The sequence below is a fragment of the Eretmochelys imbricata genome, chromosome 20 (assembly GCF_965152235.1).
Source record: "Eretmochelys imbricata isolate rEreImb1 chromosome 20, rEreImb1.hap1, whole genome shotgun sequence".
Classification (NCBI taxonomy): Eukaryota; Metazoa; Chordata; order Testudines; family Cheloniidae; genus Eretmochelys; species Eretmochelys imbricata.
The window spans coordinates 15,607,697-15,751,250 of NC_135591.1; the positions used below are offsets into that span (position 1 = coordinate 15,607,697).

At 49.0% G+C, this 143,554-nt stretch overlaps 2 protein-coding genes across 2 annotated transcripts; both read right to left on the minus strand.

Moving 5' to 3' along the window:
- Nucleotides 1-492: 492 nt before the first annotated feature.
- On the minus strand, nucleotides 493-26,336 carry LOC144277770 (gametocyte-specific factor 1-like). The gene is made up of 7 exons (XM_077838758.1): nucleotides 26,251-26,336; nucleotides 20,332-20,432; nucleotides 17,047-17,173; nucleotides 15,584-15,670; nucleotides 15,060-15,123; nucleotides 10,137-10,231; nucleotides 493-4,852 (listed from the first exon to the last, which is right to left on the minus strand). The coding sequence occupies exons 1-7, from the start codon at nucleotides 26,270-26,272 to the stop codon at nucleotides 4,839-4,841; spliced, it is 510 nt and encodes a 169-aa protein (XP_077694884.1). The 5' UTR covers nucleotides 26,273-26,336; the 3' UTR covers nucleotides 493-4,838.
- Nucleotides 26,337-52,842: 26,506 nt separating this feature from the next.
- Nucleotides 52,843-110,412, minus strand: LOC144277896 (syntaxin-binding protein 2-like). The gene is made up of 15 exons (XM_077838920.1): nucleotides 110,392-110,412; nucleotides 110,017-110,139; nucleotides 108,702-108,854; nucleotides 107,406-107,528; nucleotides 62,709-62,839; nucleotides 62,458-62,565; nucleotides 61,404-61,461; nucleotides 60,830-60,895; nucleotides 60,023-60,103; nucleotides 59,547-59,685; nucleotides 58,065-58,171; nucleotides 57,473-57,562; nucleotides 54,023-54,108; nucleotides 53,459-53,616; nucleotides 52,843-52,922 (listed from the first exon to the last, which is right to left on the minus strand). Exons 1-15 carry the CDS (start codon nucleotides 110,410-110,412, stop codon nucleotides 52,843-52,845), a joined length of 1,524 nt encoding a protein of 507 aa, XP_077695046.1.
- Between the last annotated feature and the right edge of the window lie 33,142 nt (nucleotides 110,413-143,554).

Below are 143,554 nucleotides of genomic sequence, written 5' to 3' on the forward strand. Positions count from 1 at the left end.
TGACCTCAATGTCCACGAGCATCAGACCCATGCAGCTAGAAAGTCTGTATTTTAACCATTCACTTAAACCAAAAAATATTTTCCCACACCAACAAGGCCAAAAGCTCTTAAGTAATTTAAGCACTGGAAATGTTACCTACAGCCTAAAATCTATTTGTGCTGTTCTAGGTTGCCACTACTGGGGGCTCATTTTCCTCTTGCTAGACTGGATCAATTACCTCCTTAAATCAGATTTAATCTTCAATGCACCGCCTTGTTAAAGGCATACACAGCTCAATCACACCAATCTCACTACAATCTAGAATTCACCAGACGGTGCTGGAGGTAATGTAATCTACCATTCTGAGATGATGGAATTCTTGAGAGCAGACAGGGCTGCTTATAGGTTTAGAGAGATGCTATAAAAAGGTTATTTTTCTCTTCATTTTTGTTGGAAGACAAAGGAAAAGGAAATAAAATGGCCTGCTAAAGTGGTGTAAGATGACAAGGCAGTGTGAGCAATCCAAAAAGCAGGTTTTATTGAAATACGAACAAAATTACAGCCATGGACAGCTTTTAGGAACAGCATTTCCAAAACATGGGAAACAAAACAAAGGCTCAAACCCGGGTTATTTTCACCCCTGAGAAATGAACTAAACTCTTAACTGTGTCTCTTTTCTCTACATGGCTCATTGTTTTAGCTTTATGCCGTGTAACATAACTGCACTGTGCAACACGCAAACAAACGCACAGTGATGTCCCCAAAAGCACTTAAAGTGCAACCAAAGCGGCTCCCTCCACAATGCTGGTTTGAGAGCGTTTGGCCAGGTTTCCCAGTAGCCTCCATTCTTCTTCAGGGGAGCTCCTGGGTAATCTTGAAAATCTGCTACCAAGTTGTGGGACCCCATTTTCAGAAGTGCACCTAACCAGCGCAGGAATGCTGGCCCAATGGCTATTAGCTAGTACCACTGTTGCTAATGGCCCTATGTACCCATAATCAGACTAGCAAGATGTAGGTTTTCAGCCCATCCTGAACACTTCCACAAATAAAACTTTAGCTCAATGCACTCATTTTTTTTCCAATAAAGGAAACCAGAGAGTAACTTTTGCCAACGGGCTTCTCAAACTTCCCCTTGTTTCTAACCCTGGAGGAGCATCAAGTTGCTGGATGGTCAGGTGAAGCTTTCTTGTAAGGAAGACCACCACTGATTTATCCTGCATACAGACATTCTGCCCCAGCTCACTGCTGTCCTGTGCCTTGAGACAGTCACTCCCACCACCGCGAAGCTGCTGCGACATGCTACCACAAGTGCGAGGGCACCAAGGAACTGGGCCCCGTCTCTCTCTGCAGGAGGCACTTTCCAAACACCGGTTCTGGCTCCGATTTCTACACAAGGCAGACGGTGCTGGGCAGTCTCTGACAGCATAGCCCTGGTTTCCAGCTCAGGTACAAGTGCCTTTGGTGGGTCCTAACTAATCCTAACTAACCCAGGATAACTAACATGGAGAGAGGGTTGAAAAGAATCAATAGGATTGATTCCTCACAATCCAAACCCACAAATGAAAAACCTGTGGGTGTTAGAGCAGCAGAGAGCTTGTAACCTCAAGAGACAAGAGCAGCTGAGTGCAGAGTTCAGGAGCGCTTTGCCTAACTCTGCCAGAGCAGAGGGGACATCAGAGTAGGTCTCCTTTTCTCTAAGATGTCCCCTTGCAGTTGCAGTACCTTATCTGCAACCTACTAGATAAAAGGTTATAAACAGCTTGCTTCTATTTCAGTTAGGCTCCCCCAAAACTGCCAGACCCCTTTTGGGTATGCTTTGAAAGGGGTGTGTGTGTGTGTATGTTGGTTATTTATTGAATGGGTCTTTTAGATCAAAACTCAACCCAGCTTCTGATAACAAGTTAGCTGTAAGGTCACATGTACATGTTGTTAATGCCCTACTAAGGTGGGGCAGGCAGGGTAAGCTCAGAGCTTGTCAGTATGAGTGCTGCAGGTGACAGGCTGGGACAAGACACAGCACTGACTGACAACAGGGGATTATTTCCATGATCCCATAGTGGGGGAAGGGGTACTCTGCCCTAAACCCAGCTGAGAATTGTCTTGCCCTTCAATACTGGAGAGTGGGAGTTTCAGACACGTGCAGCTTTGGCCTAACTGCTCCACTGAAGCCAGCGCCTTCCACTAGCGTCACCAGGAGCAGGCCGGGTCTCTACACACGGAAGTCTCCCAGAATAGCGACATCTGTCTCAGGCCCCATGCAGACATACTCTTCTAGAATACGAGTGCCTTTTTCTCATTTAGCTTAATCCACTTTGGAGGTGGATTAAGTTTTAAACTAAATTAGAAAACGATACTCTTATTCAGCAGTAAATGTCCACACAGGGAGTTAATCCGGAACAGCTATTTCAATAACTTTCCCACTGTAGACAAGCGTGAAGGCCAACACCAAGCCCTTTGGGAAATCCCAGAGGTAGCTCCATGCAACGCTGTTTCAATTCCTGCCCTGGTGCTGATGGGCACACTCAGTGACTGAGGTCTGTGCACCTTCCTGCCTCCACAAATCTTTGAGGCAATGCATCAGAATAGCTAGCCTAAAAGAAGTCCCATGACATCTGTCCTCTGGAGGTGAACATGCTGACCTAACAGGACACGCAGAATGTATTCTATGGAGGCGCTACAGACTGTGCCAATCTGGAGTGCGGAGGTTAGTGACATGCTGCCACTATGTACAATTGTTAGGGAGAGTTATTCTGCATACACTGGGATCTTCACAGACTAGTTTTAATGGCTAAACTAAAGATGTATAGTTTGCTTTGCTGCTAAGAAGTTGACTACTTAACTCTGCCCTCAAGAGAAATATGTTCAAGTTGCAAAGACTTAAAAAAACTACGCAACAAGTTTTATAACAGAGCTGCTGCTAATGGAGGGGAAGGTGCTACTTACCCGTTATCACAAGTTTTTAGACATTTCTCTCATCGGGTTTGCAAGTGGGACCTACTAAACCACAATGCCAGGAGTGGAACACTGAAATCCCTCCCAGCAGAGTATCTCGTGGATGCAACAATGGGTGTATGAAGAGCTCACTAACCAGAGCACATATTTATTTCTTGTCAGAATGGCAGGGTGGTAAAAGCAGATTTTGCTACACTTGCCTTCTGACCAAACACACTTCACTCCCTCAAAGGGCCAGCCCTATAGTTGTTTCCACAGTGACAAGCAGATGTCAAGCGCAGGATTATTCTTCCTGTACAGGATCAAGCAGTGATGCTAGGCTAAGAGCAAGGAGGGGCCTTTGCTCTTTACTCAGAATATCAAATCTTCTCTTTTGTGTGGTGGAGGGGAACAGGACAAGACAGGTTTGACTAGAATGTGATGGCCAGATCCTATGTCTGGCTGACATGCAGATGCTGGAGCCAGCCGGGGATAGAAATATCTTCTAGTGTAATTAATGCAGGCTAAGGACTACTTGAAACTATGCTGACTACTACAGTTCTCCCGAGACTGCTCTTTGGGCCAAGAATGGCTGGAGTGTCTGATGCTTTAGGGAGGCCCACTCCAGCACTTCTCTGCCCCAGGAGAAGGGAGCAGGTAGCATGAAACTCGTTATGCCAGCTTGATGTCAGGGAAATTCCTGGCTGCCCTCTGTTCCCTTTGCTCTGCTGGACAGACACAGATGGGACAGAGCTACAGACCAGGATCTGGCTGGATAGTCTCACGCTTTAATGTTATCCAGATCACGTGACACCAGGTGTTAGACTGGGGGGGATGTTCCAGGATGCGTAACGTTCCTGCCACCCCAGCCCTGTCCTTACAACAGTTAACATTCCCTCACCTTCTCCATGAAGCACAAGGACACCCACACATGCCCCTGCTCAGAACTAAATGGCACTCCCTGTGACGGAGTACAAAAATCATTTGCAAGTCCCCACAGCCCAAGAGAGTCTGAGCGAGACTAGAGAGGGGCACCAGGCCAGAGGTGCTCAAGCAGCAGCATGCACTGGGCATCACATATGTGAAGTGTGGTGTTAGGGCTGCCACGGTGGGAGGGCACAGTGCAACTGTTTTATTGATAAGGCAGCCACTTTTCAGCAGAATCCCCCATCCCAGCTCCCTTACAGATGAACTTTTAGGCCTAATCGAAACAGCAATGAGAATATTTTGTTTTAAAGACTTTTTGCTTTGACTCCCCCATACACCATCTACAGTCTGAATGGCAGCTCCTTTTTCACATCTAGGTGGGTGCGCATAACAGGCAGGCCTTAGAGCTGCAGCTGATCTGACCCTGGGACACACAAACACATTTAAGGTCTCTGGAGGGAAACAGAAGGGAACCAAACATTCAGGTGCCTAACTCCCCATCGGGGAGAGATGTACCACCGAGAGCTTACCCCCAGTGTGGGCTCACATGGACCAATGGTCTGAACTGGCACAGCAATCCCTATGAGAGGGACGTACCATCAGCACCATGCAGTGGTAAACGGCTGCAACACATTTAAATCCAAAGACATGCAGGGCTTGAGCAATGATTTACGCAAACCCCCTACAGGAGGTAACTTGTAGAGCATGCTGATCCAGACAGTTTGAACTCTGCTAGCTCCTTGGCATCAGCGTGCGTGGAGTTAGTTTTTGAGGGTTTGATCTCTGATATCAAGGGTTAACAGCATTCTGTCTAATTACCTTGGTCGGGATAATTTCGGGACAGCAGCCGATACGTGAAGGACAGTTCTGCAGGAAGGTTAGGGCTGTGAGTGCTTAGCCAACACAGAGGGAATTTATAAGTCTGAGTCTCCTAACCAGCACCTCACATTTCTAAAGGAAACAGATGAGGAGCACTCAATAGCAGCCTCTTCTCTGGTCTTCAGTTACCGGCTCCTGCAATTAGATGGAAAAGCAAGACATTTTAGATAATCAACAATAGCAGCTCTATCATCATCCCCCAGTTGTAAGCATCAGGCAAGCTGCTTTGGACTCAGTCTAGGTCCACGAGCTGCCCCCTCAGCAAAGTCAATCACTGTGTTGAAACGCAGACACTTGGACTGTTCTTCCACACTCGTGCTCACAGCCAGGCAGTTTGCGGTCTCCCCAAAGCAGTGACGCAGCACTCCTCGTGCTACCACCACCAGAGCACAAAGCAACACCTGTACAAGCACAGGGGAGCTAGCGTTTTGCTCCTTGGTCAGCACACCAGGGAGTAGGGGAATGGGACTGGAGGCCTGGATAAGGGCTATGGGGCCCTTTCATAAACACAGAGAAGGGGGGAGTTTATTAGACAAACTGTTCTCTGTTTACAAGCAACATGCAGGAAAAGCTCCTTAACTGGGGGAAGCAGATGTCTCACTGCTCTATATAGAGTCCCAATGTATGGTGGGATGCTGTTATTCCTGCCCCTTTGGCTGTGCTCATGCAAGATCACGACTAGTGCCCAACCTGAGCCCAGAGCTCAGCATTAGTTCCTTCCCAAAAATAGACCCAGCCTGTCTGGCTGGAGCTCCAACACCTTCAGTGGAATGAAAACCAAGCAACCGTCCTTACTGCTGTGACTTTGGGAGCCGACCCAGCAGAACAAGGCTGATCCCATGCATCAGCCCATAGTGCAATGATTCATTAAGAAAGATCAAATATGACGCACAGGTACATTCTGTAGGTCTCCAGGAAGCCCTGCTAGACTGGATCCTCACCACACCTTGGCTAGAAAGCTGGCTAAAGCTTTATATGACCAGCTGCTCTATTTGGGCACGTTAAGGGTCCTTACCACACACTTGGAGTAAGTCGTTCTGCTTTAGCTCACTCTCAACCAATCCAAATGTACACAGACACATCTGAACTCCTCTCCAGTGTGTGTTTATCAATGCTGTGACCTTCAGGCACTGAGCTAAGCCATTCCCCCTTTCACCCAAGTATCCTCCTTAGAAAACCTCATCTCACAAGATTAATGTACTAGAAAATCTAATCAGATACAGGTGCACACAATTCCAAGGTGGCCTGCCCATACAGTGACAAGACTGACTGCAGGTTTTGTCTGTGAAATGTTCCAGTACCTGTCCAATGATACATGTGGACTCTCCACCTGAAATCAGGACACCTACTGTCCAGCATCTGGAAATGGTCGACTATTCCATACCACAGCCAGCCAGCCCATAGTGATGACCGTAGCAAAAGCTGATGAGCACTCATTTTTCAAGTACCAATTTCCCATCCATGCACCTCAGCATAAAAAAAAAGCAGAGGGCTGCCGACAACGCACCCTGTACTCCGTAGACACATGCACCCAGCAGATTTTATTGTGAAATTGGTACAACATCCTGGGCTGCCTGGCTTTTTAATCATGGGAGGTGATTAAGCATCTGGTTGTACCTAACAGGTCTGCTTAAAAAGGAGTCCAAAAAAGGTGTTCTGAAGGCAAAATGCAAGCTTCACTGCCGCTCTAAGTACTGGAACATTTTTAAAGTTTAGTTCTGGCTTGAAAAGCGAGGATATTAGACAGTTCCCTTTACTCTGACCTGCCACTTCTGTACATTTGTTTGTTATCTTTCTGCTTACTTTACTGACCAAACTACTTCTGCTAGCCCTGCAAAGCCAGCAAAGCTGAGAGGGAGAGCTGGCTTGTGTATAGCCAGATTAATCAAACTGAGTTCCAGCTGCAGAATCTCTAATTCTTGGCAATGCACAAGCCAGCGTGACTTTCAGATTCTTACTTGGATTCTAAGCTCTTTGGGGAAGGGACTGTCTTTTTGTTCTCTGTTTGTACAGCCCTTAGCACCATGAGATCCTGGCTGTAACAATGATATAAATAATATCATCATGAATTTTCTGGCCTAACACCTGAGGAAAACTTGGGAATTAATCATCTCTCTCTTGTTCCCCCACCCATGTGTTTTATGTAAGGCTGCTTTTGACAGGAGAACCGCACTTAAAGGGTAAAAAAAAAAAAAATACCCTGCTTGGTACAAAGAAGGAGTCGATTAGCATAGTGTATTACAATTTTCCGATTTTTCTTAAATCAGATTACAACCAGACTATTAGACATTATGCTTTTGAAACGTATTCATCACTCAGCACCTCAGAGTTATAGTTACATGAATCCTGACCTACTAGCTCAAAATACAGTTATAAAAATAAACTACAGAAATAAGCTTCACACCAAGCCCTCATTTATGTGGAGTGTGTTTTGCACTGCAAATAACTGTGTCCATGATGCTGCATTCTCAGTTCATTCACACTTTCGCCTGGCAATTTACAGCAGGCGTCAAGTAACGTGTGTATTTCAATGGGGATCTCCTGCAAAAGCGGAGGCCTTTTTTTTTAAACTGGCAAATTCCTACCCAAAGTGTAAACCGTAATAATGCTATTTTGTGCTCCTCCATCACCTTTCATCTGAGGATGCTTTATAAGTTGCATGTTTATCTTCTCAGATAACTAGTAATACTTAACTTGCAGGGTAAGTATTACTATCCCTCCATTCTGTAGATGGGGAAACTGAGGCACGGGGAGCTTAAGTAACTTGCCCAAGATCAAGGAGACAGTCTCTGTAGCAAGTGGGGCTCACACTGGGAACAGATGCTCAGATCACAGAAACTCTGTCATATACTCAGAAGTAAAAGACCATAATCCTCCCTAATGTTTAAACTAATGGCTACTTCAAAGGAATTCTCTTGCAAAATCTTGCTTTCTTTCAAGCCACAGGCATCCCCAGAACAGGACAGCTTTATGGCCAGTCCGTCACGGCTACAGTTTGACAAGGGGACCAAGAAAAACGCCCAATGGGTCACACCTCCTTCCAGTTAATGCCTGTTGCTGTTTAAGGGGTAAAAGATTTTCAATTAAGTATAGTGTAAGTACATGAAACTCCCTCCCTAGGATCCAAATGGCATGGAATACCACCAGGCTGTTTAATAATAGTTACCCTGAACTCAGTGCTTTGGGAATCGGGCTCTTGGGACACTGGGCAACTGAATCAGTTTTTAAAGAACAAAACCTTGTGAAAAGTCATATGTGGCAAGAGCTCGTAAGAGCTGCAATACTGGGTCAGATCATATTCCATCTTGCTCAGTATCCTGTCTCCAACAGTGGCCCTACCAGAGCTTCAAGGGGAGTAAACACAACAGAGCAATTATGGAGTGATCCACCCCTCTCTTCCACTCCCAACTTCTAGCAGTTACAGATTGAGAGTCACCTAAAGCATGGGGTAACATCCCGTATCATCTTGGCTAATAGCTATTGATTGAGCTATCCTCCATGAACTTATCCAATTCTTGCTTAAGCCCAGTTACACTTTTGGTCACCACAACATCCCATGTCAATGAGTTCCACAGGTTAGTTGTGCACGGTGTGAAAAAGTACTTCCTTTTGTTTGTATTAAACCTACTGCCTATTCATTTGATCAGGTGACCCCCTGGTTTTTGTATTGTGTGAAATGGTAAATAATGCTTCTCTATTCACTTTTTCTACAACAATCATGATTTTATAGGCCTCTATCACATCCCACTTAGTCATCTCTTTAGTCTCTCCTTGTATGGAAGCCATTCCAGACCCTGGGTAATTTTTGCTTCTCTTTTCTGAGCCATTTCCAGTCCCCACAGCCTGACATCTGCGGTCGGAGATCCTCGTCCCCTCCACTAGCAGGACATGTGGTGGACAGGAAAGCACGGCAGCCATGCAGCAAAGGGCTGAGACAGGGCATTCAGAGTAAGGCATGGAGCTGAAGCTCAGGATCTGACTTTGGGAGGGATAACAGCCATTTCAGCTCATCAGGGATGGATTCAGATGACTGAGAAAAAATGCCAAGTCTTGAGCCCACACTTCCCAACAACTACAATAGACTCATCCATAGACACCATTGGGAACAAACCCAGGCTTGTATATAGGGGAAAATTACCAACATTTACTCCAGGGGGAATTTTGTGCCACAACAAAGTGCAGAATTTGCACATAATTTCATCCCCTCCCCCTCCTCCTCCCAGAGCAGAATTAGTGCTGCAAAGCTGCTGGCTGTCAGTAGCAGATGCGGGACCTAGCAGAGCCTGGCTCTCCAGCTTGCAAATACATGACACTGCCAGGGGGAGGGGGAGCTGGACTTTTCCATGCAGGTGCAGTTCCCAGCATGTCCTGAAGGAAAGAAGTGGCATGCAGGAAACTCTGTACAAGCCTGGGACCCAGCATCAGGCTGTTTCTCCCTCTGGATCCCTGGGTTCTGGGTGGTAGGGGGTGCAGGTGTCTGGGGGACTAAGGGGGTGCCCCACAGCTGGACTCTGGGAGGGGAGGGGGTGTGGATATCTAAGACTGGAGGGACAGAGATTTCTCCCAAGATGGGCCCAGCTGATGTGTGTGACACTCAGACAGGTGCCCAACAAAAGCATAACAGAGAAACAGGAACTGGGTTGTTGTAGGAGTTTCTTTGACTCTCTACTCCTGGGGGAATCTTTTTTTTGCTGTCTGTATTGTTACAGACATACTGGCTGACAGGTATTTTGAAATAAGATCCCAAAATAATTGAAACTCCTGTGATTATATTATTATTTTGACAAATAAAATATACAGAATTTTAAAATATTGTGTGCAGAACGTTTAATTTTTTAGTGCAGAATTCCCTCAGGAACACACATTACTACACCACTATGTGGGTGACTTCCTACGTGAACACTTATTCCAAACAATGGCCTTTTTAGTTTAGATTACATCCCCTTGGAGAAACCAAACCAAATGCTACAGCTGCTACACACGTGTACAGCTTCCACTGACTTCAGTAGCAGCTATACCCGAAGAGCTACAACTGTGTTGAGCTCCACTGTGCCAAACTCAGACCTGTTTGTAAGCCTCGACTTTTGTTTAACCAATAGCGGTGAATAAGTTAAATGTCAGATGCTACAGTAATGGGGGCAATACGTGGAGCCTGACAACCTTTGACACAATGCCACCTACAGCAAAATAAAACCTGGATACAGAAGACACTACAGAAATGCAGCTGCTTCTAGGGAGGATTGTGTTACAGAGCTCTCCATCTCCACTTGCTGATGGTGGTAATAAAAGCATTTCAGTTTATGGAGGAGAATGCTGACACACGGAATAAAAATACAGAGAAAAGTTATCCCGTTCCATTTTGAGCTAACATGTAGGTCCCAGCTTACAGCACGAGGAGACCACCAGCCGTTGTACTTACTGCTTTTCCAGGATAGGCTATATGGCAAGGACTTGGGTGCTCTCATGCCTGACATTAGGTTACTCTTTTGTTCCATTACTACGCTGGACCCAGGGCTGAAAGAGATCAAATACGAATTATCCTACACATGTGTACTTCTTTTAGTCAAGTACCTTTTACTATAAATATTGAAGTATTTTTCTAAAACTGAAGACAACAGAGAATGTTAATTTAAACAAATCTTCATGCAATCAGAACAGTTACTTCTCCTCGCAAAGGCTAGAGAAAAGTGAACAACATGTTGATGCCATCTACTTTGACTAAAATCCCCAGAATCAGTCATCCAGACAAGAAAGAAATAAGCTAAAGACAGCAAGAAAAACCAGAGTTAAAGCTTGATTATCAGTATTGCACTGCCCTCAACTGTAAATGGCAACTCAGCACACATGCCCTAGTCATCTCTATACATGCAGACGTCTAACAGTGAATGCCAGTGAAAATGAGATAGGATCAGAGGCTAAAATAGGGAAAGAAAAAGTTAAAAATTACTTAGACAAGTTAGATGTCTTCAAGTCAGCAGGGCCTGGTGAAATACATCCTAAAATGTTCAAGGTGCTGACTGAGGAGATATCTGAGCCATAAGCAATTATCTTTGAAAAGTCATAGAAGACAGGAGATTCCAGAGGACTGGAAAAGGGGCAAATATAGCGCCAAATCTATAAAAAGGTGAATAAGGACAACCTGGGGAATTACAGACCAGTCAGCTTAACATCAGTACCCGAGAAGATAATGGAGCAAATAATTAAGCAATCAAATTGCCGAATCCTAGAAATAGGGCAATAAGGAACAATCAGCATGGATTTGTCAAGAACAAATTGTGGCAAAACCAACCTAATAGCTTTCTTTGACAGTGTAACAAGCCTTGTGGATGGGGGAGGGTAATGGTAGATGTGGTGTATCTTAAGTTTAATAAGGCTTTTGATATGGTCTCGCATGACCTCCTCATAAACAAACTAGAGAAATACAACCTAGATGGACTCCTACAAGGTGGGTGAATAACTGGTTGGAAAATCGTTCCCAAAGAGTAGGTGGCTCACAGTCAAGCTGGAAGGGCATACTGAGTGGGGTCCCACAGGGATCAGTTCTGGGTTCGGTTCTGTTCAGTATCTTCATCAGCAATTTAGATAATGGCATAGAGAGCACATTTATAAAGTTTGCAGACAATACCAAGCTGCAAGGGGTTACAAGTACTTTGGGGGATAGGATTAAAATTCAAAATGATCTGGACAAACTGGAGAAATGGTCTGAAGTAAATAGGATGTGCAACACTCCATAGTCATCATAGTATTATTATTAGGATGATTATGGCATAATTATGATGTTTTGTACAAGATCGGTCATGTAAGGTGTCACTGGAAAAATTATGATTTGCTGAATATGATTATCCTATTTGTATGCATGTATCATTTTTGTATCTGAAGTTATGAATATTGACTAGGTATCTGTATTTCAAAGGGGCTTACTCTGGAAAACACACACAGCCAGCCTTTCAGGTACAACAATGAAGAAGCCAAACAGTGCTAATGGCTCATCAACAAAGACAATGGGCTGTGGAATAGCTTAGCCTTCCTGTGGAAGGCCAGTCTGTAAGTTATGGCTGCTATGACTCTGCAAGGGCATGTGACCAGACCATGCTTCTGGACTCCATTTGGGGTACCTGAATTTTTCCACAAACTGGTCTGGGAACCAAGTTTGAAACAGGTTTCAGAGTAACAGCCGTGTTAGTCTGTATTCGCAAAAAGAAAAGGAGTCCTTGTGGCACCTTAGAGACTAACCAATTTAATTGAGCATGAACAGAGCTCCTGCCATATGAAAAAGCTATATAAGGCAAGGAGTGACATCGTTGGTTGTTCTTCACTTCCCCACAACTCAGAGAGAAGCTCTAAAAGAAAAAGTCTTGGAACAGGGTAGGAGATCCCAAGCTGCAAAACAAATGCAGCTTGTCCCTTAAGAATCTGCAAGCCTGACTGTATCATCAACCAGGGTGAGAATTTGTTAATTCAGATCCAATCTTTCTAGTATTTTCGGCTTATAGTTTGCAGTTCTGTTTATTTACTAGGTAATCTGCTTTGGTCTGTTTTCTACCACTTATAGTCTCTCTTTTGTAGCTAAACTTTTTTGCTTTATCTAAACTGGAATGGCTGTGATCAAAGTGTCTGGGAAAAAATCTCAGCCTGGTTAACACAAGTATGCATTGTCCTCTCCACATTGAGGGAATGGTGAACTGGGTAATAAATTCATACTGATTGGGGTTTTGATCAGGGCGGCATGGTACAGCTCTGGGGTCCCAGACTGGGGGTTATTTTGGCTGTAGCCTCTCTATTGCTGGATCATGCAGTGGCTGTCCAAAGCCTGCATGAAACTGCAGCTGGGTGTGTCCCTGCCTGTGTGAATGCTGCTGGGAGTGCAGGTCCAGGAGCAGTCTATAGCCTGTGACAGCAGCACAGTGCTGAGAGGGAGCCCAGGCTGGTGAGTCAGTGGGCTCAGTGGAACCCCAGTCCCAGGTGGCACCCCTGGGGGAACCCGTCACAGGATGAAATTCAATAAGAACAAATTCAGAGTACTTCACTGTCAGTTGCACACATACAAAATGGGAAATGACTTGCCTAGGATGGAGTACTGAAGAAAAGGATCTGAGGGTCAAACTGGATCACAAGCTAAATAGGAGTCATTCTGAGATGCATTAGCAGGAGTGTTGTAAGCAAGACGCGAGAAGTAATTCTTCTGCTCTAGTCCATGCTGATTAAATGTCATCTGGAAAGGGGCGGGGTGGGAAAACCTGGATTTGTGCTGGAAATGGCCCAACTTGATCATCATGCACATTGTAAGGAGAGCGATCACTTTGGATAAGCTATTACCAGCAGGAGAGTGGGGTGGGAGGAGGTATTGTTTCATGGTCTCTGTGTATATAATGTCTTCTGTAGTTTCCACAGTATGCATCCGATGAAGTGAGCTGCAGCTCACGAAAGCTTATGCTCAAATAAATTGGTTAGTCTCTAAGGTGCCACAAGTACTCCTTTTCTTTTTGCGAATACAGACTAACACGGCTGTTACTCTGAAATCTGGAGGATTGTGTCCAATGATTGGTGCCACATTTCAGGAAAGATGTGGACAAATTGAAGGAAGTTCAGAGAAGAACAACAAAACTGATTAAAGGTCTAGAAAACATGACCTATGGGGGAAGATTGAAAAAAATTGGGTTTGTTTAGCCTGGAGAAGAGAAGACTGAGGAAGGACATAACGGTTTTCAAGTAGATAAAAGGTTGCTACAAGGAAAAGGGAGAAAAACTGTTCTCTTTAACCACTGAGAATAGGACAAGAAACAATGGGCTTAAATTTCAGCAAGGGCGGTTTAGGTTTGACAGGAAGTTTTTCCTTTTGTCCAAGTGGTTGAGCACTGGAATAAATTGCTTAGGGAGGTTGCAGAATCTCCATCACTGGAGATTTTTAAGAGCAGGTTAGACAGACAGCTGTGAGGGATGGTCTAGATCAGTGGTTTTCAAACTTTTTTTCTGGTGACCCAGTTGAAAAAAATTGTTGATGCCCGTGATCCAAAGGAGCTGGGGATGAGGAGTCTGGGGTGTGGGCTGCGGCCAGGAATGAGGGGCTCAGAGTGTGGGAGGGGGTCAGGGCTCTGGGCTGGGGCTGCAGGAGGGGGCTCTGGGTTTGGGGGGTTCAGAGCTGGGGCAGGGGTGTGGTGTTACCTGGGGAGGCTCCTGGTCAGCGGTGCAGCTGGGGTGCAGAGGCAGGCTTCCTGCCTTTCCTGGCACCGCGGACAACGCTGCACCCCGGAAGCGGCCAGCAGCATGTCCGGCTCCTAGGCGCAGGGGTGCAAGCAGCTCCACATGGCTCTCGCCCACAGGCATTGCCCCACCCAGCTCCCACTGGCCGGGAACTGGCCAATGGGAGTGCAGAGCCAGTGCTCTGGGCGGGGGCAGCGCATGGAGCCCTGGGACTCACCCCCCACCTAGGAGCTGGACCTGCTTCTGGTCGCTGCCGGTCGCTGCCAGGGCACAGTGCAGTGTCGGAACAGCTAGGGACTAGCCTGCCTTAGCTGGGCAGCACCACCGACGGGACTTTTAACGGCCCGGTCAGCAGTGCTGACGAGAGCCGCCGCGGCCCAGTGCCTTTCATTCCGCAACCCAGTTCTGGGTCACAACCCGCAGTTTGAAAACCACTGGTCTAGATAATACTTAGTCCTGCCATGAGTGCATGGGACTGGACTAGACGACCTCGAGGTCCCTTCAGTCCTACAATTCTATGTCACTGTTACAGGCTGTAGAAGTTCATATGTTGAGCACCTCTGATTAGACAGGTAAGGCACAGTACAATGATTTGGGTGTTCAGGGGTGAAACAGAGATAATGACCAGATACATTATGCTTCATTTTCCAATCCTGCATTGTGATTACACAAACAACAAAATGATTATTTCTGACTCAGGTCATGAGAGATTAGATTAGCTGTCAGAAGTTTAAGCCTAAATTGCTTAACAGCTGACATCAGTCTGCATTTCTATCAAGCCCAGCAGAACAGTTTAGTGTTTAATAACCCCCCCAACAAATATAGAACCAGTGGGGATTGAACCCAGGACCATCAGCACTAATAGTACTACAGCAGAACTAGAGGAGTAACCATTATCTGGTAGCAACAGTATGTTCTTATACTCTCCTATGGATCTGCCACTAAAAGGAGACAGGAAACATTGACCCAGGGGCACAGGAATGTTGAGTCACGCCAGTGGGAACGCCCCCACCAACACCCCAAAAATAGGATTCATAAAGTAAATTGCATCTTCCCAACAACACAGCAGCATGAGTTCAAAGTAGTTTGAAAGCACATCTTTTATGGAAATCACTGTCACAAGAAATACACCTTTTTCTACCTGTTGTTTATGCCACTACTGAACGTGCCCCAAACGAAAGCAGAATTTGATTGCTCCTGTAGATCTGCCAAAAGGAAACAGACATCATTGTGGCTCAGTACCGAGTAACTTCTGCAAGCATCATAGCAACATCAAATAAGAAATATGGCATAGACGCTGCTAGGTTTACAAAACGGAATGAGAATTTTCTAAGGCTTGGCATAAGTGACAGCAAAGCAGACATTTAACTGAGAAATATAAAGTGTAAAGGTTATCATCAATTTCCATTTTCATCAAAGCACAGATGGTGCAACAGACTATATGGAAAACAACAGAAGTTTTGTAGAGAATAGAAGGCATGTGGAAGAGCCTGTGAAGCAGGAGAACTTCATTTGTTCAGGGACAGTATAATTGGGTGTCCCAACACATGATCTGTGGAGAAGGATCTATGGGACCTCTCTCTCCTAGTCCATGTGACTTCTCCGGGGACAAGAAGAAGGGAACAGCAGGCGCTGACAGCCCATGTCATCAACCTACTTCCTTACCTCTATCCCAATCTTCGTCACATGGGGGCGGCTGCCACATGCTGACAATGTTCATCTTCTCTCCCTGGCAGTTATTTGACTGACTCACTTAAAGCAAAGAAGAGTCTTAGTGAGAAAATCTTTCTGGACAAAATAAAATCCTATTTTAGGTACATTAATCATTTTTTGACCTAGCTGCAGAATAGCTCTAGGCCTTGGCGAGGAGCAGCATACACTGGAAGCTGATCAGGTACTCCCCTAGTCTTAGGAGCAAAACTCTTGAGGCCAGGGATGGGCATCTTGAAGGTAGCAAAGGGATACAAAATCCATGAGAACCCTTTGGTGGGCCATACCTTAAGAGGCTATATATTGTCTAACTCAGAAAGGTTTGCTACAACACCGAATGTTTGGCAAGCCAAATCAAATGATCTGGCAGGGTGGATGTGGCCCCCATTTGCCAATGCCTGTTTTAGGCCTTTTCTAAAGCTAAACAATTCTGCACACATTTTTCAGCAATGGTGCAGCTGCTCCAACATACGAATTGGGAGAGGGTTCAGGTGTGTTTCTACTGTCATGTCACAAAAATCTTCTCAGGGTTTTTTCACTACTGTCATGCTCTAAGCCCTTTCTACATTAACATGCACATCATTGTTATCTTCAGTACAACTCTACATTTGCCAGAGAATAGGTACGTTTTCCAGTGTAGTGATAGCCATATAGATATCAGTGGGGGGAAGAACTGGAACACGACCCACATAACCAAGTGATTTAGGTGCTGGGCTGACAGACCTGGATAGTGAACTCCTCATCACAGAGCAGACAGCATGGGCAGTGGTAGGGAAGCTTCTCCATAGTCCCCTCCCCAACTTGCCCCACTCTGAACTGGAGGAACCCAACTCCTGTTGGGAAAGTTGTTCAGCCTCCCTGGCTCAGTCATGGCTTTTCTGCTAAGATAGTCAAGTAGGATGTAACAGAAGTGAGGATTGTTATGGTCTAGACACTTGTCCATTAAGAACTGGACTGAGACCAATTTATTTCACATATGCCACTAGACAGGCTATAAAGATTTTTGGTCACTATCAGGTCAGATCTGCACTGGAGACCCACTCCTCTCATGGCCACTATCTTTCCTCTCTAAGCCATCCAGATTCCCAACTAGATCTCATTCAACACACACAGTTTATGGCATAATGCACAGTTCCCATTTGAATGCTAAAATCTCTGGCAGATAACACATGTAATGCAAGCCAGTTGCCTCTCAGATGCTTAGGAGAATTTGCATGGACACAGAATGAATGAAACTCAAGCCTTAAAGGATTCCTACTGCTTCAGGATCATGAAGCACTATAGGTAAAGGGTTGCTTATGGAATAATAGAGCGTTAAAACAATCTCACATTAACAGCAAAAGTTACGTTAGAACTCCGTTAGCCCAAGAGTTCCCAAAGTGAGTTTACAGAGCCAAAGGAGTCTAATATTTTCTCACCAATGTCTTCCTCAATGCAGCTTTTGTCATCACAGCTTGATATATGATGGCTGATCTCAGCTCTGGGAATCTGATGGCGGGCATTAAAGGGGCATGTGACTAGCTGCTTTGCAATTTCAGGGTGGTTCTAGAGAAACAGAAAAAGCATGTGCTATCTCACTGAATTCACCCAAACCCTTGTGTTTTCTAATCACTAGAGAAGGGTTTGTGCAATCTGCATCCTGAAATAGGTTGAAAAAATTAAAACAAGGAAAGTCAAACTTAGCTCAGGTCCTGAGCACAAAAGCAGTGGAAAAACAGCAAAGCATACGCATCCTTTATGATACAGTCTATGTTTGTTTATTTTCACATTTAAACTACGCCCTGCATTTATCTGATTGAAGATGAGCCCCAGAACAAGCACAGTGAAACTGTTGCAGTGTCATCACTGGCATGGTTCAGTGCACAGATGAAATTGCCCTAAAAACCCTACATGGGGAGTAAGTGCTTTGAAACCCTAAATAATTCAGCCACTTTATTTTTAAATTAAGTAAGCGACAAACTAGAGAACAAGAAGAAAGTCAAGGAAAGCGTGAATGATGGAGGCCACCTAGTGACAGAGGATGTGGAAAAAGCGAATGTACTTTTTTTGCCTCTGTCTTCACGAACAAGGTCAGCTCCCAGACTACTGCACTGGGCAGCACAGCATGCGGAGGAGGTGACCAGCACTCTGTGGAGAAAGAAGTGGTTCGGGACTATTTAGAAAAGCTGGATGAGCACAAGTCCATGGGGCCGGATGCGCTGCATCCGAGAATGCTAAAGGAGTTGGCAGATACGACTACAGAGTCATTGGCCATTATCTTTGAAAACTCATGGCGATCGGGGGAGGTCCCAGATGACTGGAAAAAGGCTAATGTAGTGCCCATCTTTAAAAAAGGAAAGAAGGAGGATCCAGGGAACTACAGGCCAGTCAGCCTCACCTCAGTCCCTGGAAAAATCATGGAGCAGGTCCTCAAGGAATCAATTCTGAAGCACTTAGAGGAGAGGAAAGTGATCAGGAACAGTCAGCATGGATTCACCAAGGGCAAGTCATGCCTGAGTAATCTAATTGCCTTCTATGACGAGATAACTGGTTCTGTGGATGAAGGGAAAGCAGTGGACGTGTTATTCCTTGACTTTAGCAAAGCTTTTGACATGGTCTCCCACAGTATTCTTGCCAGCAAGTTAAAGAAGTATGGGCTGGATGAATGAACTATAAGGTAGATAGAAAGCTGTTTAGATTGTCGGGCTCAACGGGTAGTGATCAATGGCTCCATGTCTAGTTAGCAGCCGGTATCAAGTGGAGTGCCCCAAGGGTCGGTCCTGGGGCTGGTTTTGTTCTGTATCTTCATTAAGGATCTGGAGGATGGCGTGGATTGCACCCTCAGCAAGTTTGCAGATGACACTAAACTGGGAGGAGAGGTAGATACACTGGAGGGTAGGGATAGGATACAGAGGGACCTAGACAAGTTGGAAGATTGTGCCAAAAGAAATCTGATCAGGTTCAACAAGGACACGTGCAGAGTCCTGCACTTAGGACGGAAGAATCCCATGCACCGCTACAGACTAGGGACCGAATGGCTCGGCAACAGTTCTGCAGAAAAGGACCTAGGGGTGAGAGTGGACGAGAAGCTGGATATGAGTCAACAGTGTGCCCTTGTTGCCAAGAAGGCCAATGACATTTTGGGATGTATAAGTAGGGGCATTGCCAGCAGAGCTAGGGACGTGATCATTCCCCTCTACTCGACATTGGTGAGGCCTCATCTGTGTCCAGTTTTGGGCCCCACTCTACAAGAAGGATGTGAAAAAATTGGAAAACGTCCAGCGGAGGGCAACAAGAATGATTAGGGGACTGGAACACGTGACTTATGAGGAGAAACTGAGGGAACAGGGATTGTTTAGTCTGCGGCAGAGAAGGAGGAGGGGGGGATTTGATAGCTGCTTTCAACTACCTGAAAGGGGGTTCCAAAGAGGATGGATCTAGACTGTTCTCAGTGGTACCAGATGACAGAATGAGGAGTAATGGTCTCAAGTTGCAGTGGGGGAGGTTTAGGTTGGATATTAGGAAAAACTTTTTCACCAGGAGGGTGGTGAAGCACTGGAATGCGTTACCTAAGGAGGTGGTGGAATCTCCTTCCTTAGAGGTTTTTAAGGTCAGGCTTGACAAAGCCCTGGCTGGGATGATTTAGTTGGGGATTGGTCCTGCTTTGAGCAGGGGGTTGGACTAAATGACCTCCCGAGGTTCTTTCCAACCCCGATATTCTATGATAAGTCTCTGCCTGCGCTAGAGCTTAAGTCTTTGCAGTTAATTTAACCCTTCTGAAACAGGAGGAAAGTTACTCAATGTTCCAGCTGAGGCCACATCTATATTGGGAGCATTTTGCCAGTATAGGTAAACTAGTGTGGACATAGAAGAGCACTACTGTCCCCCACTGAATGAAGAGCCTTTACCCTTAGAAAAGAGCAAGAATACAAGGAGGACGAACCCACTGCTCAGGCTTGCTCTGCATGGCTTTTCTATCACTATAGCGATGTTGGCTAGGGGTGTGATTCCTAACCAATACAATCACACCAGGACATCATCTTAAAACGTGGATGCAGTTATACCGGTATAAGTGTGCTTATACCTGTACAACTAATATACACTAGCACTAGAGAGCTTAAAATAAGATACTAGACTGAGAGGACAAAAGAAAGGAGCAGATTCTCCTCTTAAATACACAGCATTCTCGCCCAGGATAGAAGACTGAGAAGAGGGACTTGCAGACAGATGTACACTGAATAGAGTTATTAGCAATATAAAAAAAAGATGGCTTAGCAGCTCTCCTGCTCTGATCGCAAAGTAAAGAATTAACTGCAACATCAGATCACTTCTGCTTTGGCCAGCCAGAAGGCATCCATCTAACACTGGCTGCATTTGCTCCATGGCCTGAAGTGGGAAGTAAATACCCTGGTCCCATGAGTGAACTGTTGGAAGAGAATAGGATCCCATCACTGAGCTAGGTATTCTGAAGAACCTGTTTCGCCTTTCTTCAGGGTAAATGCACTGATCTGAAGGGCATTACTAAATATGAACTGGATGCTTTTACGAAGTGGTAAATGGATGAGCGATGTAAATACGAAATAAAGACGGCTTCTTCCAGCCTAATAGCAAGTGAATGCATCCTTCTAGCAAAAGGCAGCACAGCGTACTGAGCTCACCATGCATTAGCATTTACAAAAATATGATTTCCCAAGTGCATTAGAGACCTTAACATCCCATCCTACCTTCCTGCACTTTATAAGATGATAGGGAAACCGACAGGCCCTGATTTGATGATAGTTATCATAGGGACATTGTATTAACCTCTCTGGATCCAAAGCATCAACTGGAAGAGAAGGAATAAAAAGACAAAAGAAAACATTCTGTAAAACAAGATCTAAGTTCATCATCAACACAATTAACAAGAGTGGAAACATACTAGGTACTGGAGCTGCCCTCTAACGGGGTTAAGCTATCAATTTTTAATAGCCGAGACAAAAATGCCAAACTGCTAAGTTGGCACTCACTGTGTGTACCCAACCAAATTCACTTCGGATTTTGGGTGAGTGGAATATTTAATTAAAAATGAGGAAAGCGCAATCAGCAGGGCAGAGTGGCCAGTACATATTAATGACTATACTTATGCAGAACAGTGAGCTGGAAATAAACATTACTATAAAAACCCTTGAAGCTACCAAATTAGCTAGTTGTACAGCAGTGACATGCTAACAGTTGGCAGAAGCACAGCATTCTGAAGTAAATCCTTTTGCATTTACCTTCATACTCCAAGGCCATCTCTGCTGGATTAAGAAAAAAATCAAACTCAAACAAACATGTCTGGAGTTAAGGATGCAATTTGCACTACAGTGCACTTGGCCCTGTAAAGTGCAGAGGTTGGCAGGTGCTTAAGAGCCCAACACTCACTGAACATAGTGAGGGCCTAAGTCACAGGCACTTTTTGAAAATGTTCCCTCCTAGTCCATACTATGACCCAGAGACAGGCACAAGTCACCTTAATCACTTAACAGTTACACAGAAGGGACAAGGTAGGGGAGGACCAACTTCTGATAGTGAGAGACACAAGCTTTCAAGCATACATAGACCTCTTCTTCAGGATTCAGTTTGTGTCCATGCAGCAGCTTTCTTGCCATCACAAATGTGTCTCCCCTCACACCTTCCATGCTATTTATCCACGTTTGTATCAGTGTACAGAGGGCATGCACAGAAAGGAACATGGGCCAACAGACTGTGGGAGGTTTTCTAGATAGCTGGAAGTAAGGGGGACGGGCCAGATTGAAAAAACACTGATTTATGTAATCAACCTTTTTGATACCAGGGACCAGCTTAGAATCATAGAATATCAGGGCTGGAAGGGACCTCAGGAGGTCATCTAGTCCAAACCCCTGCTCAAAGCAAGACCAACACCAACTAAATAATCCAAGCCAAGGCTTTGTCAAGCCGGGCCTTGAAAACCTCTAAGGATGGAGTTTCCACCATCTCCCTAGGTAACCCATTCCAGTGCTTCACCGCCCTCCTAGTGAAATAGTGTTTCCTAATATCCAACCTAGACCTCCCGCACTGCAACTTGAGAGCATTGCTTCTTGTTCTGTCATCTGCCACCACTGAAAACAGCCTTGCTCTATCCTCTTTGGAACCCCCCTTCAGGTAGTTAAAGGCTGCTATCAAATTCCCCCTCACTCTTCACTTCTGCAGACTAAGTAACCCCAGTTCCCTCAGCCTCTCCCTGTAAGTCATGTGCCCCAGCTCCTTAATAATTTTCGTTGCCCTCCGCTAGACTCCCTCCAATTTGTCCACATCCCTTCTGTAGTGGGGGGACCAAAACTGGACGCAACACTCCAGGTGTGGCCTCACCAGTGCCAAATGGAGGGGAATAACCACTTCCCTCCATCTGCTGGCAATGCTCCTACTAATACAGCCCAATATACCATTGGCCTTCTTGGCAACAAGGGCACACTGCTGACTCATATCCAGCTTCTCATCCACTGTAATCCTCAGGTCCTTTTCTGCACTGTAGCAGGGCATGAGATTTCCTTCCTTCGTAAGTGAAGAACTCTGCACTTGTCCTTGTCCTGGAGTTAAGGATGCAATTTGCACTACAGTGCACTTGGCCCTGTAAAGTGCAGAGGTTGGCAGGTGCTTAAGAGCCCAACACTCACTGAACATAGTGAGGGCCCATATCAGATTTCTTTTGGCCCAATCCTCCAATTTGTCTAGGTGACTCTGGATCCTTCCCTACCTTCCAGCGTATCTATTTCTCCTCCCAGTTTAGTGTCATCTGCAAACTTGCTGAGGGTGCAATTAATCCCATCATCCAGACCATTAATAAAGATGTTGAACAAAACCAGCCCCAGGACTGACCCCTGGGGCACTCCGCTTGATACCAGCTGCCAACTAGACATGGAGCCATTGATCACTACCCGTTGAGCCCGACAATCTAGCCAGCTTTCTATCCACCTTATAGTCCATTCATCCAGTCAACACTACTTTAACTTGCTGGCAAGAATACTGTGGGAGACCGTATCAAAAGTTTTGCTAAAGTCAAGATATATCACATGCACTGCTTTCCCCATATCCACAGAACCAGTTATCTCATCATGGAAGGCAATCAGGTTGGTCAGGCATCACTTGCCCTTGGTGAATCCAAAGCTTGCAGCCTTTCTAACAGTGTCAGGGAGATCTGAGGGACAGGCCATTGAGAAAGACTGACACAGGTACTTAGGACAAATGGCTACTTGTGACGAAGTGGAAAATGTCCTAGTGTTTGCATGAATACTGTGCGCGCCTCAGTTTTCCCTATGTGTTGCACAAGTATCTAGGTGGTGGGATAAGAGTGTGTGACCTTTGCAGATACCCCGAGAGGGAAGGTGCAAGTGCCGTCTAGCTCCCTGGGCCCAGACAATAGTTGTATCCTGGCAACTGACTGCCGGGCCAGACTCTTGGTTTTGGACTCAGGAGGAGAGACCCATGGCTCTGGGTCTCCTCAAGTTGAACTTTGCTGTAACTTCCTGCTTTCTGTGCTAACAAGATTCTGCTCTATGCTGTGTTCCAGACGACTAATAAACCCTTCTGTTTTACACCGCTGGCTGAGAGTCACTCCTGACTGCTGAAGTTGGGGGTGCATGGCCCCTTTGGAGGGCGTGTAAGGTTTCCCCAGGTGTCCTATTCAGGTGGCTCACTGCAGGCGTGAGACAGGGATGCTGAATGCTCCGAGGTCAGAGCGAGGAGGAGCTGAAGCCCAGGAGGCTTGTCCTAGTGAGAGTGTGCCCCGAGGGGTAGTCACACTGCAAGAGGGTCCTGGTCCGGGGGCTAGTCTTCACCAGACTCACTGCAGCTGCGCTAATGTAGGGCAGTAGTGTAAACACACTATGAAGACCAGAGAGTGCTTTCCTGTCAGCATAATTACTCCACCTCAGTGAAAGGTGGAAGCTATGAGAGAATGAGAGTGTGTCCCACTGACTTAGTGCTGGTGCGGACAGCTCAGGGGGGTGGCTTTTTCATATCCGTGACCGACATAAGTGACAACAACTTAAGCGGAAGCGTAGACAAGCCCTGAACTTCATTCAGTGGTTCCAGAGCACCAAGCCCGTGCATCCATGATCTACTATAGGGGGGAAAAAAGTCCCCAGTGCATCAAACCAACACCATATACCTGGCTAGGCCTCTGGAGAGGGCAGCACCCTTACCTGACCATGGTACTAATTAGGGCTGTCGATTAATCACAGTTAACTCACGCGATTAACTCAAAAAAAATTATTAAAAAAATGAATCGCACAGTTACATTTCAATTGGTATTCTATTGCATATTACACATTTGTGGATGTTTTCTACATTTTCAAATATATTGATTTCAGTTACAACACAGAATACAAAAGGTACAGTGCTCACTCTATTCTATTTATTGCAAATATTTGCACTGTAAAAATGATAAACAAAAGAAATCCCATTTTTCAATTCACCTCATACAAGTACTGAAGTCCAATCTCTTTATCCTGAAAGTGCAACTTACAAATGTAGATTTTTTTGTTACATAACTGCACTCAAAAACAAACCAATGTAAAACTTTAGACCTTACAAGTCTACTCACTCCTACTTCTTGTTCAGTCAATCACGGAGAGAAACAAGTCTGTTGACATTTATGGGAGATATGCTGCCCACTTCTTATTCACAATGTCACCTGAAAGTGAGAACAGGCACTTTTGTAGCCGGCATTGCAAGGTATTTACATGCCAGAGATGCTGAACATTCGTATGCCCCTTCATGCCTCGGCCACTGTTCCAGAGGACGTGCTTCCATGCGGATAACGCTTGTTAAAAAAATAATGGGTTAAATAAAGTGTGACTGAATTCCTTGGGGGAGAGCGGTGCGCCCCCTGTGCTGTTTCACCCGCACGCTGCCACAGATTTCCTGTTATAGCAGTCGCGGATGATGACCCAGCACATGTTGTTCATTTGAAGAACACTTTCACTGCAGATCTGACCAAACACAAAGAAGGTACCAATCTGAGATTTCTAAAGATAGCTCCAGTACTCGACCCAAGGTTTAAGAATCTGAAGTGCCTTCCAAAATCTGAGAGGAACGAGGTGTGGAGCATGCTTTCAGAAGTCTTAAAAGAGCAATACTCCAATGTGGAAACTACAGAACCCAAACCACCAAAAGAGAAAATCAACCTTCTGCTGGTGGCATCCAACTCAGATGATGAAAGTGAACACGTGTGGGCCACACTGCTTTGGATCATTATTGAGCAGAACTCATCAGCATGGACACATTATCTCCTGCAAATGTAAACAAACTTGTTTGTCTTAGCAATTGGCTGAACAAGAAGTAAGACTGAGTGTACTTGTAGGCTCTAAAGTTTTACATTGTTTTATTTGAGAATGCAATTTTTTTTGTACATAATTCTACACTTGCGAGTTCAACTTTCATGATAAAGAGATGACCTAATACAAGTAATATAGTGCACAGTGAAAAACACTATTTCTTTTGTTTTTTTGTACAGTATAAATATTTGTAATAAAAAATAAATATAAGTGAGCACTGTACACTTTGTATTCTGTGTTGTAATTGACATAAATATATTTGAAAATGTAGAAAACATCCACAAATGTTTAAATGGTATTCTATTATTTTTAAGTGCGCGATTACATTTTTTAATTGCTTGACAGCCCTTGTACTAACAGGATATTAACCATGTTGCATCTGTAGCAAAACGCATTTTGGAGCCAGCCACTGGTAATAAAGTCAATTATGAATTATGGCAAGGACAGGGCCTTAATAAGAACAGTCACTTCACTGGGATGATCCCCAGGAAACTGATTTAGGCCCTGGCTGCACAAGACATGACTGTAGCTTTATAACCAGTTTGTACCCCACACAGCAAATTTGATCTGCTAGTTGGATCCTCCATTTCTCCAGACCAGAGACATGCTGCAGCTGGGGGACATAGTCCACTAGGTCAATGTGGGAACCCACAAACCATGATGCACACTGTGGAGGACTGCAAAATGGCAACTTCCTGGAGGCCTTCATGCCTTGAACATCACTGATCAGAACGCTGCGACTTGGCCGGATTGCATACACTAAATAAATAAAACAAACCACACACAGCTGCAGTTACACCCCCACTCCAGCCTTCCTGGCTCACAAAGGTTGGGCCATGATATAGAGTATCTGCACCCAATACACTGCCTAGAAGCATTTGTCTCTGAACACCCAGTCCCCGACCCAACAACTACATATTACCCAGCCAGTCTCACACCCACCTTGCAAAACCTAGGTATTGTTTCTTGCTGTGATATTGACCCACATCATCCTTTATTGCCTCTAAAGTTTGTGTTGTTTTGAATTGCAAGACCACCACTGCACCTGGTTTTGGGTCCCAGAATAAAAGAAGTTGTGAACTGCTGCTCTAATACACAGAAGCATATATTCACCAAACTTAATGCCTATAGCGGAAAGTTACTCCACTCCCTCCTTTAACCAAGTTTAAAATATTTTCATACTTTCAAAGATCTAAGCTGTCTCTCACTGTATCTTTGCAGGAACCATGAATAGAAATATAGAATTGTAGGACTGGCAGGGACCTCGAGAGGTCATCTAGTCCAGTTCCCTGCATGAATATTAGAAGCCAGCAAAGAAACACTTACCATAGTTGCCTTCTAAATCCATTTTACTGATGCTGAAAGAACTGAAGCTTTGTTGGAGAACGCTTTGAGCCAGTCTCTGAGTGTCACTCTCCTCCTAAAAATATCAACCCTACAGACGAAAAATGAGGAGATTCACAGATTTCTAAGGCCAGAAGAGACAATTATGATAATCTAGAAGTGGTTTTTAACCTGTCACCTGCAGACCTCTGGGGGTCCACAGATTATGTCTAGGATTTCCAAAGGGGTCCTGCACCTCCATTCAAAATTTTTTAGGAGTCCTCAAATGAAAAAAAGTTGAAAACTACTGATCTAGGCTGACCTTCTGTAGAACACAAGGCATAGGACTGCCATGAATTAAATTCCCATTTGACCTAGAGCAGATCCTTTTGAAATCAAAATTGGATGTCTTTGTTAGGGGGCTTATGCCTTCACCCACTTACTTCCCTGGTCCTTCTCGCATGAACAGAGAGCAACAATACCCAAAGTCCAAAGATGCAAACAATTCGATGTTTATTGGGGTGAACTTCCAGCAAGCATGATTCCAGTTTCCTTCCTTAGTGTCCTCCTTCCCAGCTCTGACACCATAGAGCCTTACACCTGTGTCCCTGTTCCCATTCCTGCCCTTAGCAAAACATGATTCCAACTTCCTTACTCCCATTCCCTGCTCCCATTTCCCCCTTTAGCAAAACATGATTCCAATTTCCCCACTCCCATTCCCTGCTCCCATTTCCCCCTTTAGCAAAACATGATTCCAATTTTCTTACCCCCATTCCCTGTTCCCATCTCCCACACCCACCCGCACCCCCACTCCCCCAGGACCAAGTCTCAGATCCAGTTTCTAAAGGTGGTCTGTTAACTCTGCTTTTGACTTTAAATCCTGTTGTGCCAAATCATCTTTCACTACCCCTAACTAATTTACAACCCTTCAGCAGCCCTTGCTGAAGCAGCACCAAACTTGAAAGATTACTGGCAGCTTCCCATAATGCTGCCCTTACTTCAAACCTCTCATAAGCAGACTGAAGTGCCTCCTTTCCATGGAAGGCATTCAGTCCCCATGGGAAGGGACCTTCTTCCACTACCCATATACCAAGGAGGGTGGGCTCCTCAGCCAACCCCCATCCCTCTGGGTCCCCTAACACTTTCTCCATTTCCTTTTTAATCTCATCCCAGGTTGACCCCTGCACCTGGTATGGGTCCTGGTTCTCCCTTATCCATTTATCCAAAAAATCCTTTACCCTGGCTTGCCAGAACCCGCAACTACCATCACGAGAGTTCGCAATACCCCCTCCAAGCAGCTGCGCAGACTGTTGGGGAGGGGGACTTACAGGCTGCCATTCACCTATCCAATGCGATGTATCCAAGTGGAGAGAAAGAAGGAAAAGAAAAAAAAGGGTTTCAAAGTGCAACCTGCCTTTCCACACTCTTGTTTTTCTGAAGTTTTAATGGAGGGTACTTTGGATACTTATGTGAGATGTCAAGAAGGAAGTTTTTGTTTAAGGATAAAACCCAGTTATATAAATGTAACTGTATGTGCAACTCTGTGGAGTCACATTGGATGTAAGCTTGGTAATTAAATTTTCCAAGGGGGTCAGGTAGAGTGGCTATTATCACCACTATGCTTCTGTCCCCAGAAGCCTTTACAGCTATTCTGAGGGAAAATGGGCCCTTTTCCCACAGAAATGGTCTATAAGGGACTGCTGCAGGCAGAGAGAGAATCTGATCAAAATTATCTGACTTTTGGGTAATGTAATCAAAATCACTAAAGGATGGAAGGGGTTTCTTTTGGAACTTAACTTGGCTGCCCCTGGTTGTGTCTAGTTGTACAAGATGGAAGTGTAATAGGGGTACAGTTGTGTAAAAAGTAATCACAGTGCAAGGAGGACGTTAGGCAAAAGAGAATTTTATGTGTGTGTACAGTGCTAAAATCTGAAGCTGTGTCTCAGCTATTACCTGAGAATAAACGTAAAGCTTGGTACAGCAGAGAAACTATTGCAAACTTGGTCTGTTGTACAAGAGGGGAAACTGAGGTACACCACCTCATGAATTTCATAAATGACCAGTGAGTGGGGTAATTCACTAGCCTGACTATAGAACAAAATAAGGACAGCCTGGAGGTAATTCTTCTGTTTTTCCTGCTATTAGCAAGGAAATTTGTAAAAGAAAGTGGTATTATTATTATTAAGCAATAATCTGTCCCTACCAGGGGGGTGGAAACTGTTTCTTTTGTTTTTCAGACACTCTACAAGCAAGCTGGCGCCAGCAGGAAAAATAACCCAGAATACCATGGATCTATGTTTTGTGTTGTTTGTCTGTGGTGTTTGTCTTGTTGCTAGCATTATTGTGTTTTAGTGAACAGAAAACCTCATGACATGGGTGGGGGATGGCTTCAAAAGGCTGACCTTGTGGGGGAAGATGTGTATGGGAATGCAAAATGCTCAACTAGGAGGCCAGCATCTGTGTAATAGCTACCGTGGTACCTGAAATGGAATGGCAACTAAGGTGGCCCCCACAAGCCCTATGGAACTAATGAGAAGGGGAGGAGCTCACTGGGAATCAATGGAGGGGTGTGTAAAATAGTGTAAATCAATAGAAGATGTTTGGATGTGCCCCTCTCCTGTGACTATAGAGGAGCCTATGCAAGGGGTGGACAATTGGGTGTACTGTGTATAAGGTGTTTTGCTGGGAATGTACATATTACTGGGGGCACAATTACACCAGCCCATAACCAAACTACACACATCTACATGCTGCTATCTGGACTTTGGTGCACAAATGGATCTGTGAATCTTATTGCTGTGAATAATCAAACCAGGGCATACTGCCTGATTCCATACCAAGTGGTCAAGCTGGTTTGGACAATATCCCATTTCTCTGTGAACATTCAATGGACTTATGATATGTACAAAAGCACGCAAAACTTGCAGGAGCAGCTTGTTGCAACTACCAGCAATGGGACAAACAAATAAGATCGTGACCTCGTCGAAGGAGGAGAGGCAGTGTTTTGGTGGTGTCTCGGATGTTGGATCATACTGCACTGGTCAGGACTCAGTGTTGCTGTGGATTTTGAATTGTTACCTGTACTTGTGTTACGCTGCATAGGGAGATAACCTATAAGTAATGTAATAAGCCCTCCAAACCCTGCAGTGTACTAGACAACCCGGACCCAGCCTTCTCGGGCCCACTATAATGGGAAGTCTGGAACACTAATTGGAATAGGTGTGGTATGCCCGTACGAGAGAAGGTGCAGGGCACTATACTACACAAGGGGCAGTGGGACAAATGGAATACCGACATCTTCCACCTTGATGCCTGGCCCTATCAGGAAATGTGTCGCCATATGTCCTATGCTTTTCCAGGGATACCTGGGCAGGAGGATCCCAAAAGAAAAAAAAAAGGGGTGGAGTGTTAGGATAAAGATATTAAGGCCAGTCTGCAAAGGCCTGTACTTTAAGAATTTAGGTGTATTCTTATCACTTGGCTAGTTATAGAGGTATAAAAGAAAGAATTAAAACCACTGTCTGCCAGTGTAAGGGCCTTCTCTTACTGTGACAGTCTGAGGCCCTGTTCTTAGGCTAAGGCCTTTGGCTAAGCAGCAGAGGCAGCCATAAGCTGGGAAGTGAACAGTCACATCCTCACATTCCAAACCAGTCCTATTGAAATAAGGTGCTATTGGGCTGTTAGGCACTATCAGGACAGGATTGTATGCCTATCACTTCCAGAGAAAGGGAAGTGCCTAGAAAATGTAAAAGGAAACTTAGTTTGATAGCATCCTGTCTGGCAAGAACTCACTTATCAATAGCTGGGATGAGGAATCCTCACTTCTGTATTGTTTTGTCATTATAGTTCCCACTTTGCTGTTGTTTGTCTGTATAATCTCTGTCTGGTTCTGTGACTGTTTCTGTCTGCTGTATAATTAATTTTGCTGGGTGTAAACTAATTAAGGTGGTGGGATATAACTGGGTACATAATCATGTTACAATATGTTAGGATTGGTTAGTTAAATTTCAGGAAAATGATTGGTTAAGGTATAGCAAAGCAGAACTCAAGTTTTACTATATAGTCTGCAGTCAATCAGGAAGTAGGGGGGTGGGCGTGGGCATGTGGGTGAGGGAGATGGGAACTGGGAATGGGGGTAAGAAAATTGGAATCATGTTTTGCTAAAGGGGGAAATGGGAACAGGGAATGGGAGTAAGGAAGTTGGAATCATGTTTGGCTAAGGGTAGGAATGGGAACAGGGACACAGGTGTAAGGTGGTGTCAGAGCTGGGAAGGAGGATACTAAGGAAGGAAACTGGAGTCATGCTTGCTGGAAGTTCACCCCAATAAACATCGAATTGTTTGCACCTTTGGACTTCGGGTATTGTTGCTCTCTGTTCATGCGAGAAGGACCAGGGAAGTAAGTGGGTGAAGGAATAAGCCCCCTAACAGTCTTTCTAAAATTTGATGGAGAATCTACAACAGTTAGTAATTTTTCCAGTGGTTAGTTATCCTCACTGTTAAAAATAAACCTTACTTCCATTCTGCATTTTTCTAGCTTCAACTTCAAGGCACTGGAAATAACTTTAAAGTCATTTCAATTTATCCATCACAGCTATTAAGTGTCAAAGATCAACTGCACTACAGCAAGTGGTAGACTTTACAGCTACGCTGTGCAAACATAGGATACAAGCTTATTCTTGGGGGCCCACGTATAATGTAGGGTACCGGGAACCACGTATTCTTGTGCTCCACAGAGAAAAGGTTTCCTCCAAGATGCTAAAATCCACAGATTTTTGTCTGAAACATCCTCTTTGCCCAATACATTTAAGAGGATTCAAAGAACCAGTTCCCAAGAAAAATTAAGCCATGTATTTGGGCAGCTCAGTTATCTTTTCTTATACACACTCAAAGTAATACTCCATCCTGAGCCCCTCCACCTGCCTGAGAGGTCAACACGTTTACACCTACCTTGTGGCTCATGATCTGTATGAAGAACTTGGTTCCTGATGTTTAAGTTAAAACAAACAAACAAAAAACGCAAAGAGTTAGATTCTCTCCTGTCTTCACTGCAATTCACACAGTTTGAATGCATCGGTCATCTAAAAAAAATCCTTCCCCCCAAGATTATAAGTCTAAATAAGACAGAATTTAAAGGACTGCACAGTCTAGAGACAACCTGAATCTCAGATTTGGTTGCCCATCAGAAAATATGTTTGCTACCCCGCCGGCCCAGCCGGGGAAAGGGAAGGGCTACCCGGCCGGGGGGAGGGGGAGGGGGAGGGAGAAGGAGGGGAGGGGGAAGGGCTACCCGGCCGGGGGGAGGGGGAGGGGAGGGGGAAGGGCTACCCGGCCGGGGGGAGGGAAGAGGTTACCGCCCGGGGAGAGGGGGGGGGAGGGGAAGGTAACCCAGCGGGAGGCGTTACCCAGCAGACTTTGCGCCGAACCGGGGGCGCGTCGTCTCAGTGCGAAGGCGGCTCCTGCAGCTCCGGAGCAGGCACCGCGAAGCTCCCGCGTCCCGCGCCGTGAGACCACAGCGAGGCTCCCACCCACCCCCCGCCTTCGGGCACCACAGCGAGGCTCCGACCCCCCGCCCCCCTTCAGGCACCACAGCGAGGCTCCGACCCCCCCTCCCCTCAGGCACCACAGCGAGGCTCCAATCCCCCGCCCCCCTTCAGGCACCACAGCGAGGCTCCGAACCCCCCTCCCCTCCGGCACAACAGCGAGGCTCCAACCCCCCGCCCCCCTTCAGGCACCCCAGCGAGGCGCTCACCCCCCCTCCCTTCGGGCACCCCAGCGAGGCTCCAACCCCCCCTCCCCTCGGGCACCACAGCGAGGCTGCTCAAGTCAGCCCGCCCGCGGAAGGGCCGGGGCGGGAGGGGCTGGGCACTCGGCGCAGGGGTTAGCTGGCGCCCCCCAGGGTCGGGCTTGGATTGGAGCAGGCCGTGTTGGGAGGGCGGGGCGAATAGGGGGAGTGCGGCTAAGGGGCCATGGTGCAGGCTGGGACAGCAGTGGTGGCAGGGGATGGAACGCAGCCTGGATGGTAGAGCAGTGCATGCTGGGAGCGTGGGTCCGAGGTGGAGCGGTGCAGGCTGGGACAGCAGCTGAGGGGCAGGAGCAGTGCATGCTGGGAGCGTGGGTCCGAGGTGGAGCGGTGCAGGCTGGGACAGCAGCTGAGGGGCAGGAGCAGTGCATGCTGGGAGCGTGGGTCCCAGGTGGAGCGGTGCAGGCTGGGACAGCAGCTGAGGGGCAGGAGCAGTGCATGCTGGGAGCGTGGGTCCGAGGTGGAGCGGTGCAGGCTGGGACAGCAGCTGAGGGGCAGGAGCAGTGCATGCTGGGAACGTAGGTCAGAGGTGGAGTGGTGCAGGCTGGGACAGCAGCTGAGGGGCAGGAGCAGTGCATGCTGGGAGCGTGGGTCCGAGGTGGAGCGGTGCAGGCTGGGACAGCAGCTGAGGGGCAGGAGCAGTGCATGCTGGGAACGTGGGTCAGAGGTGGAGCAGTGTATGCTGGGACAGCAGCTGACAGGGGAGCAGTGCACTCAGAGTGCAGCTTGAGGGTCTGGGAGCTGTTTATGCTTAAGGTTACCAACTGTCTAATTGCACAAAAACAAACACCCTAGCCCTTCTTCTTCCCCTTCCCCCCCCCACTACATTCCCCCCCCTCAGTGGCTCGCTGTCCCCCACCCTCAATCACTTTCGCTAGGCTGGGGCAGGGGAGTGGGGTATGGGAGGGCGTGAGGGCTCTAACTGGGGGTGCAGACTCTGGGCTGAGGGCAGGGAGTTGGAGTGCAGGAGGAGGTGAGGGTTCCAGCTGGAGTGCGGGCTCTGGGTTGGGGCTAGGGATGAGGGGTTTGGGGTGTAGGAGGGGGCTCCAGGCTGGGGGGCTGAGGGATTCAGAGTGTGGGAGGAGGCTGTGGGTTCAGGCAAGGGGTTGGAGTGTGGGAGAGAGTGAGGGCTGAGGCTGGAGTCTCTGGGGTGTGGCCAGGGATGAGGGGTTTGGGGTGCAGGTGGGGGCTCCAGGCTGGGGCTGAGGAATTCAGAGTGTGGGATGGGGCTGTGGGTTGAGGTAGGGGGTTGGGGTGCAGGGAGTGGGTATGGACAAGTTAAGGAAGTATGGGCTGGATGAATGCACTATAAAGGTGGGTAGAAAGTTGGCTAGATTGTCGGGCTCAACGGGTAGTGATCAATGGCTCCATGTCTAGTTGGCAGCTGGTGTCAAGTGGAGTACCCCAGGGGTCGGTCCTGGGGCCGGTTTTGTTCAATATCTTCATAAATGATCTGGAGGATGGTGTGGAGTGCACTCTCAGCAAATTTGCGGATGATACTAAACTGGGAGGAGTGGTAGATACGCTGGAGGGCAGGGAGAGGATACAGAGGGACCTAGACAAATTGGAGGATTGGGCCAAAAGAAATCTGATGAGGTTCAATAAGGATAATTGCAGAGTCCTGCACTTAGGACGGAAGAACCCAATGCACAGATACAGAATAGGGACCAAATGGCTCGGCAGCAGTTCTGCGGAAAAGGACCTAGGGGTGACAGTGGACGAGAAGCTGGATATGAGTCAGCAGTGTGCCCTTGTTGCCAAGAAGGCCAATGGCATTTTGGGATGTATAAGTAGGGGCATAGCAAGCAGATCGAGGGACGTGATCGTCCCCCTCTATTAGACATTGGTGAGGCCTCATCTGGAGTACTGTGTCCAGTTTTGGGCCCCACACTACAAGAAGGATGTGGATAAATTGGAAAGAGTCCAGCGAAGGGCAACAAGAATGATTAGGGGTCTGGAACACATGAGTTATGAGGAGAGGCTGAGGGAGCTGGGATTGTTTAGTCTGCAGAAGAGAAGAATGAGGGGGGGATTTGATAGCTGCTTTCAACTACCTGAAAGGGGGTTCCAAAGAGGATGGTTCTAGACTATTCTCAGTGGTGGAAGAGGACAGGACAAGGAGTAATGGTCTCAAGTTGCAGTGGGGGAGGTTTAGGTTGGATATTAGGAAAAACTTTTTCACTAGGAGGGTGGTGAAACACTGGAATGCGTTGCCTAGGGAGGAGGTGGTGGAATCTCCTTCCTTAGAAGTTTTTAAGGTCAGGCTTGACAAAGCCCTGGCTGGGATGATTTAATTGGGTATGGGTCCTGCTTTTGAGCAGGGGGTTGGACTAGATGACCTCCTGAGGTCCCTTCCAACCCTGATATTCTATGATTCTATGACTCCAGCTAATGGTGCAGGCTCTGGGGTGGGGCTGGGGATGAGGGGTTTGGGGTGCAGGAGGGAGCTCTGGGTTTGGGGGAGGGGCTCAGGGCTGGAGCAGGGGGTTGGGGCACATGCTTACCTCAGTGAGCGGGGCTAAGGCAGGCTCCCTGCCTGTCCTGGCTCTGTGCTTGACCTGGAAGTGGCCAGCAGCAGGTCCAGCTCCTAGGCTGGGGGCTCGGTGCGCTGCTCTCACCCGCAAGCACTGACACCCCCCACCCCCCCGCTCCCTTTAGCTGCAGTTCCCAACCAATGGGAGTGTGGAGCTGGTGCTCGGGGTGGGGGCAGCACACAGAGCCCCATGGCTCCCGCGCCTAGGAGCTGGACCTGCTGGTCACTTCTGGGGCGCAACGCAGTGCCAGGACAGGTCGGAACTAGCCTGCCTTAGCCCTGCAGCACCGCTGACCGGACTCTTAACGGGACCCTTTTCAGGGTCCCTTTCCAACTGGGCATTCCGGTCAAAAACCAGACACCTGGCAACACTATGTACGCTGGGAGTGTGGTCAAGTAGGGAGGGGTGTCTGCTCATGAGCTATGGGCTGCCCTGCTTAGACTAAGCTGCCCGGCCCATGCTGGGGCCTCTGGAAGTTGTCACTTCAGTACCATGATGTGCTTTTGCTCTGAAACGTGACTAGCTAAAAATGGCATCTCAGCTGGCCTGCTGTGTGTGTGTGTGTGTGTGTGTGTGTGTGTGTGTGTGTGTGTTGGAATCAGAGCTGTGACAGTAGTGACAAAAATGAGCAGGGGGAGGATTTGTTGCATTTTGCTCGTCTTAACTCTGCAGAGCCAGCCCAGCTACATGAGAGAGAGCTCAGGTGTATTCTGCATCATCATTGTTATTATTTATTTGTATTAGCATAGTGCCCAGGAGCCCTAGTCATGGACAAAGATCTGTTGTGCTAGGCACTGTATAGTGATTAAACAAATGCAACATTAACAGAATTAATATCATATTGCCGCTATATAAATCCACACTACATCCATATCTTGAATACTGTGTGCAGATGTGGTCGCCCCATCTCAAAAAGATATATTGGAAATGGAAAAGATACAGAAAGGGGCAAGAAAAATGATTAGGGGTATGGAACAGCTTCCTTATAAGGAGAGAGAAGACTGGGACTTTTCAGCTTGGAAAAGGAATGACTAAGGGGGGATATGATTGAGGTCTATAAAATCATGACTGGTGTGGAGAAACTAAATAAGGATGTGCTATTTCTACTTTTCATAACACAAGAGCTAGAGGTCACCAAATGAAATTAATAGGCAACAGGCTTAGAACAAAAGGAAGTATTTCTTCACACAATGCACAGTCAACCTGTGGAACTCCTTGCCAGAGGAAGTTGTGAAGGCCAAGACTATAACAGGGTTTAAAAAAGAACTAGATAAGTTCATGAATTAGTCAGGATGAGCAGGGATGCAAAACCAAGCTCTGAAGTGTACCTAGGCTCTGTTTGCCAGAAGCTGGGAATGGGCCAACACTAGGTAAGGAGGAATTCTAGGCTACCCTGAGCTGTATGGTTTGACACTATCTGACCCCCCTGCTGGGTCCCAAGGCCATAAAGCCATTCAGCCAAATGGATGGTATTGAGATGGGGGACTATGACCTGTTCAAAGAGGCTTTGCTGCTGAAGTATGAACTGACCCCCGAGGCGTACAGGAAACAATTCCGGGGTGTACGCAAGACCCCAGGTGTCACTTACAAGGAGGTCACCAATCTGCTGGGGGAATATCTCCGTAGGTGGGGGAAGGGCACAGGGGCCACGACCGCAGCGGAGGTGTGTAACCCAGTGGGGTTGGGGCAGCTGTATGACATCTGCCCTCCAGACCTTAAGATGTGGTTAGTGGACTGGAAGCCTAAAGATCTGCGCAGTGCAGGGGCACTAGTGGATGAGTTTGTGAACAGCAGATGGGGGCAGGAGGGAGCTCCACATCAGGAATTATGATGTGATTGGAATAACAGAGACTTGGTGGGATAACTCACATGACTGGAGTACCGTCATGGATGGATATAAACTGTTCAGGAAGGACAGGCAGGGCAGAAAAGGTGGGAGAGTTGCACTGTATGTAAGGGAGCAGTATGACTGCTCAGAGCTCAAGATTGAAACTGCAGAAAAACCTGAGTGTCTTTGGATTAAGTTAGAAGTGTGAGCAACAAGGGTGATGTTGTGGTGGGATAGACCACCAGACCGGAGGATGAGGCTTTCTTCCAGCAACTCACAGAAGTTACTAGATTGCAGGCCCTGGTTCTCATGGGAGACTTCAATCACCCTGATATCTGCTGGGAGAGCAATACAGCGGTGCACAGACAATCCAGGAAGTTTTTGGAAAGTGTAGGGAACAATTTCCTGGTACAAGTGCTGGAGGAACCAACTAAGGGCAGAGCTCTTCTTGACCTGCTGCTCACAAACCGGGAAGAATTAGTAGGGGAAGCTAAAGTGGATGGGAACCTGGGAGGCAGTGACCATGAGATGGTTGAGTTCAGGATCCTGACACAGGGAAGAAAGGAGAGCAGCAGAGTATGGACCCTGGACTTCAGAAAAGCGGACTTTGACTCCCTCAGGGAACTGATGGGCAGGATCCCCTGGGAGAATAACATGAGGGGGAAAGGAGTCCAGGAGAGCTGGCTGTATTTTAAAGAATCCTTATTGAGGTTACAGGGACAAACCATCCCAATGTGTAGAAAGAATAGTAAATATGGCAGGCGACCAGCTTGGCTTAACTGTGAAATCCTTGCTGATCTTAAACACAAAAAAGAAGCATACAAGAAGTGGAAGACTGGACAAATGACCAGGGAAGAGTATAAAAATATTGCTCAAGCATACAGGAGTGAAATCAGGAAGGCCAAATCACACCTGGAGTTGCAGCTAGCAAGAGATGTTAAGAGTAACAAGAAGGGTTTCTTCAGGTATGTTGGCAACAAGAAGAAAGTCAAGGAAAGTGTGGGCCCCTTACTGAATGAGGGAGGCAACCTAGTGGCAGAGGACATGGAAAAAACGAATGTACCCAATGCTTTTTTTGCCTCTGTCTTCACGAACAAGGTCAGCTCCCAGACTACTGCACTGGGCAGCACAGCATGGGGAGGAGGTGACCAGCGCTCTGGAGAAAGAAGTGGTTCGGGACTATTTAGAAAAGCTGGGAGAGCACAAGTCCATGGGGCCGGATGCGCTGCATCTGAGAGTGCTAAAGGAGTTGGCAGATGTGATTGCAGAGCCATTGGCCATTCTCTTTGAAAACTCATGGCGATCGGGGGAAGTCCTTGACGGCTGGAAAAAGGCTAATGTAGTGCCCATCTTTAAAAAAGGGAAGGAGGATGATCCTGGGAACTACAGGCCAGTCAGCCTCACCTTAGTCCCTGGAAAAATCATGGAGCAGGTCCTCAGGGAATCAATTCTGAAACACCTAGAGGGCAGGAAAGTGATCAGGAACAGTCAGCATGGATTCACCAAGGGCAAGTCATGCCTGAGTAATCTATTTGCCTTCTATGACGAGATAACTGGCTCTGTGGATGAGGGGAAAGCGGTGGACATGTTGTTCCTTGACTTTAGCAAAGCTTCTGACATGGTCTCCCACAGTGTTCTTGCCAGCAAGTTAAAGAAGTATGGGCTGGATGAATGAACTATAAGGTGGATAGAAAGTTGGCTAGATTGTCGGGCTCAACGGGTAGTGATCAATGGCTCCATGTCTAGGTGGCAGCCGGTATCAAGTGGAGTGCCCCAAGGGTCGGTCCTGGGGCCGGTTTTGTTCAGTGTCTTCATAAATAGTCTGGAGGATGGTGCGGATTGCACCCTCAGCAAGTTTGCAGATGACACTAAACTGGGAGGAGTGGTAGATACACTGGAGGGTAGGGATGGGATACAGAGGGACCGAGACAAGTTGGAGGATTGTGCCAAAAGAAATCTGATGAGGTTCAACAAGGACAAGTGCAGAGTCCTGCACTTAGGATGGAAGAATCCTATGCACTGCTACAGACTAGGGACCGAATGGCTCGGCAACAGTTCTGCAGAAAAGGACCTAGGGGTGAGAGTGGACGAGAAGCTGGATATGAGTCAGTGTGCCCTTGTTGCCAAGAAGGCCAATGGCATTTTGGGATGTATAAGTAGGGGCATTGGCAGCAGATCGAGGGATGTGATCGTCCCCCTCTATTCGACATTGGTGAGGCCTCATCTGGAGTACTGTGTCCAGTTTTGGGCCCCACATTACAAGAAGGATGTGAAAAAATTGGAAAGAGTCCAGTGGAGGGCAACAAAAATGATTAGGGGACTGGAATACATGACTTATGAAGAGAGGCTGAGGGTACTGGGATTGTTTAGTCTGCAGAAGAGGGGGGATTTGATAGCTGCTTTCAACTACCTGAAAGAGGGTTCCAAAGAGGATAGATCTAGACTGTTCTCAGTGGTGGTAGATGACAGAACGGGGAGTAATGGTCTCAAGATGCAGTGGGGGAGGTTTAGGTTGGATATAAGGAAAAACGTTTTCACTAGGAGGGTGGTGAAGCACTGGAATGCATTACCTAGGGAGGTGGTGGACTCTCCTTCCTTAGATATTTTTAAGGTCAGGCTTGACAAAGCCCTGGCTGGGATGATTTAACTGGGGATTGGTCCTGCTTCGAGCAGGGGGTTGGACTAGATGACCTCCTGAGGTCCCTTCCAACCCTGATATTCTATGACTCAGAAGGGGAGTCACACAGAGACCTCTCCAGGGTGGGACTCCAGGAAGCCCAACTCACAGGTGCCCCTGAAGGCCGGGGCAGGCTGACCCCCCGTGGGACTTGAGGGACCTGAAATGTAATTACTGTGGCCAAAAAGGACACAAGGTGGCTCAATGCCTGAAGATGGAGGAAATGGCAGCCAAGCAGAACCCGTGGGGGGTCAACCGAAGCCCACCAAGAGGGGGCACCGCGGGTCCAGGGGGCCACAGTTGACAGGGCTATGCTGGGAGTGGGGGGGGGGGACACTGAGTGAGGGTAGGGCTTGACAGTGCTGGGCCAGAGCCTCTGTCCCAAGGTGGGGAAACTGAGGCACCACCAACCAGTGCTGTACCCTCAAACCCAGCAGCCAAATTCCAGATGGAGCTGCAGGAGGATACCTCCTTAGAGAAGCCGAGGGCCCTTGCTGGCCACAGTGGTGCAGGATCCCAGGGGGAGGACTGCCGGGAGGGATTCCTGTACTGGGAATGAGCTGTGTCAAGTTTCCTTCCCCACTCTGAACTCTAGGGTACAGATGTGGGGACCTGCATGAAAACCCTCCTAAGCTTACTTTTACCAGCTTAGGTTAAAACTTCCCCAAGGTACAAAATTATTTTACTCTTGGATTTCCCCTGCCACCACCAAACTTTATCTGGGTTTACTGGGAAAACGTAGTTTGGACACGTCTTTCCCCCCAGAATCCTCCCAACCCTTTCACCCCACTTCCTGGGGAAGGTTTGGTAAAAATCCTCACCAATTTGCACAGGTGACCACAGACCCAAACCCTTGGATCTTAGAACAATGAAAAAGCATTCAGTTTTCTTACAAGAAGACTTTTAATAGAAGTAAAGGAATCACCTCTGTAAAAATCAGGATGGTAGATACCTTACAGGGTAATTAGATTAAAAACATAGAGAATCCCTCTAGGAAAAACCTTAAGTTACAAAAAAGACACACAGACAGGAATAGTCATTCTATTCAGCACAGCTCTTTTCTCAGCCATTTAAAGAAATCATAATCTAACACATACCTAGCAAGATTACTTACTAAAAGTTCTAAGACTCCATTCCTGTTCTGTCCCCGGCAAAAGCAGCATACAGATAGACACAGACCATTTGTTTTACTCCCTCTTCCCAGCTTTTGAAAGTATCTTGTCTCCTCATTGGTCATTTTGGTCAGGTGCCAGTGAGGTTACCTTTAGCTTCTTAACCCTTTACAGGTGAGAGGATTTTTCCTCTGGCTAGGAGGGATTTTAAAGGGGTTTACCCTTCCCTTTATATTTATGACAGGCTGGTTCAGGGCCAACTGAACCTTGGAAAGCCAGGAGGCAATTGGTGGTCCTCCCCCAGAGGTACCACCACAGACTGTTGTACTTGGCCCACAATATTCCCCTTTCAGGGCATCTGGCGCACCAGGCAAGGCTGCTGCAGAACTTTTAGTGGCCCGGGGCCTTTGACGCCGTCCAACAGTATTGCAGGTCCTGGGACTCCTGCCAGAGGGTGGGGAAGGCCCAGGATAAGTGTAAAGCAGCTCTGAGACCTCTGCCCATCATAGAGGAGCCTTTCCAGAGGGTGGCCATGGACATAGTGGGGCCCCTCAGCAGGGCAACCCGGTCGGGGAAGAAATACATTCTGATGGTGGTAGATTTCGCTGTGCGCTACCCCGAGGCAGTGGCCATGTCGTCTATGGAGGCAGACACCGTGGCAGACGCGCTGCTCACCATTTTAAGCAGAGTGGGGTTCCCCAACGAGGTCCTTACAGACCAGAGGTCCAACTTCATGTCAACCCTGCTCCAGTGCTTGTGGGAGAAGTGTGGGGTCCGACACACCTGGGCCTCAGCATGTCACCCTCAGTCCAATGGGCTGGGGGAGAGGTTCAATGGGACCCTAAAGATGATGCTGAAAACCTTTATGGACCAGCACCCACAGGACTGAGAGAAGTATTTACCCCACCTGCTGTTCACATACAGGGAAGTGCCCTAGGAATCCACAGGGTTTTCCCCTTTCAAGTTGTTGTATAGGAGGAGGGTGAGGGGACCCTTCGACTTGATGAGGGACGAGTGCGGGGGGAAGGCCTCCCCTGATGGCGTATATACTGACCTTTCTGGAAAAGCTCGTGGAGCTCATGGGCTTGGCCAGGGGAAACCTAGCCAGGGCACAGAGGAAGCAGAAGGTCTGGTACGACCGCTCAGCACATGCCTGCTTCTAGGCTACCAGGGACCAGGGGATGCTTCTCATCCCCACGAGGAAGCACAAGCTGCAAGCTGCCTGGGACGGCCCCTTCAAGGTCATCAGACAGGTAAATGAAGTGAAATATGTAGTGGAACTGTCCATCCGGGCACACAGCCACCAGGAGCACCATGTGAACATGATGAAGCCATACTGGGCCAGGGAGAAGTTGGGGCTGGCTGGGTGTGGGCAGTGGGAGGAGAAGGGAGAGGATCCCCTGGTGGGACTCCTCCCTGAGGTGGGGGCTGACCCCTCACTGGAATCAATTCTCCTCTCAGACCAGCTAACCCCTGCCCAACAGGCAGAGATCAGAGAGGTGCTGCCTTCACACTGGCAGCTGTTCTCCAGCCGGCCTGGGCTCACTAACCTGGCTGTTCACCGGGCGGAAACAGGAGCCAATCTTCCCATGAGGTGTTCCCCATTTAGGGTCACTTGGAAAACAGCCCAGGACCTGGAGAAAGAGGTTGGAGACATGCTGGCTTTAGGGGTGATCCAGCCGTCCTCCAGCCCCTGGGCCTCGCCCATGGTGCTGGTCCCCAAGGAGGACGGGTCAATCCGGTTCTGTGTGGATATCGGAAGTTCAATGCCATCACCGTGTCCGATGCCTACCACCGATAAAATCCTAGACAAGTTGTGGGGGCGCTATCAAATCCCCCCTCACTCTTCTCTTCTGCAGACTGAAAAACCACAGTTCCCTCAGGCTTTTCCCATAAGTCACGTGCCCCAGCTCCCTCATCATTTTCATTGCCCTCCGCTGGACTCTCTCCAATTTGTCCGCATCCTTTCTGTAGTGGGGGCCCAAAACTGGACACAATACTCCAGATGAGGCCTCACCAGTGCTGAATAGAGGGGAATAATCACTTCCCTTGATCTGCGGATAATGCTCCTACTAATGCAGCCCAATATGCTATTAGCCAGTCGGTCATTCGGCACCAGCCAGGGGAAGGTCTCACACCCTGGCCATTCTGGATCAGAACCATGTGTGGGGAGACGGGAGCTGAACACAGACCCCTCCCCAAGCTCTCAGCAGCCCCCAGGGCCTCGTCCCTGTGATCCCTCCAACGCTGTGGGCACAGGGACCTTCAGCCAGCACTCCCATCAGGCCCCACAGTGGGGAACCCAGCCCCTAACCTGGCTGGTCCCTCCCACAGCCTTGACGCTGGCCCCAGTTCAGCTCCGTTCCCCCACTCTGCAGGGCTCTGGAGAAGCCTCCACTGGCAGCTTTGCGGCTGGCGCTCTGTGGCAGCTCCTGCCGAGGCCCCAGGGCCCAGGCCGGGCAGCGCTGCCCTCCCAGGGGGCTCGTTAGCCAGGGCCATGCAGACGCCTGGGGCCCAAAAGCCAACCATGGCTCCCCAGCCGGGAGCGGGTTTCCTTGACACCTGGGTACCCCAGGGGGCCAGATCCTAAAGAGCAGGAGGGGAAGATGCAGAAAGAGGAGAGCTGTGCCCGGGGCCGTGGAGTGGGGGGATGGGACAGAGCGACGTTTAAACCAGAGGGGTGGAGGGCGCGCCCCATCTTCCTCAGAGCCCTGGGCTGGCCTGTGCCCCCTGGCCCCAGGGGTGGGGGCTGGAAAGTGACTTGCCTTGCCCCAGAGTGCCAAGGCCACTGGCTGTACCGGAGAGACAGGGCAGCTGCAGGAAACCGCCCCCCCTCCCCGCCCCTGAGCCGGGCTCCGTGGGGCCAGGATTCAGGCCTGGGGAGCTTTGGGCCTTGTGGAGGGGACTCCAGCACTGGGGAAAGAGCCAGCTCGACTGCCCCAGAGCCCAAGGCTTGCGTCACACCCCCATCCCCCACGCCAACGGCCCTGCCCTGAAGGGACCCATCTAGGGGCAGAGCGGAGCTCAGGCTCTGTAGCCCCAGCGTGCCGGTCCCACAGCCGGCAGGCAACGCGGGTGCTGCCCCAACAGGAACTGGACTGAGCCCCTCTCCACAGCCACCCCCACTGTCAGACACTGCTCCCCTGGGACAGATTCGAACCCGTGCCCCAGAGAGGAGAGACGCCCCCTACCCCGCCAGAACAGAATATTATTATTCATCTTACATAGCACTGTCCAGCAAAACACTTCCCAAAGGAGGTCAGTGTCATCATCCCCACTGTACACATGGGGAAACTGAGGCAGAGGGCAGGGAAGGGATTTGCTCAAGGTCACCCAGTGGCAGAGCCAGACATAGACCTCAAGTCTGCTGCATCCCAGTTCAGTGCTTTACCCACAAGGCCACACTGTCTCCCTTGACTCTGTGGCCATAGCTTGGGAGCGGCTTTCCCTCCACGCACCGCCAGGGGGAGCCATGAGATGTTTAGTATTGTCTGTCCCAAGTGTGGGGAGGCACGAGCCACCCCGGGTCCCACACAGGTGCCTCTGTCCAGATGGCACAAAGGCCGAGCGGGCCCATCAGCTTTGGTGCCCCTCTTGTGCCCCAACATTCAGAAGTCACTAGTCAGGCCTCAAAATCATGAGATTTGCTTAAAAAATCACAAGATTTTAATATTCATTTGCATTCTGGCGTGGCTGTGTTTGGGAGGTGCGAGGTCTGGGGCTTCTCCTCCATGCCGAGGGTGGGCACTTTATCTAACGAAAGCGAAGATTCTTCGTTACTGATCCCATTCCAACTCACCCACCCACCCACTGCTGGGCTCACCATGCAATGATGGGCGTTGGCAACGCTGGCCATTTAAGGGTTAAAGTGTGACGGGGTGTTGGTCTACCCTGGCACTAGAAGGGCAGCAGGAAGAGCAGCAGCCCCACAATTGAGCTGTCTTGGAAATTTGGGGGTGTGTGTGGAACCCTTATGTTTTCACCCCTTGCAAAAAATTTTCAAAAGCCAAAAATATGTGTGTGTGTGTGTGTGTGTGTGTGTGTGTGTGTGTGTGTGTGTGTGTGTGTGTGTGTGTGTGTGTGTGTGTGTGTGTGTGTGTGTGTGTGTGTGTGTGTGTGTGTGTGTGTGTGTGTGTGGTTTTTTTCATCCCTTCCCATCCACTTTCCAGTGGCAAATGAGAAAAGGACAAAGGGCAGAGAAATGGGGGAGGGAGGGGTAATTTTTCGAAGGCTTTTTTTAAATTGCTCATCAAAAACCTGAAATGTTTAGAAAGAAGCAAATTTTTTCTACAACACTGTCAAGAAAACGGCCAATTTACCAACAAAAAAGCTCAGGCTTTAGTTTAAAGAGGAGCAAAAGAAGCAGGGCTGAAATAGGTACAGAATATAATGAAAGGAGGGGGGTGCTCCTATTTGCCCCCCCCCCCTTCACCTGCCCCAGTGTTACAAGAGCAATGGGACGCTCTGTGAAAGCAAATGTCAAGGGAAGTTACATAATTAGCCAGGGGAACTCACTGCCACTAGATGTCACTGACATTGCGAGCCTGGCAGGATTCAGACAAGGATGGTGGGGGGTGGGGGAGCAAGGGTGTCAGGACAGAATTTAGAAAACAGGGCACAAGGCCACTGCTGACTGTCAGGATGAGGGAGATATGCCCCCCTTCCCCTCCTCCCCCGACTGGTTATGTCATCATTAGCCACTAGGAGGGGGTTCTTGCACCTTCCTCTGAAGTAGCTGGTGCTGGGGTGGCTGGCCCCATTGATCTGATTTGGGGAAGGAGGCAGCAGGGAGAGGGCGGGGTCCTGGGCTAGATGGGTCCTGTGACGCTAGCAGACCAGGTGCCAGCTCATGCCCAGGCCTCACTGAACACTGACAAATGCAGAGCTTGACCCAGCCTGCGTGTTAGCTGTGTTAAAACAGCTGCTGATCAGCGTGTGTGGAGTGTTTCGACTTGTGGAATTGCTTGCAGGATTGATCTCTCCCATAACCTCTGTAGCCCGTGGTATAAAGTTAGAATGAATGTTTGCATCGTAAACCTCTGTAACTGCTCTACACCACTGAGTTTGGAAGGCAGCTTACGTCCACCTAACACTGCGTCTACACTAAAATTTGGCTCCCGCTGATGTAACTCACCTGGTTTGCTGACTTAATCATGCCACTTCCCCCAGTCAGCGTAGTTAGGTCAATGCAGTGTCAGTGTACATACTGCGTTGCTTACATCGACTGTCCCGCAATGCCCCACACTGACAGTACAATCGATACCACACACCACAGACACAAAGAGCCAGGTGTACACACACACAAGTGCTGTAACTACTGTGGCGGCTGCATGCAGGGCAATTTGACTTTGTAGTGTAGCTGTGGCCTGTGTAACTCCCCCAACAGGGGAGAAGCATGAATTAGTGTAAAGTGCTGGGCCTGCCCATTGAAACCAAACGAGCCATTGCGAAACATCCTTACTGATTGCCTCTGTTGTTAGATATTTCACTGCGTGTGTGTGTGTTCTCCCTGTGTGCTGCCCCAGCTCTGTGCAGACAGCCAGCACAGCAGACCTTGAGTGAACCGCCCAATGACCACAAGATCCGTTAAGGGACGAAGGCACCCGGCCAGGTTTATTGTTGACAAGGCATGCTAATAGCACCTGGCAGACTCTACGAGGATACTAAGACACGTATGCCTGTGACAATGGACGCAGCTCAGTGAATGGTGGGACTTTCCATTGCCCCCTTGGCTGGACCAACACATTCTCTCAGAGATACCCTGATACAAACAAGCTGCCCCTCTGACTTAGACACTGCCCTCTGACCTGGCTAGTTATTGTCCACTTTTTTTGTACATGTTGGTTTGATTAAAACATTTGTATTTATTACATTGCTATTTGACCTTATCTTTTAGGAGGGCTCAGTGTGTTCCTGTTATCCTTGGGGAATGTTTTTGTGCCATTCTTGATATTGTGGTTTTTGTACCACGCTTCTGGAATGTGTTTGTGTGAGTCCTTTGTGGCGAGCACTGTCCAGGACTGCGCGATTCTGCACGATCAGCGCTAGGCTGGCCAGATTCTGGGAACGTGCAAGTGGGCAGGGCCTGATGTTTGCTCACAGCAGGGAGAGGGGGTACTGGGCTGGATGGGCCCTGTAGGAACCAGCCAGGCTGAGTTTTCTGCAGGGCAGAGGGAGGTGACTGGGCCTCGTTAGATGCAGCCTGGGGGGCTGGCTGTGGTGAGGGGGTCTTGGGCTTTGGGGGGGTTCTCCGCAACAAGCTGTCTCTGTGACTGATGCTGATCACACTACGCTGCCCCCTTCTTAAAGCCCAGCCCAGCAGCTGGAGCCCACCCAGTAATTAGGAAATGAGATTTAATTTCAGGCAACAAAATGCCACGAAAGTGGCGGGTGAGCCGGCTTTGGGCTGTGCGGTAAGATGATAAGCAGCATCACACGTGCTGGTTGGTTGCATAAGTGTGAACTTGGCTCAGGCTGGTCGCCTTCCCCACCCCCCGCCCAGCCCTGGAGGTTGGGGGCCGACTCTGGGGAGGGCTGGGGAACGAGATGCTGGGTCCCTGCCCGGGAGAAGGGGTGTGCGCTGGGCATCATTCTGGGATTGCTCAGCCCCCAGCATGGCCTGGCCCAGGGCAGGGACCCAGCAGTCCATACCCATGTAACCCTTCTGCCCGTCAGAGTTGGCAGCAACAAGGGCCGGGTTCAATATCTAGGGGATCCATTCCAATAACACAATGCAAACCGGCTCGAGCCCCCACCCAGTGACCTGGGACAAATATATACCACCCCCGCTGGGCGCCTCCAAGAGGCAATACTTCCCCTCTCGCAAGCACATAGCCTGAGTGTAGCAAAAGCCTTTTAATAACAGAGAGAAACAATGTGGCATTATGTTGGGGAAACACCACCAACAGGATTCATAACACAACCCATGAGCAAATTGGGGCATGCCCTTTTCCCTTTGGTTCTTGAGTCCAGCAACCCCAAATCACCCAAAGTCCCAAAAGTCCAATGCCCCAAAAGTCTCTGTCCCTGGTCAGGGCAGCCCCAGAGTTCGAAAGTTTATCTGCGGAGCTTTACCTCCCAACCTGGGTGGAAATGGGACGGGGGTAAGAGGCACCTTACATGATCTGAAGCTGACCGCCCCATAGCTCCATAGCGGCGCTCCGCTCCGCCAGCCGCCCCACAAACTCCTTCGCTCCGCTGCGCTCCGCTCCGCCAGCCACCCCACGAACTCCTTCGCTCAGCTGCGCTCCGCTCCGCCAGCTGCCCCACGAACTCCTTCGCTCAGCTCCACGACCCACAAGCAGCTCCTGCCATCCACACACTGCTCCGCGTCGAACTGCTTCACCAGCCGTGCCGCAAACTGCTCCACAATATATCTTCAGGCTGCCCCACTACTTAACACAACACTCAGTGATTTCAGCTCTTAGGTGAATTCAGCTTGTAGTAGGGGAGCCCCAGTGCTGGTGCACTGTCAGCCCAAAGTGAGCTCAGCAACCTATAACTAGACTTCTAATGAAATCAAAATTAGCTCTGATATTCCACAGTGGAGAGAGGAGGAAGTGCAATTAGCATAGAAGGCCCTCACCAAGGGGCCCATGCCACCAAGTATTAATACTTGTCCCCAGCCTCTCTCTATTCACACAGTTTTGGAACCCATGACCCTTGCCTAGCGAGTGCTACTTAGTTGATGGTGAATCCCTCCATCATAACAAAAGGCCACGTACAGTTCCAAGCACAGTTCCCATAATCAGGGTAATAACAATTTATTCTTCCTGCCCCAATAACAGAGACGCTGGGGATCCCACAGCAGCCAAAGTGACCATTTGAGCAGCTATGGTCTCATTCTAGGCGTGGTGGGTGTGCCTATGCAAATGACATCGGCCCCTGAAGTTCTTTTCCACAACTTGCCACACCTCACCACCAGATGTCAGGGTGGAGCTCATCCTGACACTGCTTACACCCACAAGGGATGGGCAGGTTGGGGACAGGGCTAGCTCAGCCTGGGTTTGGTGAACTCTGATCTTTAGACAATATTTCCTCTAGGGCCCATTGGATGCACCCGTACTGCCTAGAGGGGGCACTGCTGCTGCATGGGGGTATCACCCACCCGCACCTCCTGCCTCCCACTGCCCCACCCCAAATCACCCCCTGGCCCCTCCACCCATGCACTGTATACAGCTTGCAGATACTGTAAACCTCTCCCCCTCCCTGCTACCCCCACTGCCTCCCCTCAGCCCTGCTGTAAGCCCCCCAAGTCACCCCACTCTGCCCCAAACAATCTCCCTCCAGCAGGGTCTGCATGCAGGTCTCTGCAGGATGAGCTCTTCTGCAAGCCTGGTGCAGCTTCACCTGTCCCTGGGTCCCAGCTCTGCCCTAGTCATGATCCCCCCAATCCAGGCCCAAAGGGCTTGGGGGCCCTGGCACAGCTGGCACTGGGAGACAGGGGCATCTTGGCACCCCATTCCCACCAGCCCCCAGGGCTGGGACCAGCACAGTGATCAGCTCCCCCAGGCCCACTGCATGGGCTGATGCGTGCAGCCCTCTCCAGCTGCCCTCACCAGGGCCTGGGGCAGAGCATGGCAGAGCCAGGGCAGAGGGGCTGGGCCTGTCTGCTGGACCCACCCTCCCTCCTGGCACCGACCAGGCCCATGGCCAGCTGTCTCAGGCCTGCACCCCCCTCCTGCTTCTGGGGGCAGGCTGAGGGGTACAGCGTGTGTAGCTGGGGTGCCCCTTGCTCAAGGTGCAGGCCCGGGGTGCACACGGAGCCCCGGTGGCAGCCCAGCTGTAAGGGCAGCCATGGGGGGAGCTGGCGAGCCCACAGTCGGGCAGGTGTCTCCACCGGAGCTTTTTAATTCCGCGCCCCCAATTCGCCGCCCACCTGCCTGGCAGCCGCGCAGCAATTATCCAAATGGCTGTTAATTGCGGCTGATAATTCTCCACGGGGATCAGGGATGGAAAGCTCCGCAGCTGAGCAGATTGGGGCTGGGCCCGAGCAGCAGATCCCAGGTGCCAGGGTCTCTCACCCCGTCCACAGCAGGCACGCAGCGCTGGCCATGCTCGTGTGCCCAGCAGGGAGACAGGAGGTGGCCCAGGGGGCAGGGGAAATGGGGCCTGCTGGGCTCTACGGGACTGACCTGTGCCAGCGCACGCTCCCCAGCAAGCTGCGTGTGCAATTATTAGCAGGAGTATGAGGGGAGAGAAGGATGGGCAGAGCCAGGGGGGCTGGGAGGCAGGACTCCTGGGTTCTGTGCTGAGCTCTGGGAGGGGAGTAGGGTCTAGGGGTTAGATCAGGGGCTGGGAGGCAGGACTCCTGGGTTCCATGCCCAGCTCTGCCCCCAAATCCATGTGAGTCACTCCCTCTCTGGGTGCCTGTTATTGAGGTTTCGTGTCACATGGGTGCTGCTGGGCATTTTCCAAGCCCCCTGGGGGGCTGGGATCGTCTTTTGCCAAGCCTGGGGCACTCTGAGGCTGGCAGGTGCTGGGGAGCCATGGCAGGGTGAGATGGGTAGGGGCACAGGAGGGGTGCAATGCAGAGTCTGGGCTGCAGGGAGCACACAGGCTGAGAGTGCCTGACCTGGCTGGTCCCCTCCTGCTGCGGAGAGGAACTGCATTTTCTCCCTCTGCCTGTCTCCCACCCAGGGCAGCCCCCAGCTGGGCTGGGAAGCAGCCGCCTGCCCTCCCGTGAACCAGCCAGGGGCACTGGGCTTGAAGGGGTGCTAGCCTAACGTGGCCTAGGCCAGGCCCAGATGATCACAAACAGGGCGCCCCCAGCCAGGCCATCCCTGCACCAAACCTGGCTCAGCCCAGGCCCCAACCCATGGCTGCACGGCCAAGTCAGTGCCCTGCAGCCCCCGGCCCTCCCCAGCTGCCTGCAATAGCCGTGCTGCTCCCCCCCCTCCACCCCCCCCCGCCCCAACTGGCCTGGCTGGGACACCGCAGGTCAGGGCGGGAGGGGTCACAGGCAACCAGAGCAGTGACTCTGTGCATCACAAAAATCTCCCAGGACCTGGGTAAGGCGGGTTTGGTCCTTGGCACAGACAGCTCACAGGCCTGAAGCCTCCTTCCCACCTCATGGGGTGCGCGACCATGTGTGGCTGGCTGAGTGCCCCCTGGGCACCAAGGGAGCAGGGGATGGGCTGGGAGAGGGCAGGAGGGGCCACAGCCTGCGAGCAGGTTGAGAGGAGAAGTTAGACAACCCCCAACCCTCATGAGTGATGGGTCTGATCCCCCACCACGGTCACCCCTGCTCTGGGCCCTGATCCCCCATACTCCTCCGGGACCTGGGGCAGGTCCTTGACCTGGCACTGGTCTCTCACTGTCTCCAGCTGGTGGGGGTGGGGTTGCTGAGGGCGCTAACCCCCATGCCCAGTGACTGCAGAGGCAGGACGAGTCTCCGAGCTGAGCCGAGGGAGCAGGGTGCGGGAAGGGTAGGAGAATGGGGCTCTCTCACAGCCCCTCCTTGTCTCCTTTCACCTTCCAACGAGGGGGGGGTTGGGGACACTGCCACTGCACCCCCAGCTGTTGGCACAGGCTAGACGGTGCCAGAGGGGAGGCCTGGCCTGGCTGGCGGGACGAGCCTACACAGCTGCTCACACAATGCAGGTGCCAGCGCAGGAATAGGGCCCCAAGAGCTGGGGGCCAGCAGCAGCCAGGGTGGCAGGACCCTGGGGCAGCTCTAGGCACAGGAGGATGGAGGAGGTGGGGGTTGGGGCAAAGGCCAAGCCCTAGAGGGGGACCAAGGAGGCAGGTGTTGTGTCCCACATCTGAGCGGGAAGCAGGGGCTAGTGGATAGAGCAGGGGCTGGGACGCAGAGGGCTGGGTTCCAGCGCTGATTCTGGGAGGGGCAGGGGCTGGGTGGGTATGGTTCCCTGTGGGGGCCAGCCTGGGGGCTGGGCCCTGGTGCTCGCTCAGTGCCTGTCCCAACCCCACACTTGATGGGGACCCCATAGCTGGCTTGAGGGGACTCCTGAGGCTCCCTCCTGGTCCCTCTGGCACACGGACCAGAGGCAGAACAAGGCACTAGGAGCAGGGGGCCACAGGGAACTATGTAGGTTCTGGGGCACGGCTGGGTGAGCCAGCACTGCACCAGCAGGGGGCGACCACAGGCCAGAGCAGAGCTGCCCCCAGGCCCTAGTCCAACAGTGAAAGGAGCAGCCACTGCCCCACCCTGCTCCCAGGTGCGGGGAGGCAGCGCTGGCCAGGTGACTCGGAGCCAGGACACCTGGGACCTGCAGCAGGGCTGGAGGGGGAGTTGGGGAGATCCCGCTCCCTGGGCTCTCAGCCACCTGCCCCACCCTGTGTCCTCCCTTCCCCTGCCTGTGAACAGCAGCAGAGACCTCGGCCAGCCTTTGGCAATGCACTTCATTGGCCCAGGCACATGCCCAGCAGGGCAGTAGCCGGGGGCAGGGCCAGCACTGACTTTGTGGTAATGGGTGGCGGGGGGCAGGGGCTCAGAGCTGCGAACAAACAAACTCTCCCCCTGCGCCCCCCACCCCCTGGAGGTCACTCCCAGTAAAGGAGGTCACTGCCTTTACCTGGGATCGCTCCTGCCAGCGCTTGCCCCAGCACAGCCCGCCTGGCAGGCAAGAGGGAGAGGATCTCTAGGGCCCGTGGGATTCAGGGGGTGAGGCTTGGCTCAGGGCTTGATCAGACCCAAGGGGGCTGGAGCTGGCTGCCTCAGATGGAGCTGGGGCTCCAGGTGCCCAGGGCGTGGCTCTGATACCCAGGGAAAGGCAGTGGGGAGGTGTCTGCCACTGGGCAGGGGCATTTGATCCAGGCCCATCAGGTGGCAAGCCCGCTCTGCCCTGCTGCTAGGGTGACCAGACAGCAAGTGTGAAAAATAGGGACAAGGGGTGGGAGGTAATAAGAGCCTAGATAAGAAAAAGCTCCAAATATCAGGACTGTCCCTATAAAATCGGGACATCTGGTCACCCTACCTGCTGCTGCCCAACCCTGGACGCGCCTCCTACGCAGTCCTGGCTCCACCCCCACTTACTTCGGCACTCTGACTGCAACTCCTGCTAGGACCCCTCCCCCCTTCAGGAGCCGAGGTCCCCACTGGGGGACAGGGCCAAGAGGCCAGGGTGCCAGGCTGTGATGGGAAGGGTGCAGGGAGCCAGGGCTGGGCCAGCACCTCAAGGCGGTGAATGGGGATGATATGGGGGCAGAAGGGGGGGGGGGGTCTCTTTAACTCTTTTCAGACTGGACAGACACAGCCTGGGGCTCAGTGGCTGGGTCACACACCCCCCGCAAAGCCAGATGCTGGTAGCAGCCTCTGTGTGCCCCCCATCGCTGGCAGAGGGGTGACAGGAGGGGGAGGGAGAGGGGCTGTGCTTTGAGTCCCAGGGTGGGGAGGTAGGAATGGCTGAAGCTGGTAGATAATGGAGCCTGACTCTTCTCCTACCTAATCGGGGGCAGGGTGGCCACGGGGCACAAAGGGTAACGGCCCTAGAGGCTGTGCCAGAGGGAGGAAGCCTGGCCTGCCCCCTGCCCGAACAGCCAAGCAGCCTGGGGGTCCTCCCCCCGCCCAAGAACTGACACCGCAGCCAAGAGTAGGGGGGAAGATGCCTTGTTGAGAAGAGCAAGTGGAGCTGTGGGCAGCAAACTGTGGGGGGCAGAGTCTCTCGGGGGAGGGGGCTGCTTCTAGGCCTCCTCGGAGTCCAGCTGGTTGAGGGATTGGATGTCATCCAGGAAGCGCTTGGGGGTCAGGATGTGACTGGAACCTGGGGGAGAGAGAGGTGGTTGGCAGTGGTGGGCACAGTGAGGCAGGTATGTGGCTGGCATCACCATCACCCCCATCCTTGCAGCTGGACCCTGCTCTAGTGCAGGGGGGGAGGGACTGTCTCCTATCCCCCTTGGCCTGGCACCGCACCCCTCGTGCCACTGTACCCTGCACAGCCAGGCAAGAATCCATGCGCTGACAGTGTTCCTCACCCTTGGGTCTTCGAGGGGTGTGTGCAGGGGGTGAGCCATATCCCTATGGGAGTTACTGGGGGTGTCTGACTGGGCCCCCACACATGGTCCCTGGGCAATGAGAGGCCTGGGGAGACAGAGGCCAGGAGATCAGGCGGCTAGATACAGGCCATGTGGGGCAAGCACATCTGTTCCCAGGCCCCTGGGTGTGGGAGGACAGAGGGTAGCATGGGAGCCCTGTGGGTGCTGGGCAGGCAGTTCTAGGGTCTCCCCCTCCCAGGGGGTCCCAACTCTCCCTGACCTGGGCATTCCAGCCGCCCTTTCCCCCAGGACTCGCCCCACTCACCGATCACCACCTCCCACTTGCCCTTGATGGCCGGGGTCACTTCGTAGGCACAGCGCATCTCAGACATGGACACCCCACCCAGCACGTAAATGATGAGGCGCGGGCCCGTCCGGTACTCGGCCGCTGGCTTGTTCTTGTGCCAATGCCTAAAGCGGGCGCTGGGGGGAGAGAGGGGCAGTGTGGATACCAGGGGCTCGCTGAGGGAATGCCAGATGGAAGGGCAGGGCCTGGAGGAGGCTGCGGGGCAGGCCCTGCCCAAGGGAGTGGGACAGGAGTCCCAAAGCAGGCAAGAGGGAGTAGGGGAGGGTGGCACCTGTGCTGGGCTGGGGGTGCTGTCTAAAGCTCGGCCAGTCCCTTTCCTCCATCCTGGGCCCTGGTGTGTTGAGGGACTGCTGGGGTGCGGGGTACATGGTAAGAGGGGTCCAGGGCTCCAGGCTCTTGGACATCCCCTCCCCCGTAGAGGGCAGGGTCCTGACCACACACTCCCAGGCACAGAGGCTCCTACACTCTGGGGTGTGTGTGTCAGGGCTCTGCCCCCCACAGCCCAGCCAGGCTCAGCCTTACCTGACAGCAGCCTGGGAGCTGGTGGTAGGGACCGGGTCCGACAAAAAGGGCCACAGATTCTTGTCCAGTTTGTCCTCAATGATATCCTGGCAGGGGGTGGGGGGAGGACAGATCAGCAGGGACCAAGCAGTGGGAACCTCGGATCTGGTGGCCAAGCCAGGCCCCATTGGGGTGGAGGGGCTGGGACGGCTCCTCACTGAATGATTGACAGTCCCTGGGGGGAGCAGCCTCAGGCCCCCTTTCCAGGGGGGGGCATGGGGAGCCAGCAAAGAACACGCTGACTCCTCCAGTGATGCCCCACCATCTCCCCACATCCCCCTCAGCTGCTCAGTGCCCTGCTGTGAACTCCCCACCCATCCACCGTTATGAGGAGGGCGGAGACCTCCTGCAGCCAGATCCAGGGCCCCTCATTTCGGGGGTAGGGGGGGGAGAGGCAGGGGGCTGCCCTCAGTGCCCCTTTCCTGCTGCGGGCAGATCCAGGCCCTGCCTCTTGCTCCATGAGGTGTGTCCCAGGCACGCAGGGGGCCCAGGATATGATACATCCTAATGCCACATAATAGGGGCTTTTACATTAGTCTGCTGCATTGACTTGTACAGGGAAGCTTAAGGCCTGCCAAGTTGTGGCTGGCGCAGAGAGGGGGCACCCCGATTGGATTAGGCGTGGGATTGAGGCTACCGCAACTGCCTGCCGCAAAATCCCACAGGAGGAACCATCACAACACTGGAACAAGGGCCTGGGAGCCTCCCACCTGTGATCTGCCAGGGACAGGAGCTCCGGTCAGGGGGTTAATTCTTGGCCTGGAGGAGCCCCAAGCCAGTAGGTTGAAGGCAACTAAGTGTGCCCCCCCACCCTCTTGAGGAGTGCCCCACAGGACAGGGCGATGAGGGGCTCAGCCCCCTGCAAGGGTTAGGGAATGGAGTGACCATGTCACCTCTCACAAGCTAAGCAGGTTTGGGCCCAGGCAGTGCTTGGATAGGAAACCTCTAAGGAAAAGCTACTGGGTGCTGGGGGGTGCGAGTGAGTCAGCAGAGGGTGCTCTATGACCCCAGTGCGGCGCTAGGGGGCGCTGTACTGCAGGGAGCAGGCAGAGGGCTCAGCAAGGGGCACTCTCCCCTGGCAGTCAGTGTTGACCCCAGTGCGGCGCTAGGGGGCGCTGTACTGCAGGGAGCAGGCGGAGGGCTCAGCAGGGGGCACTCTCCCCTGGCAGTCAGTGCTGCCCCAGTGTGGCGCTAGGGGGCGCTGTACTGCAGAGAGCAAGCGGGGCGGGGGTCTGCAGGGGGCGTGACCAGTACTGTGCTGCAGGAGTTCATCCTTTAGATGAGTGTCAAACAGCTGCTCCTCACTGGAGGTTAGGCCAAGGACCCTGCCAGCCATTCAGATTCCAGTGCCAGTTGTTAGGATATAGATATTCAGGCCTGTCTGCAAAGGCCTGTACTTTAAGAATTTAGGTGTATTCTTATCACTTGGCTAGTTCCAGAGGTATAAAAGAAAGAATCAAAATCACTGTCTGCTGGTGTAAGGGCCTTCTCTTACTGTGACAGTTTGTGGCCCTGTGCTTAGGCTCAGGCCTTTGGCTAAGCAGCAGAGGCAGCCATAAGCTGGGAAGCGACCGGTCACCTCCTCACATTCCAAACTAGTCACACTGAAATAAGGTGCTATTCGGCTGTTAGGAATACAATCCTGTCCTGATAGTTGCTATCACCTCCAGAGAAAGGGAAGTGCCTAGAAAATGTAAAAGGAAACTTAGTTTGATAGCATCCTGTCTGGCAAGAACTCACTTATCAATAGCTGGGATGTGAAATCCTCACTTCTGTATTGTTTTGTCATTATAGTTCCCACTTTGCTGTCCTTTGTCTGTATAATCTCTGTCTGGTTCTGTGATTGTTCCTGTCTGCTGTATAATTAATTTTGCTGGGTGTAAACTAATTGAGGTGGTGGGATATAATTGGTTACATAATCATGTTACAATATGTTAGGATTGGTTAGTTAAATTTCAGGAAAATGATTGGTTAAGGTATAGCTAAGCAGAACTCAAGTTTTACTATATAAACTGTAGTCAATGAGGAAGTGACTGGGTGTGGGTGGGGGTGAGCATGTGGGTGTGCATGGGCATGTGTGAGATGGGAACAGGGAATGGGGGTAAGAAAATTGGAATCATGTTTTGCTAAAGGGGGAAATGGGAACAGGGAATGGGAGTAAGGAAGTTGGAATCATGTTTAGCTAAGGGTAGGAATGGGAACAGGGACACAGGTGTAAGGCTCTGTGGTGTCAGAGCTGGGAAGGAGGATACTAAGGAAGGAAACTGGAATCATGCTTGCTGGAAGTTCACCCCAATAAACATCGAATTGTTTGCACCTTTGGACTTCGGGTATTGTTGCTCTCTGTTCATGCGAGAAGGACCAGGGAAGTAAGTGGGTGAAGGAATAAGCCCTCTAACATCTGTCATGACAGTGTGCTGCCTGGATCCCCTGCACTTCCAGCCCCACACACTGATCACCTCCTGCCCTAGACTCTCGGGCAGCGCTGCTGGGCGGCTGTTAAGAGCTGCCTGCCACTCCTTAGGAAGAATTCAGCTCTGGTGAGGGACCGCTGTATAAACCGCCCATGGCCCACCCCAGAGGTGGCAGCATCTCAGCACCGAGTAAGACAACTCCCCTGCACTCGTGTCTATGATTTAAGACCCCTAAGGACGGCAGCAGGAGAGGACTCTCTGATGAGCCCCTCACATGACTACAGCCCTGCACAGATACAAAAGTGTGGATGTGCATCAGCCCGCGATCCACAAGCCGCCTTTTACCTGTATCCGCATCCTCACCGGCAGCAGCTAGCGAGGGTGGGGAAGGGGTCTCGCAGGGAAGGGGCAGCGTGGAGGGGGCGGGGTCTTGAGGAGAAGGGGCAGTGTGGGGGTGGGGTCTTGAGGAGAAGGGGCAGTGTGGAGGGGGTGGGGGCTTGGGGGAAGGGGTGTCTCATCATGTGCCCTCCTGGGGGGTCACGAGCAACAGTACACAGCAGCAGCAGAGCATGTTGCATCACAGTGGGGTGGAGGGGTGGGGCGCCGGGGCCCCACCCACTCCAATCCCAAATCCTGGTACCCAGGAGCTGGTGGGGACACTGGTGCTGCTCGAGCTGCTGGACAGGAAGCAGCGTGGCGGAGCGAGTGGGTGCTGGACAGCCCCGACTCCGACCTGTCGCCCAGCCACTGGCTGCGGGCCAGCGGCCCCGAGCGCGCTGCGTCCCCCAGGCTGCCTGAGCCGGACGCCACGGGCCAGGTGCTGCTGGGGAGTAGAGCCCTGCACGGTTGTATCTGCAGCTGATCCACTATCCGCAGAAATGGTGGGCAGATATGCAGGGCTCTACACATGGTTGACCCCAAACCAACCCCTCCCCCTTGGGCCCAGCCTGCCAGTTAAAACCCCACCCCCAAGGCCAGGAAGCAGATGGCCCGGTACCTCCATGATGTCCTTGAGCATGGGGGTCCAGCGGGAGAGCTGGTAGCTGGATTCCAGCCGCACCTTCCTCTCCGGTCGCAGCTGCCTGCTCTGGGGGAGGAAGGGAGAGGGGGTGAGAGGCAGCAGGGAGGAGGTGCGGGGTGGGAACGGGGGCAGACAGGGAGAGCGCTGCCTACCTGAGTCGCGCCAGCCAGGCTGGCAGGGGAGAGGCAGAGAAAAGAACAGAATGGATCACTGAGCGAGAGAGAGAGAGAGAGAGAGACTGATGGGAGAACAGAGCTGCTTCCCCCCATTCGCTGCATGGCCACCCCAAGCAGTGGTCACCAGCTCCAGCTCGCTGGCGATCTGAGGTCCTGACTCCCAGTATCCTCTGCCGGGGCAGAAGAAGTCACGCCAGATGGGGAGTAACTCGGGGGTCACCCTCCTATGGGGAGGGCGTCACCCCACTGTACAGGGACAGAGGCCACCTCTGTGCTGGGAGTAGGTCACTGCCATAGAGGGGCACCTCCAGGATGGCCTGGGCTCCCCTGTGCAGCACAGATCTGCCCCCTGGCATGGGTACAGCTGCTGGCCCCTGGCCCCAGTCCCTTACCCCAGGCGTGAGAGAGATGCCCAGGAACTGCAAGTTGTTGATGATGTCTCTTTGCTGCTGGATGTTGGCATGCTGGATCAGCTTGGTGAGGTTCTCCTCGCTCACACCTGCACGGGGAGAGACAGGTCAGTGCTAGCACCCCGGGACGCACCCACAGCCCAGGCACATGAGTCCGTGGCCCCAGGAGTCCTAGTTCCCCGATCAAATCCTGAGATCCTGCTCTTCCCACCCCTCTCAGAGCTGGGGGTAAACCCAGGAGTCCTGGCTCCCAGCCCCCCTCTAACCCACTAGACCCCACTGCCCTCCTAGCTGAGGATAGAACCCAGGAGTCCTGGCTCCCAGCACCATCCGCTCTAACTCACTGGACCCCACACAGTTAATGATCGAATTTAGGTTCTTGCTGCTCCTCCCTCAACAGGTTCTCTCGGGCGCTGGGGTCAGGGGTCTCTCTAGTTCCCCCTGGCAGTGCAATGGGAGCCCCCATCCCCCTGATCTGGGCTCCCCCTTCTGCGGCCAGTCAGGTGCAGACTCAGAGCCGAGGCCTGGCTCTTAAAATCTGTGAGGCCTTGAGCTGGAGGGAGGGCAACGTGCCCCACCCCTGCCCCCCCAAACCATTTACTGCTGCTTAGTGCAAACGGGGAGGCCTGGCAACTCCACAGCACCCCCTGGCCAGCAAACTGGGCAGCCAGGCAGCCAGAGGAGCCCCATGAGGGCACCCTGGCCTGAGCAATGGGCACAGGGGCAGTGCCTGAGCAGGGTTACAGGAAGGGCCCCGGAGCAGGGCCCTGCCCCACCGAGCCAGCATGGGATAGGAACCGATGGGGGAAGAGGGACTGTGCCAAGTGTCAGGGTCAGGGAGGTTCCCCAGGCCCTGGTGAGTTTGGGGAAGGGGCTGGATGCAGCAAGAAGCAGGGAGCTGCTGCAGGGATGACACAAGGGGTGGGCAGGGGACTGGTTGCAGGAGGCTCAGAGACACAACATGGTATCTGAACAGCCTGCAGGAAGGGAGGGAAGTCCCCCCTCCCTGCAGAGAACGGGCCGGGGGACTGCTCCAGGTGTGTGTCTCTCCATCCCCCCTCCCTGCAGAGAACGGGCTGGGGGGCTGCTCTGGGTGTGTGTCTCCATCCTCCCTCCCTCCCTGCAGAGAACGGGCTTGGGGGAGCATGGAGGGCGGACACTGCTCGGAAGGCAGCAGCGGGGAGCAAAGGCCGCCAGGTCCGACCCCAGGGGGCAGTGCGGAGCGTGGGCACAGCGCACTGGCAGGCTTGCAGGCACCGAGAGGTGGGCAGAGGGAAGACAGGGCTGTAGAGCCAGGCTGGACACAGGCCCTGGGAAGCGGCTGGCCGGGGGGCGCCCTGCATAGCAGGAGTGCTTGCCAGTCTGAGCAGTGCTATTCCCCACCAGCCCCGGGCCCCACCTCCAGGAGCACCCCCCTGCAGCAGCAGGCCCCGCAGTGCTCCCCCTGCAGGCCTGTGGCGTTACCATTCTTCAGGAAGATGTAGATCAGGATGATGTGGATCTTGTCGTAGGCCTGCACGCTGGGGTCCAGCAGGATAGGCAAGATGATCTTCATGGGGTCCTTGATCTTCTTCCCGTCCACGTCCGTCCCCATAGCCAGGTCCTGGGGGCAGGGGGAAGGGGGCGCACACACAAGGCCCAGGTCAGGCCACTCTGCTTCCTCCCGCCCACGCAGCAGGATGGGAGATGTGACAGCCCCCTGACCCACAGCTCGCCTACCCCGTGCCAGGGCCCCCTCCTCCCTGGGGTCAGCTCCCTCTGGGGTGAGCAACTGGCCCCCAGGGAGTAACCCGAGCCCCATGTCCTCCTTCTGCACCCCTGGTGCTGCATGGAGGGGCTGACCCTGGCTCCAGCGAACCTGCAGCTCTGAGACCCCTCTCTCCGGGCTGAGTCCATGAGCCAGACTCTGCCCACCAGCCAGGCTCTGCCCACAGACCCACCTGCTCCAAGCTGCACAGCTTCTCCACTCTCCCTTTGAAGTGCTGCATGCAGTGCTCGGCCAGGTTCAGATGCGTGGAGTACTGCGGGGAGAGACCGGGGCACAGGGGGAGTTTACCGCATCACCGGCTGGTCCAGAGCACCTGCACCTCCCAACCCACAAGGAGGGCCCCTCGGCCAGAGGGGCAGCCCCAACTGGCTGTAGAAGCCGAGCATATAGGGATTGTTTTGCCCAGCCACCATATAGGGCTGCCATACAGGGATTGATGTGCAGCCACCTCTGGGGTGGAGTGGGGCAGCTGGAGGGGAGGATCAGGAGGAGGGAGCAGCTTCCAAAACAGCCCACGGCTTCTCTGTTAGTCACCACGAGGTTGGGGGCTTGGAGATCAGCAGGTGTCGGGGTACCTGTGCCAGTGGCCAGGAGCTTTCTGTTGGCACATGGCTCAGTGGCACCAGGAGTGGCTCCAACAGGCTGGTTTGGAAGCCCACCAAGGCCCTCTCCCGAGAGCTGCAGCAGCAAGGCACGGGCTTTACCCAAGGGCTGCTCTTGGTGGGGCTAACGTGGCAGCTCTGGGCACTGACAGGCAGGCTGCTGCCCATGGTGCCACACAGCACCTGGGGGGAAAATGGCTCTGCCCAACGGGACAGGTCAGCAGCTCTCATCAGGCAGTAAAGCGGAGTGCCCCAGAGTGCCCTGCCCCCCAAGAGAGTCCCTACTGTCCCTCACCAGCCCCACAGAGCACCCTGCCCCTCCCATCAGCCCCACTGAATGGCCTGCCCCCTGCCCACTAAAAGCCCAGCCCCGTTACCCTGTTCAGCTCCTTCTGATACTGGGGCATCTTCTTCAGGATCTGGGACAGGTCCTCGATGTTGGCCTGGAGGGAGGCGGTGGTGAAATCCCGGCCGCTCCCAGCGCTTGGAGCCCCCTGCAGGGCAGAGGCAGCAGGGCGGGTCACTCAGGCCATGCATGGCTGCGGCTTAGGTTAGACCTGCCCTTTCCAGGCCAGCTGGAACGAGACGGGAGCCCCGCAACCCGAGCGCCCCTCAAGGTGTAAAGCAGCAGCGGGCCAGGGATATGCCAGCGTTGGCTCCCTGCAGCTCTCCCTGCGCGGTCCCGATCCTGCTGTCTGACCCCGCCCCATGGGCCTCTGCCCTCCCCCACTGTGGGGAGCTCCAGAGCTCTGGCTGGGGGGCAGGGGACTCCACATACACCTCCAAGCCCTTTACAGGCAAACCCTGGGAGCAATGGGACAGCCCCCCCGCCCCCGCCAACCCCTCCTGGGGCAGCAGGGAAGCCTCCCCTCCCCATCAGTGGCAGTGGGATGGGTCCCCCTGTCCCTCCGGCCTGAACTCCCCAATCGCTCCCCACAACCCCTGCCGCACCTTGTCCGTGGTCAGCCTCTTGCTCTCATAGAAGGTGCGCAGCAGCTCCGTCACCTTCCTGCAGCAGGGAGAGGGGTCAGGACGGAGCCAGGCACTGCCTTGGAGGTAGGGGGTACCCTGTCCTATGCTACAGGGGACGGAACCCCCACCCCACGGGCACCAGGGTTCTCTGCCTCAAGAGCCTCAGACAGGCTGGGGGAGGCCCTCTTCCTAAGTTATCCCAAGGCAGAGTTCAGTGCACCTCTGGGGGCTCCTGGCGCCCTGCTGGGGGGGTCTGGGGGCAGCGGCAGGCCCAGCAGGAGGTCGGTGAGGGACTCACTCAAGGGAGCTGTAAGGTGCATGGGGAGACCCTGGGATCGGGGGAAGACAGTGTCCAGGCGGATCCCCAAGAGGAGATGTGGACAGTGGCTCTGGAAGGGAGCGCTCAGGGGTCCTTTGGGGAGAGGGGCTGGGTCCAGGGGGTCTCAGCACTCAGAGGGGAGTATGTCTGAGGGACAAGCCCCAGCACGGGGTGGGAGGAGGAGGGGGGGCCCTGGCACTGCGCAGGAGAGGGGTGTGTTGCGGGGGGTGGGTGTCCCTGCACTGGGTGGGAGAGGAGTGTATCCAAGGGGTAGTGGGGTTCCAGCACTGGGTGGGAAGGAAAGGGGAGGGGTGTGTCTGAAGGGGAGGATGGGGGAAGTCCCGGCACTGGAAAAGAGGGGGAGGGGTGTGTCAATGGGGTGGGCTGTCCTGGCACTGGGTGGGAGAGGTGTGTCCAAGGGGGGAGTCCTGGCAGCGGGCGGGGAGGGGAGGGCAGTGCCAAAGTGGGGGTAGGGGGTCCCAGCATTGGGTGGGGAGGGGAGAGGTGTGCCGAAGGTGGGGGGGAGTAGCGAGACCCGGCACTAGGCAGGGCACAGAGGGGTGTGTCCAGGGGTGTCCTGGCATTGGGTGGGGCACGGAGTGGTGTGTCCGGGGGGGGATGGGTCCTGGCCCTGGGTGGGGCACGGGGGGGTATGTCCAGTGGATGGGCGGGGCATGGAGGGGTGCGTCAGGGGGCAGGGCCGAGCGCGCTCACTTGGAGGCGTCAGCGATGGGCATGTGGCGTAGCTGCACCCAGAGTTCGTCGTCTTCGTCCAGCAGCGCCTCTTTCTCCTGCGAGTCGCTGACGCCCGTCGTCTCGTACCTGCAGGGGGGAGATGGGGTCAGGCTGCGGCACCCCTCGCCCGAGCGTGGGGGCTGCGGAGCAGTGCAGGTGCCTGGGCCACATCCCCCCCAGCCCTCCTGAGGAAGGGTGCGGGGCGCCCCCTGCTGGCAGCCAGGCCCTACTTGTAGGTGTCTTTCTCGATGCTGAGCAGGTCGTAGGCCATGGCCTGGTAGGTGAGCTCGTGCAGCAGTGGGGACACCAGATCGAAGCTTCGGTCCACAATCAGCAGCTGAGAACGGGCTTTGTCTGGGCCCTGGGGCAAAGGAGAGAGAAACCCGTCACCTCCTGCTCTGGCAGAGGGTTCCTGGCCTGGCTTACATGGCACAATCCAATGGGCCCTGGTGGCCTGAAACTTCACTACCCACCCTCTCTGTGGCCCAGCCCCCAACCCCAGGGGGAAGCCAAGAGACACCCCCCAAGCTAGCTGGGACGTGCCCTGGGGTCCTGCCCTGACCAGCTGCACTGCAACGCCCCCTGCAGGGACGGGCTACCTACCCCTCATGCAAATAGCAATGCCCCCCTCCCCCAAGCATGCTCTCTGCTCTCTCCACCAACGGGAGCATGCCCCTTACAAGGCAGCTCCCTGACTGCCCCCTGCTCCATATGCTGCGTAGGGAGGGGGGGAACTACACCAGAAGGGCCTGGCTAGTCTATCATTAACCAACACCAGGCCCAGAGACTCTTTGATACAAGGTCCCAGAGGGGGACGACAGGACATTATCCTTATGCCCCACCTTGCATCTGAGCTGGGACCCCATATGAAGCTCTAGCTCCCCAGTCCCAGCCTGTGTGGCCCCCCAGCATCCAGTTGGACAGAGACCACTCAAATGGTCAGCATCTCAGACCCACATCATGGGGGGGCTGGCCCAGCCCCCGCTTCCTGCCTGATCAGCATGCACTGCCCTCTTTGCGCAGCAGGTGGCGATAGGAGACCAGCCCTGCGCTCTCATGGCAGACGGCTCTGAAACCGGCTCCAGCAGCCCCAGTGGAACCCAAGCCCACCCAGGAGCACCTCGGCAAGGGGCTGCGTCTGCTCTTTGCTGGGTAGCACAGACAGTCAGGGGTGGGTGGGGTGGGGACGTACAGCCCCTGATGCTATCCCAACTGTCCCACCTCAGTACGTGGCCCGATTTTCAGCCACGCTCGGGAGCAGAACGTCGGACCGGCCACCACCCACCCGCCTGGAAGGTCTCCACAGCCTCTGGGTAAATGGGTTGAGACTGACGGGGGAGCGCCTCTCTTGGAGGAGTATCTGGCCCCCACCACTGTAGCACTATCATTGCTGCATCCTGCCCCCCCATGCACGTGGGGCTGGGCAGGGCTGTCACCCCATTGCAGAGGGGGATGGAGGCCCAGAGGGGCTGGGTGACTCACCCAAGGTCACACAGGGAGTCTGTGGCAGAGCAGGGACATGAACCCAGAGCTGGCACCATCATTCCCCTCTAGCCCTACCCAGCCTGGATGGGTTGCTATGCTCAGCCCCCGCCCCCACCCCCCACGGGACTCTGCTCACACCCTTTGCCAGTTCGGCTCTGCTGGAGGGATCCCCGAGTGCAGATGGGGGCTGGCGTAACCACCGGGTCACCCCACCCTGCCCAGAGCAGAGGGGTGGTTAGTGCACTGGTGGGTGCCACAGCACTGCCTGTGCCAGCTACCCCTCAGGGCTGGCTGCTGGGAAACATCAAGGCAAGAGGGACTAGTGCAGACAAGGCCCCAGGGTGCCGGGACTGCGGTCTGGGTGGCTTTGGAGACCAGAACAGTTGGGTTTCTTAGGCAACTGGACCCCAGCCTGGGCAGCCCAGCCCACTGAAGGTTAAAGCAAGAGGCCGTTCTGGTCAGCCCAGAGCCTGGCCGAGCTGCAGAGAAACCTGTTTTCAGCTCCGGGTCTCTCACTCAGGGCCTGTCTACATGTAAACCACTTCAGCTGCTCCGCTTCAGTGACTCCGCCTTTCCCATACCCCCAAGCAACGCAGTGGCACCGACCCAATTGCCTCGTGTAGACCAGGCCTCGGCCTGACCTTGGTCAGTTCTCAGGCGAGAGCTCCCAGCTTCCCGCATTCATCCCCCAGCTCAAACCTTCCCAACCCTGTGTTCTCGAGCTGGGGGCCCTGCTCCAATTCCCTGCTGGGAGCATCCAGCCAGGAGCCATTGGAGCCGGCACGGTCTTTCTGGCCCCCAGGCTGATCTGTGTTGGATTCTCTTCATTTCACCAAGACAGGGAGGTGACACCCCCCACCCCCGGCATGACTCTTACCTTCCCCGAGAATCCTTCCCCTTCACCCCCTGCCAGAGAAGCCAGGAAATATATAGGGAAACTGAGGCACACATCAGATTCATAAAAGATATTACAAACATTCCCAGTTGGTCACAGGTGCACAGTCTCCCAGCAGCTCAGCAAAGGCTGGAAGCAAGAGCAGAGGCAACAGGAGGGAGAGATCTGGGCAGGCCTTGGATTTTACATCACTTTGCTCATGCCCTCCTGGCCTGGCCAATCCCATCGGGCTCCCCTTGAATATGTCCAGGACGCGATGGCTGCAGCCCTGCAGCCGCTGTACAGCCATGGGCACAGTAGGCCTGTGTGTGGGTGTTGGTCTGGCTCCAGGGCTGGGGAGGGAGGAGGAGACCCGGGAAAGAGCAGCAGCAAGCCGTTCGCTGAGTAGACAGGACCGGGCTGGCAGCTCCAGGGGCGTTCCCAGCTCCGCGGAGAGGGACGTCAAGGCTGGCTGGACTGAGTCTGCGCTTCCCTCCGAGCCAGGCTCCGGGCAAAGCGTTGGTGGCTGGGAGACCCAGCGTGTGTGTGATTACCCCAAACCTTCCTGCAGGCGCCGGGGGACTGGGTGGCACCTGGAAAGACCGTGGAGGTGTTTCCTTTGGGCCAGCCGTGGGGCTGGGGCTGCTTTGCAGCCGAGGGCGGTGGGGGGCTGCGTGGGGGCTCCCGCATGGGCCCTGCTGCCCGCCAGGGGACGGACGGCTGGGCCTGCACAAGGGGCCTGGGTTTATACCTGGCACAGACACAAGGGCTAGCGCCGCACAGCAGCTCGTGAGGATCTGACGGGCTCCATCCCCAGCCGCGCCCTGACGTGGCCCAGCTCTGTGCCTCAGTTTCCCCCTCTGTAGAACAGGAGGATAGCGACACCAACCCTCCGGCTGTCCCGCTGCAGGACTGGGCCCTTGGTGGCATGGTTCTGGAGGAATAGCTTCATGCAGCCAGAGAAGGCTGACATCAAGCTGTCTGTGTTTTCAAAGGCCCTCCAGCTCCCTCCCCTCCCCCTGCACTCTGGTGCGGATTACAGGGATCCCGGCGCGGTTGTTGATTGGGAACGCTTCCCAGCCGCTGCTCCAGGCCCAGAACACGGTGTGTTCGCTTTCAAAGCTCGCACTACGTCTGTCAGCCTTTTACAAGGCCAAGACAAGAGCTGGGGACGCAGCCAGGGCTGGAGCTCTTCTCCATCTTCCTTTCCCGGTGTGCCAACCAGCCGGCTGCACCGTGCCACAGCCAGCAAGTTCCTTTCCCTTAACGCTCAGTGGAAACCCTTCCTGCTGCCCCTTGCCAGCCACGCCAGCGTCACTCCCACAGACCCTGGTCGTCGGCGGGTGGGGATCAAACCTGGGGCCTCTGGAGCTTAGTGCATGACTCTATTGCATGAGCTAAAAGCCCCCTGGCTGGTAGCGACGGCTGCAGAGCAGACTCATCTTATCTCTCTCTCGAATGGTCTTGGTGCCACTCGATGGGACACAACACCACACCCAGAAGGTGCGTGGGTTACATCAGCTGGCGGAGGAGTAACTTCATGTCGAGCTTCAGATCCCTGTCTTGGGCTTTGATTGATTGGGGAGGGGAGTCCCCAGGCATGCTGGGGTGGCTGGGAGGAAATCGAAAGGAGCTGTTTGTGCTGAATTGTCGTCGTCCCCCCCCGTAACCCCACATTCTCCATCACAAACCGCGGGGCAGCAGCAGCTTCCAGTACACTGGGCTCCCCACAGCTCCCACCGGGGCAGACCTCGGCTGGGGCAGTTTGTCCCAGCCCTGTTCAGGGGCACAGCACATTCTCCAGCCCCGTTCCTGGAGCCGTGGTCACTGACACGAGCAGTGGATCTGCCCCAGTGACTTCAGTGCAGCTGTGGGACTCAGCGCTGCAGAAGAGGAGGCCCTAGGTAACTAGCAGCTGAAGCGCCAGGATGAGAACCCTGGGCCCGAAAGCCGCCCTGTATGACGTCCCCAACCGCTGTCCAGAGGAGAGCGCTTGCCCTGGCTCTGGGACTAGGGCTTTTAATCTGCTCCGGGTGGCTCCGTTCCCCAGCGGCGCAGGCTCGTTCCTACCAGAGGGGTTTATTGCAGTCTCTGTTTGCCTCCCGTTAACAGCAGGCGGGAGGGAGGGAGAAGCTAGGAATTGCACACCTGCCCCGCAAGGCAGGTCGGTCTTTCCCAGAGGCTTGGGGAGAGGCTCTGCTTTCACTTTGGCCCGTTCGCTCCATCTGACGCTGTTGTGGGCCGGATGTAAACCAAGCTGGCTGGGTTTCAGTCCAACACTCATTGCAGGGCCTCTTGGAGAGGCACCAAGTCCCAGGGTTAAACAGGGCGCCCTGGGGCTCCCAGCTCCCTGCACAAACAGCAAGATCTCATACCCAGTGTGACGAAGGGGGACTGTTCTTAATGTTTCCTCTGAATAGTGCGTGGTTGCTCGGTTTCCCCTAGGCAGTTCTTAAGTATCTAGGTGGTGGGGTAAGGGTGTATGATCGTTGCAGATCCCTAGAGGGCAGGTGTGTGCAGGGGTCTGGACACAGAGAATGGCCGACACCCTGTTTCCTGGCAACTGATGACCTGGGCCCTTCCCCCCTGCAAGGTGAGAGCTAAAGGGGTTGGAGAACAAAGGAATCAGGTGCCCTCCTGGCCGGGTAAAGGGACAAAGCCCAGAGGAGGAGGGGCTGGAGGGAGTTTCAGTTTGGGGCTGGCTGGGACACGGAGTGAAGGGCAGACGTGGTTGTCTGGCTCACTGCCCCCCAAAATGGACCCCCCAGCTGACGGGTCCAGTTCTTTGCCTCTACAAGCTCTGTATTAGACCATGTTCCTGTCATCTAATAAACCTTCTGTTTTACTGCGAGAAGCAGCGCGGGGCGAGGGATGTGCTGGCCACGGCTTCCTGCAGCCCCCGTTGGCCTGCAGTGGGGAACCGCGGCCAGTGGGATCCGCGGTCGGCCAAACCTGCGGACGCGGCCGGTAAAGAAACTGGCCCGGCCCACCAGGGGGCTTACCCTGGGGGGCTGCGTGCCAAACGTTACCGACCCCGGTGCTACAGCAATTTCCCGTACAGCAATGGCTGTTACAAGACAGAGTAGGTTAGAACAACCCAGAGTCTAAAGCTCAGGTGTATTTGAGGATCTGGGCCAGTACTTGGCTGTTTCTATAGTAATGACCCCTGAGCAAGCAGTGTAATGTACATGCTTATCACTGAGCTTGTCCAGACGCTGCATAGAATCATAGAATATCAGGGTTGGAAGGGACCTCAGGAGGTCATCTAGTCCAACCCCCTGCTCAAAAGCAGGACCAATCCCCAATTAAATCAGAATGACTAGATGTCCTGATGTCTAATAAAAACACTTCGAGTCATAAAAAATCAACCCAGCCTACTTTACAGGGCCTGATCCTTCTCTCCCTTCCAGCATCTGAGCAGTAGGAGAATGGCTAATACGGGCCAGTATTATGGTTGTTGTATTCTATTTATAAAAGTATAATACTGGCCAGTATTATAGTTGCTGTATCGTGCTATAAAACAACAAAATAAATAGAAAAATAAAAAATACAAATGAATGTTTTGAATTAATTTGGGGAAAAGAATTTACAGCACAGTACAAGGATTTAAAACATTCAAAACATTCCTTTCTTTCTCTCCAGTATTATAGTCTCTCTTGTTCCAATTTTGGGTCGCAGGAGCGAGTAGTATAAAGGCTCTACCATCAATCAAACGTTAACCCCACCCCTTGACCCTGTAAGCCCTGCACACAGGTCACTGGAAGTCCCACCTCATGGGAGTATTACTTCCAGGGTCAAGGCGGACACATGTCCGGAAGCAAGGTGTGTCATGTGACCCCTGTAAGAACTCCTCCCACTGTCCTCTGCTGATCAGGATGGATTTTGCCCTGACAGGAACGACTCGAGAGAAGATTTGACCAATCAGGGGGAGTTCCAGGGTTTGTGTGACCCCTCTAAGAACTCCTCCCACTGCCCTCTACCAATCAGGAAGGGTTTCAGCCGCTGGGGACCACCCCGAGAGGAGATTTGTCCAATTGGGGGGAATTCTGGGGTGAGGTGACCCGTCAGGAAGTGGCTCGTGTGACCCCTCTAAGAACTCCTCCCACCACCCTCTACCAATCGCGATGGGTTTTGGCCACAGAGGACAGCCCCAAAAGGAGATTCGACCAAAATAGGGTGGGTTCTGGGACGGGGTCAACCGCCCAGAAGAGGGTCGTGTGACCCCTCTAAGGACCCCTTCCAACGTCCTCTGCCAATCAGAGTGCAGCACCATCACCTCATAAGTCCCAGCGCTGGGAAGAGGAGGCCATCTCTTACCAAGAAGACGTGTTTTAGAAATTGTGGAAAGGCTGAGAGGAAACGTGGACTCCTTTACCACCCCTGTGAGATCTTCAGACTTTGTTTTAGCCCCGAGGACCTTTGGAGTTGTGTGGAGAAAGCGCTACAGCAGCGACAGTTCTGAAGAGGATGAGAGAGAAGCCAAGGGGATTCCTTTGGCCCAGCCATTGATGGATATGCCAGAATCCGACCCTGAAGCCCAACTGCTCATGAGACACCCCCATGAGCATGGTGGCCTCTCGTCATCCGCCACCCTGGAGGAGGAAGGCCATCATGGCGTGGGGGAGGCACTGGCAGACAAGGTGAATGGAAAAGACGTAGCTCAGGTAAATGAATGATTAAGAAGCGACGGTCGATGATTGGGTGTAATGGGGTTAGGAACCAGGGGTTGTGTAAATCTAAAAACAAGCAGTGGGAACTTACGCTTGTTTCTTGTCTGAAAATCTCTCGACAGCTTGACGATGCCTTTCTAGAGGACCCGGAGGCCCTGAACGGCGTTGCATCAAACAGCGAAGGTGAACCAGGCCCGCCTTGTTTTTGCTCAACACCGCTAGAAATTGTTGAAGATGACTCCGAGGAGGACGGCTATGAGGAGTTTAGGAGAGGCTTGGCATGGAACTCGCTGAGCCAGTGCCACGTCACGAGCGTAAAACTGTTATGCGGACTATTGTACACGTTGCTGTTTATGCTGTTCTTCATCACTGTCTTAGGGAAAAGCTTTTTGAAAATGGTGAGGGCTGTGTCATAGATGCCCCAGCCCAATGGCACCATGCCTGTGTGACTTGGACTTCAATGGATAGAAACTGCAAGCTCTGGGGCCTGTGTGCTGAGCTGTGTTTGGAAAGCTTATTGAACACTATTATTGCCATAGGTTATGTTATGCAACGTCTGTGCCTAACCCAAGAACATTTAGCACAAGCGGTGACCTTGAGAAATGCTGTGCAATTCAGTGGAGACCCTGACCCTGTTTTAAAGAAAATGTCCAAACCGGAAGATGCCTGCTTACAGCGTTACATTGACTGTCTGGTCCACACAAAAACTGACAGAACTCTGCTTAAGAAAAAGACTATTTGTAAGAAATCTAAAACGATTAATTGAGAGAATGATGAGGGGACAAACATGCAATATCAAACTTGGTCACTGTACATTTTAAAAAATCGAATGAAAAGGGCTTTGTGATTATCTGTGTTTCTGTTAGAAGGTCTCTGGCCCTTAAGTGAGCTTAAAGTTTTAATGGCGATCTGGGTTTGTTTTCAAGAAGCTGTATGACTTTTAAATTGAAAAAAAATGGTTTGTGAGAACCTAGCTCTTGTGTCTTTGTGTAAAAGAGATCCATTTATAGCAACAAGCTGTAAAGTGGGAGGGGAACAAATCCTAAAAATGTGTTTACGGTGTGTAACCCTTCTGCCCATCAGAGTTGGCAACAACAGGGTCTAGGTTCAGTATCTAGGAGTTCTATTCCAGTAACACAATGCAAAACCAGGTCAAGCCCCCACCAGTGGGGCACTGAAGCTCCCCTATGACAAGTTGAAATCACTGAATACTGTGTTAAATAGTAGTGGGGCTCAGAGCTGGGGCACCATGAACCCAAAGTGAATTCAGCTCTGCAGTCTGCAACCAAACTCCTAATAGAATCAAAATTCTCTCTGATATTACATAATGGAGAGAAGGTGCAATTGGTGTTTAGGGCCCTCAGAAGGGGGCTCACACCACTAGGCACAAACCTCCATCCTCAAACTCTCTCAATTCACTGGCTTTTGGAATCCTTGTCCCTTGCCCAGCGAGTGCTACTTAGTTGATGGCGAGTCCCTCCGTCATAAAAGGCCAAGTACAGTTCCACTGTCCTTGATTCACATAATCAGGATAACGACACTTTATTCTTCCTGCCCCAATAACAGAGACACTGGGGATCCCACAGCCGCCAAAGTGACCGTTTGGGCTCCTGTGGGCTCATGCTAGGCGGGGTGGGTGTGCCCGTGCAAACGAGATCAGCTCCTGAAGTCCTTTTCCACAACTCACCACCAGATGTCAGGGTAGAGCTCATCCTGCCTCTGCTTACAACACGAAAACAAAACAGGGATGGTTCAGACATGTGTTTGAGTACAACAGAGTTGACTCATCCTGTTGAACTGAATGGTTTTAACCACACCCCCACTGAATAGTGAAGGTAACTGTGATTCCTTACCCTTGTTGCTATAGGGATAAATTTGATGGGTGTGCACCCATAGTAAGGGAGGTGGGTGGGTGAGTTCAGATTAATATGAAATGAAATAAAACCTCAGGAATTCGCAGATGCTATTGGGCAGTTTAAATATAATCCCTGGAGTTGGCAGAACTCTACTGGACAGTTTAAAGGACCCAGGAACTGTCAGAACTCTACTGGACAGTTTAAATATGACCCAGGAGTGGTTTTGAATGCTATGGGTCACTCTTTCTAGCAATTCAAAGCCATTAAAAGTTTAAAATACTATATTTACCAAAAAAACCCAAAACAACCATCCAAAAAACCCCACCACACACATTAATAATCAAGGTGGGCCATTTCCAGCACAAATCCAGGTTTCCTTACAATGTAAGTGATCACTTTAGATAAGCTATTACCAACAGGAGAGTGGGTTTGTTTTTCTTTGGGGGGGGAGGGAGAAAGCCTGGATTTGTGCTGGAAATGGCCCACCTTGATTATCATACACATTGTAAGGAGAGTGATCACTTTAGATAAGCTATTACCAGCAGGAGAGTAGGGTGTGGGGAGAGAAAACCCTTTGTAGTGATAAACACTCATTTTTTCATGGTTTGTGTGTATAAAAACATCTTCTGTATTTTCCACAGTATGCATCCAATGAAGTGAGCTGTAGCTCACGAAAGCTTATGCTCAAATAAATTGGTTAGTCGCTAAGGTGCCACAAGTACTCCTTTTCTTTTTGTGTTTTAAACTCTCTCTCTCTCTCTCTCTCTCTCTCTCTGTGTAAAAAAAACATAGGTGTTTTTTTTAAAGTATATGGCTGCAAACTGATAGTAATGGTGTGTTTCAAACTAACAGGGTTTTTTTTACTGTGCAAAATGTGTTTTAAACTGGATTTTAAAAGTTGATTTTAAAAGCAGTTTGGTTTTTATTTTGCAAAATGAGGTGTATTTAAAAAAAATGTTTGCGGGTTTGTTGTTTTTTGTTTTAAAGTGGTAGAAATAAACTCAAAACTCCTGTTTGTTGTGCAGCCTGAAATGGATTATTTTGTTTGAAAGCTCTGACTTTTTAAATAGAAAAACACCCTAATGAATATTTTATTTTTAACTTTACAAGACAGTTTCATGTGATTTATAATCATCATCATCATCATAATATTGTCTGCTCCACCGTACGGTGAAAACATGAGAGACCCTTAGACCAGAGGGTAAACAAGCTTAAAAGAAAAAGAAAAGAGACAGCTGAAAAGAAAAATTCCCCAGATGGATGGATGAAGCCCAGTAAATATATTGTGTTTGTGAGGTTATGAGGCTTTGTATTTTAAGGAAATACATCGGTGTGGGTGAGAAAGATGGTAAAGTTAAGTTTTGTAATATGTCCCTTCCCCCCTAATCGGGTATGTGCAGTTCTCCTGACAATGCTGTAGTCAAAGCTACAGGGACAGCTCCACCAGACCAGCCAAAGAACCAGAAATCTGCTTTGAGACCTTTAACAACTCAAAACAGCACAAGAGTGCAGATGAAGCATCAGGGCAGTCCAAACCTCAATTATGTCAAAGCCAAGGACAAAACAAAAAACTCTGGTGAAAACCAGCCACGCAAACACAACGCCAGTTCCTCAGCGGCCACCTCCACACCAAGCCCTGAGAAAACCGTGAGTAAAAACGCCCACCTACGATGCTTCGTTCAGAAGACTGAGGGACGTTGTATCCTCGGGGGTTCTAAAAGAACGGTATTCTAAAAAAGGTTTGGGGAAAATATGATGCTTCGTTCAGAATACCGGTGAATGGTGTATCTTCAGGGGGTCTAAAAGAACGGAGGGCTGGAAAGCACATCAACAAAGCAAAAGCTTTGGTGGGTGACTTTTTGAAAAATATTTCAATTTTTGGCTCTGCGCAGGCGTGACTAGTCGTGGAAAGGGGCACCCGCAAGGATACACATCAGCTCAGGTGTAAACAAAAGGGGGGATAGCACTTGGTGGACAAACAAATGGCTGCCAAAAAGTTCCAGGCCAGGATCACTGTAAAAATTTTAAAAAGAGCTAAAGAGGTAATGGGGAGGGGGGACAAAAAGAGATGCCCTCGACTGGAGGCTCTCAAACTGGCATGTCTGAAAATGGGGAGGTGGAATCAGACTCTCACACAGAGTCTGGTTTAGAAAATTCCCCAGAGGGCTCTCTAGAATGATGGGTCCCCATCTTCTCCCGATGACCTTCACGGAGGCGCCTCGGAGACTGACTCTCAAATAGCATCTGATGTAGAAGATGCCGCTGATGGTCCCGTAGAGGAACCCCCAAGTAACCCTGAAAATGCAGAGGTGTGTATGGAGAGAGTGAGAAGTTGGCAACGTGAATTACCTAGATTTGGGGGGTCGGTGTATTGTGAGGAATTTCATTTTGTCAATCTTGAGCGAATAAATTCAGCTCAGCAGGTTGTTGAAGCCATACACAGGGGGATACAATTAGTTCTCGATGACGTTAATGGTAGGGTAGGCCCTGATGATTATGTTCAGTTACATTTAGAGAGCTGTAATTTAACTAAGCCGTTATTTTTGGTCTGAAGAACTAGGGATGAGCTGTCTGCTGAGGATTTCTTCAATCAGACCTCAAAGCTGCCACAGAGCAATAGAGTTGCATGTTAATGGGACATTGCACCTCGTTGTGACAGTTGTAAAAAAACAGGGGTGGGGACTGCTCATAGAGTTTTAAATTCTATCCTCAGTAGTCAAATCATCCATAAAAAAGAGACAATGTTTAGTAGACCTGACTTACACGGGTACCCATCTGTGTTTTGCACGTGGACTCTTGGCTATCATGTCTGACCATAAACCTACGGACGCGGAATCGTTAGCGGGGGCGAGAAAGTTGCATGAGAAACTGGGCTGGTCAGATGAAAAAAAGATTATGCTCAGTGACGTAGCAATGTCTGAACAGCATTTAGGAGTCAACATACAGTTGGTGCTGTATGCGGTGAAAGGGCCTTTTTTAAAACGGGGGGGGGGGAGTTTACCCCAAGACTTATTTCATCCTGTTGCACGATGAGCATTACTGGGGGGTTCTGGTTGTGAAAAAGTTGTTTGGAGCAAAAAATTACGGTGAGTTTTGCCCCACGGTGCACAGTCATGGCCGCTCTTGCAGGTCCAGCTGCTGCCTCTGCTTGAGCATAACATGCTCAGACAGCGTGGATGTGCAGCTGAGGTCTCCTCGCTGTAGACTGTATTGTCAGTCCAGAGAGCGTTTAGACAGACATCGACTGGGCGTTGACAGAACAAGTTGAATGCCTGTCTAAAACGTTGTGCGATAAGGGTCAGTCTTACGTGGACAAGCTCACAGGTGTAAAGGGAGGTGCTATAAGCGGGGTCAGGCTTTGATCGCTGGTGATGTAGACGGTCACCTCGGTTTTATGGACAGCCTTAGAAAGCCTGAATCCTCAGAAAAGTGTATTTGTTATGATTCTGAATACACATAGGAGACTGGGTTGCACACTCCCAATTACATTTTTGCTATGTCCCTCAAGCCGGAAAAGTCCTGGGAATTTAAGGGTGATGAGTGTCTTTCTATGTTTGTTCAGACCTTTATTGGCAAAGAGTTCTGGGTCTACACGTTCCAGGCGCACAATTCCAAAGGTTACGATGCATACTTCATCATTAGACAGTTACTGAAGGAAAAGATGTGCCTAGAACTGATCACTCAGGGCAGTAAAGTAATGTGTGTAAGGCCCTGGGCATTCGTTTTATAGACTTTTTAAACTTCTTGCCCATGAAGCTTGGTAAGCTCCCGCAGGTGATGGGGTTTGAAGGGTGCAAAGGGTATTTTCCAAATTTTTTGAACACTTTAGAAAATCAAAATGACGTGGGGCCTATGCCCGGTGTGGAGCACTATGGTGTAGAAAGCATGATGCCCAGGGAAAAAGCAGAGTTTCTCGACTGGTAGCAGGCCCACAGGTAGGAGACGTTTGACTTGCAGAAAGAGCTCGTGTATTACTGTCAGCAGGATGTCAAAATTTTGAGACAGCCTTGTATCCTCTACAGAAAAGAGATTATGAAAAAGATGGAGAAGGGAGATCTAGTAGAGAGAGAACCTGGTAAATTCACCGAGATAAAACTGTGTATAGATCCATTCTGGTACATAACACTGGCATCTGTCTGCATGGCTATGTACAGGTTTATGTTTTTGGAGCCTAACACGGTAGCTCTTCTCCCTCCAGACAATGATCACAGGCAGGAAAAAGAGATTCGACCCCATCTGTTCAGTGGCTGTTGTATACCTCTCACAAAGAAACTATACAAATACGGCATGCTTTACAGGGTGGGGAACTACAGGTAGGCTCCTACTCTTTAGACGGTTATGCCAGTGTTGACAGGGTACACACAGCCTTAGAGTTTAACGGGTGTTCTTTTCCACGCTTGTGCCACCTGTCATTGTGAAAAAGCACAAAACCCTATGACGGGGACAACTTTTGGGTTTCTTTATTACAAGACGCAGCTCAAGACCGACTATCTGAAACAACTTGGTTTTGTAGTGAGGACTCTTTGGGAGCAAGAGTGGGAAGTGATGAAAGAAACAGACAGGGAGCTTGCAGGTTTTTTAAACTGAGCCCAGTTGCCCAAGCCTCTCGTGCCTAGGGATGCTCTTTTTGGGGGAAGGACAAACGCTATGCACCTATATTACAAACTTAACTCCAGGGAAGAAATCCACTCTTATGATTTTACCAGCTTCTACCCTTTTGTAAAGAAAACCAAAGAATACCCTCTCGAACACTCTGATATAGTTTATGACAAATTTGGACCCCTTGCAAATTATTTTGGAATTGCAAAAGTTAAAGTGTACCCCACACAAGGCTTCTTTTTCCCATTGTTACCTGTCAGAGTGGGTGGCAAGCTTATGTTCCCGCTATGCCGAACCTGTGCGGAAACCGAGCAGTGGGAGATGTGCATCCATACTGACGAGGAGAGGGCCATCCTGGGGACTTGGTGCACGGTGGAATTGAACACGGCCATAGCGAAGGGGTACGCGGTGGCAAAAATAGATGAAATCTGGCTTTTTAATGAAAAATCTGATGTACTCTGAAAAGACTTCATCAAATGACACCTCCACCAGAAACAAGAGGCTTCAGGGTACCCCAGCTGGTGCACAGACGAAGAAAAACAAAATAAGGACATGAACGATTTCTACCAGGAAGAAGGCGTGCGTTTGTGCCAACACGAGATCAGGTTTAACCCCGCTAAATGCCAAATCGCTAAACTCTTTCTAAATTCCCTCACGAGTGAGATCCCGCCAGATCAACACATCACCGAGTTTGTGTCGGCAGGCCCGAAAACATACGGGTATAAGCTGTCGGGAGGAAAGGCCTGTATGAAAGTCAAAGGTATTACCCTGAACTTGGCAAACTGTCAAAAGATCAACTTTGACAGTTTGAAAGATCTAGTCCTGGACTATTGCACGGGCCTGCGAGAAAACACCTCAAAAAAGAGAGAGGTGCAGCAGCCCTCTATCGTAAGGAACAAAAATCAGTGGTAAATAGAGACCAAAACCCTTAAGAAAACACAGAAAGTCATTTACAACAAGAGGGTCCTAGGAGAAGGGTTTAAAACCCTGCCCTACGGATTTTAAAATGGATACGAGGTGGAAACACCCCTTTTCTGCAATTCTCGTGGGGCCTAGCAACTGTGGGAAAAGTTACTTTATAAAAAATGTGTTGGATAATGCCAAACAAAACATTGTCTGTTATGCCTGAGAATATTGGATAACCTGGCTATAAAAAGCATTGCAAGATACACATGTCTGGGCTTGTTGAAACACATTTTGAGCAAGGCTAGGCATGCCCAAGAATTTAATTGTATTTTTTACAAAATTCATCACCATCTGGTCGTTTTGCACTAAGTCGTTAGAATACAATTTTAAAATCCGGTCAAAAGATAAACACTTGCTCCGATGATGTAAGAAAAACACTCGGTGATAGTCGCAGGCGACAGAGCGGGGGTCTTGTAATTGTCTATTGTGAAACACAATGCCTGTGGCATTTTTGTTTAAAAATTTCATAATGCTTTTAGGAAACAACATGCTCTTCGGGGGGTGCCCGTATGAGTCTAAAAGCTCTCCACGTTACGCTCCGCCAGACACAAGGCAAGCTAGTGTTCACCAGGTTGGTTGTGTGGATGTGCAATACAAACCTAGGGGTCTCTGAGACAGCTTGTCGCCAGGGAGCCAAATCACAAGGGAACACATCTAAGAAATTCTTTTTTGTGTAAGGCACCTTGATAAGACACACGAGAGCTGCACGGTGTCCATGTTCACATATAGTCAAGCAGAACGTCTCTCCTCTGATTTCTCTCTATGATGTTGTCAAAAACCCCATGCACGATCAGATTGACGGTGATGGTTAAAGCCTTCCCAAAACGTATTTCTGCTCTCAGGTTCCCGGTTTTAATCAGGGAATAGCCATCGGCGCATTCCTGGTCGGGAGACAGGTCAAAGGCAAACAAGATGTAACCCTGTGGAAACTTCTCACGGTCGATTAACAGAGAACGATCTGTCATGTGTTTACCAGCGTCTGTACCAGATTCATGTATTCTCTCACGCAGCATCCTGCCTCCAAGTCTGGTTGCAGAGGCTTGGTTGGTTCACCATCCACATACAAGGCCACAAAATTAATATCATAATGTTTAAAATGAAAGGGATTTTTCGTGTAACTTCCACTCAAGGCATAGGACAAACCCTAGGACAAGCATTTTGGGTAACTGTCCCAAAAAACAGGTTCTCCTGGTTATTGACCCTGCTGCCCACGGGGATGCTGAACACTTTCATTCCCACACGGTCCTTGGGATATTTAGCATTTGTGGTAAGCAGGGACTCCGTGTGCCCCAGACGAACGCTCAGGGCCATCCGTACTTTCTTCACAAAAAGCGATGCTGATACAATGCGCAATTTAAAGCCTTTGGCTGCACTGCCCATTAAACAGAAAGCATCTTTACTGTGCGTCAGTTTAATTTTCACATCCACTCCGTTCAACAAATGAGACGTATCTGTTCTGATCTGTCTTTATTTCAATGGTAATGGTATCGATGTGGAGTTTTCTGACAGGAACGTGATGAGGTTTATCGTAGGTGATGGTGACAAACTCATTGTTCCTTCCTCAGACAGGGACACAGCGTAACAGGGGAACAGAAAAGTCCCTCACAAACTGGTGTTCTACAATAACTGTGTGCAGATACAAGGACTTAACCCCCCCTGTGATGTCTGCCCAGAAGGGGAATTTTTTGGACGCTGCGCTTGGGGCCCAAACCTAGAATGTTAGCTAGCTCCCTGCTGGTAGAAAACATAAAAGTAAAATCAGCGGATTTAAGGCTAACTTTTCTACCCACAGGGTCATAGTTCATGACCACCTCAGGCGGTGGGGGAGGACGAGCCACGGTACTGTTCATATGATCCAATCATTCGGGTATGGACGAGTAATAACCTCGTCGTAGGATAAAACTCTATGCCATATCTTCAAAGGTGATTTCAAAAGGGGTGTTCTCGCGGATAGTGTTCCAGCTGTGTGGGTGTTGTATTTCCACTAACCCCACCTTCCAGGCACCCGGGAGACCCAAGGGCTTAATTAGCTGTATTGTAAAGTTCGAGCTGGTGTTTTGAGGAAAAACTGCAGAGCTGGCATTGCTGGTCAAAGTCATGTAACACCTGCCGTCGCTCATTTTTCTCTCCCTCAGTCTTTGCAGGAGGAATCTTTTTGTTTGTTCATGTCTAAACGTCAAAATTGAGAAGCTTCCACCCAGCTGGTAAACTTATCGTCCCCGTCCCCCCGGCAAACCATTTCACCAGTAGCTGCTTTTTTCTCCCTTTTCCTTTCTCCGCTAGAACTTTTTCGATCCGGCAAATCCTGTCTCCTTTGGGGTTTACTTTTTGTAAATCTTCAGGGTAAAAAGATCCAGTAACTGTCTCACCCTCGTAATCTTTTAATCGGTATACAGGTCTCTGGCTCCTGGTTAAGGCTTCATCCACTATAAATATCTCATTGGTAAACGTCTGTTCACAACCTTTTTCAAAAGCTCCTTTGGTTTTAGAGAGTCTCACGTGGTCGCCTTTTCTAAGAGGGGCAACAACCGGTTTTATTTTAAAACCATCTCTATCAACCAGTTTCCATATCTTCAGAGAATTGGAAGGGTTAACATTAGCGGGTCTGGTACGTAGAGTTCAGTAAAAGCTCTGGTTGTAACTCTTCATAAAGTCAGGTAACAGGTCAAGGTGGCGAAAGGTGTTATGGGCTGTAAAATATCGCCACATCCTCCACATCTTTTTCAAGTTCTGTTAAATCGCTCCACAACCCCTGCTTTGACTTCATTATCAGTAACAAAAAGCGTTAACGCTGTGCCGTTTCAACAATCTGCTAAAAGGTCTGTTTCAAAATTCTTTCCACCGATTAGTTTGTCATTTTTGAGGCACGCGATCTTGGCTAAAAATAGCTTTAAAGGCCTTGGATACCTCACCACTCATCTTGTCTTTTAGGCCTAAGGCCCAGGCATATTTGGATAGAACGTCTATCACTGTTAAGAAGTACTTAAAACCGCTGTTGTGTTTGGAGAACCAGTGCATACGGACCAAATCTGCCTGCCATTGCGCGTCCACATCTGAAAGAACGGTCTTGGTTCTTTTAAAACGTATTCGAGCTGGTTTGTGTAAAGTGTAAGCATCCTGGTGTGAAAGCCAAGCTCCTACCTGTCTTCTATTTAAAGTTTTATGATGCTTTTTGGCCACTTGAAAAAGAAGATTGACCCCGTCAAAGCCCCCAACTTTCCGGGGGGTTTAACAGATTTTCTTTAACAGAGCCATCTGTGGAGACATGACTCTTCCCGGGACCGTCTTTTATGAACACAAGTATGGAGGGGGACACGTTCATTCTCACACATTTAAATAAGTTTTATTAATCGCCTGGTTTAACACAATCTTTTACAGCCACCTGAAACAAAGGACGCCATGACCCCTACCATAAGGGAGTCTGAGCTGGTTCATTCTTCCATTTTTGTCCTTTTCTGGATTTTCCTCTTGAGATCTGGGTCTCAGACAGGAGCAAAAACAGCTGATGCGCGATGGATTTACTCCCACAGGGCTACCGATGTGCAACTTCTCAAAGGCCTCTAGAAAGGGATCGTCGAGCTGTTGAGAGATTTTCAGAAAAAAACAGTGTAAGCACCCCACTGCCTGTTTTTAGATTTATGCAATGCCAGGTCGATTCCGAACCCCATTACACCCCCATGATCGACAGTCGCTTCTTAATCATTCATTTACCTGAGCGCCATCTTTCCCGTTCACCTTGTGACTCCCCCAAGCCACAATCGCCTTCCAACTTTAGGGCATGGACAATGAGAGGCTGTCACACTCACTGGGGTGCCTCACAAAGGTTTGGATTTTGGGGTCAGGTTCCGACGTAGCCATCAACGGTTGAGTCAAAGGGCCCTCCTCGGAACTGTCACTGCTGTAGCGCTTTCTCCACACAACTCCAAAGGTCCTCGGAGCTAAAACAAAATCTGAAGGTCTCACGGGGGTGGTAAAGGAGTCCATGTTTCCTCTCAGCCTTTCCACAATTTCTAAAACATGTCTTCTTGGTAAGAGATGGCTTCCTCTGCCCAGCGCTGGGACTTATGGGGTGATGGTGCTGCACTCTGATTGGCAGAGGGCGTTGGGAGGAGTTCTTAGAGGGGTCACATGACCCTCTTCTGGACGGTTCACCCAATCCGAGAACCTGCCCCATTTTGGTCAAATCTCTTCTCGGGGCGGTCCTCTGCAGCCAAAACCCATCGCGATTGGTAGAAGGTGGTGGGAGGAGTTCTTAGAGGGGTCACACGAAGCACTTCCAGACGGGTCACCCCACCCCGGAACTCCCCCCAGTTGGTCAAATCTCCTCTCGGGGTGGTCCCCAGTGGCTGAAACCCCTCCTGATTGGTAGAGGGCGGTGGGAGGAATTCTTAGAGGGGTCACACAAACCACTCCCAGACAGATCTCCCCACCCCGGAACTCCCCATGATTGGTCAAACCTCCTCTCGGGGTGGTTTCCAGTGGCTGAAACCCCTCCTGACTGGTAGAGGGCGGTGGGAGGAATTCTTAGAGGGGTCACACAAACCACTTCCAGACAGATCACCCCACCCCGGAACTCCCCATGATTGGTCAAACCTCCTCTCGGGGTGGTTTCCAGTGGCTGAAACCCCTCCTGACTGGTAGAGGGTGGTGGGAGGAATTCGTAGAGGGGTCACACAAACCACTTCCAGACAGATCACCCCACCCCGGAACTCCCCATGATTGGTCAAACCTCCTCTCGGGGTGGTTTCCAGTGGCTGAAACCCCTCCTGATTGGTAGAGGGTGGTGGGAGGAATTCTTAGAGGGGTCACACGAACCACTTCCAGACAGGTCATCCTGCCCCGGAACTCCCCCTGATTGGTCAAATCTTCTCTTGGGGCGTTCCTATCAGGACGAAACCCATCCCGATTGGTAGAGGACAATGGGAGGAGTTCTTAGAGGGGTCACATGAAACACCTTGCTTCCGGTCATTTGTCCGCCTTGACCTTGGAAGTAATACCTCATGGCTTGGGACTTCCAGTGACCGGTGGGCAAGGCTTACGAGGGCCAAGGGTGGGGTTAACATTTGATTGACGGTAGGGCCCTTATACTACTGGAGCGCCTTCTTCTGTTTGTCTCCGTTCCGCTTCAGTCCCCAAGCACTCGGCCAGGACAGATGTCACTTATGACCTCCGTTGCCACCAGCTGGACAGAGGGACTTGGGTCTTTCTTGAGGACCTGGAGAGCTGAAATGACACAGGACAACATGTTAGTATACAGACTGTCAAATCACAGCTAAGCGTGATCACAGAATCTTGAAGTACCAGAGCAGAATGATCACATGGTAAAATGTGAAACTAGGCTCAGTCCTTCTATTGGGGTGGAAAAGACATGAGAGATGAATGTGCCTCACTTTTCATATTGTAACCTGTGCCAGAAATAGCTGGAGACTTACTACCTCTGAATACCACGCTACAGAAGCTCTCCAATACAAAGAAAGCTTTAGCTTCCTCCATTGGCTCCCTTCCATGCTCCCAACAAGCGGGGAGACCCTGACTAGACCAGAAAGTCATCCACTCTGCTGTAAATGGAAGAAGGTCCATTGTTTCAATAGCTTCCACTTTTAAGTTTATTTTCCATCTCTATTTAGGAGCCACTGTCTGAGCTCCAATAACCCTGGAATTGAACAGAGGCCAGGTCCAAGCTGCTTTGTGCAGGATGCAGGGCACCTACTGGAAGAAAAATTGCTGGTGGGAAATTTGGGGGAGCAGAAAGTGGCTACAATTTCTCCTCACCTAGGGAGTCCACAGAGAGCCAATAAAGCCCAAAGAGTGGATAGCACTGGCTGCGGAGGGGGCCTTGCCAGGACAACCAGGAGATGCACGGACTCACATCACACCCTCTGCAGCTTCCTCCTTCAGGGGAAATTAAAGCTGACTTTCTACTGGGCAAGAGTGAATTTGTCCTTTGACGTATGGCTGATGCACTTTGCACCAGTGCTATCGGTTACAGCTGCTTGTCAGCTAAATTCCTTTAGAACTCACGGATGAGCAGAACTTCAGCTGCATTTATTACTTACACATCAGCAGATGTTCCAGGTCCAGCCATTTCATACGCTGCCTGTCTGTGTGTTCCAGGATGATGCCTAAATACACAATGGAAAACAAACAACAACAATAAAACCTTCCCTTGTTGAGTGCAAAGTGATATTAGCAGCCCCTAGACAGGTCTTTGGCCTCTCCTACTGTGGGCCTAAGGGTGAGCTGTGGGCAAGAGGATGCTAGTGCAGTTTAGAGTCCACACTGAAGAGAATGAGAAAGACTTTTTTTTTTAAGAATGTTTACACAAAACCCATTTGCTTTAAAGAGTCTGTGTTCCTCTTGCCACTGCTGTCAGTTATTGGAGACATACTAAGCTAGTGTCTTGGTCTAGTGGTCTGAGCAAAGGACTGGGGCCAGGAATAAGTGAGTTCTAAGCAGGGATCCCACAAGGTGACTGATAGGTGAGACTTAGGGCACAACGCCTGCCTGTCTCACCTGGGTATGCTTGGGAGAAGAGGGCACAGGGCCAAAGCGGAGGAACCTTTTGCCTCCTTGACAAGGTGGTGTGGCCAGGAACCTGAAACAGCAGGCGCTGAGGGCAGGTGGGCTGCATGCCTCCCAATGATGAAGTAGTAGTGAAGAGCACTGAGCAACACAACACTGAGTAGTGGGTGGGTCTGCACTTTGAGCGAGGGAGATCACTCCCAGTTCAATGGGACAGGCCCACTCTAGCTCGGACAGCGCTCGCATGCTAAAATTAGAAAGAAGGTAAAGCAGCACGAGCAGTGGGAGGAGCTAGCCACCTTGAGAATCGACTTTGAGGTTTGGATGGGATCATACTTGGGGTGCTTAAACTTCCTGCTGCTCCTGCCATCGCAGCTACTCTCTATTTTTAGCACTCAGGGCTAGTGCGGGTATGTCTCATCAAGCTGGGAATTAGACCCCCAGCTCCAAGTGTAAACATGCCCTACGAGACAGTGTCCCAGCCTTTACTACTAAATGACTGCACCATGCTTTCCCTGCAACAATCCCAAAGCACTTTATAGCAAGTCATGATTTCCTCCGACCACCACACTGGAGAGGTAGGGATATTAACATCCCCATTTATGTATGGGAAGCTGAGGCACAGAGAGATTAATGGCTGCACGGTGGGATTTTTTTCTCTCTCCCTCAATGGGAATACCAAAAGGGACACTAGGCATCATCTCTCACCAGCTAACTTGGCTGCAACTGCCCGGATCTCTTCCCAGCTGCTACAGAAGTACGTGATGGTGCTTTTGTACAAGTTCTCCAGCAGCTCGGCATTCTCTTTGGCCTAGAGGAAATCAGGGACACATGAGCTCTCTCTGGCTAGAAGTGCCCTTTGACTGCCAGCACATGCTTTTACGAGCCACAAGTAAATCAGAGAAAGAACAGGTGACTGGGTGGACGTGGGAAAAATGGGGATCTGTGGCAGATTTACATTTTCCATCACCCTCAGTCATATATCCCACTCTGACCCTTATTTCCATTATCCGTCACACATCTCCCGCACACCTCTACACCACCACACGCCACTCCAGTCAAGAATCTCAGACACGTCAACAGCTCACTCACAAGGTGTCTGCAAATGTCCACCTGGAGCTCCTCAGGCTTCAGCTCAGCTGTGCTATCAAGGTGTTCATTCACTGCAGTTTGGAGCCTCTTCAGTCCCAAAAACGGGACACAGAGGTGAAACGTAGCTCTGCATTCCTGAAAAAAAGAAAGCGTGTCACACCATTTAATTGTTCCCTACTGAGTGCTATGGTCATTCAAAGGGAACTCGTCTGCTTGCCTGCTCATCTATTCCAGGATAAAAAGGGATTCATCTGGATGTAATTGGCAGAAAACATGCAGGAATGACTAATAGAGGGGAGAGCTTCCACTGCAACCTAGAGGTAGCATCAATGTCTTTTTGGAACAGATCTACCTATGAAAGCTGCTTCACAGGTCTCTCTTCTGTTCTGGGGAGGCAGGGGCCTGGGGTGCAGAGACAGACAGGAATAGAGAGCTGTCGGGCTCAGACCCATGACCTATCCTGGATTCTGGTGAGGCAGCCATGGAGCAACCTGGCGGGAACTGACTCAGCAGGAGGGCAATGAACTGAGGGGAGAATTTGGGCCTCCACAGCAGGCAGGAATAGCAGAGCTCCCCTGGCATTGGGAGGAAGATTCCTTTGGCTTAGTAAATAAGTCACTCTCGGTCTTACCACTGAAACCCTGGGGTTCGGGTCTTGCAGGTGCAGCAGAAGTGTGACCCAGCTCTGTCGAACCTGCTCGGCGAAATAGCCCTTCCATTTTCTTTTGGTCAGGCGGGCCAGGATGCCAAATAGGACAAAGGACAATAAACGAAGAGCATCGTCCTCCTACAGCCAAGAAAGCCCCACAAGTTAGTAACTAAGGGACAATCACATCACGTACCTCGCACAGCCATCTCTTCTACGCTAAAGTTGAGGGATTCCAACTACAGCTAATCGGAAACACTTTCATGAACGAATTTTTGATTTGAATTTGCTGATTCATCAAACTATTTTAGCGACAGTTCCATTTTCATGAAATTCCTCCAGAAGCCAGGCAGGGGTCCTTAGAAACCTGCCTGCTGTCTTGACAGTGCACCCATTCAGCTCCTTGGAAGCCGATCTAGCAGGCTGACTGGGATCATGGGCTTCCAAACCCACAGCGTCTGGGACCCTGGCTCTCAAATTTTCAACTCCCTGGCACTTCTAGCTCCCACAGTTTCCTGGGTTCCCAGCACCTGGGTTCCCAGCACCGAGAGCAGACTGCCCGGACCTAAGGCTTTCAACAGAGCTCGGTTGAGAATAGTAATTCCGTTTCACAAAGAGTTTTGAAGTTTGGGGAGAGGGAGTCCCACAAATAGGAACAAAACCAAAATTTGAAATCTCAAAATTCTCTGCAAAAACGGAATCATTCCAACCCTCTCACATAAAAATGGTATAGAGCAGGCCCAACACCCTCTATTGTACCTTGGAACCCCCTTTTCATGGTTATCTAGCTATCTAATCTAGTATTCAGACTTTCTTTGAGGTTCTCAGTGGCAAGAAAGAAGAACAGAAGGGGGAGACTGTGGGAGCAGGGATGTCATCCCCATCCTCCTAATGTTCTCCTCCTCCGTAAAACACCCCTCTTCCCTGGGGCCGAAACATCTCTTCACTCTGACATGAGCAATGCCCAGGGAGTAAATGGAGTCTAATCAAGATCGCTTGAACTGGGGCTGGAGAGTTCTGGTCACATACGTTGTCAAAGTAGGTCCGGATCTGTTGGGTGAGGTCTCTGAAGGAAGAACCTATGTCCTTCTCTTTCAGCTCCTTCAGGACTTTGGCCACTGCTTTCATGCTCTCGCCAATGACTTCAGAACTGAAAGGGTCACTTAAGGCCCTGATCAGTATGACCATAAGAAACTTCTTGTGCTTTTTCACCTGGACAAAAATATGACATTAAAGAACACTGATCACTGATCACACTTCTAATACATTTTCTTTAGCAGTTATGAAGCTGTGGGAATTTTATCTCCCCCTCCCACCCCCGGAGACCTATAGCTATATTTCAGACCAGGTTCGAGCTACAATGAGCCAAACTTGGTGCCATAATACACCTGTGTCATCCTAACATTAGATTCCTAGTTACTTAGATTCCAAGGCCAAAAGGAACCCTTGTGATTATCCGGCCTGACCTCCTGCATAACACTGAACTTCCCCGAAATAGTCTCTGTTGGAACTAGAGTGTATCTTTTAGAAAAACGTTCAATCTTGATTTTAAAATTGCTAGTGACAGAGAATCCACTACAACCCTTGGTAAATTCTTCCAATGGTTAATTAAAATTACCATTAAAAATCAATGCCTTATTACCAGTCTGAATTAGTCTAGTTTCATTTTCCCCCATTGAATCTTCTTATACCTTTGTTTGCTAATGGGAAGAACCCATTCTCAAAATGTGTTCCCCATGTGAGTAGTTATAGACTGTCCTCAAGTCACTCCTTAACCTTCTCTTTGTAAGGCTAAATAGATTGAGCTCCTTGAGTCTCTCACTAGAGGTATCTTTTCCAATCCTTTGAGAATTCTTGTGACTCCTCTCAATCCTCTCTAATTTATCAGCATCCTTCTTGAATTGTGGAGACCTGATCTGGACACAGCATTCCAGCAGTGCTCACATGAGCGTCATATTCAGAGGGAAAAGAACTTCTTTACTCTTATTCAAGATTCCTCTCTTTATGCCTCTAAGGATCATTTCAGCCCTTTTGGCCACAACTTCGCATTGGGACACCTTATGTTCAACTGATTCTCTGCCATGACTCAAGTGGTTTTCAGCATCATTGCTTCTTGGGATAGAGTCTCTCATCCTGTAAGTAAGGCCTGCATTTTTTATTCCTAGATGGAGACATTTACACATGGTCATATTAAAGTGCACAGATTGTTTGCTTATGCCCAGCTTAGCAAAGGATCTAGCTTGCCCTGTATTGACTGCAAAGAGGTTACTCGGGTATGTGAGAGAGCAGAATTTGGCCTAGTGCATTGTGTGCAGCCTCTGTAAACTCCGAAGAACTATTTCCCTTGGTTTCTCTAGTTATGCTGCATTCTAGTCAGGATTCTCTCTTACCTTCTCAGGTGCCCCATAGACTAAATTTCCCAGGCCTCTCACAGCCATCTGCCGGACAATGCTGTTCCTATCATGTGACCTTTCTTCCAAGATCCGTAAGACTGGCTTCAGGAACTTCTTCTCCCTGAGCATTGGATCACTCATTAGCTGAAAGAAAATCAACCTGTCCATTAGCCCCAATAGGATCATTAAGATTGGGAATAGAATTTGAGCAGACATGTCATACGCTAAAAACAACAAGGAGTCCTCCTACAGCCCCAGTCTTGAGGATACACACAAATATGGCTACCCCTCTGATACTTGGCACATAATACACTGTAACTTTAGTATTCCACACAAATGAGAAAGGTCTACAAAACATGGAGCTTTCCTTTTGGGCACTAGAATAGGGATCCACTCACCTCTTGAGAGCCTCTTAGTGGCTGGGTATGGTATCACAGTCCTTTTCTCACCCCTGGTGCACCCTGCCAGCCGTCCTCAGTGAGCCTTCTGTGGCTCAGGCCTCTGGCTGAGTCCCAAAGTCCAAACGAACCCCTTCTGGGGTAGTCCAGAACAATCCCATTGCCCTCACTTGGGTCTCCAGCCCCAACTCTGGGTCCTTTACATTCTGCCCTTTGTTCAAGCTCTCCATTAGCATTGTCCCCTCCATGGGGCTTATGCCACTGTTGGTGGTAGGGGAACCTGGGCCTGCCCCTAACTCTGGGTTCCAAACCATGGATCCTATCAACAGGAGCTAGGCACTGCTTGATTTCAGTTCGTTGTCGCTTCTTCCTACCGGCCATTTTTAGCTTCACCCTCACCTCAGGGTTAAAGTTCTTCGGGACTCTGTTCCTGAAAACCCAGCTTAAGTAAAGGCTGCCAGAATCAAACTCTGGCTGTCCCCTGAATTTCTGTGGCCAGAGAGCAGCGCCCTTTCTTGCCCCTCCAGTTCCTGCCAGGAACTGACCTGCTAAGGCCCTTCAGCTCCTTTTAGCCGAGCCTCATGGGCTTGGATTGGCTGCTTTCATGAAGCCTCTCTAGACAGACCCAGACTGGGGGCTCTTTTCCTGGGGCAGGGTGTAGTAGGACCACGGGGCCTCTTGTAAGGAGCCTCAAAGCTCAGGTACAGCCCATCACAGGCACAGAGAGGTTGTTTTTCTTAGAAGCGGATGAGCCCCGAAGATAGTTGCTTAGCATAAGTGGGAAATATGATGCAGATGTTGGAGGAAGGCTGTGGAAAGGGAGAATGCTGCGGCAGGTATCACACTAGCCTAGGACTTAGGAGACCCAGGTTCCATTTCCTGCTCCCTCAAAGACTTCCTGTGTGACCTTGGGCAAGTCACTTAGCCCTTCTGTGCATCAGTTCCCTGCCTGTAAAATAGGAAACATAGTGCTTCCCTACCTCGCAGGAGTGTGGTGGGGATACAGACATTAAAGAGTTTGGAGGTACTCAGATACTAGAGTAATGAGAACCTAAGATAGACATTAATGTAGTTGTAGGTTGCTTGGTTGGTAGTACTAGGACACTAGGTTCATTCAGAAGATCTGCTGAGCGAAACCAAAATCAGGAGCTGTTGGTTAGGATCAGCACTAGGACTTGGCAGAAGAGGTCCAGTCATCCCAACTCTGTCCGTATCTCTCTCAGCCAGCACCTGTGGTTGTGTAGCTAGTATAGGCAATGACGGCAATAAAAACCACAGAGAGAGAAGGACTCCGAAAGGTATCGTGAAGTTCCTGGTGAGGTTTCCATGTAAAGGAGGACCTATTCTACTGTCTAAAATGACAATTACTCCTATGAACAGAACTGTACAACTCCCGAAAGAAAGGCAGACAACAGTCTAATGGTGAAACTACTCTTCAGAGCCCTGTGTCTTACCTGGGCAAGGAAAGCTGTGCTGGTGACTCGGTGGTTTTCTGTGGGGGAATTCACCCAGGGGAGGAGGCTCTGTATGATCTCAGGTGTTATGAGTCCAGATCTTAGCAGAAGCCTGGAAGACAAAAGAAACCGCTCATGGGCTAGATTGCACACTTCAAAAAAACTCAGCTGCTCTGAGCATACAGCTCTGATATCTAGGCGTGGGAGCTGTGTGTTTCCACCCAGGACACCGCCGCACCCCCCGCCCACAAAGCTATAAACGGGAGGTTCCCTCTCAGCCACTCTATTGGCTACTCATTCCCAAGGATAAAATGATGCCTCCTAGATCTCTTACCTCACCAGCAGACACACTCCCTCATGGTGTGTCTTGGGGTTTTCCACAAGAGTCCAAGTCCTCTGCTTCCTGAGCGCTCTCACCAGTCTCTCGTTCCCACCCTTGAAAAGCACAGACTCGAATGCTTTGATAGAAAGCCTGGGGAAAGAGAGGCACAGAACTGCAGCAATCAGGAGGAAGGTGCAGCTTGAACAGAGAGTCAGGAAGCCCCGGTTACTTCTCAGGTCTGCTGTTCAATGGGCAGTTCATCCATTGGCAATGTCCTGGACACCAGTGTCCCTGGAACGACTTGATGCTGGGAGGTAAGTTTTAGTCTCATACATCTCATAGGACTAGTTTTGCTAGGGACAAAATTTTGCAGTCCTTTTTCTCTTTCTGCAAGGACTATGGGCACTAGCAGAGTAAAGTGATATGGAAAAGGTACATGATCAGGACCCAGAAACAGGGGGCAGCGAGTGTGGTGATCACTAATGGACATTCTGGGGTCATATCTCCAGATATGAGGTGACAGAGTGCTGAGGGTTTGCACTTGAGTCAGCACTCTGGTCACTATTCCTACTAATTCCGTTCCTCACAGAAGGCCTAATTGGAGAGAGGTGTACCTGATTACAAGGTCAGATTGGGGCTAGTGAGTCAAGGAACCAATCATTCCATTAACAGGGAAACTGTGTAAAAGGACATGGGCAGGAGCCCTTTGAGGGGAACAGACAGAGAAAGAAACTTGGGTGACCAGATGTCCTGATATTTGGGGCTTTATCTTATACAGGTGCCTATTCCCTCCCCCCCACCCCACACCCCTACCCCCGTCCTGATTTTTCACACTTGCTGTCTGGTCACCCTAAGAGAAACAGAAAGACAAAAAGCTAGGAGAGCCTGACAAAGTGAGGTCTCTGAGTGGAAACACCTTACCCCCCACCCGACTTTTGGAGAAGAGTTTAGAAAGTTGAGATACAATATAAAGGTGCTATGTATTGGTAGGGGGATTAAATAGACTATATGTTGGTGCTTAGAAGGAAAAAGTCTCAACGCGGACTGTGTTTGTGGAAGATGTGGGGGTGCAACACCCCTCTCTGTCACAGCTGGGGGCTCATCAGGGATTTCCCTGTTATCTATGCAAATGGAGAGCCTGTTGGAGAAGCCGGTGTAGAGGTTTGGCAGTCCGGTGATGGAGGGAACACTGAAACAAGTGATGAAGCAGCAAAGAGAAGTGTGGAACAGGGGTTCTCAACCTTTCTGTTTCTGAGCCTCCCCCCACCCTCAACATGCTAGAAATACTCCATGGCCCAGTTCCAGGCCTCTGCCCTGCCAGGCATCAGCGTTTGGGGCTCCTGGCTCCGGATTTTAACCCCACAGGGTGCAGGGGCTCGGGGCTTTAGTGCAGGTGCTGGGCCTCAGGGCTCCAGCCCGGCTGGGCTCAAAGCTTCAGCTTTCTGCCCTGAGCCCCAGCTAGTCTAAAGCCAACCTTGCTTGGCAGACCCGCTAAAACCGGCCCGGTTGAGAACTGCTGGTGTAGAACAGTGGTCTCCAAACGTTTTGGCTCACGCACCCGCAGAGTGACCTGCCGCAGACGCGCCACCGATGGAAGACCTGCCGCAGGCGGGCCGCGAGAGGGGAGCACCAGCCGTGGACGTGCAGAGCTGCCGCCGAAGGAAAAATAAGGCAGAGTGCTGTCCGGCGGCGCTACTAATGCCACGCTCCCCCCGGGATCATCCCGCGCACCCCAGTTTGGAGACCACTGGTGTAGAAGACCCGACAGACCTTCCAACAATCCCACCAGGCAGAAAAACAGCCTTTCCTTGCCTGGTAGGTTTAACAGCAAAAGAGCCGTCAGGAATTTATACGGGAGCAAGCCCAGGTCTGCCAACAACTCCTCCAAAGTTTGGTGAGTCCTGTGACAGGAAATGGAAACCAGGCACAGGAGATCAGACTGTAAAATGGGACCTGCGAACAACCCCGATGTGTTTTTGGTTACTCTTCAAGGAGCAGCAGTGAGACCTCCTAGGGACAGAACAATGTGGGCCCTTCAACTGACACCCTATTTCACCGGGGAAGCACATACAGGGCTTTTAGTGATGAGCAGGCAAGAGATTATGACATGATTAAGGCAGCCATGCTGGACGAGGTGGGGCCTGTCCACAGAAAAGTACTGCCAGAAATGTAGAGTTGAAAGATGGATTGAGGGATTATGCCTCTGTGCATTTGGACAGGAATTAAAAGATTGGGCCACTCATTGGTAAGGCCAGATACTCAGACTGTGGGGGAGATCATGGAGTGCATGATTCTAGAAGTTTCTTCAGAGTCTCCCTGAGCATATCCGAGGACGGGTTCTGTGGCGCCAGCCAGTTCATCTGGACCCCACAGTTAAAGTGAGAGGAATTTGCAGAGGCGGACATTCCCAGAGTGAGTCAGTGGTTTAAGGGACTAGATCTGAGAAGGACCAGAGTGCCTATAGCTGGGAAGGGCAGCAAGAAGAAGAGGGAGGAGCCTCAAGGAACTGTAGTGGGAGCTTGGCCTACAGTGTGCTTCCGCCATGGACGTGAAGGACATCTAAAAAGAGACTGTCCGAAAATGGACTGTGGGTTTGCCCAGTTTTGTGGTTGGGACAAGACTCCCAGGCAGGAAAGAAAAAAGAAAGTACCTACCGTATCGGTCTGGGTAGGGAGGAGCCAGCAAAGGGACTAATGGACACAGCTTCATCCTGTTTGCTAATCAGGCAGGAGTTAGTGAAACCCCACTGGATACTTCCCAGAGGTAGGATCAAAACTGAATACCAGGTCCATGGGGACAATAAATTCTGCCCAGTGTCCATGGGGACGATAAATTCTGCCCAATTTTAAGGACTCTGAATATTAAGGGGAAGTTTAGGCAGAAACATGTAGCGGTAGTGGATGGATTGCCCCACTGCCTTCTACTGGGCATGGACTGGAATCCCTTTCTAACAGGGACACCAAGGCAGGTATGGAGGCCCAGAAGGGTGGAAATAAAACCTGAAGGGCCAGGTAAAGAGGAAATATATGTAAAGGGTCTGGAGAAACCTAGACACGAAAGTATAGACAAGAGGGAGGAGAAAGAAAACAAAGGTCAAGCGTAAAGGTGACTTAAGATCATCCATTGCGGTCAAAGAGTCATCAGGGCCCTTACCACCAGGATCTCAGGAGCAGGCATCCCTAGAACACTTTGGAGGGACTTGGAGCAGTGTGTGTCCATGGAAGAGGCCGGGGCACAGCCTACCACCCCGTCACATATAGGTACCTAAAATGGGCCTGCACATGGGCCAACAGCATGAGCAGAATATATACTCGTGTCTGCAGCGCCTGCAATCACATAGCTAGGTACCCATCCATCTGAACAAATTCAAGTTTTGTGGACAAAACTGAGGCACCCATCTTGAAAACCTGACCCACTGTGGCCACTACCTAAGATCAGCCTTACTGGGCCAGTCCAATGGTCCATCTAGTCCAGTACACTCTCTTCCAACAGTGGTCAATGCCAGCTTCTTCAGCAGGAATGAACAGAACAGGGCAATCATGAAATGATCCAATCCCTGTTGTCCAGTCTCAGTTTCTGGCGGTCAGAGGCCTAGGGACACCCAGAGCTTGGGGTTGCATCCCTGACCATCTTGCCTAATAGCCATTGATGGACCTGTTCTCCATGAACTTATCTAATTCTTTTTTTAAAAAAAGCCCAGTTATACTTTTGGCCTTCACAACATCCCTTGGCAATGAGTTCCACAGGTTGACCGTGTGTTGTGTGAAGTAGTACTTCCTTATGTTTATTTGATACCTGCTGCCCATCCGTGAACAGAGCTGAGATCCTGGTTTCCTAGGAAAATTCAGAGACATTATAAAACCATGAAGTCTGTAATTTGAGCACCTTGTTGGCACGGAATAAAGAAACACAACAAGAAGAGAAACTAATCATGTTGTGAGATTGGTGGAAAATGTACATTAATGTGCTACCAGAGCTGAAGTCAACTGAGGACTCAGGAATCTTAGTGTTAACTGGCAAGGGGCACAGAGTGGGTCCCGAGGGGCCTGGTACGTACATTCTAGTTCACTAAAAGATTGCCCCATGAGTCTCAAATAAAAGCCCATGTCACCAAGATCATTGTGAAACGCATGTACAGATGCTGTGTAAAGAGTCATGGATATGCATTGAAAATTACATTCTTAGGATCTGTGTCTCGGGACTAGTCACCAGGAAAGGTGACAAAATGGTTTTCTTTCAGGCAAGAAATGTTTATCCATCTGTTTGTTTACATGTGAACCCTACATGCTTCATGTACATTCAGTTGAGAAGGACTGTGAGAACTTTAAAGAAAGAAAAGTAGCAGGAAGTAGACAGGGGGTGGGGACCCAATTTTGGGGTGCACATCAAAGGTTTGCTCTAGTCTATTTGGGGGACATCTTTCACTTAGGAAGTAGATGGACCGCGAGTTTGCTTCATGAAAGAGGGGTCGCGATCAGGCTTGGTTGAGAACTTTGGGTGAGAAACATCTTTAGACAGGAGGTTAACCTGTTGGTTAAGTTTAGTTTCTAGGAGCAGGTTATGATTTCATTTGAAATGTAACCATTTTTTGCTTGCATTCTTACTGACGGTCACTGGAATCTCTGTTCTTTGATAATCTCCCTTCTTGTTTTCACTAGAAATATATCTAAGTGCTGTGTGTTTTGCAGTACAGCGTCTAAGTATCGAGTACAGAGTCTAAAGTAGAAGTAATAAACTGGTGTGTACTGTTCCATTGGGAACAGCAGGCCTGACAATTCTGTGGGAGTTCAGTGGATAAAGGGCTGGACACTATACGGAATGGTCAGAGGACTCGGGGGTGGGTGTGTGCCTGTCATTAACTTGTACAAAGAGACTGAGGTCTGAGGAGGCCTGGGTGGCAGTGTTTGTTTTGCCAGAGCCTGGTAGTTTCAGGGAACTGACCCACAGCAGGCACAGACAAGACTTCCTCACTCGAAGGGCACGTGGTGGTAAGGTGCCTCGTAACCCTGGGAACTCCTGGAGAGCGTCACACAACTCTACTGGAATTCTCTTGGTTTCTCTCCCTTCCTTCTAATTACCGGCAAGGGTTGCCCTCAGTAAGTTGTAGCCCTTTTCGGATTTCTCTCGGGCTGCTTCTCGTTGGCAAAGGCAGCTTTTGTCCGAGGGTTTGGCTGACCTGCTGCAGGAGAAGAGGAAACAACTCTGGGAGCAGTTCCCGCACAGCTTTGCTCGACTGCAGGGCTGACACCACCTCAGAGATGGCACATGTTGCCTGAAAGGAGAGCATGGTAAAAAAGGAGATCTCTTCCCAACACCATCACACCCTCTCTCCCCATCTGATATCTGCTGTACGAAATTCTCCCTTCTGCCAGTAACTTGAATGACAGCGAGCAACTTGCTTAACTCGTGGCTCACTTTCCCACATCTGTACAAATGTGTATGACCTCCCAAGGCATGCTGTGAGTCCAAAGGAAGATTTGCAAAGAAACCTGCTCCCAAGACTTTCTAATGGCCAGATAGTATTAAGTAAATCAGTAACGTATCTAAAACTGCCGTATTTGTTCCACAGGCAGCAGAGCTGGACTCAGGGAAACAGTCCATCAGAGGAGAAGTGCCCACACAGCAATATTATACCACACTTCCAGCTTTCCATCAGCAGGATTATCGCAGGGCACAGGAAAGCCTGAAAGACGTGTCTGCCATCTAACTTACTAAGAGAGGTTCAGCAGCTGCCAAATGCCTGTCAATTTCGGTCTCTGAGGTGATGCTGCCTTCTGTTCTTGTTGGAGTCTTTATCTTCTCTATTAGGGCTCGTAGGACTTGAGTGGCAAGCAAGGGATCTCCCCCCAGAGATCTCCACTGCTCAGCGGTGTCACTGCAGTTTAACAGAAGTTACAGGTGAGCCCTGGACGCTTTTGTGGCTCACCCTGAATGTGTCATATTTTAGCAAAGACCAAATGTTCTCCTTGCCTATGATGAGAGAGTTAGGAGTCCTGTCCTCCTTTAGTGCTCCTCATGTTTAAATATTGAGTTTCCAGTTACAGAACTAAGTTAAGTGACCTAGTCCTCCTGCAGCCTAACCATTAATACTAGACTTCAGAAGGACAGGACACAGAGCGCCAACCTCACTTCCTGTTTTCTCCACTTCCCAGTCAATATGGAATCATGAGCATGTGGCTCCCAAAGATCTAGGGTTTGGAAGGCAAGTGGATGAAAGAAAAGCCAGATTCCTACTAGATGGACATACAACTATGAGAACGAATGTTCATGGCCATCCTAGGTCCCCTTCACAAATGGCGTCCCTACCCTCTGTTTGCCAGAAGCTGGGACTGGGCAACAGGGGATGGATCACTTGACAATGACCTGTTGGGTTCATTTCCTCTGGGGCATGTGGCACTGGTCACGGTCGCAAGACAGACTACTGGGCTAGATGGCCTTTTGGTCTGACCCAGTATGGCTGTTCTTATGGTCTTAGATTCCAGCACTGATAACTGATACCTCAGTTAGGGATCTTGAAATGAAATGATGGATCTGCTTCCAGTCCACTTGTAAGTACCAAGGATGGCAACTCTGCTCTAGCAGCCACACCCTCACTGATACCAAGCAGAGGTCTGATGATAATATTGGCCCTAGTCTTTGCAATCAGCCAGGGATTTGCACCTGAAGCTGTCATGCTACCAGGAAACCAACAGCCACTGCTCATTTCCAGAGTGAGCTCAGTTCAGGCGTCTAGAGAGGTAGATGTTTCCAACAATACACTCCAGTTATACCAGTAAAGATACATCTTTAGGATGTCAAAGCAGCTATTCATGAATGGAAACAGAATGACACTTAATTTCTCTCCGCACCCCACCTTAACATGTTCTTGGACCTTCCTGCAGAAAGAGCCAGGCTATTAACCCTTAGGAATGATCCCAAACTGTTTGCGGCTTAAATGAAGCCCTACATCTCCTAGTAAAGCTGTGGGATCCATGTTTTACCAAGATGAATGCAATAGGTAGCGGTATATACCTGTCCATCGGCAGACGTTTGCTGAGGAGGCTGGAGATCACTGCCTCTTGGTGATGGTGAGCTAGAATGGACACTGCCTCCACCAGGAACTGCCTCAAGCTGCCCTCCTGGATAGTAGGCATGTGGCGATATAGTATAGCCAGGATATCTGGCACCTGGAAGGAACAAAACCAGAAAGAAATGTCCCTTTTTCTTTCTCTCCATTCAGTCTACAGAATCAAAACCTTTATTTAGCCATTTGCTGCTTTTTTAGAAATGCCTCACTTCAAGAAGCAAATGTTCAAATACGTCTGCGTAACTTGAGCCCACACAAAGTGCCCACACACGGCTGTAAAAATTAACACTGACACACACATAGACATACCAGGTAATTTAATGTGGTGGTGCCCAGCTATGCATTACATAAACCAGTTCACATGCACAAAAGGCAGCTTTGCTTGCCCAGATTTTGCAGCTGTGATTTAAGCAGCCAAATCTGACCATTTGCCTCAAAGAATGCAGAGCTCATCAACAACCACAAGTACAAAATATGCAAGTGCTTTAAAGACAGTGTGTAAATGCCTGGGACTATGAACAGGGGACTACCTCTCATATTCATTCCTAGCCCTTCACATCTTCAAAACACTGTGCAAACATGGCAGTTCTGCTGCGAGGGTTCCCTGTCCTGAGGCCTTTCACCAGCCTTGTTAGAAGATTTGTGGAGTGCTCCTTTCATCTAGCCCTGATGGACTGGGCTCCAGAATAAGGCATATAAATAGTGGATCCCAAAGACACTAGAGTTTTCTCCCTCCTTCCTTCTCTTCTTAAAGAGTAGGTCTACACAGCAAAAAAATCCCACAGCAGTGAGTTTCAGAGCTCAGGTCAACCTGGGCCTGTGGGGCTTGCACGATGGGGCTAAAAGTGGAGCTGTTCCTGCTCGGGCTGGAGGCCAGGCTCAGAAACCTGGCAAGAGGGTGGCAATAGCCCAGTGCTCTTTTTAATCCATGTAGCCCTTAGCCATAGGCCTCCTAATACCTGGAGGCCTCCAAGTGCCAGTCATTCTGTCTTCTTGTATTTTCCCCAGAGTCTGTTTTCTCAAGCCTTTCTTGGCTGAATACTGTGGCAACAAGCTAGACCAATAAAGAACCAACCATCTTCCTTTTCCCTTGGATTATCTCGGTCTACTGCTATTGATTCTGCCATTGCCTATCTTAGGGTAGGAACAGAGATGGAATCGACTCTATATCCGAGGGGGAGAAACAGCAAGATTTTTCTTCCTTACACATGAGGGCAAAGATCAAAAAGCCTGGAGTTTAGGCAGAAAAACTCTCCAGTTCCCAGTTTTACCTTGTCCAGCATGGCATCTCCACGCTCCTTCAGGATGATCTTCATCCATAGTCCAGCTGCCGTGGCACAGGTGGGGCTAGCAGACAGCAGACCACCCAATGTGGCCGCAATAAAGTCTGTGGCCTGTTCGGAGGGAAAGTACTCACTAACAACCTGGGAACAAATCAAAAACAGGAGAGACCGCAATGATGTTTGGCTCCAGCACTTTTAAAAATGGAAAAAAAGATATACCTGCATCAGCAAATGGTGAATTAGCCTCCTGTCTAGCTCGCCATTTGGGATTACAATTCTCTCTCTAGTCTATAGACTACATTTTTGTCTTCTACACTAATGATATCAGGTTAGAGGCAAAGACTCTGTTGCATAGTTAGCACAACATTGTACTGGATATGCAGGAGGTAAGTTTCCCTTTGTAGTCTCTTACATACACTGCATCTTTTTACAGCATATAGAAGTCAGTCAAGAGAGGCGTGCACACAGATATCGGCGAAGGCAAACCCACAAGGTGACGGAATGAATCCTGGGTGGTTTCTCAGCTTGATGTTCCACTAACACAGTTTTTCTCCTGGATGGCTGGATGGCAGGGCCGGCTCCAGGCACCCGCCGAGGAAGCTTGTGCTTGGGGCGGCAGATTGCAAGGGGCGGTGTTCCGGCCAATCTTAGGGCGGCATGGGGGCTCTTTTATTTCATTATTTTTTGTGCTTCACTGCTCTGGATCAGTGAGAAAGCAAGAGCCGGCCCTGCTGGATAGGTACATGCGTGTGCATCCGCGTGCGCATTTTCATGGGCGTGCAACGTTCTGTGGAATCTGGTTTTTACGTGGCATTCAGAGCACACATCTATGAAAAGCATCTTGCTGGTTACTAGCAGCCAACGCCCCACTCCCACACCTCGCTCTGAGTACGGAAAGGCATCATGAAAGAGCAAATGTCAAATGAACGGTGCCCGGTCACTCGCACATCCGCACAAGCTTTTTGAGTCAGTTACCCTGGCCATTTTGGAAGATGCCTGAAACAGAGCCTCGGGGTCTGGAGCTGTTAGTGCTTCACGGAGACATCTCAGCTCCTCCTCTGCTGAGCCCAGGTTTATGGACTGGCCTGGAGTGGAGAAAAGGAGAAAAAGTACTGTAACGATTAAGGAAACTGAACCCCTACTGCATGGATCTTCATACGGGAGGATCCATGTGCTATGTTGTCATCAGCATAGTGTAAAATCTTGGCCCCACTGAAGTCAATGGCAAAACTCCTGTTGACTAGAATGGAGTCGGGATTACACCCTAAAATGTCTGAACGTTAACAGTAGTGGTATGTTATTGTGAATGATCCAGGATTGAACAAGTACTGTATTCAGCTTGGAGCAGCTTTCTGTGTGTGTCTGGTTTCAGTAGTCTCTCTGCTCTCACTATTTACATCTAAGCTCCTATTCAAGTACAACTCATGCAGGTAGATCAGAGGGTCCAGTTTAGAGGTGAATCCCTCCACCAAACTCTCCTTGTAAAAGAGATGGGGATAGACAAAAAACTTTGGCAAGAAACCCAGGCTCATCATCAGTCACTTCTAAACAATGCTGGGATTACTATGTTGTACATTCAAAGGTTGGAGTCCCTTATTCTGTTTCTGAATCACCAACACTGTTTTTAGGACTGATTAAGAATCATTGGAAATAGGATGACCAGGGGTCCCGATTTTATAGGGACAGTCCCCATTTTGGGGTCTTTTTCTTAGATAGACTCCTCTTACCCCCCACCCCCGTCCCGAGGTTTCACATTTGCTGTCTGGTCACCCTCATTGGAAATGGCCTTAAACGATAACCAAGCTCTATCCCTTAACATCTAACCATTAGGTGAAAAGAATATCCTACTCTTTCACAAAGGGGAAAAATGGCCTCTACTTACTCCAGTAGCTCGGAATGCTCATGACAGAGGGCTGCTGGAAGAACTTTTTGTTTACAGAATTATTCCAGGAAACCCCTCCAATCCAGCCAGTGGCAGGGTAAAGAGAATGAAAATGTTTAGTACCAAGGGCTTGTCTCCATGGAGATATTCAAGAAAGCTAATCCCCATTCATTTTCAAAATGCATTAGTTAAACTTCATTCAACACCTGTGGGGACACACTTATTTAGAATTAAAGTGGCCTTCATTCAGGTTAGTTTCATTCATGGAATTCACTACAATTAATAAGGCCCATTTTAAGTCAGAATCAGAGCATCCACACATGTGTTTAATGCCATTTACCTCATGCACTTGAAATGTACACCTTTAGTTCATTTGGATTAACTTTCCTTACTGTCCCTGTGTAGACAAGCCCTAAGGAATTTAGCCCTTATCTACCTGTATACAGACCATTTATTAGTTGTACAGTTCCCAAAAGTGTGCTAGGCTCTTTACACATCAGAATCTTCTCTTCTAATGAGCTATTTACAAGATGCCCACCATTCTGTTATCTAAGCAACAACAGACAGGACAGAAAGAACTAGATAGGCAGACAAATGGACATTACAACAGTGAAAGAAGGTGAAGAATTCCTTATACCTGCTAATGGTCTCCTCACCTTGTATACAGAGAAGGCAGCTGATACAGTCAACCACCCACTGACGGGACGTGGCCAGCGAATCACAGCTGTATGGTGCTATTAGTCCAATCAGAGATCCAAACTGATCAAAAGTTCCCTGAGTCTAATGAAAAAAGAACGAAGAACAAAGAATGAATGGTCTCCAGTTGGACTAGACTTCACTTGCCATCCTTATTGTTCAGACCAGTCAGCTCTGTGTTTTTTGGGGAACCAGGGCACAGTATCTAGCCTGTCTGACTCATGAAAGACACCCCCCGCCCCCACCAGTCTCTGTTTGAACCAAAACCCACCAGAGAAAAGGCTTGCAGAGAACAATGAAGGGTGTTGGGAGACACACCTACACCCCTCCTGAGAAGGGTGACCATTTGCATACAGAATGAAGAACAGAGACAACTCCCCTAGCCTCATCTGCATGAAAGATGGGATAGGAATTAGCATGAAGAATGAGGAACAGAGAACCGCACTGAACTCTGGGACCAGAAAAGCAGGGACGCATTGCATCATGGGAATCCCTGCTCCAGATGCTAATGAACCTATGCCTGCACACACCTAGCTCAGCAATTATCAGACCAATTCTAGTAATAAATCTTTATTATCCTAAAATACTGAAGCAGCCTAGTTGCCTTGTGAGCTCCCTGGAAAAAAACCACCACCCATAGCCAAGAGTGATCAGCTCCTATTGTCTAGCCTAAAGAAAACCCTTGAAAACCCATTAGTTTACCCATAAACAAATCTAGTGTTCTCCCTTGAACCATTGTATTTTCTCTACAAAACCCCCTACCTATGCCCAAGGAAGGGTTCTGATGTATAGACCCAAACTCTGCATCAGTTCCACTGGGATTCCATCTCCTGACTGATTGTGCTGGGGGCTCTGCCTGTCTCCAGCACTCAGGACCCTGAGCTACCACCATTACCTGGGAACCCCGCCCAGTTCAAGCCTCATGGAGTGGATGAGATTCTCCCCCCCCCCTCGCCCCTCCGTTATCTTTTCTTCCTCAGGTATTAACCTTTCAAATGTAACCATTATGTTTGTTTTGCCCTCCTTGTGTAGTTATCACTATTATTCAATAAATAACATTTATGGTTCAGCTGGTTGCTTCTCTCTCCCTCTCCAAATTTTACTCTGTATTTTCCGCTTCCCCCATTTACTCTGCAGCAACTCTTCTTTTACCTAAGCTAAAGGTCCTGGTAGCGCCCAAAAATACAGTGGGGTTTGCTCATGAAGTGGGTTACTACCAGTACAATTGTAATGTGGAAGTGTGTTAAGGAAAAGTTAGCACATGTGACTCCATTTTGGTTTAGGGCCCACCATTGTTTAAATGCCAGCACATCATACACCAGGAAAAGTAATCCTTAGATATTGAATCCCTGTGAAAATCCTCCTCCTTGTCTCCAGCCTGCCTTGACTCCCAGTATCTGGTTTTTGTCAGTCTTTAACTCCCTGTCTCTTGGCCTTGATGTAAGGCCTCCCATCCTGATAATAAAAGTTACTGATGCATGGCTTTAGAACCATGCTGTGTAATTAACATACTGGTATAGCACGAGGAATGCACCAAGCAGGAATAGGTGGTAAATAAGACAAGGGTTTGTTTATTGGCTAAGGTTTCCGATGCACGAGGGCAACATGCTTTGCTAAAAGGTATATAACCTTTGTATAATCTGCATTCAGGGTCCCCTCCTGGCTAGCAGGGGGGCACCACGCTCGAGCGTAATAAACTTAGTGTCTTTTGGGAACTCTGCAGTTGTGGACTTTGTTTCTGTGCCTCAGCCTAAATTCGAACTGTGCGTGAGCTATCAGGTATAATTCGTAGCACTTGTGTGCGTGTCCTACCAGGTGTAATTTGCAGCAGTTGTGTGCGTGTCCTACAAGGTGTAATTCGTAACAAGTGGGATAGGGATGTGTTAAACTTGGGGCACATAAGAGGGGAGCAGCTGAAAGTGCTGCTTAACCCAGCCCATTGAGTCCAGGGCCATATGAGAGGATCAGCTGGAGAGGGCTGATGGACCTGGTCCGCTCAGACTTGCTCTGCTAGTGTGAGCGTACGTGCGTGCGTGTTCATCTAGTTCTAGGGCTGGAGGAACCCAGCCCTGGGGAACCGAGGTCCTGCAGGGTAGCTCCACTGGGAGGGCACTTGCAGAAGGAAGGAGTAGAGCTCCCTATGAACACACAAGTGACATAAGCAGCACATTAATAGAATTACAGACCCCCCCTCCCCCAAGAAGAGTAACTCTAATCAATGAGCCTACCCCAAAGTAACAGGCACATCTGGTAACATTGTGCCCCTGATTCCTGTACTGTACTGGGTAATGCACATTGGAAAACATAATCCCAATTGTACATAGAAATGGATGGGGTCTAAATTAGCTGTTATCACTCAAGAAAGAGACCTCAGAGTCATTGTGTACAGTTCTCTGAAAGCATCCGCTCAACATGCAGTCAAAAAAGCTAACAACATGTTAGGAACCCTTAGGAAAGGGATCGATAAGAAGACAGCAAATATCATTATGCCACGATAGGAATCTACAGGACCCCCACACCTTGAATACTGCGTGCAGTTTTGGTCATCTCATCTCAAAAAAGATGTGTTAGAATGGGAAGAAATACGGAGAAGAGCAACAAAAATTAGGCCTATGGGATAACTTCTCACCCAAGGGAGATTAAAAAAAGAGCGACGTTTCAGCTTGGAAAAGAGACGACTCAGAGGGAATATGCTAGAGGTCTATAAAATCATGACTGGTGTAGAGAAAGTCAATAAGGAAGTGTTATTTAGCCCTTCACCTAACACAAGACCAAGGGGTCCCCCAATGAAATTAATGGGCAGCAGGTTTAAAACAAACTAAAGGAAGCATATCTTCACACAATGCAGTCAGAAGACAGGATACTGGGCCAGATGAACCATTCTTTTGCGGGAGGCAGGTTAGCCATTCTTATGTTTTATGTTCTTAGCTGGTTAAATAGAAATTTTCCTTTACCACCCTGGGAGCATAAGAACCAAGAATGCATTTGTGACACTGGCAGACCAGGCAACCTGTGTATGACCCATAATAACTTAACAAGAGGCACTTCCACTGTATCAAGACAGTTCACTTGCATGTGAATTTCAAAGAGATGGATTAGACTAGCAATCCTCAACTCATTCAAAAACGAACAATAGATGCTAAGTCTATTTGTCTGTGTTGATCTATACGCGGTTAGAAGTTTCACAATGTAACCAAATTAGCTTGTCGATGCTCATTCCCTTTCAGGTCTTCATTATGTGTGCAAGGTGTTCAGTTAACCTTAAAATCAAAGATGTAAGATACTGCAGGAAACTAATAATTTCTACATTGTCTTCAGCTTAACTCTCTGTGTTATAATGGAAGAACGGCTAATCACCTTATGCGAATGAGTAACTAGTTTACTGTGTATGCACAGGAAATAGAAGATTAGCTTCAAAGCAAAGTACAGGAGGCGATCTGCATTGCCTAGTCTTTCTCGGGGGAAGGTCCTGCTGTAACCATTTTTGTGAGGTAGGCTTGTCAGCCTGCTAGAATAGCTAGAAAAGAGAAGGCTCGGGCCTCATCCTGTCATCTCTAGTCTGCTGAAACTTTGAACAGGGAAAGTGTAAGCCATAGGACAGAGAGCTTCCAAATCATCATTTGAAAGAACCTGGAAAATGCATGGAAAAACTAACAGTCTTTACATCTAAGCTGCCTTTGGATTCTGATCTGTTGGGATGATTCCAGAGAGACTTGTACAAGCCAGCAGTTTATTCCATCACTGTTGTGATCCTGAACTATGAACATTGACAGTCACTTGTATGGATACTGATCTTTTAACCATTTGTAACTCTCTTCTTTCTTTTAAGAAGAAATCTTCAATTTCGTTATTAAGGATTGGCTGGCAGTATGCTATTTGGGAAAGACCTGAGATTCACCTTGACCTGGGGATAAGCATCTGGTCCTTTATGATGGGTGAACCTCACATATGGTGAATCAGGTTTTCAGTAACCCCTCACTATACTAGACTGGGCTGTTTAGATGGGAGCCTAGGTCTGGAATGCCAAAAGGGGACCGTGTTTGGCATTTTGTTAACTAGGCTGGAAGCTCTTTTGCTGTTGACTTGGTGCATGTAATTCTAGAATAAGCCATCAGTTTGGGGGATCGTCTGCCCTCTACTTCTTGCAGTCTGCCCAGAGTGTGGTCACAGCATTGTTGTGTAAACCTCTCTCTTATGGAAGCAGAGGGATCTTAGTCACTTTGAGATCCCAGCTGCTGCCCTGGAAGCTTTTTTCATGCATTTGCGTTGAGTGTCAGATCGGATATAAGCAGGGAAGTCAGCCCAAGGAAGAGGAAGGCTATACTCACTGTGCTATGAACTGTCTCTTGATAGGCAGTCAGCAGCTGGATGGTGGCCTGCAAGGCCCTTTCTCTCTCCCACTCCTTCTCTGAATGGAGCCATGTCTCTAGTAGCTGTTGGTAGAGCAGGGGAATGGACAGAGTTAGTACCAGAAAATCCCTCCCAAAAGTTCCTCTTAAACAGGTTTAATTGTCACTAAAATCCCTCTCCAAAGTACCCGACCTCCATGGAGCGAAGGAATTACATGTCTAATGGAAGTGCCAGGGACCAGATTCACCTCTGAGTGATTGAAGACAAAGGAGTTACATGAGAGATGAACCTGGGCCTGTGTACGTGATGTCTCCTGTAGACTGTCTGATGGGAGCTGTCTACCACATTGCATGCTGTTTGATGTCTGCTGCTGTGTTCTGTTTCCTGGGCAACTTCTCCCACGTTGAGTGGCCAAATGACAGAGAGGAGCATTTCTTTTTATTAATTTGAAAAAGAGCAGAGAAGTCCCCCCCGAAGCCCAGCTCCTTTTAGAACTTCATTTTTATACTGAAGGTGCATCAAACTCCCCACCCCTCAGCTCTTCAAGATATTCTGTTCATGTCTGAAGAACAGGAAGTCTCCTCTGGATGAGTTTCCATACACAGGGCTTAACTCAATATGAATGAATTCCTCTTTGAAGAAGTGATCAGTTTCAACTGGTTCTCTTGGATTTGGCTACTGCAGTGGTGATTTTCTTGCCGGTCCAAGTAGTGTCAACTACATTGTAAGAAGTTGGTTCCAATCCAGCCCTGGCATAAAATGGCATAGCTTCTGTGGATTTCAGCGGGGCACATGCCTGCTTATCCCAGGAAGAATTTGGTGCTTTTTCCCCCGACAATTCACTCCATTGTGGAAAATTCCTCCACAACTGAAGCTTGACCCCCTAAATCTCTGACTCTTCCCTGCAGTAACACAACAAACAAACAATCTTCACCATGGTTCAATGGTCTACTCACTTGAAACATTTCCTGGAACCAGTGTGCGGTTGGTTCTTCCTCCAGCAAAGTCTTCATTAGCTTGCCAAGGGCTTCCAAGGACTCTATGTACAGTGACTGAAACCAGAAGAGAAGGAGTGAGGCTCAGCACAGATAATTTGTGTGTGTTGGGGGCGGGGGGGAGAGGACGACTGGGGGCTGGGGAAAGCTAACCATAACCTTGCCAGGGAGGCCATGTGTGACTGCCATCACCCAGTGCCTGCTGGGCAGAAATACAGTGGATGGTGCCTGAGGAGAATTGTTGTCACGTACCTGTATAGGCAGAGCATCCTTTGCTGTCTCACCTTCCTCTTTCATCATCTTCTCCAGGGGAGGGAGGGGAAACAAACTTTTGAAACACTGATGAAGAAGCTCACGGTTTTCCTTCAAGGTCAAAGATGGTTTGAGTTTGCTGGCAGAAGAAAGAGAGAGAGAGAAAAGTCATGCATTAGACTCAGTACCACCTCCAAGTAAAAGAAATGGGTCCAATGACTGGAGATTGTCTCAATCTAAAACCCCAAATGCAAACAACCCTTCACTTTGCAGCTGAGCACCTCTTTGCACCTCTATTAAGTATTGGCTCATTGAGAAGTAAAGCTAAAGCTTCAAGTCCCCTTTTTAGAGAAACCCACAAGCTTCCTTCCCCCTGCCAGCAAGCCAGACACCTCCCTCCCCATCTGAACTCTCCTGCATTGGACTGCATGCCCCACAACCTCCAAGTTTGTGTCTTTCAAGCACAAACCTCCAAATGGACACATTCAAACCCTCAAGAACTAAAGTTCTGCTGGTGAGCAGCATGTGAGCCAAACCCGGCAGGCATCAAACTGCTCCCAACCTGGCACTCATGAACTAACAAAGACGACGTCACAGGGCCAGGAAATATGGCAGAAAATAGCCTACCTCAGATGTCTAATGGCAAGAATTGCCTTGTAGCGAACTGGAGATGCCAGGGAATCCAGTGGTTCCTTTTTAATGAAGTCCTGAAATGCACGAATAGGGAAATTAAAAAAAATGGGAAATGGATTTGAAAGGCAGAGAGGCTTTCCTCTCACACCCTGAAACAGGGCCATATGCCAGGTCTGTAATAAACAGACACCGTGCTCGGCAGGCTCTCTGCCTCAGAAATGGACCGTAGGGCCATCTGCAGGCTATACAGAGGACAGAAAGATAACTCCCCAGACACAAGCCATTCCTGCCACTTACAGCCCACAATAGGTCGGCATCCCTGCCAAGCTCAGACTGGACCCAGCAGCATTCTGGGTGCCGTGCAGGTAGCTCATGAGACTGCAGTGGTACAGTCACAGCCAATGGATAAAACAACATCTACCTGGAAACCCAGTCTGATGACATTACAACAAACTCCTTTGTACTTCAGTCCTCAAAGCTCCTCATCACTCACCAGCATGTAGCCAAGGAGCTCCAGTTTGTAAGAGAATTCGAACTCCTGGGAGTCTCTGGTCTCCAAAATGGCACAGCTAATCTCCGTGACATTCTGGATGAGGGTTAATTTTAGGTGCATGTCCTACATAATCCAGAAAGAGAAACAAGAGGATGTGGATGAGAAACGGAGAGAAGAACCAGAGTCCAGAAGATAAAGATCAGGAATTAAATCTAGCCACAGGAGAGGAGAGAGGTGTCCACAGACCCCAGAAGGCAGAGGACCCTGGCTCTGCACCCACCTCAGAAGAAGAGAAAACCCAGGTTCATGAAAGAAAGAAATCCAGGGCCACTTACACCAGAGCAGCCAGGACTCCTGCTTGATGTAGCAAGGAAATCAAGCTCTGTGCAATTTAAACAAGCAACTTGTGGATAGAAAAGGCAAGAGCTCAGGGCAGATTATTTAGAATTTACCTTGTTTGTAAGAGTGATGCCCAGCACCTGAAAAACGAAATGCAAAACAGCTATTAGCAATGTCTATAGTCCCATATAACACACATCCTCAAAATGGCCTGGCTGGTGAATATGGAGCAGAGAGAAACCATGATTGTTAAATCTTCCAAAAGGCAGGAAATGTATCCAGAGGGGGTGTTTTGCAGAGGTCAAGATCAGGGGCCATCCTATGGAATATTTGCATTTGTGAACTTCTGGAGGATATCTGTTTGGTTCAACTGTGATCAACTTTTTTGACAAAGGCTAAATGAGATTCTCACTGAGACAGGGCAGAATTGAATGGCAAAGTGACGTGGCGAGGTTGCACTGAGAGGAGAGTCAGTACCAGGAGTCAGACACCTAGGGAACAGAAATAACGAGCACACAGACAAACAAGACGACAGAGAAGAGGGAAGGGAAGTAGTGAGTCCAAGAAACAGAGTGACAGCAAAGAAACTAAATACAAATTAGCACCATTCTCTCTTGGCTTGCAAAAGATAGAGCTAGATACACATACATATTAGGGGAGTTAGAGTGTTATTCTGAATAGCCTGAGTGTGACTGCATCTGAATTACTGTGCAGCTGTGCTCGACAGAATTTCAGAAGAATATAGAAAAACTAGAGAAAATACAAAGAAGAGCAACAAAAGTGATACAACATGTGACAGCTCACGCTCCATCCATTACAGTTTTAAATTTGAGACATGTGACAAATTATTGCTCAAAGGAGAGTTTTAGAAAATACAAGCCCTCTCTCTATAAACTCAGAGGCAATGCTATAGCTTCAGGGTAATGCTCCTCACAGTTGTCACGCAAAAGCTCTTACCTGACAACTGGTTCTGTAATGGTGAAGGACGTTCCCTGTGATGTCTGCCTCTACTCGGGAGAGAAGCTGCTCTTTTGGAGCATGGACAGCCACGTTGCTGTATGTCAGCATCAGGGTGCGGTGAGTCTTGCCTCTTGTCCCATGGTGGTAATCCTAGACAATAGGAAACATCACTAGAGACAAGTTCTTGTGATTCATTTGGCCTTGGAATGAATCAAACATTGGTGGAGCCGGGCCCCCGAGCCTTGAATACTGCTGGAGACCGGGCACCATGAGCCCATAGAACTCGCCGCCCCGTCGCCCTCATTCCCACTGGGTAACTCTGACCCAGAGAGCCGAAAAGGATGAACCGACAGCAGTGGAGTACACGGGAGCTTAGTCATTGACACTGGTGGGTACAAGATCAGGCGATAAATGTCTTGCCTAAGGCTGCACAGTGAGTAAATGGCAGAGCCAGCAATGGGAGCCCAGAGGCCTAGTCTCCTGCTCTATCCTCTAGATCAGTGGTGTTCAACCAGGGGGACTTCTGTACCCCTGAGGGTCTGCAGGGGTCTTCCAGGGGGTATATCAACTCATCTAGATATTTGCCTAGTTTTACAGCAGACGACAAAGAAAGCACTTGCAAAGTTACTAACTCAAATTTCATACAATGGCTTCTTTAGACTACTCTATATACTGCCCTCTGAAATGCAGGTACAATACTTAGATTCCAGTTGATGTATTTTCTAATTCTAGGGCAAAAATGGGAAAATAAGCAGTCTTTTTTTCAGGAATAATGTGCTAGGACACTTTTATAATTTTATGCCTGATTTTGTAAGCAAGTAGTTTTTAAGTGAGGTGAAATTTGGGGGACACAAGACAAATCAGACTCCTGAAAGGGGGACACTAATCTGGAAAGGTTGAGAACCACTGCTCTAAATCAGAGGTTCCCTAATTGTCATCCGTAGACCACTGGTGGTCTACCTAAAGCGGGTTGGTAAGCCACATGTTGCTTGCAACACCTCCTCATTTCCAGCTACTAACCTGGGATAAAAAACAGCTAAAAATACCTTCAATGCTTTTCCATGCAAGCAACTGATGTAGTTCCCACACATTGTGCATGGGAGGGGCGCTCAAGCCATGAGTCATCAGACGGTAAAAATCATTTGAGAGAACCCCAGCTCCACATTGTGCTCCTGTCTGCTTAACGGCCGGCATCACGTAGAACGCAGACATTGGGGGACAATGCTAGCTGACCGGAGCAGACACTACCGCGGGGCTGCTGCCCCTGCTTCAGAGGGAGAGGAAGTCTGAGAGAACCCCCTGGCTCCTTTACCTTCAGGCGGCTGACGAACCCAGAAATCTTAGCCTGGCTCATTGCAGCCCCAAACTCCTGAAGTGCCTTCAAGGTGAGGTCCAAGTGGCTCGCAGCACAGACTGCGAGGATGGAGACGACTCCCTGTCACCCAAGAGAAATACAGGTTAGGATCGAACCAGGTGTCTGATAGAGCCCACGAGTCCATTCCTTTCACCCAAAGTGGTGTAAAGTGCCAATCAGGCCTGAGACACATGGGGAGCGGGCGCTGAGTGAAATAGCAATCAAGAGGCTAGGAAGCAAAATGGCATCTGTCCCAGGCCAACTCAGAGCTGAGCCCCACAGGGAGCATTCAGGGATTACTTGGTAAAATGGGGAGAGGGACAGAGGCCTCACCTGTCTCTCAGGGGCTTCCATATAATCTGCTGTCGTCAGAAGTGTATGAATCTGTGATTTAACATGGACCAGGTCCTGACAAGCTGCTAAGGACGTTCCTAGCGCCTTATACAGGAAACTCTGAAAGAAAGAGACCAGCCCTGGGATATCAGCAACACAACGTGCCTGTCAGTACAGACCCAGCTCAGCAACACTCAGGAAGGAACAAGACAGCCAAGTCCAAGCACCCATGCTGCAGAAACATCCCATCGTCTAGCCCAGCCAGAGAACCAACAATGCAGGACAGACAAGCAGCCTGTCCAACCAAATATTGGAAGGGCAGGGGGGCAAGAGAGCAGGGAATAAGTACAAACAAATTTTAGACGCAGAATAAAATATCAAATAATGAAACCTTGAGAGAAGCCTTATGCAGCCCTCCAATCAGAATTTCAGGGGAAAGTAACTAGAAACTAAACCTTAACAGAGAACAAACCTTCTCTTTGGAGGGGCTGGCATAGCCGGCCATCTGCCAGCTCAACTCAAGGGATATCTGGCTGCTCCAGGCACTGTCGTCTATCATCTCCAGAGATGTTCTTAGGAACTGAGTGTAAAACCAGAGTTAAAGCAGATGGTTAATTGCAAGAATGTGGGGGCTGTTGTGGGGTTTTGTTTGTTTGGTTGGTTTTTGCTTCCTTGTTCTGTTGTAAACTTTCCAATATTCAGGTGTCCTGGGAAGATTATTTCCCTATTGAGTGTCCACTGGACGCTCACAGAATTCAGAGGTTTGCTACACACCACCTTACCAGTTTCACCTCAGCATCACCGCTCCATTTCACACACTTCAATACATTGACAGTGAAAAGAAGTAGAGTTTAATTCACCAAGATCAGAGATTTGAGAAGCAGCAAGAAAAATTAATGTAAACAAATGGTTACATAAAAATAAAATCCTAACACACTTCTAGAGCTTCAACTTAAAGAACCAAACAGTCCCCTGTCTCACAAGGGATAGCTCCCCCAAATCTCTCTCCCAGCAGGAAACACCCAGACCAAATGTGATCCTCCATTCATAAGACAAGCCAGTTGGCAATTTGTCCAATAGGTGAAGGATACCTGGTGCAGGATACCTCTGGACCTCCAGATATAGTTCCAAGCATCCATTGTCCGCTTGTAAACAGGGTACCCCCTATTGTTTGTTTGTTTTTCTTGTCTCGAATCTCCTCTGGAGACTTTGCAATCACTTGATTAGAATTTTGCTCTATTGATTAGCATCCACTGTGAATAATTACTCAGTCTACATACAGCCATTCAAGCAGCTAAGAATCTTCTGCCTGAAAGAAACTTCTTTATCACCTTCTGGTGACCAGCCCCAACGCACAGACCTTCAAAGCATCAATTTCAGTAGACAACCATGACGCCTGAGATATTATCCATCCAGTCACTGTGCAACGATTATGAGGATTATGCAGTGTGGCACAGGCATCCAGGAAAGGCTTTACATGACACCCTTTGATGATATAGAGATCGGATCCAGGGAATCCTGGGAACTCTATGCACTCCTGTGGCCTCTGCCTGTGGGTACCCAAAGGACCCGGGCTCACACGCTCAACTCCCATTAAAGTCAGCCAGAGATTAGTAACTCTCAGCACTTTGCTGTTTCAGGCCCGACTTTTGAACAGCAGCCAGGAAATATCAGAAACCTCACAAGAGAACCTAATCTTAGTTGATTTTGGAGCCCAAAGAATTTCAAACGAGGCTGGATCTGGAATGGGAAATTCTAGAGTGTAATCCAACCCCAAATGGAACTCCAAACCTTCTGGGGCTTCTTTGTCACTAGGTCCTTTCCTTTCATTTTCAGCCCTCGCCATAAAAATCTTCCTTGTCTGGATTTACATGAGGCTGTAAAGAGCTCTTTCTGACCACAAAGGCTTCTCCATGAGATACAGACACCAAACCTTGTCTTGTCTCTTTTCCTTTTTGGGTTTCTCAGAGCAAGTTTTCTTTTGAGTGGCAAATAGAAAAAAAAATCCTTTAGACGTCCCCCAGTGATGCATTAGCACCATTAGCATGCTGGGTTTCTGGTTAAGTTTTGTGTTGTTCCCAGGGGTAATACAGAGGGATTTATAACTAGAGCTGCTTGAACAATAGTAAGGCCATTTCACAAAACAAGTGGGATTTTTTTGTTTTCTTGATTTTTCAACATACAAATGAAAAGTGAAAACACAAAAATATTTTGCTTTTCAAAATCAAAAATGACCATTATTCAATTCTTTGTTTTCCCCATTTCCTTCCCTTTATCCCTCATCCCCATGCTTTTTTCCCCCTCTTCCACTTTGTGATTGAACAGCGGGGTGGGGGGAGGGAGGGGGGGAAGGAGACAAACAGCAAAGCAACTGGAAAAAAAATCAGCTTCAGTTTCAAAAAACTAAACATTTTCTATTTGGGTTGGGGTTATTTTGTTTTGGGGTTTTTTTGTGTGTGTGTTTAAAAAAAAAAAAAAAAACCCTGAAAAATTTGAAAATGTCCCACGAAAATAAAAAGGCCATTTTTAATTGAACAAAAGTTGCAAATGAAATGGTTTGACCAGCTCTGCTTATAATGAATAATTTATCATTAATTTTTTCCCCAGCTGATATATTTGGAGGGGGAAGAGAGGACTGTGACAATACATCTGAAAGCCATCCTCTACCTGAAGCAGCATGTGCTCCCACCGTGCATGGTCCAGGGAATTCTCTGTGTTTCCTATAAAGCAGGAGGCAAAACAATAATGTCACCCAGATTAGCAAGAAGAGTCATCCCAGGTATCTCCTTTGCAATCAGTCCTTCTAAAACTCCTGGTCTGCCAAGCTTTAACATACCTGGGCTTTCAAGGCGAAATGGGACTGTACCTATTGGGTTCTGGGAGAGTCACCCCACTCCTGTCCTGAGGGGCTTAAAACAGCCCTGGGCAAGGGCTGTAGGAGGGAAAGAGGTGAGAGGTTTTTCGCAGGAGTGGGTGGGTGAGATTCTGTGGCCTGCATTGTGCAGGAGGTCAGACTAGATGATTATAATGGTCCCTTCTGACCTTGATATCTATGAATCTATGAAAGGGATTAACAAGAGCTGGGCTGACAGGGAAAGCAGCTACAGCTGTAGCCAGGGTAATCAGGGCCCAGCTGGCCCTTATAAGAGGGCCGTGGGCCAGTAGGAGAAGGTCTTTCTCTCTAGTTTTGAAGGGAGTAGGGCCTGCCTGCAGAAAGGGTACTGGGAATGAGGGTGGGCTGGGGAAAGGCCAGAGGAGCAGGGAAGCTCTAGGCTGGCAACTCCCCAGGCTATCGGGCCTGGTCCAAGGCCCATAGGGGTACTGGGTTGTAGGGAAAGGCAGCAGACCCAAACCCCCTTGCCTGTGGTGACTGGCTCTTACGCTGCAATCTGCCCCAAGGTGCAGGGCCTTGATAATGATGATGCGCAGTAGCCCAGACTGAGGCAAGGTGGGGATTAGAGGGTTGGGCGTTCCCCAGAGAAGGGAGACCCATAGAGACTGAGGGGGTACTGCCAGGGCACAGCACCCTGGGTAAAAAGGGCACCGGGGTCTGAGAGGGACACGGGCCTGCAGAGGGTGCTCTGTGCTGGAAAGAGCTAATTCCCAGATGGCCAGCAGGAGGCGCTGCAGGGGTGAGTCGTTGCGCCGTCACAGGGACCTGCGCCAACGTTCTTTGTTGGACCAACAGAAAATGTCCTGTTTCAGAGTAGCAGCCGTCTCAGCCTGTATCCGCAAAAAGAAAAGGAGGACTTGTGGCACCTTAGAGACTAAGAAATTTATTTGAGCGTAAGCTTTCGTGAGCTACAGCTCACTTCGTCAGATGTTACGTACCCTGCTGGCATTTTTATTCAGGGTCCGTCAACCCACCAGGAGTGAGATGCTGAGCACTCCCAATTCCTCTTGACTTGAATGGGAGCTGAGGGTGCTGAGCACCTCACAAAACTCTTCAGCACATCAGAAGACTGGGTTTAGTAGGAATACAAACTTTTCCTGCAGAATCAGAGATTCCGGACTTGATCCGAACTGGATGTAAATCGGTGTAGCTTCACTGAAGTCAATGGAATTATACTGATTTACATCAGCTGAGAATCTGGCCCTGTTTCTGAGTGTCCAGCTCTAACCTAGCCTTCTTTAATGTCGGCACAGTGTCGTGCTGGGGACTCTGTACAGCCGCAGCCAGGAGGGAAGATACAGCTCATTTTTTAAAATCTTTTTTGGAATATCAAACCCGCTTGTCCATGGGGGGGTTCGATGTTCATGAGAAACATAGCGGGCTTGTGCTGCACTTAGGGTCTGTCCTGCTCCACAGAGACTAGACAGGCGCAGCTACGTCACTGGAGCTCTGCTGGCATAACGCCATCGTGTAGACGCAGCCTGCACTGACTGAAGGGTTTTCTCCATGGAGGTCAATAGAGTCATACCACTGTAAAATTGGTGAAAGACATTATTAGGCCCACAATACCTAGATTCTCCCTAGGGCACCCACTTGGCCAACCTAGCTTTTATGGCTCAGGTTTCTTATGGGTTTTTTAATTGAATCCCCCTTGAAAGTAAACGTGGGGTTTAATTTTCAGAAAAAGTCCGTTTGCAAAATCAGACTCTATATATAACCCCAAAATCTTTCACTAACCTCCAGCTTCATGCGTATTGACCTTCCCAAAAAATAACCTAGCAAAGGTGTGGGGGAAAGTGCTGTGAAATTTCCATTCAGCTGAAACCTTCCTGGCCTAATTCTGCCCTGTTTGAATTGGCCTCAGTGGTTCACAGTTATCCAGAGGAAGGAAAAGTGTGGGCCTAGAAGCCCCATTTCAATTCCCCACTGTTCCCACGTACTGCAACAGGAATGGCACAACACACGTCAATACGAAGCTGCATTTTCTGGCTTCCCTTCTATTCTCCATGGACCACGCTCCTCCTAACTAACACTTTACCTTCAATGTACTGCAGCAGAGATGGGATCTTTACTACCCACATCTCACCCACTGCTGCATGGACAGTTTGGTGCAGGGCCTTTAGTAACTGCAAGGCAGCACATCCATGTCCTTCTCTTTCATAAGGGGATGAGGCTACTACCTGTCAATGAGAGAGAAAGAACAGGCTAAGTTTTGTCAGCACAATACCAGTTTGTTCCTGAGGGAGGGAATAGTTCAGAGACTCTCATTGTGGAGACAATCCAAGAGAGTTGTTGCTTCTACTGCAGTGCCTTCCTGAAGAAGAAAGCATCCTAGCTAGTAGGAGGATGCAGGACAGTGTGTCTCAGGAGAGGCCGGAGAGAGAGAGAGACCCAGTCATACACATTCCTCAGCCTAAGTCAAGCATCTAGCTACAAAACCAATTTGTATAGTTAACTGTCCCATTCCACAGAAAACCTATTCTCATGGTCTACTCACCAGGAGTCGCGCCAGCAGCCCCTGGGGTGTAGGGAGTTGCGCTAGGGAAAGAAACAGAATAGCGTTAATTATGCCAGGCTTTGCAGAGAGTCCTGCTGATGTTCTTCACCTATCCATTTCCAACATGCCCACCAATGTTGAATACAGCTGATAATAATTTGCATTTCCATAGTGCTTTCAGTCTGAGCATCTCAGAATGCTCTACAAACATGTATGAATTCCACCTCATAGCGCCTCTGTGAGGTTGGCATGAATTACTCCTTCATTTCACAAGTGGGGAAGCTGAGAGAGAAAGATCAAGTGATTTCCCCAAGGTCACATCCGAATTTTGGTGGCGAGCTGGGAACAGAACCCACATTTCCTAGCTCCCTCCCATGGCCGTGTTGTAATCCCAAGACCATCCCTCATTCATTTTAGCCTCCTGATTGCAGATGAGAGAACTGGAGCAGACTGAACCTGTTCATTTCATAGTGCCTGGAGAGAAGAAATGAAAGAGTTTCTCTTATAAACCTCGTCCACTGTAGTCAAGGCAAGCAGCTGCTTCTCCTTCCCGCTGCTTTTTCTCAGCCAGTTCCCTCAGGCATCTGCAAAGAGGCTTCAAAGTACCCGTGTACTGAGCTGGCACCACATACTCCAGCAGTCTTGGCCATAACACCTGCAGAGAAGAGCGAGACTGTTCAGTACGGAGCTATTTCCGTTCCCCCACCTCCAGTATCCTGCTGCCTGAATCCCTCCCTGTCATGTAGCTTCTCCTTTGATTCCTCACGGACCCTTCCCTAACCTATCACCTCATCTCTCTCTCCCCATTAGCTCACTCTACCTGTCTGGTGCCCCCTCACTCTGTCTTTTAAAGACACTATCTTGTTTGGTGAGTGTTAGGATATAGATATTCAGGCCTGTCTGCAAAGGCCTGTACTTTAAGAATTTAGGTGTATTCTTATCACTTGGCTAGTTATAGAGGTATAAAAGAAAGAATCAAAATCACTGTCTGCTGGTGTAAGAGCCTTCTCTTACTGTGACAGTCTGAGGCCCTCTTCTTAGGCTAAGGCCTTTGGCTAAGCAGCAGAGGCAGCCATAAGCTAGGAAGCGAACAGTCACATCCTCACATTCCAAACTAGTCACACTGAAATCAGGTGCTATTGGGCTGTTAGGAATACAATCCTGTCCTGATAGTGCCTATCACCTCCAGAGAAAGGGAAGGGCCTAGAAGATGTAAAAGGAAGCTTAGTTTGATAGCATCCTGTGTGGCAAGAACTCACTTATCAATACTGGGATGTGAAATCCTCACTTCTGTATTGTCTTGTCATTATCATAGAATATCAGGGTTGGAAGAGACCTCAGGAGGTCATCTAGTCCAACCCCCTGCTCAAAGCAGGACCAATCCCCAATTTTTGGCCCAGATCCCTAAATGGCCCCCTCAAGGATTGAACTCACAACCCTGGGTTTAGCAGGCCAATGCTCAAACCACTGAGCTATCCCTGCCCCCATTATAGTTCCCACTTTGCTATTGTTTGTCTGTATAATCTCTGTCTGGTTCTGTGCTTGTTCCTGTCTGCTGTATAATTAATTTTGCTGGCTGTAAACTAATGAAGGTGGTGGGATATAATTGGTTACATAATCATGTTACAATATGTTAGGATTGGTTAGTTAAATTTCAGGAACATGATTGGTTAAGGTATAGCAAAGCAGAAGTCAAGTTTTACTATATAATCTGCAGTCAATCAGGAAGTAGGGGGGTGGGGGAAATGGGAACAGGGAATGGGGGTAAGGAAATTGGAATCATGTTTGGCTAAGGGCAGGAATGGGAACAGGGACACAGGTGTAAGGCTCTGTGGTGTCAGAGCTGGGAAGGAGGATACTAAGGAAGGAAACTGGAATCATGCTTGCTGAAAGTTCACCCCAATAAACATCGAATTGTTTGCACCTTTGGACTTCGGGTATTGTTGCTCTCTGTTCATGAGAGAAGGACCAGGGAAGTGAGTGGGTGAAGGAATAAGCCCCCTAACAGTGAGCAATTGGGTTCTCACCCAGAGATGAAGCCTCTTTCCCAGCATTAGAGCATTATGGAGATATTTAGATAGTAACATAAGCTTACTCAGAACTTGACAGACCTATCTAAGGCACAGTCCCAGCCCCAATATCTCTTCAAATCTAGGATCACCAACTCTACATTTCAGAAGTATTCATGGGGGATCTAAGGGGAAGTTGCACTCAGACAGTGGAAAGAATTAAGAGACGATCTCTGCAACATGATTCCTTCCAGTTAAGTTGCTTTATATCTTTTCTCTACTGTGAACCGCTTACTCCATGATGAAGGGGTCACATCATCCCTGACATGAATTTGACATGCTGATCCTCCATTATGCTGACTGTGCAGAAGGCTTCCTTGTGGAGGGGTACAAGGAACGTAAGGAAGAACGTCCCTATTTCAAGAAGCAGTAGCAAGAGGTCACTTACTTGGGTCATTCCATTGACTGAGGTGTCCAGACATTGCAGGATGTCAATGCACAGGGTTTGGATCGTGCTTTCTTCCTCAACATCCTGGGTGAGAAGTGTTGTACCCTGCTGTGAGATAGCTACAGAGAACTTATTCGCTAGTAGTAAGACACTGGCAATAGAACCAGTGTCCTTCTCTTACAAAGCCATCTTGAGCATTGACCTCTGCCTGCTTTTATACTGCACTGGAAGTGCACAAACGTCTGAAGGGAAGAGAATAATAGAAACTCCGAACTGGTGGGTCAGATCCCAGGCTTAGGAAAACCCGAAAATGAAGGGAAGGATTCACTGAACACAAAAGAGTTCCCCCAACAGTGTTCAATTTTTTAAAATTTGAAAAACTGTTTCATCTTTTGATCTCTGAGGAAAACCATTCCGCTTCTGCCCAGGGGAAATAAATTTGCAGAACCAGGGGGATCCAATCTCTTTGTTCTGATGCCCCAACCAGCTTGGTCATTCTGTGTGTAGTGAGTGTGATTCTATCAATGGGACCAAAACGGGCCTGATGAGAAAAAGCAGCCTTCTTTAAGATATATGTGTGAGTGTGTATTGCCACAAGCTCCAACGTTGTCGAAAAGGGGCCAGGCAGAGCTAAGATCTTCAACAACTTACTGTCAAGTTGAACTGTTTATGTTCATACATATCACGGATTCAGTCATGGAGCACAAAGTGTCTGGGGCCCGGGGCTGTGTCCATGGATAGAAATACGGATTGAAGATATTTTTATGCAACCTGCATAACCTGAGTGTTTTGCTGATAGTTTAGGTCTGCTTTGACAGCCACAGAACGGGGCATCGTTCCGTTTTTTGGAGAGTCTATTTAAAACAAAAAGATGTGCTTCCTTGTACAGGAACATTTCACTGAAAAATGGTGTTTTCTGAATGTTCAATGACTCATCAGAGGTTGGAGCAGCATAGATAACTCTGTTAGATGGAAATACCCAGTGTGAGATTCTGGTCTCTGTTACACTAGTATAAATCCAGAGTAACACCACTCAAGTCAGTGGAGTTACCTTGACTTTACACCAATATAACGGATCCGATTCTGGCTCTATTCATTCAGTCCAGCTGTCCTGGAGTCAAAACTCCCACTGAAGTCAAGGGGAGCAATCAGCATGCAAGAATGGTAGGACCGAGTCCTAAGTGTTATGAACTCTCCTTACCAGTTTGCTGGTGGACACACTGAACTCGCTGAAAACATATGCTACCAGATCCCATGCTGCACAATTCTCCACACTTCCTGAACTGAGCAGCGTCCTGATGAAATGAAGAGCTGCCTTCCTCACCTGCAAGGGTAGAGATTACACACAGCACTTCTTGTTAGCCCTTCTGCCTGAAATAGGAGCTAGGATATGATATGAGAGTCCTTATGCTTTTGATTTTGTCTCCTTGGATTAGAAACATGGATACATTTAACACCGGCAGGAGAATGACATGCCTTCTCTATTCTGCAGTCTCTCATCTGGATCGGAATGAAAGCTCCACCCAGATATCCATTCATCCCATAACACTGAAAAAGTTGAAATAGTTCACTGTTCCACACACAATCTTACCGTAGCATTCTGATCACTGAGAGTGGATTTCACTGCCTTCACAATCAGAAGCTTTTTAACTCTTGTCTCAGGCACTGAAAGATAAGGAGAGGTGTACAGTGCTTCTTTGTTCCACACACACTCACTTTCCACATTGGAATTAATCCTGGATTTCAAAGGGCCCTAGTTAAGAAGAGCATCAAGCTTCTCTCCTCTACAGAATCAGTGGGGAAGACATAGGACCAGATTCTGGTCTCAGTTGCACCAGTATAAATCTAAAGTAATTCCATTTCTCTAAATAGTGCCATCCTACTACCATGATGGAAATATTATAAAGGAGTTTGATAGACTGAGGTGACTGAAGTTAATCTGTGTTTACACCGGCATAACAGAACTCAGAATCTAGTCTAGAGTGTATAATACTTAGGATTCTCGAGTCAGGAGTATTATTCTATTTTTATCTGATTATTGTTAACATGCATTAGCCCCAAGTTAACTTCTGTATTTGAAGTTGAAAAAGACCTTGACAAATATCTTGGGCTACATTCAGCACTTAGTTGAACCTGTTGATTTCTGTGTGGCCATATGGGAGTAACTTAGGGCAGCATTTGGTCCCTTAGTGGATCTCCAAACCACTGGTGACTGTGTGTTCTAGAGCCTCTGTGCCCCAGTTGCAGAGGTGATGAGTCTGCTGCAGCCCTGCCGTGCCTACAAAGCCTTGGTTCTTTAGCTCAATCTCTAGTAGCTCAAGCTTTTAGCTCTGGATGTCCTCAACTCAACCCTCAGTATGTCGGCCAAGAGGGCAGCTGGCACAGTTGCTCCTGTGTTACTTACAGTCAGCACCAACAATAGCTCTCAGGAAATCTAAAGACGCCACACGAACGGCCTCATGCTCAATCTCCAGCTGCTTGTGTAGAAATGCTAGCAGATCATCAGGAGAAGAACGGGCTGCAAGGGAAGAAATCACATCCTCACTGTCTGCAGAACTCTTATTCTTACCGTACCTCACAAAGGTAAGGAAGTTACAAAGAAACCACTGTGTAACTCAGAGTCTCTTCCCCTTACCTAGCAGAAGTACACAATGGAACAGCTCTTTGTGGTTTTCTGTGCTGAGCTGCTTAGCTGGAGAACAGATCTGTGGGAAGAAGGGAAATGGTGAAAGAAAAACTAATCAGAAGCAATGGAAAAGAAAAATGTTCAATTCATTTCTAAGCTTCCACGTCCTGCTTGTCCAACTAGAGGTCTGAACCCCAGGGAGATGGTCCTGCATGCACAGCAAGACTCAAAGACAATGACCAATACATTAGATAAGAGAAGCTAAAGTGTTTTGAGCAGCAGAGCTGACCTAATCAAGACACAGCCACAGTTTTTACTTTACAACTCTGACTCCCCCTGGTAATCGGCTTATGGTGAAATCGCTTTACAAACTGAGCTGGATAGTAGCTAAGAAAATGAGACCGCTCCCTGCTTACTCTTGAGCCTGCAGAAATCAGTAAGGCATGAGGAGGTCCCCAGGCTCTGCACGATCATTCCATTGATTTTTTAGTGTTAATATGCTTCAGATCTGCTGTGCCTAAGCTGAAGGGATCCAAGCAAAACCACCCCTCACCTGGTTGTGCAGAGCACTGCAGATGGCTTGAAACTTCCCTTTAGGTAGAGGGATCTTATATTCAACAGAGACCTCCAAGAGCTGGCTCAGACTCTGCAACAGAGGGCGAAAGTCAGATGGTGGGCACACAAAGGAGCCATATGTAGTGACTGAAGCAGATTCAGGGGATTCCTAGATTCCAAGGCCAGACCGGATTCTTGCCATCATCTAGTCTGACCTCCGGTCGGTATGACACAGGCCAGAGACCTTGCCCAGAATAATTCCCAGAGCAGAGCTTTTAGAAAAACATACCAATCCTGATTGAAAAATCGTCAGAATCCGCCTCGGCCCTTGGGAAATGGCTCTAATGGTTAATTATCTCACCATTAAAAATGTACGCCGTATTTCCAGTCTGAAAGTGTCTAGCTTCAGTTTCTAGCCATTGGATCAAGTGACACCTTTCTCTGCTAGCCGGAAGAGCCCATTAGATAATAGGAGTCCCTCATGTAAGATATTATAGAGTGTAATTAAGTCACCCTGTCACAGGATAGGTCCACCCCGTCAGGGTGGTATCAGGTTGAGGAGGAATTGAAGTAGATCTGGAGCGGCCCAACTGGCCTAGTCTCCCTAGCCACCACAGCAGTCCGGGCTCCTAGGGCAGCATCGCCTCATGGTCGGGATCAGTGCAGCAGCCCTTGGGTGAGGGACCGCGGCCCAACAGCCTGAGTCACTTGGGCTGCCCTTCTCGGGATGGCAGTGCGGCCTAGTGGCCAAAGTCAGTAGACCCACCCTTGGCTGCAGGGCAATGCGGCCTAGTGGCCAGAGTCGATAGAACCACCTTTTGCGGCAGGGTAGTGTTGCCTAGTGGTGAGCCCTTCTCCACTGGGTCCTACCTATTCCACAGGGTCCCAGCCCAGGGCGCAGGGGTATCTGCCACCAACTCAGCGGGGATCCTTCCAAAGCATGCTGAGTCAAGCCTGCTACCTCAAGTGGATCAATGCTTCGTCCACCTAGGCTACTTCCCACCCGTTCTTCCGCAGCTGGGAGTCTCAGGGATTCTGGGGTCTCTCCTCCATCTCTGGCATTGGGTGGCTGGGGGTCAGCTGCAGCCACAGTCCGGCTGGCCTCTGAATCCTGGAGCACTGGCAGTCTCTCTGCAGGAGCCTTCAATGCGCCTCTGCTCCCTTTGGCAGCCATCCCAGCCTGAGCTGAGCGGCTCTCTTTTGTATCCTGGGTCCAGCTGAAGCATGCCGAGCAGAGATGAGGGGGCATGACCTCCTCGGCCCACAAAGCATGATTAACCCCTGCTGAACCAATGCGGGGTAGGTAAACCCCATCACACACCCTTTTACTTTCTGTGTATTAAACTAAATAGATTGACTTCCTTGATTCTCCCTCTGTAAGGCATATGTTCTAATCCTTTCCTCACTGTGGCTCGTCTGTCAATTTAGCGACACCCTTTTTGAATTGTGGGCACTAGAACTGGACACAGGATTCCAACAGTCATCAGACAAGTGCCAGATTTAAAGGTAAAATAACCACTGTGCTCCTCCTTGAGATTCCCCTTTTGATGCATCCCAGCTTTAGCTTTTTTGGCCACAGCATGAGTTCATGTTCAGCTGATTATGCCCCATGACCCCCAAAATCTTTTTCAGAGTCACTGCTTCCCAGGACAGCATCCCCCATCATGTATGTCTGGCCTAAATCCCTTGTGCCTAGACGCATACATTGACATTCAGCCATATTTAAAGGCATATTGTTTCTTTGCGCCCCGTTTGCTAAGTGATCTAGATCACTCTGAATCCGTGAGCTGTCCTCTCCATTATTTACCACTCCCCCATTTTTATCTCATCTGCCAACTTTATCGATGATGATTTTATGTCCTCTGCCAGGTTATTGATTAAAAAATGGTGAAAATCTAATTCCTTCCTGCATCTAACACACTTTTCTCTGTTGCTGCTTGAAGCTTCCAGAATGTCTCGGATGCCATCTACATACTTTACTATGTTTACACAGTTGTGTAGTGCCCTGATGCTATCAAACAAGTCCATGATACACTGGTTCCCTCCAAATCATGGGTATTTCAACCCCCAAAGTGACCACATACTCTGTACTAGAAAGCTTCAACCAACATAGACGGTGAGTAAATATCACTACCAAGAAGTTAGAGCTGTCTCATGACTTCATTTACAACTGTGTAGCCCCACTGAAGACAGAATATGGCCCCTTACTTCTCGCTCATGTGGTACTGAGGGTGGATGAAATAGAGAGACAAGGCGAGTGAGACAATATCTTCAATTAGATTATCACACCCACCTTGTCGCTCCAATATCTTGGACCAACATGGCTACAACAGCACTGCATAGAACGGTAGATGAAACAGACAGGCAATGATTTTATATCTATCTAGTTATGCAGTGCAAAGCAATGACCCTCAAGCCTCCTTGTTATTAATTTTCAACCGTTGACAGTTGACTTGGTACCGACCAGAGACAACAGATGGTAGCCCCTGCTCTGAGGAGCTTATGATCTAAAAGAGAGACACAGAGTTGACAGGATGTTTTGGGAAATCACAAGGAGAGAGTATCTTGTTGTGCAGGTGTTTTGTTTTTTTATCTCCTTCTCCTCCTCCCCAGGAAACAGAGGATGCTTTTCATCAGAGGCAGTTACCTACAAATCTTGTTGCCTGGGTCACCATGTGTATAAAGCCAGAACTTGTGTGCATCTTTATTATCTAACAAGTCACTATCTAGACCAGGAAACCCCACTGGTAGCAAATTCCTCCTGCAGTTCACACATGCACACACAGAGACAGTTACCTTAATGAGTGGTACCTCACCTTGGTGACGTGAAAAACATCAATTTCCTCCTTATATTGCTCAAGGAGCCATGAGATCTCCTTAAATATCGGATTTGGTGGCTCCTTTTTGTGTAGTAGGATGCCCATCATGGGACCAAGGGCTTTGATGATGGCCTGCTTGAGCTGCATAGATGAGACACAGAATTTATGTTCCTACGAATTCATTCAATCTCTTCCAATAGGCACACCTTTTCTACTTCTAATGAGTGCAATTTCCCTTGTTCCACTGTCGGAACGGTCCTATCCCAATATTTCCTGGTAAAGAACCAGGACTCGTAGGGTTGGTGTCAGGATTATATTCTAATGCACCTCACAACTAGACCAGGTAAAATATTTCCCCAGATTAATATGCATTCTAGGCCAACTCATCCCTGCTGTAACTCCACTGGGGCTGAATGGCCTTAGACCAGGAATTAATTTAGCCCACTATCCCGGGTTCATCTGCACATTAGGGGCACAAAACTAGAATCCATGTACACTAGGTACAGACCGAATTTCCATGATGTGGTGACATTATAAACGTATGGGTTTTCGATGTTTTACATGACACTCTGTTCCATCCAAAAGGACCTACCATTAAATGCCATCATCACAAAGAGTGCCAGACACACAGAATGTAACATCACAATTTCCGCTAAAGGTTTAGAAAGTCAGCAATTCTCACCTCCAGCTCCTCACAGGTCAGCCAGTTGCTGGTCACATGACAATATAAGGGAAGAATTTGATTGCAGAATCGTGATTCACCCATTCTGGGGAATGAGCACTTTTCCCAGTTCATAAAATATCCATTCACTGCCCTTGAGCATTTTTCCAGAACTGCACGGAAGGAGAGAAGACAGGCAATGTGAAAAGGACATAGCAATAATGAGGAGAAGTTGCTTTCTCAGAGAAGACACCCAGGCCTATCGTTTACTCCAATTCCATGGCAGCTCTTATCAGGACTAGATGCTGAAATCCCATATCAATTTGGAGCTATTTCTCTTTCCCCCATTCCATTTCTTGTTTCTTAAAAGGCTTTTTTCTTTGTAAATCTCTCCATCTTTTTTCAATTACCATCATTTGAAGACTCGCGTCCTCTGCAGTTGTTGTTTATTCAACCCGAACACTGTATGATTTCATCTTGAGTTACAGTTTGTTTGAAAGATGTTCAGTGCCCCTAACTGCCATTGGCTTTAGTGGGATTTGAAGGTAGTGGGGAGCACTTTGCCCTAAAAGTAGGTGTATCTAGTGTCCTTGCTAAGACGAATTAGGGCCCAGTCCTGTTCTCTATGAAGTGGATGGCAAAATTCCCATTTCCCTCAAGGGCACAGGATTAACCCCTTACTGAGCATCACCTGAAAAGCAAAGGAAGAGAGAAGTGGAGAAGAAGAGAAGACAGAGAAAGAGGGTGAAAGGAGATGATGATGATGATGAAGAAACTAAGGAGAGAGAATGGGTGGAGGAGTGGGAAACAGGGGATTTTTAAATGTACAGTAATGAAATCTGCTCCCTTCACCTCCTCCCCCAGGAGCCTCCTGGCAGAGGGGCAGCTTCAGCCTTTGTGTCTGTTTATTTTAAACGATATGCGTGAGTCACAAAGAGCCTGAACTTACAAATGCTCAGCACCTCCTGCAAAGTAAGGAGCATTCTCAACTTCACTGAGTGCCACGGGAGCCAAGGAACGCAGCACCTGGTGCAATCCAGGGAAGGGAGCAGAGTTCAGGGCCTGTTTGCAGACTTGGTCAGTCACTTAAATCTGTACCAAGACCCCCTAAATATCCTGGCTGGGATGATTTAACTGGGAATTGGTCCTGCTTCGAGCAGGGGGTTGGACTAGATGACGTTCTGGGGTCCCTTCCAACCCTGATATTCTATTCTATGATCCATTTGGGGCACCTACAGGAAGTGCTGGCACTTACCACCACAAAATGCTTGTCTCATCCTGCTGTCCTCGACTAACTCCAACATGGAGATCATGACGTTCAGGATCATTCCCACAAAAGGGATACACTTAAGTGCTGCAGAGAAAGGCCAGAAGAGAAGGAAGACAGACAATCAGCTGCTCTCTGCCTTCTTACAACACACGTAGAAACACTGTGGGGCAGGATGCTCTGGGTTCCGAGGCCACTGGCGCTGCGTAAGCAGAGCAGAATGGCTTTAAAGCAGCCATTGAAAGCCAGTGGGGGAGTCACCCTGAAGAGGGGAATCCTCCACAAGTGTACAGCTGTGCCCAATGCCCAACTCACTCCCAGAGTAAGGGGAGAGAGCACTGGGGCGGGATGGGAAGTGGGGTGGAGAAGAGCTCCACTAGGCCTGATCTTCCACTCATTCCCATCCTTCAGGTACTTCACTCAGGGGCATAAGTTAGAGCTTGCACCTCCGGCTGGATCGCTCATGATCTGGAGGCCAGAACTAGCAACAGCAGTTAATCTTGTGTTTCTACACACACACTCAAACAGAGCTCTGTTTAGCGGTAACATTTTTAGGGAGAGAGATAATCCCCTGTCCTTAAATGAAAAACAATCACTTTGAAAGAAAAGAGGGAAGTGACCATACCATAGGCGGATGACAGGTTGCCCAACGTAATGAAAATAAACTCCTCAGGCAGCTCCAGATGATACATCAGCTCTAACATGACATCACTGAAATAGCAGCGTGCCAGAGTCACTAAGGTGTTGCTAGCTGCCACTTTTAGTTCATTTCTTGCTTCCTAAAAACAAAAACCAAAAGAGAGAGACTGAGGTGACTGAAGCCGGTTGCACTAGCCAGAGTTGTTTACATGAGTCAAGTCCTTATTTCTGTGCACAAGTTGTGAATGAACCAACCCAACTTTCTGAGGGTAGAGTCATTCGTCATAAATATTCCTTGAGTCACTTGGCTAAACAGTTTTCAGCCTTCGAGTTGCCTGCAAGCTGCTTCGTTAGCCTATTCACTGTTAGCTACTTGTGGTGGGTGACTGGTCACCATAGTCACATGATATTTTCCCTGCCCTTCCCTGAGGCGGTAAGTGAGACACAGACTGGGCAGCTTCAAGATATTCCGAGAGCTTTCCTGGAATAAACTGTCCCCCAAAAGGAGACTGACTTCCTTTGGAACAAGAGAGGGATTTTTCCATGGGTTTTCCTGCTGGCAAACTATATTCTAAATCCAATGCTGCTTCTTTTGGAGATAGCTCAGATTCTGTCTGTCTTGGGGCTTTATACTGCCACTTATCGCTACAGTATCAGAGCGCCTTCCCCATAAAATCAGTCTCAATAATGAAATCCTGAGTAGACTTCGGGAAAGACTTGCTCCTTAAGACACCATAGGCCTGTCTCTGGGTCTGAGATCATGTGTCTCAGGTCCTGATCCTGCAAAGCACTTCAGCACATGTGTAACTTTCAGCATGTGAGTTGTCCCATCTTATGCATGTGCACAAGTGCTGTCTAGGACCTGGGCTTTGGTCTGGAGGAAGGTGTGGGCCTCTAACAGAAGAATACATTTTCATTTCAGTATATAGTTTATCCCCCCAAAAGAGAGTTTGAATGAGTTAAAGCTTTGGATCCTTTGATTGGTATCTCGGGAGAACTAACTTACCTGAGTCTCTCTCATGTGGTTTGAGGCTAGTGTTATTATTTTCTTCAGAAGCCTTCTCTCCAGGCCCTGGGTGTCCTGCTGTAAGACTTTCTCCAGGACACAGTAAATGTCTACTCTGTTTTGCTGGGGACAAAACATAAAAGAGAAGAATTGGGAAAACTCTTTCTTGCCGACCAGACAGGAATGTGGCTAATAAGCCCCTGCCCTAATTGGTGGCTTAATTGGTGTAAAACGTGCCCGGCCCTCCACAAGCACCGCACTGAGCAGCGCTTCAGAAGCAGCCGAGCAACTGACATCGTTTAATCTTCCTGGAGAGAAAAGAGCCAGAGGAAGCGCCCTTCACTGCCCCCTTCTCTAGTTTCATTTCTTCAGAACAAACAATAAAAATGAGCACCTTGCCCTTGCTCTAGCCACTCCAGGCAGAATTTGTAAATGTGGAAGATAAAATACCCAACTCCTGCAGTAAGTCCTCAACCGCTCCCAGGGGCAATGAGCTCAGCCGTTAGATCTACACGGGAGTGGGTTTCTGAGTGGGGGTGGAGGGACACATGTGGACAGGGCGTGCCAGGACCCATGGGTGTGCAGGAACACATGGAGACAGGGGCAGATGTGCCTTACTGAATGGGAGAGGTTAGGGGTCAGACAGGGTCTGCATGGGGGGAGCTGCCTAACAATTCCTCCCCGCCCCTCCCAAAAAAACTCTTCCAGACTTTTCCCACCCATACCCAGCAACGCTCCAAGTTCACACCCAGGCTCCTTCCCAGCAATTTACTTCCCTCTCCCTCAGCTCCTCCATTACCCCTGACTCTACCAAGCCTTTGCACGGCGCCTAAGGGGTGCAAGAAATATGGTTCTGTATTGAGTTTAAATGAATTATTACTCTGAGTTCTGTATTAACATGCATAGTAAGGAATCAGTTTGTCAAAAAACATTTCCTGAATCCTTTTTGTTGTCTGTATTCATACAGACATACTTGCTGACAGGTATTTTGAAATAAATAACCAAAAATAATTTTAACGGGTGTAATTATATTGTATTATTTTGACAAACAAAATATGCAGAATTTTGCAGAACTTCTAAAATATTGTACGCATCATTTTTATCTTTTTCTTGCAGAATTCCCCCCGTAGAAAATATATAGATAAGGGTCCCTTCAATGCTATAATCTCAATAATATGTCATCATAATAAAGGAGTGTTGGCTAGGATTTAGAGCAGGGAGTCAGTTCACTTGGGTTTTATTCACATTCTTTGACTAACTTGCTAAGTGGTGTTGAGCAAGTTACTTAATTCCCTGTGACACAAGTCATCCGTAAATGAGGATAATGCTTCCCATTCTCACAAGGGTGCTGTGAGTCTTAATTCATTAGTATTTGGGAAGTGCTTTGAGATTTTTGGATGAAGATGCGAAAGAAGGGCAAAATATTATTAGAAGAGATTACTGCTAGTCCGATGGTGTACTTTTACTGTCTACAGCCCATGTACTCCACTGTGTGTAAAAGGACAATGCTCTCTTTATAGAGCATTATATCATCCTGATCTGTAAGAACAGCATTTTGCATGATGAGTTTACGCCTGAGGACAGAAGGGCGAATACTGATTCTCCTGATGGTGCGCCAGGCCAAGTTCTACACTGAATTATCCCCGTGCAGTCCCCTGTACCCCCATGAAGTCAGGCAGAATTTGGTGTGGACACCTGGAAAGCGGATGTAATTTCATGAAACTGCCCTACCTCATCCTTTTGCAGTTTCTCGAGCAGAACTGTCAGAACGATAGCCAGCTTGGTCTCGGCTATAAAGGCAATCCTGAGGGCAATTTTGCCCTTATCTTGATCATCCATATGTGCCAGGAGGGAGACAACCTCATTATAAACACCTGAAATTAGACAAAAGGATAGCAGAAATTGGTGCTGGCCTCTTGAATTCACTATCCAGTAAAGATTCTGCAGGAGCCCCAACACTGTGAGAAGTAGACCTGGGAATCCTGGAAATCCTCTTCCTTCCTCCTCATGACCAGGTTTGTTTGCTGAACTACCCAGTGTGCTTGGGGGGAAATCATAATGAAGCAAATATGCTCCTTTCAAGTAGATCCCCCCGTAAAATAATCTTCCTTTCCCTCTTTACTGTCAATTGATGAGTTTTGATAGCATACAGAGTAATAATTTAACTCTAAGCCAAGAAATAGAGCTAAAGTTAAGCACATGCTTAAGAGTTTTGCTGAGTCAGGGCCCCATTTTCAAAAATCCTGAGCACCCAGATGTACCTATTGGCTATGCTGGGAACTTTTGGGGCTCGGTATCTCTTGAAACTCAGGCCACTGTTGGAGAGCTCAGTATGAATTTAGAAGCCTAACTTTAGGCCCCTTGTTTTGAAGAAAGCCTTCAATCTTCTTTTATGGTAGTTTAAATACTTGCAGAGAAGACTCATGGAACGGAGTTCATCCAGTTCATAGAATATCAGGGTTGGAAGGGACCTCAGGAGGTCATCTAGTCCGACCCCCTGCTCAAAGCAGGACCAATCCCCAACTTTTGCCCCAGATCCCTAAATGGCCCCCTCAAGGATTGAACTCACAACCCTGGGTTTAGCAGGCCAATGTTCAAACCACTGAGCTATCCCTCCCCCCTGTACAGTTGCCTGTAGAGGTCATAAAGGAATTCCCCCGCCCCCCCCCTGCACAATTGGCGAGGTGTACGCTGTGAGTGGGGTGGGGTGGGGTGAGTCCCTCCAACCTTCATCTGAAGCGTCAGGGATTGACCAGAGCAGGAGATGGGACACCTGGTAGGGTGGACCAGTGCTCTAAGATGGTTCAGAGAATCTGTTTCCTTAGCTGTCCTGCTCACATGCTCAGGGTCCAACTGATCTCCAGAGTTGTGGGTGGGAAGGAATTTCCCCCTAGTCGGATTGGCAGGGACCTTTGTGTGGGAGGATGGGGCACTGATCACCTGCTAGGATAATCTGAGTATATCTGACCTAATCAATTCTTGACCATTGCAAGGGCCTCAGGCATTGGTGGAACCTCAGTCTCTCCTGTCCTCTGCCGATGGCACACAACAGTTTTGTCTCCTAAAGACTGAAATGTTTTCGTCCAAGACAAGTTTTGGGGTTCAGGGTAGGGTTGCTAGGTGAAATTTAGTGGCCTGTGAAATACAGGAAGTCAGACTAGATGATCTAATGGTCCCTTCTGGCCTTAAACTCTAGGAAACAATGAAATAGCTGGTGTATGAAAAAAATCAGGATTTGATCTCCCATGTATCTCTTCGCTCTGGGCAGAAATTCTCCAGGAGACTTAATATTTCACAAGAAATCTGAAATGCCGTATTTATCTGTCTCCATTGTAACAGCATTCCAAGCATGAAGGAGGAACTGACAAGATTTCCCTTTCCCAGGAAAGACTGCTTGAGGTTAGGTGATTGCCCATCCGTTATGCAAATTGCATCCTTCAGTTGTAACACCCAGATGCAAACGGAATCATAACTGTAACCTACACTGCCCATCCGTGTGGGATGAGGAGCACTCGGGTTGCTAAGAAATGTGACCCCATGCTTTGTTCTCTTGCATTTAAGATAAGAGCAGAGCTTCATTTAGACAGCTAGAGGAGAAGTCCTTCTGCCTTTTTTGTTCTAATTTCCCCTCTCTCTGATGGAGTTGGCTTCATGGATGCAGAAGACACAAAATGAGGGCCCATAACAAACATAAAACAACGGGGAGAAAAGAAGGAAGACCTCCCCCATAACATTCCCTAGAAACTCAGATTCTCAGGAAAGTTTCCAGGTCCAGAGGCTGCAGGCCAACTCCTCAACTGGTGTAAATCAACACAGCTACAAGGAAGTCAACAGAGGGACACTGGTTTCCAGCAGCTGAGGTTCTGCTCATACAAAAGGAGAACATTACAGCTAATCTGTATGCCTATGCTTTCTAAATGTGTGTGTGAATATAGAATGGATATAGAGAATACAATGCTGACCCTTACCTCTGTCGGTTACCTCCTGCTCACTCACAAATTTATTCATGTTTTAATCTTTCCTCAACACTTCCTCCAGTCCTTTCTCCAAAGAGCTCCAGTACTGATAGGCAGCTGGCCTCTCAGGCTGTCCTGTCCTGTCCTGTCCAGGATAGCCAGATCAGATTATGCAAGCACTATTATGACATCGCTGTGACTGTGACATAGCACATAAACTGCTGCTGACCAGGTAGGTGCTGTGATGACATGGACAAGAGCCTCAAAGGGATTTAGGCTCCTAACTCGCACTGAAATCAATAGATGTGAGGAACCTAAATACATTTCAATATCTGGGCCCATCCATGTACGCAGTCCAATAGGTGGCTAAATTTGCTCCAGTGTAGAATTTCTCATTCGCTCGAAATCATTTTGAATTTTGGTTCCGTCCCTCTCTTAGTTTGCCACACTTTCCAATATTGGTTTTATTGGAAAATCTGCTCCTGGTTGAATGGATAGAAAATAAAAGCACCGAACAAAGAAAGAGAAGAAACTGCCTTGGAGAATGCACAGTGACACTTGAGTGTGGTTGGTTGGTTGGAATGCACAGTGACACTTGAGTGTGGGTGGTTGGTTTCCTTTGCTTTTTAATTCGGTTGATGAAAAAGCTTGATGAAATCTTATTGGACTGTATTACAAATATTGATTTTATACTGTTTTACAATGAATTGAAATTTATTCTTCATTTCCATGTCCCGCCAAACAAATCAACTGAATTATTTTTTGTTGTGTTTAATACAGTGTGGTGTCATCTGTATGGCCATATGTAGAGGCCACACTTGATTTTGGAGATGATGTTGCCTTCAAAGCATTCAGAGTGATGACACTCTTTGCAGTAAACCATATGGAAAAAGAATTCCAATGACATGTGTCCTTTGCTATGTATAAGTGATTTGGTGCCTTACCCTTTCTGATTTTGCCCTTACACGGACATGCTATTCTTTTGTACTCCTCCTTAGTAATTCGTCCATGTTTCCCCATTTTGTAGGATTTCTTTTTGATTTTCAGGTCATTAGAAAACTTCTGATGGAGCCATTGGCCTCTTACTATTCTTCCTGTCTTTCCTTTGCATTGGCAGTTGTGCCTTTAATATTGTCTCCTGGAGGTTAAACTGCCAGCTTTCCTGAACTCCTTTATGCCTTAGACTTTTTCCCCATGGGTCGCTACCTACCAATTCTCTGAGGATGTTAAAGTCTGCTTTTGGCAGTCCTTCTCCTGTCATTCTCACTCCTTCCTTTCCTTAGAATCATGAAATCTATCCTTCCTGATCCCTTTCACCCAAATCACCTTCCACCTTCACATTCACCACCAGCTCCTCTCTGCTGGTCAGAATCAAGTCTAAAATGGCTGTCCCCCCGCTTACTTCCTCCATTTTCTGAAACAAAGCATTGTCCCCAGTACATTCCAGGAACTTATTGGGTAATTTTGGGTTTTACCATATTCCGTTTTCAGCAGATGTCTGGGTAGGTAAAGTCCCCCATTACGATCAGGATTTGTGTTTTGCATATTTCTGTTGTTTGTTCTAGAAATGCCTCGTCTCCCTCCTCTTCCTGATTTGGTGGTCTGTAATAGACCCCCTACCAGGACCTCACCCCTGTTTATTCCCTCTTTTATCTTTACTCAGAGACTTTCAACTGGTCTGCTTCTCACCTCCTTCTGGACCTCAGAACAGGTTTACAATGCAATATGTCCTCTCTTTTTTTTCCTGCCTGTCCTTCCTCAACAAGCTATAGCCCTCTATACCAATAGTCCAGTCATGAGATTTATCCCATCAAGTATCTGTGATGCAGTTAAGCTCAGTTAAGATTCATGTACTAAAACTCCCAGTTCTTACTGTTTATTCCCCATTATTATTACTCCTTGCTTGTTTGTACAGACATCTAAGATGTTAAGCGGATGCCCCCATGGATTTCCCTCTTGTTTCTCCTGTAATTCTACTGCAATTTTCCACATCTACTTCTCCCCACACAGCTAGGTCTCTATTAAGGCCACCTTTTTTTACCTGGTGGCTTTTTTCACCTGCCCCCTCTGAACTTAGTTTTAAGCTCTTCTCCTAAGGTTGGTGAGTCAGTGCATGAAGATGTTCTTCTCCTTCTTGGTCAGACGGACCCCATCTCTTCCCAGCAAACCTCCTTCCTGCAATAGCATCCCATGGTAGAGGAAGTCAAAGCCTCCCAGAGACCCATCTTCATAACCCTATTCTGTGGGCATGCCTACCATTGAGTATGTATTGAGCAGAAAGAACACTCAGTGCAGGAGACAAGGGGACTGAGTTAAACTGCAGATGTCAGGTTCACATACTTCCATTTTCCGTGACTAATCTCTTAAGCTAGTGGGGATGGCCACGCTATAAAAATATTTCTGGAGATCAGCATGTGATTATTTGTATTGCAGTACTGCCCCACAGTCCCAGTCACAGAGCAGGATCCCATTGCGCTAGGACCTGTACAAACAGAGAACAAGATGGTCCTTAACTGTCATTAATTAATTAACACATCTTAACAGCACAACAAACAGACAAGAGGATAATAAAGCAAGCAAAAAGCCCCCTTTGACCAGGTACCAGCAGATAACTAATATAGTGCTACCTATTTCGGGAACTTTCTTCCTGAGTCAGGGTCTGATGTGACTCAGCCCCTGTTCCATGCCATTGTGTAAACTGGGGACTCGTACATTTGCACAAGATGGAAAGTATCCAGTGGCACACAGTTGAGGCCTACTCCATTTTTAGTACATAAACAGCAGGCCGCTCTGCAAGAAGCTAAGGGCATGGTCAGCACAGAGAGTTTGCCTGTCTCTGTGCTGGTGTTCTGCACCCCTCACAGTCTACACCTGGCTCCATAAAGTCGGGCCTTTCAAAAATGCAGCATCAGGTAGGAGCACAAGTAATTGTAAGAATGCTTGCTCATTGCAGCTGTTAACATCCGGGCAAGGCATCCACATATAAGTCCACTACGGATGGACCAGTGATGGGAAGAGTGTTCATGCATGTGACAAGTAACACCATGAACTATGTCATGCCACAGAACAAATTAAGATCAAGAACAGAACAAGAGTATGTGTGGCAAAACCATGACAAACACTGTGCAGGCATCAAGGAGCTCATAAATTAGCACATCATCACCCAAACACTGCCACAGCTTGACTTAGAACTTGGGCAACAGTAGACCCTCAAAAGGAGGAGGCCACAGCTTTACACCCGTGGTCACTGTGATGTTAACTGGCTGCATTTGACAAGAGCTGGATCAGAGGTTGACTTTGAGTGTATTTACAGGGGGCAAGGTTTTCACAACACAAGCCTTGTGCACACACACAAATAGTGTTCTGCAGCAGTGCAAGTTGAGCTGCAGCAATGAGCAGCGGGATCCTGCTTGGGCTCGTAATTCATACACTTCTCTCACTAATGAGGATCAACCGATTAACCCATACTGAATGCAGCTTGACAATATACCATCACTTAAAACACATTACAGTCAGAGAGGATGATAAATATTCCATTTATACACATTATGTACAAGGCCCGAAATGACTGAGGATGCAAGAAAACAAAGCTGGTAAATACAGAAAATGCATTTGTCATAAATATACAGGGAAGGGTAAACCCCTTTAAAATCCCTCCTGGCCAGAGGAAAAATCCTCTCACCTGTAAAGGGTTTAGAAGCTCAAGGTAACCTCCTTGGCACTTGACCAAAATGACCAATGAGGGGACAAGATACTTTCAAAAGCTGGGAGGAGGGAGAAAAAACAAAGGGTCTGTGTCTGTCTCTGTCTGTCTGAAATCAGTGGAAGCTAGGAGCCTAAATACCTACTGTAGAATTTGACCCAATAACAACAATAATAATAATTTGCATTTCTAGAGAGATTTTCTTCTTCAAAGCATTTTACACACATGTTTTCTAACTCTCTGCTTCAAATAAAAGCCATTATTGACAGACAATTATATTTTTCCGTCACAGCACAGACAAATAGGAGAGTGAAGAGAACACAGTTTATTAATGGGATTTTAAGCAGGTTCTCGTATGGAAAAAAAATTAAAGATCCAGCACTCAAAAGATGACTCTGCTTAGCTGTGTGCCTTGTGGCTTAAAGCAGAATTCCAAGAACATTACTTCGCTTTTTGAAACGGTTTCTCAATTAATGACAACTCAAAATATCTGCTTCCACCTAGTGGTGCGGGTTTGCATAACATGTGTTGTTTGTATTCCCTATTTTCGATATCTTTGCCTAAAAGATAAAATACATCCGAATCTACTGAGACAATTCACACTTCTGCACAAAGCCACAACAGCACTAAGAATATATATCTTTGTTAGCAAATAGGATCATTAGGGAGAAGGAAAAGGATAATCTCAGAAAGAGGCTCTCTCTTTCTCCTTCACTTTATTCTATCTAGGTTTTTCTACTGTTCTCATCAATGAAGTATCTGAGTAGCTTGCTCTAGTACATTAATGATATGACGCACATCTGCCATGGTAATATCTTTTATTGGACTAACTTCTGTTGGTGAAAGGAGTGCACAGAGTTCTCCTTCAGGTCCTTGAAAGGTTATTTCTTTCACCAACAGAAGTTGGTCCAACAGAAGATATTACCTCAGCTAGGGTGACCAGATGTCCTAAGTTTATAGGGACAGTCCAGATATTCGGGGTTTAGGCGCCTATCAATCCCACCCCACCCCCATCACGATTTTTCATACTCACTATCTGGTCACCCTATCCCTCACCCACCTTGTCTCTCTAATAGCCTCGGAATGACATGGGAGTTTGTTCTCCTGTCACAGACTGTCCCCTGAGAAAGCTCTATCTACTGCACAGACAAGCCTCATCCTTATAGTAGAACACTTCATGGTGCCTGAGAAATAGGCCCTGTCAGCCACACCCCGAATCCCAGGGATTTACCTGATATTTTAGATATACTGGGCCCTGGCCACTGAGCCCCTGGAAGAGAAGGACTGCGACCTGGAACCTGACTTGATGTGTTCACGTTGCAGAAGTATGTACACAGTGTCGGAAGGCAAACAACAAACAACACTTCAATGGTCACTGAATGAGGGGCCTGTGGAAAAAAATACTACCATTGTGCAATTCAAGACTGTGTCAAAATGCACGTGCACAGTACTCAGACTCCCTGAATCCTGGCATTTCCGAACTTTCCATTGCTCAGTTTTGCAAACTTACTAATTGTTATTTTCATGCAGATTTTTATGTATTTGTTGGGCGTCTAAAGATATAAAAATACAGACATCGGTTCATATCATTGTCGTGCAAACATCCCCATTTCATTGTTTGTTTTTAAAGAAAAAAGTAGAGGACTAGGTTCTGGCAATTTCTGTATTGAGCTGTAAAGAAAGATATTTTTAAGGGTTTTGAACTGTCGAAACAGAGGCACAGAGATTGTCTCACACAGGGAGGAGTGGGTGATGCAGTGCACACTTTCCCAAGCCAGCAGAGCTGCTGGACCCCAAGAGATTCCCCCTCTATTCCTGAGTCAACCTTTGCCAGAAGCAAGCAGACAGAAGGACAAAAGTAGCTCTCCATTTTAATAAAGGCTCTTGTAACTTCCTGGGTAAACTGGTCCCTTCCATTCTTTAGCTGACTATTACTCAGGCTCTTTTCTTACTGGCAAACTTGAATTTTGATTTTTCTACATCATGGCCAGTCTTTATCGTCTCTCTTGTAAACTTGAATATGCCAATCCCTGAGACGACATACTTTCTTGTTTTTTCCTGATTCGGCAATCATAGCTTTGGGGATTGAGCTCCCATTTAAGGTACTTTTAATGATGACCCCCAGTCCTTTATTTCATCTATCAGGATGTTCAAAGAGAGCAGCTACCCTTGACTGAACGCCACTGCTCTGACTTTGGATTCCCTTGTAGAATGTGTGGGGCTGGGGTAGTTGTCTCAGCTGGATTCTTAATCCAGAGGAAAGACGCTCTCCCCTGTTCAATCAAGATCAGGAATGGCACATAGATTTGGGAGAAAAAGTACATTTTACTTTGACTCTATTTTCTTATTTCTCAAAAGGAACAGTACAACAAAGATAAAAACATTGTGAATAATCAATATAGGTATTGATAGGTTTCAGAGTAACAGCCGTGTTAGTCTGTATTCGCAAAAAGAAAAGGAGTACTTGTGGCACCTTAGAGACTAACCAATTTATTTGAGCATGAGCTTTCGTGAGCTACAGCTCACTTCATCAGATGCATACCGTGGAAACTGCAGCAGACTTTACATATACACAGAGAATATGAAACAATACCTCCTCCCACCCCACTGTCCTGCTGGTAATAGCTTATCTAAAGTAATCATCAGGTTAGGCCATTTCCAGCACGAATGCAGGTTTTCTCACCCTCCACCCCCACACAAAAATTCACTCTCCTGCTGGTGATAGCCCTTCCAAAGTGACAACTCTTTACACAATGTGCATGATAATCAAGTTAGGCCATTTCCTGCACAAATCCAGGTTCTCTCACTCCCTCACCCCCCTCCAAAAACCCACCCCCATACACACATAAACTCACTCTCCTGCTGGTAATAGCTCATCCAAACTGACCACTCTCCAAGTTTAAATCCAAGTTAAACCAGAACATCTGGGGGGGCGGGGGTAGGAAAAAACAAGAGGAAATAGCCTACCTTGCATAATGACTTAGCCACTCCCAGTCTCTATTTAAGCCTAAATTAATAGTATCCAATTTGCAAATGAATTCCAATTCAGCAGTTTCTCGCTGGAGTCTGGATTTGAAGTTTTTTTGTTTTAAGATAGCGACCTTCACGTCTGTGATTGTGTGACCAGAGAGATTGAAGTGTTCTCCGACTGGTTTATGAATGTTATAATTCTTGACATCTGATTTGTGTCCATTTATTCTTTTACGTAGAGACTGTCCAGTTTGACCAATGTACATGGCAGAGGGGCATTGCTGGCACATGATGGCATAAATCACATTGGTGGATGTGCAGGTGAATGAGCCTCTGATAGTGTGGCTGATGTTATTAGGCCCTGTGATGGTGTCCCCTGAATAGATATGTGGGCACAATTGGCAACGAGCTTTGTTGCAAGGATAAGTTCCTGGGTTAGTGGTTCTGTTGTGTGGTATGTGGTTGTTGGTGAGTATTTGCTTCAGGTTGCGGGGCTGTCTGTAGGCAAGGACTGGCCTGTCTCCCAAGATTTGTGAGAGTGTTGGGTCATCCTTTAGGATAGGTTGTAGATCCTTAATAATGCGTTGGAGGGGTTTTAGTTGGGGGCTGAAGGTGACGGCTAGTGGCGTTCTGTTATTTTCTTTGTTAGGCCTGTCCTGTAGTAGGTAACTTCTGGGAACTCTTCTGGCTCTATCAATCTGTTTCTTTACTTCCGCAGGTGGGTATTGTAGTTGTAAGAAAGCTTGACAGAGATCTTGTAGGTGTTTGTCTCTGTCTGAGGGGTTGGAGCAAATGCGGTTGTATCGCAGAGCTTGACTGTAGACGATGGATCGTGTGGTGTGGTCAGGGTGAAAGCTGGAGGCATGCAGGTAGGAATAGCGGTCAGTAGGTTTCCGGTATAGGGTGGTGTTTATGTGACCATTGTTTATTAGCACTGTAGTGTCCAGGAAGTGGATCTCTTGTGTGGACTGGACCAGGCTGAGGTTGGTGGTGGGATGGAAATTGTTGAAATCATGGTGGAATTCCTCAAGGGCTTCTTTTCCATGGGTCCAGATGATGAAGATGTCATCAATATAGCGCAAGTAGAGTAGGGGCTTTAGGGGACGAGAGCTGAGGAAGCGTTGTTCTAAATCAGCCATAAAAATGTTGGCATACTGTGGGGCCATGCGGGTACCCATAGCAGTGCCGCTGATCTGAAGGTATACATTGTCCCCAAATGTGAAATAGTTATGGGTAAGGACAAAGTCACAAAGTTCAGCCACCAGGTTAGCCGTGACATTATCGGGGATAGTGTTCCTGACGGCTTGTAGTCCATCTTTGTGTGGAATGTTGGTGTACAGGGCTTCTACATCCATAGTGGCCAGGATGGTGTTACCAGGAAGATCACCGATGGATTGAAGTTTCCTCAGGAAGTCAGTGGTGTCTCGAAGGTAGCTGGGAGTGCTGGTAGCGTAGGGCCTGAGTAGGGAGTCTACATAGCCAGACAATCCTGCTGTCAGGGTGCCAATGCCTGAAATGATGGGGCGCCCAGGAGTTCCAGGTTTATGGATCTTGGGTAGTAGATAGAATATCCCAGGTCGGGGTTCCAGGGGTGTGTCTGTGCGGATTTGATCTTGTGCTTTTTCAGGAAGTTTCTTGAGCAAATGCTGTAGTTGCTTTTGGTAACTCTCAGTGGGATCATAGGGTAATGGCTTGTAGAAACTCGTGTTGCAGAGCTGCCGAGCAGCCTCTTGTTCATATTCCGACCTATTCATGATGACAACAGCACCTCCTTTGTCAGCCTTTTTGATTATGATGTCAGAGTTGTTTCTGAGGCTGTGGATGGCATTGCGTTCCGCATGGCTGAGGTTATGGGGCAAGTGATGCTGCTTTTCCACAATTTCAGCCCGTGCACGTCGGCGGAAGCACTCTATGTAGAAGTCCAGTCTGCTGTTTCGACCTTCAGGAGGAGTCCACCTAGAATCCTTCTTTCTGTAGTGTTGGTAGGGAGACCTCTGTGGATTAGTATGTTGTTCAGAGGTATTTTGGAAATATTCCTTGAGTCGGAGACGTTCAAAATAGGATTCTAGGTCACCACAGAACTGTATCATGTTCGTGGGGGTGGAGGGGCAGAAGGAGAGGCCCCGAGATAGAACAGCTGCTTCTGCTGGGCTGAGAGTATAGTTGGATAGGTTAACAATATTGCTAGGTGGGTTGAGGGAACCATTGCTGTGGCCCCTTGTAGCATGTAGTAGTTTAGAAAGTTTAGTGTCCTTTTTCTTTTGTAGAGAAGCAAAGTGTGCGTTGTAAATGGCTTGTCTAGTTTTAGTAAAATCCAGCCACGAGGAAGTTTGTGTGGAAGGTTGGTTTTTTATGAGAGTATCCATTTTTGAGAGCTCATTCTTAATCTTTCCCTGACCCAACACTCTCACAAATCTTGGGAGACAGGCCAGTCCTTGCCTACAGACAGCCCCGCAGACAGTCTCTAAGGTGCCACAAGTACTCCTTTTCTTTTTGTCTAGCCTGTGTTATACAGGAAGTCAGACTTGATGGTCCAATGTCCCATTAAATTCTGTGAAATTATGTAACTGGAAAATGGCCCTTCCTGAGACGCTGCACTGGCCTCACCCGGCATCTCGCCAAGCCCAGACCGGCTGTATGTTCGCAGGCACGTTTCTTCCAAACCAGAAGTGGGAAACGTGATAGGCTGTGAGGCCAAGGCCAAGGGAACCATCGAGAGCTCAGCAGGGCTGGACGATCCTCAGGGCTTCGGGAAGAGAGGAAGGAGCAAACCCCTCCCTTATTAGGGAAAATGAGGGCCAGTGAAACATGCCCAGAGCTAGGGAATATAAACGCCAACTCAGGAAAGGTAAGGACACTGTGAGGCAGGGTCTGAACCTGTGCAGGGAAGAGCCCTGCTCCAAGAACATAGCCTGTCTCGGGTGAGTAGAGCAGTGCCATCAGCCTGTCCCGCAGTCAGGCAGTGCCCAGCCTCCAGATATGAGCTACAGACAACTCAGAGTCCTGGCAGCAAAGCTGAGAGAGAGCATCTCTCTCAACCCCGTCCTGCGCTGCTCTCCAGATCCCCTCAGACCTTGATGTTCCTCCTCGCCCATCTCAGCCAAATCCCAGGGGAATCTGTGCTCGGGGCCAGGCTGGGACAGAATCTGTCCTGCAACTTTTGAGTCATGGGCACAAATCCACTTTCTGCTTAAAAAAGAATTCCAACTTTTCAGTGGCTGGGGCTGAGTCCCAAAGAGCTGAGCAGAAGGGCTGTGAGTTGCAGGCAGGTGGAAATGCTGAAGGGCTGCGAGCCCCAGGCCTGGCGCAGACGCTGAAGGGCTGCGAGCCCTGGGCCCAGCCTAGAGGCTGAAGGGTTGCGAGCCCCGGGCCCAGACTAGAGGGTGAAGGGCTGCGTGTCCCGGGCCCAGCCTAGAGGCTGAAGGGCTGCGAGCCCCGGTCCTGGCGCAGCTGTTGAAGGGCTGCGATCCTCGGGCCTGTCGCAGCCAGACATCCTGGGCCCTTTCCAGTGTAACAGCTGGGGGAGAGAAGAGGGGATGCCACCTCAGTTTGGAAGGGAATTTGTTATTCAAAAGTATCTGCTCAAGATGAAGCAGTCATCGGATTAGGATTGTTGGCTTGAGCTGCACAGCCTCAATTCTCCCTTCCTTTCTCCATCATCCCCAGGGCTACTGGCTCTATCTTTATCTCAAAATCAGGCAAATCATAGATTCCTAGATTCCAGTGACAGAAGGGATCATCTAGTCTGGTCTTCTGTATAGCACAGGCCAGAGAGCTTCCCAAAAATAATCCCTAGAGCAGATCTTGTAGGAAAACACCCAATCTGGATTTTAAAATGGTCAGTGATGGAGAATCCATCACAGTCCTTGGTAAATTATTCCAATGGTTAATTACCCTCACTGTCAATCATTTACACCTTTTTGCAGTCTGAATTTGTTTAGCTTCAACTTCCATGTTATACCAATCGCCGGTAGATTGAAGAGCCCATTATTAAATATTTGTTCCCCATGTAGGTACTTGGAGACTGTAATCAAATCACCCCTTAACCTTCTCTTTGTTAAGATAAATAGATTGAGCTCCTTGCCTGTATCACTATAAGTCATGTTTTCCAGTCCTTTAATCACGCTTGTGGCTCTTTTCTGAAGCCTCCAATTTATTAACATCCTTTTTGAATTGTGGATACCGCAACTGGACACAGTAGGGGTCACACCGGTGCCACTATTGAGGTACAGTAACCTCTTTACTCCTACTCAAAATTCCCCTATTTATGCATCCCAGGATCACTCGAGCTATTTTGATCACTGTATCACACTTGGAGCTCATGTTCAGCTGCTTATTCACTTCCACCCCCAAATCTTTTTCAGAGTCACTGCTTCCCAGGATAGAGTCCCCCATCCTCTAACAAAGGCCTACAGGTTTTGTTCCTGGATGTATACGTTTACATTAGCCATATTAAAATTAGGGCTGTCAAGCAATTAAAAAAATTAATTGCGATTAACTGCACGATTCAAAAAATTAACCGCGCGATTCCAAAAGGAATTACGCGATTAATTGTGCTGTTAAACAACAATAGAATACCATTTCTTTTAAATATTTTTGGATGTTTACTACATTTTCAAATCGATTAATTTCAATTACAACACAGAATAAAGAGTGTACAGTGCTCACTGTATATTTATATTTGATTACAAATAATTGCACTGTAAAAAACAAACAAAAAATTATTTTTTAATTCACCTCATACAAGTACTGTAGTGCAGTCTCTTTACCATGAAAGTTGAGCTTACAAATGTAGAATTATATATATATATATATATAAAAAACTGCATTCAAAAATAAAACAATGTAAAACTTTAGAGCTTACAAGTCCACTCAGTCCTACTTCTTGGTCAGCCAATCGCTCAGACAAACAAGGTTGGTTACAATTTGCAGAAAATAATGCTGCCTGCTTCTTGTTTACAATGACACCCGAAAGTGAGAACAGGCGATCGCAGGGCACTGTTGTCGCTGGCGTTGAAAGATATTTTTGTGCCAGATATGCTAAAGATTTATATGTCCCTTCATGCTGCAATCACCATTCCAGAGGACATGCTGATGATGGGCTCTGCTTTTGA

What these genes read in the sequence shown, in the direction of transcription:
- LOC144277770 (XM_077838758.1), bottom strand. Translation starts at nt 26,272, where the DNA reads ATGGATTTAGAAGGCAACTATG. An exon ending in ATCTTATAAAGTGCAGGAAG is followed by an intron (nt 17,174 to 20,331) that starts GTAGGATGGGAT and finishes CTGTTTCTCTAG; the next exon opens with AACCACCCTGAAATTGCAAA. An exon ending in CTGCATTGAGGAAGACATTG is followed by an intron (nt 15,671 to 17,046) that starts GTGAGAAAATAT and finishes CTTTGCTTTAAG; the next exon opens with TGAGTCAGTCAAATAACTGC.
- LOC144277896 (XM_077838920.1), bottom strand. Translation starts at nt 110,412, where the DNA reads ATGGAAGCCCCTGAGAGACAG. An exon ending in ATCAGAAGGAGCTGAACAGG is followed by an intron (nt 60,104 to 60,829) that starts GTAACGGGGCTG and finishes CTCTCCCCGCAG; the next exon opens with TACTCCACGCATCTGAACCT. An exon ending in CAAGTGGGAGGTGGTGATCG is followed by an intron (nt 52,923 to 53,458) that starts GTGAGTGGGGCG and finishes TCTCTCCCCCAG; the next exon opens with GTTCCAGTCACATCCTGACC.